Raw genomic sequence first — 124029 nt, 5'->3', positions numbered from 1 at the left:
AGCTCAGAGGAGGGCGCGGCGCCCCTTGCTCCGCAGGTGGGGGTGGTGGGAGGCAGCGGGGGGGTCCCGAGTGGGCCCGGGGGGCCGGGCAGGGTCAACCTCGTCCCCGTCTCCCCGTCGGGCGGCAGCTTTGGGGGCGGAGGAGCTGCCCCAATGTAGCGCCGGGGAGAGCGGAGCCGAGCTCCGGGCATCCCTCCCCGAGCCCCCTTGCCTCCGCCCGGGCTCGGCCCTCCACTTAGAAGTATTTCCAAATATTTATTCGATTGAATATTTAGCGGGGGGCTAATTGGGCGGTGGGAGGAGGCAAGCTAGTTAGCGAGGAGCTAAAAGGTAGGGCCCTTTGTATAGGTCGCGCTCTTCGCCGCGGCAGGGGCCGGAGCGGGGCCGCAGCGCGGGGATGGGGTGGGAGGGGTGGGCTGGGACCCTCACCCCGGCCCCTATTTGCCCCCCTTTTTCCTCACCCCACCTCCCTCTGCCAGCGCAGGGGCCGAGGAGCGCGGCGGGCAGCCCTGCGCGTGAACAAGGGAGGAGAAATGTAGCTGGATGTGGTTTCAAAGCAGTATATTGTAGCTTACGAACAAGTCAGCAGAAACTTGCGAAGGGACCCCGGACCCGCTCCACATTCACGTTGCCTTTTTTTTTTTTTTTTTTTTTTTTTTTTTCCAGCAACACAGCACTCGGTGACGCGATCATACAATATTTTCAGCCGCCATATGAATGCCCGAGAGGCTGGAATGTGGCAAAAGAAAACATCCACCAACACAACGCAGAGTGGGGTATTTAACACTTCAGAACACAATACCGTCTTATAAGCAAAGTTTAATAAGGGATTGAAACACTTCTTTCTAGGCACATACATGGAAATAAGTGCATCTCGTACACCTCCTCTACACCTGCAAGTTTCTTGGCAATCGGTGGGTTATTATTATTCATAAATATGAAAATTAATTGAAAAATACGTTTCTGACCTACGAAAAAGTTTATCTGTTTTTATCAGTGGGATAACACTGTAATGAATATATTTACATCTCATTGGAAGAAACTGAGACCTCTTTCTCTTCCGATATCCCCATTTGTTTGTGTTTTGTGTGTGATTTGTATATATATATATATATAATTATTATTATTATTATTATTAGTTTTTGCGTGTGCGCGTTTTTTTGCGTGTGCGTGCGTGTGTTCGTGTTCCAGTTGGTTTGCTCTGCCTTTCGGTGCTGCCTCGGCCGGGTCCCCGGCCGGCCACCCCACCAAAAACCTCTCCGGATGCGTCCCCAGCGCCTCCCAGGGCGGGATGTCCCTGTCCCCGGGGGGCTGCCGGAGCCCCCCTGCCCACGGAGGGCGGATGGGGCGAGGGACGAGGCTGTCGCCCATGCGGGAGAGGACGGGAGGGAGCCCCCCCGTGTCCGGTTTCCACCCAGGTTTGAACCCACCCGCGCCCCCCACGCAGCACCTGCGAATCCAGGCCGCCTCTCGGCGCCGAGACGGGCTCTGCTCCCACAGAGCCTCTGCCCGCAATGTTGATTATCCAGCTATAAGTGCCTACTGTATAGAGCTGCTCTCGCCTCGGATCTGCTGCGCCTAGAATATTAAAAACCCCAAGCGGGTTGGATTGAAGGATCTTGTTAATGCAAAAAGAAAAAAAAAAAAAAAAAAAAAAAAAAGAGAGAGAGAGGGGAGAGGGGAGAGGGGAGAGAGGGGAGAGAGAGAGAGAGAGAAGGAGAGGATGGAGGACAGCAAATTAAAAGGAAAGCATTGCCCACGACTCCACAAACTGAAAACCAACCTCATCCGGGTTTGTTTGGAGGGCACGGGAGATGTCTGCGGGGGGGCGGGGGGGGAGGTGGGGGGTGTTATTTTTAAAGATCCGGCTTTATTAATACGTTAAGAAAGAGCTCCCTTGGTAGTATGTGTTCTTACAGCTCCGTCTCAGATCCTATAAAACATTAATGCACTGAAAGCTGTTACAGAGATCTGCACCACCAGCTAGAAGCATTGTGAAGCCTTTACCTTCAAAGGAGCTCCATTACAGAAATGATTGTTAATTTTCAGAAAAAGAAAAAGAAAAAGAAAAAGAAAAAGAAAAAGAAAAAGAAAAAGAAAAAGAAAAAGAAAAAGAAAAAGAAAAAGAAAAAGAAAAAGAAAAAGAAAAAGAAAAAGAAAAAGAAAAAGAAAAAGAAAAAGAAAAAGAAAAAGAAAAAGAAAAAGAAAAAGAAAAAGAAAAAGAAAAAGAAAAAGAAAAAGAAAAAGAAAAAGAAAAAGAAAAAGAAAAAGAAAAAGAAAAAGAAAAAGAAAAAGAAAAAGAAAAAGAAAAAGAAAAAGAAAAAGAAAAAGAAAAAGAAAAAGAAAAAAAGAAAAAGACGAAATGAAGTGGGGCTTTGGGCACAGACCTGGGACCCAGCCTGGCATGGGGTGCTCCCACTCATGTTCCTGTGTGGAGGAGCACACGTGTGACAGGCATGAGCATGGACAGCAGCAGCTCACCACCCAAGGGGCCAAAATCCAGTTGGGTTTTGGTACGACTGGGCTGGGAGCACCCTCAGCACACAGCAACCGGAGAGAAGCAAAAGAGCGAGGGCGATGTTTCAGCCAAGAGCAAGCGCAGCGCACGCACACTGGAGCACACTCATGGGTCTATGAGGCCTTGGGGTAGAACAGAAGAAGAGGAAAAAAAAAAAAAAGAAAGAATAAAAGCAACAGAAAGAGCCAGATAGACACCACCATGCCTGGGGCAGAGGGTAACAGGGGTTATGGCTAGGGTATGCCTGGCCCCGCACACCTCTGCATGGTGTCGGTGGCGTAGGGCGACTTCAATCCATGCCCATGGTTTCTGGAGGGAGGCAGCAAGGTGTGAACTTGGCAGGAACTCCAGCTGGTGGGAGAAGGCCTCCGAGCGTGGGCAGGCCAGCGTGGTACAGGGCGTAGGTAGTGAGCCCACCTTCCTGTCCCAGCATGGGGAGCCCACCTGTGGCACCGCACCAAGGCCCACGGAACCTAGGCCTCGGCAGCACAGCGAAGCCTGTTTGGGGGCATCACGTGGTCTGCACAGCTTGGCTGGCCCCTCACAAGTTTGTGTTTTATTTTATTTTTTTAAAGTTCTCCCTTTTAACACCAGTAAAGGAGTTAAAAAGTCCAGGGAGGTTAAATTTTTTTGTTGTTGTTTTCATTTTTTTTTTTTGGTGAACTGTTGGCATGTTTCAAGCAACAAGACTCATGGGTTGTGGGGTGATAAGTTGATTTTTTTTTTGCTAAATTCTTTTATTTTTGTTTAAATTCTCACTTCAATTTTAATTCTTGAAGAACAGCTTCGACAACATATATCGCACTCATTATAAGAAGCAAAGGGTTATATCAAAAATTATTAGTATAGAATCACAGGAAACCTGGTTTGGAACCAGAAAAAAATACAAAACAGATATAGATACATAGACACAGGACAATTTTTTTCTTTTATAATTATTTGGAAAATGTTATTTTCCCCTAATTCTTGTTTCTTTTGTTTTTCCTTTATGCGCATACGATGTTTTAAGTTTTACAAAAAATGAAAATAAAGACTAATATTTTACAAAATGAATAACAATGCTCATGGTAAGTGTTTGCGCGTGGAATTTTGTTTGTTTGTTTGCTTGTTTGTTTGTTTTTCATTCTACACAAGGTTCAGTTCAGTTTCAACGCATTTTGTTTTGTTTGTTACTGTACAGCATATATCAACAACAGTCCACAATAAATCCTGGAAGATCCAGTATCCCCTTCAGGTTTGATTAATATCCCCTCAATACTCATATTTTTTTTTTGTATTTTTTATTTTTTTTTGCTTTTTTGTCTTTTATTATTATCATCATCTTTTTTTTTTTTTTCCTCCTCTCCAAAAGGAAAAAAAAAATAAAAAAATAAAGAAAAACCGACCAAACCAAAAACCAACCAAAGCACCACAACTTCTACGGACGCCAAGGTCCGTCCTTCTCCCAACCGCGGCCACACCTCTGATCCCACTCGGGCCTTTTCTTTTGTTTTAGTGTCCGCCTCCCGGGGCCCCCCCCCGCACCCCGATTGCCCCTCGGTGCGAGCGCTCCCGCCTCCGCCGCCGCGCAGCGTCTCTGCCGGGGGTGCGGGCCGGGCTCTAGGAGCACTGGATGGACATGTAAGGCCAGTTGAAGCTGCTCCCCGACAGTAGCATATCCCTGATGAGGGTCTCGATGGGGGTTTTACCTACCAAGCGGACGAAGAAGAGCTGCTCGATGACGGAGGAGGAGACGGTGCGCAGCGAGGGCAGCCGCAGCAGCAGCTTGCCGAAGCGGCTGGGCTGGTTGGGGTACTGGCTCCGCACGTACTCCTCCAGCGCGCACTGCGACTTCTCCTGCAGGCTCTCGATGTGCGCCGCATCTGACAGCCCGCAGGCGTCTGCCGGCCGCACCGCGCCCGCGGAAGGGCGGCGGAGGGGGGGGGGGGGGGGAGGAAGGAGAGGAGGAGGAGGAGGAGGAGGAGGTGGAGGAGGAGGAGGAGGGGGAGGAAGGGGGAAGCGGTTAGTGGCGGCGAAGCGGACCGGGAAGCTGCGCGCCGGCGCCCCCCTCCTCCTCCATGGAGAGGGGGGGCACCCCCCAACATACCCCCCCCCCCCCCCAGTTCCCATCCCCCTCCTATAAATAACGCGGATTATCAATAACCTGTCCGCCGGGGGTCGCCCCCCGCTCACCCCCATCCCCCCGGTGCGTATTTCCGCGGGGATGCGCTGACGGCCGTGCCACCCCCCCAAAAGATAATAAAAAAAACCGCCGCGACCTCGCCCCCTCCCCTTCCCATCATCATCATCATCATTCCCCCCCCCTCCCCCTCCCCCCCCCCCCCCCCCCCGTGAGCATCACCGCGCTCCTGGGAACCGGGAGCGGCCGCCGGTAAATAACAGCGGTGAGAAAGGGGGGCTGCCGGGAAAGGAAACGGTAATAATAATAATAAAAATAATAAAAAAATAATAAGGGGAAAGAGAGAGAGAGAAAGAGAGAGAGACAGCGACTGCGGAGCGCGCAGGCACAGAACGAGTTTGCTGACATGGCTGCGCATCGCAGGGAGATTGGGGATGGGGTCTGGGGGGATGCCGGGGGGGGTCCCTGCCTGCCCGCTGCGCACCAGGGCGCGGAGAAGCGGCTCCGCACCGCGTCCCGGCGGCTCTGCGCCCGGCAGCGCCCGCACACAAAAAGCCGGGGCCGGCGGTGTCCAGAACCGCGCCCCGCGCACTGCGCAGGATGCGGCCGGGCGGGGAGGTGCGCGGCCGGGGCCTCCGCGGGTGGGCAGGGAGAGGGGCAGAGGTGCACCATCGGCGTGTTACACGTGCAGCCCTGTGCCCGCACGCGTAGTTGTGCAAGGAATGATGGCTGGGGGTCTTGGGCTGGGAACTGAGGTCAGGGAAGAGTGGCGTGATAACCTCCGTGGCTCAAATATCTACATTGTTCCGCAGATTAATAATAGATATTATTAAAAAAAATTAACAACAACAACAACAACAACACATCAGGATTAGAGGGAGGCAGTCAGCTGGCACTGCGGTTTTACACAGATCGAAGGCAGACTTTGCTAATGTATAGATCCGTATATGGATTAATGCATGCTAATGGCCCCCCAGAAGGACATTATAAAATTGTGAATGTAGAATTATGACCCTGGAAGGACACAACAAATTATTCAAAAAAAAAAAAATCTGTAGCAACTGGATTTTTGAAGTTTATGTCTTCTCATATCAAGAACTGGCTTTACAAAGATTTCTGAACACCTTCATCTACAATACTGTGGCCTCGAGCAAAAATACAAATAAAACAAGCCATAATTCAAGAACTTCTGAAGAGGGGAACCTTTGACCTGAACTGCGGACTTGGCATCCCTCAGATATACAATTATCTGAGCCAGACTGCTCTGCTAATCCATACTGTACCTTTAATGCAATGATATTTTGCAACATCTAAAGCTCCAGGTTGCAACATGTATATATATCAAACGCTCGGGCCTGTTCTTGTTTGCAATATATATCAAAACCACAGGCCTGTTCATATGTTGATTGCCACAAATCACACTCCATATTTACATATATCTTGCTATTTTACATGCATTATCTACCCATTATGCATTAGGATCCTATTCAACTTCCAAACAATGCAATATGAAAGGGTCTTACTGACACCCTAGCAGGGCTTTTTCTTTATGCCCCATATGTCATACCCTTAAGGTCAGTAAAATATTTATCAGATATTTATGGTAAGTGCACCTATACTGCAGGTCACCGGACGCTGTAGATGGGGTAGTTGATGGCTAGAAGGGCAGCAGGCAGGAGAAGGAGAAAAATACGCCTTGGGATTTGCATTATGCCGCCAAGCGCGTATGATTTTTCTCGTGCCGATAATATCTATTGAATTTTAATTATTTTTAATAGTCTGGCATATGTGTCTATTTGGATTTTATTTTATCCTTAAAGGTGGTGGTGGGAAGGCTTAATTCTCCCTCTAGAACAGGATTAAAAATAATAATAATTAAGGGATGCACAGCTCGATTAGATTATTGAGTCCAGAGAAGCGCAATCCATGGAAGAAATAATGCAATACATATTTACCGAAGGTGAATTATTATCCCATCTCAGAAAGTGGGCTAATGTGAAAATTCTGTGTGCCTCACTTTTTCATATGGCAGTGTGTCAATATGGGAAAGCTCTATATTTCTTCCCGCAGTCTATGGAAAAGAAATTATGTAAATAAATAACCATTACTGTTCAGCACACTCCAGCCTTCCTCTTTGTAGTAGTGGGAATGTATTTCATGTTACGCCTTCAGAAGAGTTTAGTGTTCAGAAAATATAGATGTAATCAGCTGGCATCTAACTAGAAATCAAAGTTCTTATTGCGCTGCAAATAGATTTATTGGATTTATGTTATTTAGCTTGGTCCCTTCCTGGAAACGTTTATTTATGACGAGGAAAAGGTAGATGCAGGAATTAATAACTCCAAAGGAAAAAAAAAAAAAGAGAGAGAGAGATAAGAAGAAGAAGGCAGAAAGAGAGAGAGGGAGAGAGAGTCAAGAAAAGGAGCAGGTTTTGGGTCACGACCCAGTCGTTGGATGGTGTCCAGAATTTTACGGATTAAATATACTATCCGGAGCCCAAATGTAAAAACCACAACAGGAGAAACCCATGCCAGCTTTAAATACTAAGTCCTTAGCAAAGGACTTAGGACAATATGCCTAAAAATGTCTTTTCCATCAGTCAAAGTTTGTTTAAAAGTTGGATGACTTTGAGAAAGGCTTCCCATGAATTCCCCTCTGGCTAAGCAATCAAAACAAGTTTAGTGAAAAGTGGAAATGTGCGGATGGGGGTAAGGGGTAGATTACTCCTGACAGCTGTATTTCCATTTTCTGAGATGCCCCATGCGATCCTGCTCCAAAATAATATTATTGTTCCCTTTCTAAACCTCATTCACGCCCCATTCCATTGTTGGAACAGGCTTCCCCCCTCGTAAACATTTAATTATTACATTTGTTTTTAATATATGTAAATGAGGGGCTCATCTAAAGCCTCTAACTGCCTTTCCAGCCAAGGTCGATCATCTGAGGAAGGTAAAGGAAAGGGGTGAGAGGGGGAACAGAAGGAGAGGGGGAGAGAGAAAAATATGAAAATGCCCACTTTCCCCCCCCAAAAAATGTCCTCATTTGGGGCAATCACCTTCCCAGGGCCTTTGGCGGCAGGAAACACCGAGGCACGGGCCAGAGCCTCCCTGATGGGGAATAATTTCTCAAAGTTGGGTCGGGGGTGGGGTGGGGGAAGGGGGGGAACCACAGAAGGGTTCTCTCCAATCGACCCTGCTATTGATGAACACCCTGAAATGAATGGGGATGGAGAGTACGTAAGTCTGCAGGCAGGTTCCAGAGTTAAATCAGCCTGATAAATGCTGCCAGGTCTCTTTGTCACTTTTGAAAAACATGTTTCCATCAGGAAGACTTATTAAGATAAAATGCATTAAAATGTCGAGCTGGCTATTCAGTAAATCTTCCATTTGTTTTAAGATCTGCACTTTATCCTCTGCAAAGAAATATTCCCTCCAACGCCGAGAGACTGCATTTGCACTGGAAGTAAAAGGGGGCAGTCACAGTACATGTGTCCGACCACCCTGCATACAAATTAGATACTCCTGTCTAAATAAATTATCTGATGTTCAAATCGATATTAATACTACATTTGCTACATTACAATATTGTGCAAATTTAGGAGTCATTTTAATACAATGTAAATACTATTTTTCATGCATGAAAGGCAACAAATATTGATGGATTATAAAATGCTTACTGTTAAACAAGGCCTTTGAACGATTTGCCATCTTTGTTCAGGAATGCTTTAAATTTTGCTTCGGCCTAGTTTTAAGTCAGATTTATTGGGAATATTTAGTTATCAGTAAGTGAGAAGACCAGGGTGAAAAAAAAAAAAAAGATAAAAATAATACAACAGGCAGCAAAATGGAAAATAATAATAATAATAAGGCTCGAACCAAACAACAACAAACCGGACAGAAAAGAGACAGAGGAAGGGGAGAGGGGAAAAAAAGAAGGGAAAAAAAACGAAAGAAAAGAAAAACAAACAAGTAGAAAAAGTGGCAATTAGCCCCATCGTGGCGATAATTAGAATAATAATTAAAAAATGACGTTGCGAGGCCTCTTATCTCGCCTCGCTTCCACTGCCTATATTTCCACCGCATCGTTCGTCTTTGATGTTTATAAATTTCTCTCTCGCAGGTTACAATAATAGAAGATGTATGATATTCTTATAGGCTACAACCAGAGCACTTCAAAGGCGATGTTAATGCACTTTCCTGCCGGTTAATTTGAACCATCTATCATCAGAAAAAATTGTTAACACGCACGCACGCACGCTCCCGCCGCCTCCGCTCGGCCCGGTGCACGCCCGCGTGTGTTTGGGACGTTTGGGCTCTGCCGGGGGGTTGCGAGGGGGCGAGGCGGGGTCCCGGGGCCGTGTCCCCGCGCTCCCCGCCGCGACCCCCGCGTGCATCGCCTCCGTCCCGCCGCCCCCCGCCCCAAATCTCGGCGCGCCCCAAACCTCTTGTCCCGGCGCTCACCTGAGGTGAAGAGGACGATGGCTTTGAGGCAGCTGTACTCGGCCGAGTCGACGTGCAGCGCCTTGAGCTTCTCCACCTGCTCCTGGAAGATGCGGATGTGGTCCATGAAGGCGACGACGCGGTCGGCGGACATTGGGGAGGCGTGGAGGCCGGCGGCGGCCAGCAGCGGGGCCACGTGTAGGGGCATGGAGCACTGCGCCGCGTTCAGCACGAAGAGCTCGCTCCAGGTGAGCCGCAGCAGGGCCACCTGGTCTGTGATCTGCAGGTCGGGGAAGAACGGGATGTTGCGGGCCCACTCGACGGCGCTGAAGAGCAGGCGGGCGGCCAGCTCGCAGATGTTCTCGATGCCCATGATGTTGTTGGGCTGCATGCACTGGCTGCCGTAGCGGGAGGTGGGGTAGGGCTCGGCCCGCAGCAGCAGGGAGATGTATCCCGAGAGATAGCAGTGCCCGTTCAGGGGGTCCCCGTTGGTCAGGGCGTACTGGCCGGGGTTGGGCTGGGTGGGCGGCATTCTTCCTCGCTGAACCGCTGACAAAAACAAGGAGAGAAGGAGAGGAAATGTGCATCCAGGAGGCTCGCGGGCATCGCCCCGGCGGCGCTGCCAGACAGCCGGAGACAATGCCGGGCTTCTCCCCCCCGGCACACGCATGGGCACACACAGCCAGAGGCATGCGGAGCCGGGCAGCTGCGGCCGACCTGCATCGCCCCCCAGCCAGGCACGGCACGGCACGGCACGGCCCCGGCCGCGACCCCAGCCCCGGCTCAGGCACCCCCAGCGCAGCAGCGGCAGCCAAGCGCCCCCCGCCCCCCAATACAGACAGGCTTCACGAAAATAAACACAGATTAAAACAGAAAGAAAAGAGAAAAAAAAAAAAAAAGAAGCCAAGGCAAACAAGACAAATCCGCCACCCCCCCATCCCTCCCCAACCCCCACCGCCGCTGTGTCCCCCTCCCCTCTCGCAACAAAAGGCAGCCCCACACGTAAAAATAAAATCAAAGGAATCCTCCGGGTGGTAAGAAAGTGGGGTTAAAAATCACAGCCAGCTGTTAAAAATATAGCCAAGCTCTGTTGCGGATCCCAGCCGATTGCCCTGGTAGCACTGAGATTTACAAGTGAACTGCTGTGTTGCTTTTTTTTTTTTTTTAAATAAAAATCATAAAAATAAACGCGTCCATATTCTTCAAAAATACCATATCGTTACCCTTAAAACTGGAACAGGTCGCAGCCCCCCAGATCCCCACCGCTAACTTTATTACACAGAACAAGCTTTCCATAGAGGACCCCCCCTCCCCCGCCCAGCAAAGTTCTCCCTGCTAAAAGGAAGAGAAAGATTAAATATTATCAAGGGAAGGGGGAAATAAAACAAAAAGGTCCGAACTTACAATAGCCAAACATTCGTGGAAAAAAAAGGGGACGGTGTAATTAATATCTTTGATGCGCTGTTGCCACTGCAAAAGCCTGCAGTCAGCGTTGCACAGTGAATGCACAAGCTTGCAACTGCAAAAACACTGGATTCATTAACCATCTCCACACAGAGCGTAAGCATGCCTCGAGTCCCGAAAGCTGACCAAAGTTTTTTTTTTTTTTTTGTTTTTTTTTTAAGTGTGTGTGTGTTTTACTTCATCAGTGCCAGCGTTTTCTGCCGCATGCCATGTAAACAAAGGTAACTTAAGGAGAAGATACGGCTACTCAGGCTTATTTCTGCTCACACTCACACACACGCTCACGCTCACACGAGCACGCACACGCTCACACACACACACACGGGCTCGCACGCAGATAATTCATCTTTCTGGCATGGCACATTTCGCCAACTTTCTCTTTTATTCCCATTTAGCAGAGCCATGTCCGTTCCCCACCGAGCCCTGCAAGTCTCCCGGGCCGGACCTTTCTGCTCCTGCCCTCCAGCCCACCTCTGCCTCTTGGATCTGCTTTTAAACTTGGCAGTTATTTATCAGTTAACTGCGAACACAAATCTATGCGTTTTTTCACCCCCTTCTTCCATTTTTTTTTTTTCCCTCTCCCAGACGCCTACCAACAGCCCCTGAAGCTACCAATGAAGTCGTCATATTTGCGAGCTCTTTCATATCTGGAGCACCTTCGTTCCTTTTCTCGTGGCATACAAAATAACAATTTCAAAACCAATTAAGGCAGTAGTAATCCCCAGTCCACAAAACCGACTTGTTTCGCTGGTGTGACTCTCAGGCATCTTTAACGATAGTCACAGGGTAAACTTTCACTGTAAACCGAGAAGCACATTTCGAGGATAAAGAAGGGCAGGAAATCTTCCTACACGAGGAACGAGCCTAAAAGCGAGGAAAACCACAGCAACTCATGGAAGGGAGAGGGGGGGAAACAAACAAACAAACAAATAAATAAAAGAGCACTTGGAAATGGTGAGGAGCCCACTGCCAGATGCAGGCTAGGAATTCTGCTAAAATGAGAAGGATCGGTAAATAGGTTATAAATCGCAATTTGTATGCAGGCTTTAAGGAGAGGGTGGAGTTTGACGAAGAAATAAAATGAGCAGCGTGCTAAAAAAATGACAGAAGTACGGAAACCCGGTTCACTCACAAACTTTCCTTTGAACGCATGGAGTGAAAACAAGGCCAGATCTCGCACAGAACCACCGGGAAGCGCAGGGAAGCGGAGATACAGTAGCACATTTCCCCCTCCTCGTCCCCCCACCCGCCCCCTTTTACTCTTTTCTTTCCTACTTACACGTCTTTCATCTTTCTTTCAGGAAAAAAAAAAAAAAGAGAGCCTGGGAATGGATCTACCGAGAAGTGTTGTGGGTTTAAAAAGAAATGATGGGGCGGGAGGTGGGGGGGAAAGGAAGCTGAATGGAAGCACATCTTGTACAGAGAGAGAGATGTATCTCCCCCCACCCCCCGGTCTCATGCCAACAATAGACAAAACCACATCCACACACACGCACGCAGACACGCGGAGAGGCAGACACGCGCGCGGAGACAGCGGCTAAACGATAAATATTTAGCGAGCGATCATAATAATAAATTCTCGGCACAATGAGCGGGGAAGGGAAGAGCGTGGCGGTGCCGGGGAAGGGGGTGGGGAAGAGCAGGAGGAGGGCAGGAGGCACAAACCAAAAAGCAAAAGAAAACACCACCATCCACCATCCACAATAACAACAAAACCTGGTGCAAAGCTGCCAGATGGAGTGCAGGCAGAGGGAGAGATTGACATGTGCATGTAAATATAGAGAGACCTAGATCGCCACGGAGAGCTGCAAATATATCCGTACACACACACAGACACACTCTGAGCGCGTGTGTATGCACGTCTCTGTGTGCACGCGTGTGCGCGGATGGGTGCGCACGCCACACGCTCACTCACACTCGCACACACTCGCACGACAGCCACGGGGGGAGAGGGAGCGGTAGTATAGTAGGGAAGAAATATTCACCTTCCCGCCTCATGCCCACTTTGAGGCACTTCTTGAGGCGGCAGTACTGGCACTGGTTGCGGTGGTGCTGGTCGATGGGACAGTTCCTGTTGGCACGGCATGTGTAAGTTAAGTTCCTGCGGACGCTCCTCTTGAAGAAACTTTTGCAGCCCTCGCAGGTGAACTGGCCGTAGTGCTTGCCGCTGGACTTGTCCCCGCACACCACGCACTCGATGTGCTGCTGGCTCTGCCCCGAGCCCTGCTGGCCCGGGCCCTTGTCCCCGGCCGTGCCCGGCGTGGAGGGGGGGTCCCGGCTGGCTGGGGGTCTGCGGGGTGTGCGGGGCGGCCGAGCCCCCTTGCTGCTGGGGGGGCTGCTCCCGAGCCGGCTGCGCTGCGGGGTTGGGGCCGCTCGGGGTGCCCCCGGCCACGTCTTCCTGCGGATCTCGCCAGCTGCTAACTACCATTGCCATATCTCGGGCCCAAAAAAGTGCTGGGGAGCGGCGCGGCTCGCTGCGGGCTGCCGGGGAGAGAGGCGGGGGGCGGGGGGGGGGCGGGCGGCCGGGGGCCGGGGGCGAGCGGGGAGCGAGGGGACCGTGCCTGCCGCCTGCCTCCGCCTCGGCTGCCGCTGCCCTGCTGCCGCCGCCGCTGCTGCCGCCGGCTGGAGCCGCTCCTGCCGTTTTCTTTATTTTATTTATTTTCCGCCGCCAGACCCCCTCCTCTCGCTCCTCGAGCCCTCGCTAATTTTTTTTTTTTTTTTTTAAGGAAAAAGAAAAAGGGAGGGGGAGGGGGGCGTCGGAGGATTTTTTTTCCTCTCTCCCTCTTTTCTCTTTTTCCCCCTCCTCTCCTTTTTTTTTTTTTTTTTTTTTTTTACTGTGCTGCCCCCCCCCCTCTCAAAATGCCCCCGTCTCTCTGCTTCCCCCTCTCTCTCTCCCTCGCCTCTTCTCCTCTCCCTCCCCCCCCCCCCCCCCCCTCCGCCACTTCAAGTTGCAAAATCAGAAACGGCAAACAAGGCTGTCGGGAGAGGCATTCAGGAGAGTAACACGCCGGACACGCACACGCAGGCAGACACGCGCGCACACGCCCGGCACACGGCTCCCCACTCGCGCACACGCACACACGCACGGGCACAGGCACACGCGGTCCGGGGCGCTACGAGCGCGGAGGATGTGCAGGCATAGAGGAAGCCGGAGCGCCGCCGAGGAGGAGGAGGAGGAGGAGGTGGAGGAGGAGGAGGAGGAGAGAGGAGGAGGAGGAGGAGGAGGAGGAGGATGAGGAGGAGGAGGAGGAGGAGGAGGAGGAGGAGGAGGAGGAGGAGGAGGAGGAGAAGGAAGAGGAGGAGGTCGCCGCTCGCCGCTCGCCGCCGCCGGGGCCCGCGGAGGCTGCTCCCACCGCCGCTGCCGCTGCCGGTGCGGGCTCTCGGGGCGCCGCCGGGCTGGGGAGGAGGGAGGTTGAAGCGGAGGAAGGATCCGGCCTCCGGCGATCAGGGCATGGAGGTGTCCGGGGGCCAGGTCCAGGGCAGGGCGCCGTCAGCCATTCAGGGCGGCGGAGCCGGGGAGCGCGGCGGAGGCGGGCGGGGAGCTGAGGCAGTTTGATCCCGTGTCGGCGGCGGAGGAGGAGGAGGTGGAGGTTGCCGGTCGCTGCTCTTTCTCTCGAGCTCGCTCTCTCTCGCTTTCTGTGTCTCTGGAGCTCGCTTGCTTCTTCTTCTTTTAAAAAAAAAATACAAAAAAAAAAAAAAAATCGGATGTGACTAAATTCGCAGAGGAGACGAATTCACGGCGAAGTGTAAAAATAGAGAATGGGAATAATAATGACACACGCAAGAAAAAGAGAGATCCAAAGTAGGTCGAATAAATAAATCCTCTTCTTTTCCTCTTTCTTGCCCCTTCCTTCTTCTTCTTCTTCTCCTGTGAGAACACACGATGCTGGTTGCAGGGAAGGAAAAAAAAAAAAAAAAAAAAGATCGTGGAAATCGCCCCCCAAAAATGTTCTTTTTTTTTTTGTTTGTTTGTTTGTTTGCCTAAAAAAAGTATTTCGGGTAAAAACTCATCAGCCAGAAGCAGAGCCCTCCCCCAAAATAAAAAAAAAATAGGCAAGAACGGTCAAAATAATAACGGTATTAAGATGTGAACGCGTTCTCTCTCTGTCTCTCCGAGCTTCCCCCCCCCCCCCGTCTCTCTCTCTCTGCTTTTTCCCCTTTTTTCTTTCTTTCCGATTTTTTTTTTTTTTTAGTTTCACCTCTCTCTTCTTCTCTTCTCCTGCAGGAATGAAGCGAAAGACACAAGGAGGAAGGGTGGAAAAAAGAAGAAAAGGAAGGAGAAGAGGGAGATGAAGGGGAAAAAAAAAAAAAAACAACTAATAGAATATGCAAGAAAGGGGGAGAGAGAGAGAGAGAGAGAGGGGGGAGAGGGAGAGAGAGAGGGAGCGAGCGAGAGAGAGAGAGAGAGAGAGAGACCCAAAAAATGAATGCGTTTAAACGGGAAGCCTAGCAGAGCAATGTTTCCGAAAGAGGGATCTGCGCGAATGTCTGTATATAGTGAACTTTGACACTACTATTGAAACTGACACGTTTCTATGGAGATCGCTGCCTTATATGGAGCTCATGTCAAGGAGCCAAGAGAAGGGCTGCTGGCAACTGATAATCAAAGGCGACTGACTGGTCAGAGCCCTGAATTGGGGGGGAGAGAAAATGGGAGGCTAAGGTTAGCCAAGCCTCCTTCACTCTATTGGTTACCCCCCCGGTCTTTTTTTTTTTTTTTTTTTTTTTTTTTTAATTCTCTGCTACCTACTGACTGGGATGGGGAAGGGAGGGGAGGAGAGAGGGGGGGAGTGAGGGAGGGAGAAGGAGGGAGGGAGGGAGGGAGGGAGGGAGAGAGAGAGAGGGGATTCTTCTGACAAGCACAATTTACATTGAGATCGCCCTGCGCTGCTATTTACTTTGAGACCTGATTAGTATGGGTCGTCTACGGTCTCCCTCTCCCCACGGTCTCCCTCTCCCTCTCTCTCTCTCATACACACACCCCAGCACACACATCAAAAGAAGAGGATGCATTGCGATAGGCGGAAAGGGGAATTAAAAGGGAACGATTTGGGCACCCCGTGAAAAGTTTTTTTTTTTTTCCTTTTTTTTTTTTTTCTCCACGTTTTAAAATGGGATTTCAGTATCTGTTTCCAATTGAAAAAAAAAAAAAAAAAGCCATACGAGGGATTTTGATGATGGAAAGGAAAGCACGCCTTGTGCAAGAAGCAGTGCATGTACCCGCGTGTGTACACTTGCACACGCACGTTCACGCACTTATTTACATCTGTGCACGCTCCGACCCCACTTCGGGCTATTTTCGCGGCCGGCCCTTCCCGCCCAGCCCCTACCGCGCTCCCCTCCTTTTTTTGGGGGGGGGGGTGGGGGGGTGGGGATCGGGGTGCTAAATCTGTGCCCCTCTCTCCTCGCGCCGTTTTTCGGGGGGGTGGGGGGCGGCAGGGGTGATGCGGGGGAGGGAAGCTGCCCGCCCCCCCCCCCCATGCACCCACCCTCCCCACTGTCCCGCCGCCCCCCCCTGCACCCCCCGCTCCCCAAGTAACTTCTGTCCGTGCCGCCCGCGCGGAGCAAACCTCGGTGCCGGCGCCCGCGGCGCTGCGCGGCTGGGCGCGGAGGGGCCGGCGCTGTTTGGCGGAGGCTGGGGGGGGTGGGGGCTCGGAGGAGGGCGGTGGGAATATAGGGGAGGGGGATACGGGGCGGGGGGGGGGATTCTGGGGGCGGCCGCGCTCCGCGCCCCCGCAGCGCCCGGCGCGGCTTGGCTCGGCTCGGCCCGGCCCGGCCCGGCCCCGGCGGCGGCGGCGGCGCGGAGCAAGAATCGCTGGCGCCGGCTGCCATCTAGCGGACAGGAGACCACCGGGGGCCCGCCGGGCACAGCCCCCGCCCCGCTCCGAGCCCCCCGCTCCCCGCCGGGTCCCCCCGACCTTCCCTCGGGAGGGTTGTGCGACCCCCATCTCTGCCCCCCGCTTCCCGCCGCCCCGCTCCCCTCGCTTTCTTCTCCTTGTTTTTTTTTTTTTTTTTCATAAATTGGGGAGATAATAGGGAAAATAATAATACATATTTTTTAAATATATAGCGGCTGCGCCGAGGAGAGGGAGAAACCCCTTCTTTCTCAGCGTTCACCTCCACGAGGCTCCTTCCTCGCAAGCCTTCCTTCCCCGAAACCTCCCCCTACTGCGAGAGGTCTGAAATTCGCTCTGGGTCGAAAGACTGTGTCTGACAAAGAAGAAACAAAGTGTAAAAAAAAAAAAAAAAAAAAAAAAAAAAAGGAAAAAGAGAGAAAGAAAAGGCTACCCTCCTCTTAGCTCCCATAAAAGTTTACAATCAGATTGTAAGCCCAGGGAAAAGCCTACAGGGGGAAGAGGGATGAAATATATGACAGAACTTTTATTGCTACTATTATTATTATTATTATTATTATTTTGATGTTGCTTTCATTAAAAAAATAATTAAAAAAACACATACACTCAACTTTGATGTATCGTGATCACTTTTTTTTTTTTTTTTTTCCCCCTGTCAGCTCTGAAATCCGAGGCTGGGAGCCGGCTGGAGAGGACAGTCCTTCATCATTTCTGAGATCAGAATAAACGCTTGATTTTGTCCCGAAATAATGAAGAGATTTTCAATGAGTCCCTTGGCCAAGCCGTCTCTATTGTATATTGCATTGATAAAAAGGATGTTATTGACTATGCAACAGTAGGCTCCTTTCCTCTCTCTCCCTCTTTCTAAATAAACTCTCGGTCCTGTCTCTTGGTCATTGAAAAGGTGAAACGAATAAGATTAAATCAGACAAAAAAAGCAAGCTCGGTATGTATATCATCCAGATTTTACTCCCCAGACTGTGAAGAGACAGGGAGTAAAAGAGGCAGAGCAAGGCACGGAGAGAGAGGGAGAGAGAGAGAGAGAGACAGAGACACAGACACAGACACAGGCAGAGGGAGAAAGCCTGAGCGGAGCTGGACGGACCCCGCCGCCGGAGCCCGGCTCCTCCCGCACCGCCGGCCACGCTCCCGGCCCGGCCACCCCAGGCAAGTCTCGCTTCTCCTCCTCGGGCTTTCGGGGGGTGGCGGGGGCGCAGCGCCTGGCGGGGACACCCGGCCTCCGCCCCGGGACGCCCCCGGCCCGGCCTCAGCCCCGCGTCCCACTCCGGGGGCGCCCACACCGCTGCTTTGACCATGAGCCCAGACCTCCACCCCCCCCCCCCAAACGCCCGACCCCCCCCGTGTGTGGGTATTTGCACACACACCCCCCGGCCCCTCTGACGCGTGTGTTTCTCCGGGCGGCCCCACGCGGGTAGCGGGGGCACGGGCGGCGGGCGGGCGGCCACCCCTCGCAGCCCCCGAGCACAAGTTGCGAGCATCCCAGCGCGCTCTCTTTTTCACCTGCTCTGTTTGTTATGCGATCACCTAATGAAAAGATCGATGGCAGCCTGTTTATCTGCGTGATAGTGTCAACAGATTAAAGGGGCAGCAATCAGATGTCTCCTAGACGAGACGAGCAGGAGCGGGCGGGGAGGGACAGCTCAAACCCACCCGAGTCGCGCTGCTGCGGGAAGGGGGAGCGCGGCGGGGAGGTGAGGGATCCCCTCGCCTCGCCGCGGACCGTTCGCTGCCTTGCCCAGGGAAAAGGCGACTGCAGCATCGCACCAGCCAGCCGGTGCTGGGAGGGCCGGGGTTCGTGGGGGTCGTGGGGAGAAGTCCCCCCAGCGGCGTCCCGTCCCCCTGCCCACGGCAGTGTCCCGGGTGCGAGCGAAGCGCAGCCGGCGGGAGGCATCTCCTCTCCTCTCCTCTCCTCTCCTCTCCTCTCCTCTCCTCTCCTCTCCTCTCCTCTCCTCTCCTCTCCTCTCCTCTCCTCTCCTCTCCTCTCCTCTCCTCTCCTCTCCTCTCCTCTCCTCTCCTCTCCTCTCCTCTCCTCTCCTCTCCTCTCCTCTCCTCTCCTCTCCTCTCCTCTCCTCTCCTCTCCTCTCCTCTCCTCTCCTCTCCTCTCCTCTCCTCTCCTCTCCTCCTCCTCTCCTCTCCTCTCCTCTCCTCTCCTCTCCTCTCCTCTCCTCTCTCTCTCTCCTCTCCTCTCCTCTCCTCTCCTCTCCTCTCCTCTCCTCTCCTCTCCTCTCCTCTCCTCTCCTCTCCTCTCCTCTCCTCTCCTCTCCTCTCCTCTTCCTCTCCTCTCCTCTCCTCTCCTCTCCTCTCCTCTCCTCTCCTCTCCTTCCTCTCCTCTCCTCTCCCCGGCGAATTGCAGGGGCGCGCAGAAACGGCCAGAGCTTGCGTGTAATTGGAAAATGAGCTGTGATCGCTCTCTAACCTCAGCGGGTCCGGGATGGGCAGAGGAGAGCGCGCCGAGCATCTCTGAGGAGCTCAGCCCTCATTTCCCCTCCGTCGCCCCACACTCCGCTTTCTTCAGGCTGGGGGATCTGAGCTTTGAGAGGACTTAGGATTCGATGTGTGTATTTATTCTTGTCTTTCTTTTTTTCCCCTTTCCTTTCCTTTCTGTGTCTCTCTCTTTCCCCCTGGTGTAACCCAACCCGTGGCCGCGCCAGCCCCTCTCTCTCGTCCCCTCGTCCCCTGCGGGAAGGAAAAGTTCATTCTGGAGACGAGCGGTGACAACTTCTAAGCGCTATTTCTGGCGGGGGGGGCAGGCGTGGGGGGCGTAATGTGAAAGCCAGCTGCAGGTAGGGCTGTTCTCTGAGCGGCACGGCAGAGCGCGGGGGGCGAGCGGGGAGCTGAGATTTGCTCCCCGGCTTTTCCAAAAAACCAAATGTTAAACGCCGGCCTCACCTGCCGAGCCCTGCGAGCAGTGTATAAAAAAATGTATAAAAACACCCGCACACACACCACACACGCGGACTCACATGTATGTGCATGCATATGTGCATATGCAGGGAGCGGAGGAGATGGGGGACAATAAATATATAGGCTGCTGTCACAGGACCCGGCGAGCGGCTCTGACGTGTAAAAATTTCCCTCTCTGTCTCCCCAACTTTCAGCATTTTCACGTCCCCTGCTCCGCCAGGGGACAGGGTGGGATGTGACAGGGACAAGAGAGGCGCTGGGGGCTCCTCTCTCCCCGCTCCCGGCCGGGCCGCGGCCACCGTGGGAAGAGACGGAGCCCCCCAAACTGGGACGGGGACCCTGACACGGCTCGGCATGGCTCGGCACAGCTCGGCTGCCCCCGCAGCATCCTCGGCCAGGCCTCGCGAGCCAGCGTTGCCCAAGCCAGGCCTCATCTCCCATCACCAGCGCTGGGGTCTTCCTTCCCAGGCCTTTCTCTTCTTTCCCTTATTTTTTGCTTTAAATTTTAATATTTCCCCCCTTTTCCCATTCCGTCTCCCATTCCCTGGCCAGCCCTGAAGGACAACCAAGTAGTCTGGCTCGTGCAGCAGAGGATGCACGTACCGGAGGTGTTGTTTCACAGGGGGAGAAGCAATCGCTCCCCGATTTGGGAAGGGGTCTCCACCGGGGGCTGTATCTCCCGTCCGTGTGTCTGTCCGTGTGTCTGTGCGTGAACCCCCTGGGGGGACCAGGGCTGGCCCCTCCCGGGGCTTAGGGCTGCTTTCTGGGGCACCTGTCCTCAGCCCCCCGCCCTCCATCTCCTCGTCCCCCTCCCCCGAGGGCTGCCGGGGGGCTTTGTGTGGCCGGACCCCCCGGCCTGCCGCTGGGTGGGCACCCCCCGGGGGGCACCCCCCGCTCCCCTGCAGGTGTCCCTGCTGCCACTGCTGCAGCCCTCCGGGGCCATTCCCGCAGCCTGTCGCCGGACCCATGCCTCGCCCAAGGGGGGATCTCCTCCTTATCCTGCCCCCCCCCAGCTCTGCCCCACGCCCGCAACCCCCTCCCCAGCCACCCCCCCGCGCTGCGTCCTGCCTCGCCTATTAATTTTCTATTAAATCACTCGTGGGAGTGGGCTCCCCATGCCACCTCCGGCGCGACCTTCCCGTGGACGAGGGTCCCGGGGGCGTCACGGAAGGTGGTGGCGGTGCTGGGGGGCTCTGCCCCGCTGCCCCGGGCCCTCCGCGGGTGCGCAACCCCGCGCCGCCCCCCCGCCCCCCGCCGCCGCCTCCCCGCCTGCTCTCCCGTGAATTATTTTAGGCTGGATTGGCAAAATGCGGCGTGACAGCGGACCCCCCCGCCCGCCACCCCCTCGGGAAGGCAATCTGCCGTCCCCGCAGCCTCCCCGGCAGCGGGGCCGCGCCGAGCCGGGGTTTGTCATTTGTTAGCGCTCAGAAGTACCGGGCTGCGGTGCCAACCCGAAAGCAGGGCGCTGAATCACAACTTTGCGCTCGCCATCCATTCAAACAGAAAAGCCTGAGCATCGGAAAGTGTGCCTTTTCCCTTTTCTTTTTCTTTCATTTTCTTTTTTTTTTTTTTTCCCTTTCTCTTTTTCCTAAAGAAAGGAAAAAAAAAAAAAAAAGATATGTGTTCCTGGAAGTAAAAAAAGACGTTTGCATGGGAAGCGGAGAGAAAGCACCCAAACCGAAGGCCACTTGTCTGACAGCATAAAGGAGCATGGCAATTCCCAAGCAGACTCCAGGAAAAGAAATTGATGACCTCTTGATGCAAATCAAACCTTCCTATATGAGGCAAATCTGGGAATCATTTTCAACACACTGGTGAATCCAGGACCAAATATTTACTTTCGGCACAAATAAAGCTGCGGTGATCTAAGCGCTGAAGCCAAAAGAAACAGAAGTGTACAAAAGCCATTAACGCGAGGCTTTGCATTGAAACACGCCTGACCGTGTCTTAAATCCTCGACTTCTGTTAGGGATGAATTTGGTGTTATTTATTATTCTGAATTGGGCTAGGGCTTTTGAGGAAGAGCTGACGTTTGGAAACGAGTTTGAAAGTTGTTAGATTGTCCTGACAATGCAATCGGCTGCACTATATAATCATTTCCTTAATAGTTACCTGTCAGACATCCCGTTTCTTTTACTGCAGGGATTAGTCCATCAAAAGTAGATCCGAGCTGGACTTTCCGCAGACCAAAGACCGGCTCGAGCACGTCTAAGCATTTACTGTCACTTTCTCCCCTGCATCCAAGATAAAATGGTGCAAAAGTGTTTTGCTGGGGAAAATGCGGCGGTGTGGCTGGTAACAGCAGTAAAGATGTAATCATATTTACCTCATCAGAAGTTGATCTAAGTAATAAACCTTAGCATTTTCACTTAAACTGACAGGAGGGAGATATGTTTATTACAGCGCATTCCGTCTGCGTGGGGAGGACGAGAATGCGCTTTAGATAAAGTTTAGGCTAAACAGAATGAACACAACAAATCGCTCCAGCCCAACACAAAAGCTATAAATGACTGCTATGTATTTTACCATCCGCAGGCTTTTTTTATTCACACGTTTCTAGGGGTGAAGCCCGGGCATATCCAACGGCGTCGTTAATAAGGTATACAAAATTGCCTGATCCTACCAAACGGGGCTAGAGTTATATGTTTTATTGTTAACCCCTTGCACTGAATCTTCTGAAGCTGAAAGGGAAAAGGAAAGGGCTTTTGTCCGAGTTGATCCTTGGCTATTCTGGGGCTCAGGTTGGTGTGAAAGGGACGAGGAGGTCACTTGAAATCTCCTTTTATCTACTCCTATTTTCTCTCTGGATCAGCAACTTTGAATAGACACCATCTAATCGCTCGTAATGGAAAAAAGTGAAAAAAAAAAAAAAAAAAGAGAGAGAAAGGTGTGTGTGTGTGTGTGTGTGTGTGTGTGGTGGTGGGGGAAAGCCCTGAGAGCAACGAAAACGCTCTTGCCCCGGGGCCGCCCGGCTGGCGGTGCGGCCCCCTGCGCACCCGCGGAGCCTCGCCCAGCCCGCAGCCGCGCTCCCCACGGGGCAGGTCCCCCTGCCCGGCCCGGGGGGGTCCGTGCCGCTGCCCCCCGACCCCCAGCCGGGAACGGAGCTGCCCGCAGGGCCGCTGCTCCCCGCTGGCCCGCGTAGCCTCCCGGCTTTGGCTTTCGCCCAGCCAGGGCCGTCGGAAGAGCGTGTCTTAGGCGTTTTCTGGGGGATGGAGAGGGGGTGCGTGGGGGGTGGTCGTGGTCCCGGCCGCGCAGGGAGCTGCAGCCCCGGAGCGGGGCAATTAACACGGGCGTGCTGATTGCCCGAAGCCGGCGGTGCGCGGGAGGTGCCCACGGCTTTCTGTCGCAGGCAGCGGTCACCGTGCCGAGGCGGGCTGTTGTTTTTTGGGGGGCTTAGGGCGAAGGGAAAATGGTTTTTAAGTAAAAAGGAGAGGCGGGCGAAAGTGGGGGCCGCTAGCAGATAGCAAAAGCTTTGTTCCAGAGGCTCACGCCAGGGCACTATCACTTCCCTCCTAGCCGCTCAGAAATTGGCGTTTCTCTCTGGGTCTGGGATGCTTTGGCTGTAAATTCCTTCAAGTGACTACTTTGTTGCCAGGGCTACAAGTTCCCATCCCAACACACAAATCTTCCCCATTCCAGGACCAGCTCAAGCCCTGGGCAGAAGTCTTGACTTAAGAAACCTACTTCAAACTCTTTGGAGTGCCTCCCCGCTAAATACCTGCTAAAGTCTGCGGTTCAAAGGAAGGGCTAAACAGTCCTGCCCCCGCTTTTCCCCCCATTCTCTCCTGTGATGCGTTTTGCTGGGACTTCTGCTGAATAGGTGGCGAGAAGAAGCCCAGTCCAATAAAGATTAAATTAAGTAGAAGAAATCCAGCCGGTATATATTTTGAAGCTCCGGTGGGGCGTCAAACCGATGTTTAACACATTTTTTCCACTCACTGTGCACAAGTCCTGAGCCAGGACCGACTTTTGATTCCCCCCACACATCTCTTTAAAGTGGGGAGGGGGTCGGGGGGTTTCGGGGGGTGGCGGAAAAGGGCTCCCCCGACCGCAGTCCTCCCGCCGCCCTCCGCTGCCACCGAAAGGGACCGCAGCCCCCGGTGCCACCGGAGGAGAAGGGGGCACCGTGACCGAGAAAAATGCCTTTATTTATTTTTATTTTTATTTTTATTTTTTTTTCTTAATCAAACCTTCTCAGCACGGTGGGCAGACGCTGAGCTCTCCAGCACCGCGGAGGCGGGAGCCTGGCTCTCGAAAAAGCCAGCTCCGCCGCCTGGAAAAGTTCAGCGTGACTTGGTAAACGTTTGTAAATGCAAATAGAAATGAATAAATAAACCTCAAACCAGGTAGTTTGGGTGTAATAGTTTAGCAGGATTAATTGCAGACAATGGAGCTGAAATGACTTTTCCAATTAGCTGCTGGTTGGAGTTTAGTTGGAGGAACTGTCAGCTCCAGCGATGGGTAATTGCTTTATTGCTCACAAAACTATCATCTATTTAGAACATATGTGCTAATTACTGTGGATGGGCGTCGGAAAAGAGACCATAAATCTATTAGCACTTTAAAAAGTCTAGGGTACTTGTGAGCGACCAAACTCCCTTCTTTGGTGCTCTAAGGGCGGGATTCGGTCCCGGACGACGGGCTCTCCAGAAAATAAAAATAAAATAAACAGACAAAGTCATTTGTATGCTAGGGTATATTTGTGCCCTCGGGGGGGGTGGAGGCATGGGGGAGAAGAGTGGTCATCTCTAAGTGAGGAAAGCCTCTTTCTGTAGACCAAACTGGTGCAATAAATCACTGTCATAAAAACGATTTTCCTCTTCAGCCCTGCACTATTTTTTTTTTCAAAAAAGATTAGTTTAGAAATCTTTTAATTGGATTACTGTGGAAAATTAATCTCCTTTAGGCTTGCTAAGTTTGTGTACCAAATATTTGGAATTAATTCAGTGTCACAAAAAGCGTCTGGGATGCCTTTTGTTCGAGGTGGCTAGGAAGAGGGACAGGTAAGGAAGGTGGCATTTCACCGTGCTCTTTCGCGTGCACCCGGAGCTCTCAGTGCTTATTCACTGCTGCCTATGTCGCATTACAGCACATAAAACTGGCATTGTGAGGTGATAAACAGAATTGTTTGCTGGACCGCGCTGCGGATCAGGGCTCCAGCGCGGCGTGCATAGTTTGGCAGGGGTTTGCGCGGGTTGGGGGGGTGGGGTGGGGGGGAGAAAAAAAAGAAAAAGTTTTGCCTGCCCGAGGAGGAGCCCCGCAGGCTCTGAGGAGCCTCCCTGTGCCGAGGTTGTCCCCCGGTGCCCCCGCCTCTGTCCGCCCCCCTGCGCGGGTGAGGATCCGCTCCGCCCGCCTGCGCGCAACTGGGGCCGGCCCCGTCCCCAGCCTTTGTCGGGACGCAGGGGGACCCCTCGGTTTCAGGCTGGGCTTCGCTGCGAGGAGCAGTCCCCCGAGGTGTGGTTAATTGGCGGTGGATAAAGGTGTAATGACTTATCAGGGAGACGGCGGGGAAGCTTAATGTACTGTCTTTCTCCCCCCCCCCCCCCCCCGCGCGCCTTTTATAAGCGGAGACACGCCATCCCTCTGCTAAAAGAGCAATAAAGCCGGGTTCATTTATTTATTTTTACTTGTTTATTTTTCCCCGAAGGAAACGAACCTGCAGCTCGTTCTCGGTGATTTATACGCAGGATGCGTCACCGGCGGCGGGGAGGGCGGCGGGGGCCGGGGGTAGGCGGCGGGGAGCGGCCCCCCCCAGCTGCGGGTGCGGTGGGGAGCGGGGAGCAACCCCCGGGCAGGGCAGGAGACAGGGGCGGCCTGGGCTGCGCAGGTGAGCGGGCAGCACCGGGTGAGCACGACCCGGGCAGCAGGAGGATGAGGAGGATGACGATGGGGAGAGGTTTTGGCCTCTGGAGCTCTGGCCGAGCCCGGCGCAGCTGTTATTTCCCCGCGCCCGTCCTCTGCGGAGCAGCGGGGAAGCGACGGCTTCTCCCCAAAACCCCCGTCCCAGCCGCTCTTCGAGGGGTCCGTCCTCGAGGGGGCTCTAATTAGAGTTTGCCATTTCCGAGTCAGCATTAAATTTTTAATGCCGGCCGATATTGAACTGCGAACTGGCGAGCGGGACCGTGTGCGCTCAATAAAACATGTGGGACGGGTGCATACTTGCACGGCAAAGACACGGAGGAAAAACACCCGGGGATGTGGGCGCACGCTTAGGTGCACGGTGAGCGACTCGCTCTGCACGCCCACGGCGTTTACACGCGTTAACACGAGCGCTCACACGCGGCCGCAGGTGTGCGCACCGGCGTGAGGTCCCTGCCTGGATGCCACGAAACTTCGCCGCTATTTCCAGGCAGAATGTGTGCACACACACGTATATTTATATATATACATATATACATATATACATATATATATACATATATATATATACATATATATATACATATATATACATATATATATATATAATATACATATATGTATCCTGGTTGCACAACCCTGTGGTCTGCAGTGAATTAATTACTGCGGCACTAATCCGGCTGTAAATCAGCTCGGATCCCAGCTCACTTTTTACCTCCCGCTCGCTTTTCTGCCGGCTTTCCCGCCTGCGCTGCGCGCAGGTAAAAGTTTTGCAGCCCCGTGCTGCAGCTAAACAGATTAATACACATTGACAGACTCTTTATCCCTCTTCGCACAATGTTAAATGAATCTCAAAGTCCCTTCGGAGTCAAACCGGGAACTCTCTCTGTCTCCCTGTCTATCTGCGTATGCTTTGGATGTGCCCTGTGGAAATTGTTTACAGTTTGGAAGACTCTAACGTTGATTTTCCAGCTTTGAGCTCCCTCTGGAAGCGGAAAGAGCAATTACTCCACATTACTGTACATATTTTATTGCCGTGATAGATAGCAGGTGTTTCAGCTGCCGCTATTGTCTGCCTCCCTCCCGAAGCCCTCCCGCAGACGGAGCGGAGCAGCTGCACCGGGTCCGGCTGCCCCGAGCCTGCCCCGCAGAGCCGAGCCGAGCCGGGCCGAGTCGGGACAAGCCGTCGGAGCCTCGCTGTCGGGTCAGGGGTCGGCGGGGTGTCCCCCGGAGCATCCTGCCCCGCGGGACCGGAGCATCCCCCGAGCTCCAGCGCGGCCCCGCTGCCGTCGGGGCGAGGTGACCGTCGGAGCTGCAGCCCCCGTCTGACCTCCCCGGGGGGGCCGCTGGCAGCTCGGCACCCCCCAGCCGTGCCCCCATCGCCCCTCGTATGTCCTGGGGGCGTGGGGAGGGCGCTCAGGCAGGGCGGGTGGCCGCGGGCTGGAAGCGGCTGTGAGCAGACGGGCACGGCGCTGTCTGCGCCGTGGAACAGCGTGGGAGCGGGGTCGTGCCACGCAGCCCCCCGCAGCCCGCCGTATGTGCTCCCCCGCAGCCGGCACACGCGGGTTTGTGTGTACACAGCGAGGAGACGCTGCCTCTCGCCCACGCGCGATATAGATAGCTCGGTTGTGGAACCGCATTTTTCCCGGTTTAATTTCGGGAGTGCGGGAACGTCTAACACAGGGGGTAACACACCGAGAGGAGCGGCGGGGGCAAAGGCAAAAAGTGGGTGAGGATAGCTGCTGGGATGTGGGGTGCGAGGCAAAAAGGAGGAGGGGGAAAGACGAAGCAGCTCCCCCCGCCCCCCCCGGCCCAAGGAAACAGCTAGCAACCTCGAGCGGCGTGCGCTTGGCCACAAAGTGCCCGGGATGGTTGCTTTTGATTTAGGGTGTGCGGAGCTCCTTCGGAGAGGAAGGCAGGGGGTTCATCTGCAGCGAGCTGCAAAGGTGCAGGGTGGAGGCTGCGCTATGCCGGAACATCCCCGAATAGCATTAAACTGTGTCATGGATCAGTGTCATGATGACGTATGACACACCACAAGGGATCATTATGAGTGACTGGCATAATAGACATGGATAGTGGACCAAAGTCTCCTTGACAATTCCTCGTCGTATGTCTTGGGGGGATAGTTTTACATTCCTGATCCGTTTATTTGGAGCCAATTCCGGGAGAAAGACAGACGAAGCACACGACCGAATCATTCTAAGTAGGATGAAGACGGGCTTACACGGCACAAAGGATTGCGGGGGAATTCTGAAGAGGTCACCAGTTTAGGTACAAAGCACTTGGCAAAACACCTGCTCCGCCTAATTAAGCAGGACGCCCCTGCCTCCCTATAGCCAGCCCGGGGAAGAGAGGGCTCATCCGCGCCGCACCGAGCGCATCCCCCAGCTCCCCCGCGCGTCCCCGCGGGGCCACTGGGTCCCATGCGCGCCCCCGACGCCCCTTGCTAGGGCAGGGGGCCACGAGTGTGGCCCCGTGTCCCGCTCCCCACGCGTGGGCCCGGGGACGGGCGCGCAGCCCCCGGCTCCGCTCTGCCGCCGGGGGTGAGGGTGGAGGAGGGCAGCGCCGCCGTGCCTTCGGGCGGAGGGGCAGGAGAAGAAGACACGCGTCCGGTGAAGGCACCCAACCCTGCGAGACGCGCACCGGCATCTCCCCTCGCCCCTCATCGCGGGCAGAGAGAACCCGACGCGCTCGGGCTGCGGGTTTCCTTTTTTATGTATATATATATATATAAAAAAAAAATCCCCGGCTCCGGCTGGAAGTTTGGGCTTCTTTTCCCCCTGCATGGTTGTCCCCAGGGCTGTGCCCTCTCCGCAGGTGTCCCGAGCAGGGAAAGTGGGCCCGTGAACACCCCGAAACCCGCCTGGGCGGGCTGGGGCTGCGCCCTGGGAATATCTGCGACCTCCAACAGCATCCAGAGGCGGCATTTATCCCGCCAGCAGATGCATGAAAAGATGCAGCCCCGAGACGAGGAGGAAAACCACCTTTCAACCTGACACCGGAAAAAAACCACCACCCAAACCACCCAAAAAACCCAACCCCGACACCCAAGCTCTGCTGGCCCAGATGTTGGAAGAAGTTCACTAAACGTGTGAGCAGGTAACTCAGGGAACAGCGACATTGTTAACAGAAAACATCTAATTAACAATGACTTCATTTGATTGGGAGGATGAAAAAGCCTTTTTAAATCAATCCAGATTTACTGGCCTAAGCGCAGCCAATTTATGAATATGGAGGCTGTATTGAGTCTGCCTTCTTTCAAGATGTCATCCGAGGGGTAATAGTATAGGTGAAGTCATTTAGTTACACTGTGGAAACTTTTATAGTCCCTTTCTTGGGAATTTAATTCAGTGCTTCTTCATTTTATTAGGAACAGACTGACTCCATCAACGGCGCTCTCCATGTTTAGAGGCATGACTGCTTGAAGCAATTAGGCTCCCCAATTAGCATACTTCTCCTGACCCCAGCAGCACCACCAGGTCTTTACATTATCCATCTCCTCAAAGTAAGGGAGAGCTGGAATAAAAGATGCCTCCCAGGTGTACAGGGTGGTGAAACCAATACGCAAAGCGGGCTACCAAAATTACCCCTTTGCCCTTAAGGGGGCGAGAAAATAAAACCCTCCTAATAGCACCCCGACAGACAGCACCACGGGCTGTCCCCGCCCCAGCCGCCCCCTCTCCCGTCTGTCCGTCTGTCTGTGTCTCCGTCCGTCCGTCCTGGGACTGTTCCTTGCTTTTCTGCGCGGATTTACAGAGCCTTGCGGAACCGCTGGCCGACTCCTGCCCGTGTCGGCCCCCGGCTCTGCGGGGGGCTCCTGGGGGCCACCGAGGCTGCCCTCCGCCGCCGGCACCAGGGGACCTCGCGCAGGGGCGCCCCACACCCCGAGGGAAGGTCAGGTGCCGGCCCCGTTCCTCCGTCCCTTTGGGCACCGGGGGACTTTTAATCTCGCCCCCCTGCCCCGACTCCGGGCTGAAAACGGGGGGTCAGGATCTGACCCCGGCTGCGGGGCCCGATCCTGCGCAGTCCCCGAGGCTCCGAGGAACCTCCCCCTTCCCGGCCCCAAGAGCCGGTGTCAGCCACCTGCCCATCGCGGGCAAAAGGGCTCCTTTTATTTTTTCTTCCTTTTCTTTCCCCCGTTTTTTCCCCAGTCCTACTGAAAACCCACGGAGGGGACCCGGGGAGCCAGTGCATGGCAGATAGAGCCATCCGCCCAGAGCTTCACAGCACTATGGAAGAAAAACCTCTGTAAAACGAAATAGGCAATCAACTGAAATCTATCCTCTTTAAATAAACTGATTCCTTAGTATTTTCCCAGTGTTGCTGTAAGTTGTTGTCTGTGATGTCCCCCAGGGCTCTTTCCTCTGCTCTCTGATTTGGTGTATAAAAGCAGCTCTGAATGATGGATTACTGTGTCATTGCAGCCTGCGAAGGATTAATTTGTTTCATTGATTTCTCTTTAGGCAGATTGCCAGAATTCTCTGCTTCCCACCTTTCCCCGGGACTTCCAGCAGTAATAGACAGTAATAGCCTAAGACAAATCAGCCCATTCTTGTAAAAATAGAAACACAAAATCCTGAAGTCCCAGGAAAGCCATAAAGAAGTTTTTTTTTTTTTTTTTTTTTCCTTTCTCCTTGTTGTGCTGTAAAATCACCGATTCTGAAGCCGAGTCCACCTTCCCTCGTTCTCCCTTTCCCCCTTTTATAAAAGGGGTTGCGGGGTCCTTCGGAGGGGGCTGCTAGCTCCAACAGCGATTTCCACAGGCGGCTGCATGCGAACGACGGGCATTTGACAGTCGCGGCGAGACGTTTTGTTCGTGCCCAGCAGCAGGGGTGGAAGTCGCAGAAGGACGGAGAAAAGTTCACAGTCCATTTCTTTCTCAAAATCCCGGGGCCGCCTATTGCCGGCCAGTCGGGGAGGGACCGAGGTTTGTGCCATGTCCCGGAGCCCCCCCGTCTGGTGCGAGTTTTGGGGGCCGGGCTCTCCCCAATTCCTCTGCGTCCCATCCAGTCGGGAATTCAGGCCTCGGCACATCGGGGGGCAGCAGCCGGCTCCTTTCCCCCACAGACTGCGGAGAGGCCGGGGGTGGGGGGTGGGGGGGTGGGGCGGCCAGGGAAGCACAGGGCACCGCGCCCCTTACCCTTTTTCTGCCCCGCCTCGCCCTGCGCGGACACGGGTCAGCTGTGCTGATCCATTGGCTTGCCCCACGCCGCGCTAAAATTGCATTGATTTAGGCTTCCCACGTTAAACTTTGGAGGTAATTAGTCCCGTGGTGAAAAGCAGTGTTGTCATGTGCTGATGTCCTTCCAGAAATTTGGAAGTTACAGCCCTTTATGTATATATATATATATATATATATTTTTTTTTTTCTGCTCTCCAGGAGGATGTTAGCCTGCTACTTCCTATTTTAATTTACTGTAATTTCGGGTTGAATCCAAATACCCGTGCTTGGGTCACAGCATGATTTCCTTGATGTAGTGCCAGAAAATACCCCTCGCCCTGCCTGAGGAATATTCTTGTATTTACTCGCATGAGGTCCCTCTGCGGTGTGCAAAGTCTAACTTTTCCTTTCTCCACCTAGTGCAGTTTTGGAAGGAATTATAATGGGAGTCATAAAGTCATAAAGAGAGTTGTGGGTGCGTTTCTGGAAATCCCTAGAAATCACTACATTGTGTGGGGAAATGATGTGGTGTGGGTTAGCCTGCAGTAAGACCGGAGGGAGAGCTGGTGTCCTGGGGAATGCTGAGAGCTTCCCTCCAGAGGTGCCTCTGGAATAACAGGGTCCCCCTGCTCCGCCACAGCACAGTCTGGCTCTGCCTGGCATCCCGGATCCTGATGGTGTATCACTGTCAGGCCACCTAGAAAGGAAATGCACAAATGCAGCAGTACATGTTTTTCCTGCTCTGATAGCCAAGCCCCAGGGAGGTTTGGCTCTGAACACAGGGCTCGTCTTGCTTGGGAGCAAATGCCCTCGCCCCCTCCGCCCCTTCCAATCCTCTCCAAGCTTAGGCAAAGGGAATCCTTCTGCACCTTTGCTAGGCACCAAGGAAAGTTTTGCTCTTGGCAAAAAATGGTAACAATATTCTTGGCTTGGAAAGCCTCAGTTAAGAGCAGAGACAGATGTCCACCCCCTTCCCTCCCGTTTGCAATAAAACAGGCAGAATCCATCACAGACCAAACTTGAAAAGCTTAAGTGAAGCTCACATCCTTTCATCCCTGCAGGACTGGAGAGAAACAGAGTCTGTTAGATTAGCAAACATTAACCTCTCGCATAGTTCTGGATGTAGGATTAATGTCTACTGAAGGGACAGCTGTATGACCCTCACACATACACTAACTATACATTAGGGCTGTCACTCTATCGATCAGGAGAAGTTTGTGTGAAGAAGTGCTCCCCACCAGGGAGCAAAACAGACTGGAGCTGGAAAAAGCCATTTGTGCTCTGCTAAGGTGCACTTCTAAAAACTCGGTTCCCATTTATGGAGCCCGAGGTGCAGATGAGCCGAAAGCTGCGTGATTCACCCCAAGGTCCTGCCGGATGTGGACCACACACAACCACCAGCTGCAACCCTGGGATCAGCTCATCTCTGGGCAAAGCACAGACCCATGCCATGCTGGGTTTGAGACTGCCCATGTGAGGTTTTGGCCCCGGCAGGGTTCTCACCGGTGGTACAACAGCAGCGTATCCGTTCCCACTTAGGTCACTGTTGTGGTTTAACCCGGCCGGCAGCTAAACACCACACAGCCGTTCGCCCACCCTCCCCCCTCCCTCTCTGGGATGGGGGAGAGAAAAGGGAAAGTGAAGCCTGTGAGTTGAGATAAAGACAGTTTATTAAGACAGGATAATAATAATAATAATAATAATAATAATAATAATAATAATAACAGTACTACTACTACTAATGTGTACGAAACAAGTGATGCACAATGCAATTGCTCACCACCTGCTGACTGATGTCCAGCCTATCCCTGAGCAGCCCCCCCCCCCCACCCCCCCCCCAGGTAGCCACTCCTATATAGTGTTTAGCATGCCATCAGATGGTATGGAATACCCCTTTGGCCAGTTTGGGTCAGCTGTCCTGGGTCTGTCCCCTCCCAGCTCCTGCTGCACCCCCAGCCTGCTCGCTGGCAGGACAGAGCGAGAAGCTGAAAAGTCCCTGGCTTAGTGTAAGCACTGCTCTGCAACAATTAAAACATCAGTATGTTATCAGCGCTCTTCTCATCCTAATCCAAAATATAGCACCCTACCAGCTACTAGGAGGAAAATTAACTCTATCCTAACTGAAACCAGGACAGTCACTTGGAAGAGACTTGTCTCCAGCATTTTCCATCCTTACCCTCTTATCCACGAGAAAGAAGAAATGTGGGTGAATAGTATGTTTTCCAAGCCCTCTTCCCAATAAAAAAGGAAAATTTTATGCTGTGAAAACACAGGTTGATTGTTTCCTAGGGCTCGCTGGACTAGGTGCAAACACGGGGCTTGACTCTGGTCACACCCTGTTTTCGTGTTAGTCCAACTGCTCTCATAGCACAGGAATTCCACAGATGTACCAGGGAGTTCAATGCCTTTCTGAAAAGAGACTTATTTAAGTTACATAAATGAAAATAAATGCTTATTGCTGAAACTTGTTTATTAAATGTTAATGGGTTCTTGGAGTTAGATCTGCACAAATATTTGGATGTCAAACATCGAGCCTCCCAGCCCCTGATGCTAGGGGAAATGACTGTGCTGTGGGCTCCCAAGCACCCCGTAGGAAGAAAAGAGAGAGGTACGCTACCAAAAATATTAAACTTTGGTTAATTATCCCTCTGGGCTTCATCTGGAGCTGGAGAGAAAGGTCCTTTGGGCAAGGTTTTGGGTGTCTAGGGGGCTTGGTGTGGCTGCAGTAAGTTACATACTCAGGCTGAAGCTGTGTAGGCTGGACCCAGACACAAATCACTCTGAGAGCATGAGAAAACATACGTGCTTACCTGATTTGAGCTTGGGCAAAGAGGGAGAGGGCAATGTGGAGCCCAATCCCTCCAGGCAGAGAGAGCAGCTGGACCACAGCTTGCAATGTCCAAACCTACTGCCCATTAAATGGCAGAAAACCAGCTCCTGCTGGGTAATTGCAAGGGCAGGCATGTGGTGGTATCCCAAATCCATGAGTCCAGGTCCAGACAACTGGACCAGGGTAAGCTGGAAAGCTCAGCAGCTGAGCTGAACCTGGCCATGACCTGTGCACCCACCGCAGGGCAGGAGGGGTTTGTGGTCCTGCGTGAATGAAGGCTGCCTGGTGTGGAGGTGTCTGGAGATATCTGACCCAGAAACTCATACTGGAGCTGTCTGGTGCTAGAGATCCACTGCCCAACATGGGAAGGTGATGCACCAGGAGCAGTGACATCTGTCGTGGTGCAGAGCGAGAGACATCATAGTGGGAACCCATCAAACTGTGAACTGGTCGGGAATTATCCACCAGAACAGTTTCCAAAGAAAATGCCAATTTGGCAGGAGGATGTTTCAGAGGAATATATAAATTTCATCAGCTCTTTAAACAGGGAAACATCAAAATGCTGTGTTACAGCACTCCTGAAATATTTTCCATCACTTCAAGTTCACATTAATAACAGAAGCAAGACACAGGGAAAAGAAGCTGTTTTATATCCCAGTCTTCCAGTCAGGTTAAAACAACAGATTTTGGCTGCATTTATTAGTCCTTCCTGACACATTGCGAGAATCTTGGGCTTTGCTCTGAGCTGCTGCAGTGCTGAGACCCTGGTATTGTGCAAGATGCAAATATTGGCTGTGGCCGGCCCAAATCTACAGGTATGGGGAAAAATAAACCCAGGGGGAAAAGAAACAAATTCGTCCTCTCTGATGGGCACAGTGGGGAGTCACGCCTTGCTAAGCCCGGATCCGTCTCCTTATATACTTTGTATAAGACAATTACTAGGCGCTGGGCCCAACTTCTGGATAGTATTAAGGAGAGGATCCTGACTGAAAAGGTAAACATTCAGTCAGACCTCTGACACAGTTTATTTTTGGTATATTCAAGAGCAGGGAGTAGCTTTTTTTCATTTCCGAGGGCTATGTGTTTACTGCTGTACATGTGGGCAGGCAGGGAGCGGCCGGGTACATGCCAGTGGCAGAGACCTCAGCTCCCAAGGTCCGAGATCCTTAGGGGAGCCTCAGCCCCATTGCTGTTGGCTCACCTCTGAGAAACTAAGTTCAAATGGCCATATGAAGAGTTGGAAAAAAAATAAAAAATTGGTTTGTTGTGGCGCAGAGACAGCCCCCAAAACCGGGCATGGTTACTTCCCCAGAAACGTGTTCTCCCAGCAATGAATTTGATATTTTAATCAAAGCAGACAAAGATAAGCAGCAGCTGGTATGCTGTGGGTGTCTCGAAAGTCTACTGAGGTTTAATTACAACTTTCCAAGGAATTTATTTGTTTTTAATTCACCTAGAAATTCGAGGTTGCTTAATGTATGAAATGGCATTCAAGAGGTTAATGCTTACAGACTCCTCGGCAGTATTTAGAAAGGAAGTATGGTCTCTTGCCCACCCATTAACCTCTGCTATTATGGGGCTTTTATACCAGCAGCAGTAAAATTCATCTCCCTGTTGTATGTGTTCTTATACTGAAGATCAAAGTCCTGTAGTTTGCAAAAACATGGAAAGTATAGCATAATTAAATTTATTTGTTTAGTTAGAACTCAGTGTTTAATGAATAACAAATTTCTCCTTGTCCACAAAGGGCATGAATGAAACCACCAAATGAATTAGCAGGGATTTCTTGTTTTTCTAGGTTGTACAGCCATCACTGTATTGATACTTCATTTTTCCTGAGTGAGTAAAAAATTAAAAGTACATGGCTTACTCTGCAAGTGCCTCATTACTATGATCACAGGCAATGCATTAAAAATGGTGGGATCCAACATAACTCCAGTGCTTTACATAGTTATTAAAATTAGCTGCACCAGCCATTTCTTTCAGTTTGCACTGTGCTAAACCTCCTTAAAGAACTGTGTCTCTGTCTCTAAGCAGCTTTTCAGAATACCAGGAAGACTGTCTCTAGTAAACCATGTATGAGTTTTGCTGGAGAGTGTGGCTGTGGGAGGGAGGTACAGAAGTCTCATCCTAAAATCTGCTGATTTTTAACGTGACAGCCACAAGATTTCTGCACGAGCTGGAGACTGGAAAATGGCCCCTGCTGGATATCCTTTCCCACAGAGCTCAACATGAACTTTGTTGACAGATGCCTATGGTGCCCCTTCAGCTAGACATTGACAGTGGCTTTAGTTGGAGAAAGTTCTGGACATAAATGCAGTAAATACTGCATAATTGACTAAAGCTACATTTTGACCTTGTGCATTTTATTTTTTGTGCATTCCATGCCCACTTTTGAATTGACAGTAGCAGGGATAATAATATTAAAAATTAACTATGATACTTCTCAATCAAAACCAACTGTTTTGTCTTTTGAGTATTTTTTTTTTCTGGTGATGGTGGATTTTCCCTAGCATTTGAATAGTAAAGTCAAAAGTATTTCAATATTTTATTACACTTTTCATCATTTACTTCATCCTAGTTAACACAGATAAAATTATCTCATCACTTTTTTCATTTCGGTTTTCAAATTTCCTTTCTCATTCACCGACACAATGGCACCCTGTCTGGGCCAGGAATATTTCCATAGATTTAAGTTCGGAATGCTGTGTTTTCACTGGCAATAAAAAGATGTTGCAGGACGTGAGCTTTGCAACTGGTTACGCTTCAATTGTAGTTTACATTTGACTTGATATTGTCCCTTTGAAATAACAACAGCTTTAGAGAAGGTGTAAAATGCAAGCAGTGATCCCTTGCGATCATTATGAAATAGCAGGAGGATGCCTGTAACAGTAGGAGCAGTGTCCTGGCTATGTTCCAGTTTGGCTAACTACATCCTGTTTTTCTAATTTCGGGTTTATTTGGGAGCCTGATCCGAAGCCTCCCAAAATAGCTGTTTTCCCATTGTCACATTCTAGTCCCAGACTGGTTGTACTCCACTATGAGGTGAAACTGTGTGGAGAAATGAATTAAAAAATGTTGCTTTAAATGGGAAAGTCTGGACCTCACATGTGGATTGCAGATAGAGGGCCAGCAAAATGCTTAAAATCCTGTCTAAAATATCAACAATGCTCTTGTAGAAATATATTCTAAAATTAGTTCTATTGCTTGACACCTGTATCTTCCCTATCGTACATACTACCCCATACCACGTAAAAGAAAATTAAAACAGCATAAATGTAAATGAAAACAAGAGGCAAAAATCTGCTAATTGACCTACTCTGTAGATAGGGGAAAATGTTGAGAATAAAATCACAACACTGATTCATTTGTCAGGATGTCGAAAGCATAGGATACTATAAGGTAACAATAGGTGCTATAGTGAAAAATGAGTTAAAATTTGAATGAGAAACCATATATGAGAGAAATATGCAAGCAAGGGAATTTCTGTTTAGTGCTAGCTGTGTGGTTTAAAAATTTTGTTTTGCAGCAAAATTCTGAAAAAAGAAACTTAATATTAAAAAAAATCTGCACTTTTGCATGTAATTAGCACATATTAAGCTGCAACTTCTGCACAATTTCAGATTTTAGAGTCGTTTTTTCTCATTTCCAGCTCTGTCTAGAGCTATCTACCCATTTGTACTAGATTACTGGTAAAAATACAGAGTTGGAGGTCACGTCTTAATAGATAATCATATATTGTAAGATGCTTCTCAGCTGAAGAAAAAGGGTAAAGCAGTTGCTCTTTAGCAGATGCCAAGCTATATGAATTATGTCATTTCCATAGTTATAAAACAACTCGAGAAAATGTACTGTAACAATAAAATATATGCTCAGATTGATTACTCCAAAAATCCTTTCAAGGGGAAAAACAGGGGTGGTGGTGGTGGGCTGTGGAGTTAAGGACCCTTTCTATCCAAGCTTCACATCCTAAAAGACTTAGCTTCTGTGGAGAAAAGTCTGACAGTCATTTGTTACATGCAGTGGTCACTCCGTTTGTGTATTCATTATGTGCATTAAACAGTCAAATATATTTCTTCCAGTAAATATGAATAGTTTAATTTGTTCTGCCGAAAGAGAGACAACTATCAGAAATAGCAATAAAAGTCACATAATGAAATAAGAATACTAGAAAATCCGAGGATTTTATTACGGTCCATTATTCATTCAATTCCTGGCAGCCTTTATGATTACAAATCACTTGATTGACTAACTAGACATTCTCAAAGTGAATTATGAATCAGGTTCATTTTTCCTGGTTGAGAGTTGGTACATGTTGTAACTCTTCCACTTTGTGATATATCAAGTTCTTGTAACAGTAATAAGAGATATAATCAACTCTTTATTTCAGGACAAATAAATTGCCTTTTCAAAAATGAAATGTGGTTGCTAACATTTTAACAATGTGCAATGTAATTCCTTCCTGCTATTCTCAGAGTGCAATCTGCTGTGATGACATAGCTTTGGAGTGTTTGACTTTGCTGAAATTATTGTAAGGGTCTCACACCCTCAGTCAGTGCGTGTTGACCTCAGCGAAAATTCGGTGCTGCCACTAAGGGCAGCAAGTGGTCCTTGTCCTGGTGGACAACGAGCCTCAGACACATACACAGTGGACTACAATTTGCTCTTTTGTGACTGGCTCTGATCTGGGCTTGGGAATGTGGACAAGTTTTAAAGCTGTTTAAGTTTACTTTGAAAAAAGTAAAATGAATCTCTTCTAAAGTGTGCTTGACCCTCAAGTCCTTTTGCAGAAAAACTCCCTCAGGCTTTTGTGGAAATTATGCAAGTGGAATGATTGGCAGGCTGGGGTGGGAGTTATTTGTAGAACAAATGCACAATCAGATCTCAAATCCCTCTAGAATAGGTTTAGCGCGAGGAGCATTTCACCTTTGAATGGCTACAGGGAAACAAAATAAAAAAACAGAATAAAAATAAAAGAAGACCAGATCAAGGCTGCTTGAAATCTGTGTGAGTGTCCAAGCTGAAAACCACTACAGAAAGCCTTTACGCCTCGCATCTGCGCGTCAGATGTAGCCACAACTGCTGGCTTGGCATTCCTGAGCATGGCGGCTTGGCGCTCTTGTCCCGGTTAGCCAAGAAAATGAGGAGAAATGGCTGGGGGATGCAAGATGCAGGACGGGGGGAAGGAAGGGTGCATAACATCCCCTGGTACCCATGCTGGAGCAGTGCATCTGGGTCCTGTGCAAAAACCTCCACGCCATTCCCAGTTTTGCAGAGAGGAGAGCGTTTTTCTTCTGGTTAGGGAGACAACCCCAGCGTTTGGGTCCTTGTTTTGGCTCTGGTGAAGAGACAGGCTGATACTCAGCGGGCCCGCGGTATTTATAGAGCAATTTCAAAGACTTTAATCCCCTCCCCTTCCCCTCACAAGCACAAAAGCATGTTTCTAAAGCAGGATCTTGTGGGAGAAAAAAAGTATTACCATATTATTTTTCAGAAGACCTTAATGTGGTCATTCATTTTAGAAACAATGGGTAAAGACGTCAGATTTATTCCTTATTCATCTTTCTATCTCAGTTCTAATCTTCTAATAGCCTTAATTAAATGCTGAGTAGTTTAGAATATTATTAAATAGCTTTCATAGGATTTTTTTTATTATTATTTCTGATTACATCATGAGTGCAGATTATTGAATATTCCATTCATTTTAAAATTATGATTAGAGGATAATCCCAAAAAAGATGTTTGTAACAAATTTAACTAAGCTGTATTAATTGAGTTAGGGGATAAGAAATGAGATTTAAAGGGTGAGCAAGGGGTAAAATCAAAGCCAGCGTAATTTTAAAATCAAGTGGATTAAGAGGTTGGTTGGAACAGAAGAGGTGGCAGGTCAAAAACTGAACTAATGGTTCAAATAGAATATTCACTTACTCTTGTGCCATCTGCCTGTCTTTCATGGAAATCATGTGCAATGGCACCCTGAGTAGTATGGTTAAACATGAAAGGAGAGAAGTGCTTGTTATGGGTCAACAGGCTGCACACTGCTCATCATCAGGGGAAGGTGTGCAGCACGAAGGGACATGGAAAAGCCTGCTCAAGTGTTAATCCCCACGACAGTATTTTGTCTCTTGATGAATCTCCAGCATGCCTGTGTTCTGCAGCTTGACACTTTTTTCCAAAATGATGAGTTGAGCAGTACTGACACCAAAGGTTTTGATGCATTTGGGTCAGGAAGTTGAGTATGGGGCCTTCCAGTCTTCATTCCCATGCCCCTACATTTGTTTGAAATTCACTAGTTGTATCACAGCATGATTTTTGCTAGGTTATTTCTCCTATTGTTATGAAATGCTTGTTGGGGATTGATTCATTGTAGGTTTTCTGCTGGCCACTCTCTTGGTGGCCATCCTCTTTCTCCTCACCACACAGAGGGCTTTACATGAGGTGTTCTACCTTCCCACCTCTTGCAACAGAGACACAGCTCAAAGATACTTGGAAGAGCCAGGGAAGATATTTTTACTTGTGTTCCTTAAACTCTGCATGAGTAACTGGAGACATTCACATATTGGAGGAATTTCTGTAGTCATTGGTAATTATGGAAATCACAGCACCCTTTACAGCTCTCCCATGGGGACATGAGAGCAAACCTGTGCCTGTAAATCTGAGACTGAGGAGAGGGCAGACATGAAAGCGAGTGAAATACAAAGTACAGAGTTATCAGGAAAGGCTGAATGAGGCTGGGTACCCTTTTTTAAAAGATGGACAAAGACAGCTTAACCCACAGCAATACTGTCAGAGACATTACCACATGTGTATCACTTGCACATGAGTTCCCTACAGTTACACAAGCGTCATTTAACAATTAAAGCAGTCTACATGACAACCTTAGAAAAAGCAGAATGAATCAGCCCACGAACCATTGATACAGGGTGGATGGTACACATTTCCTCTTCCTTGGGAACATTTACTGGTTTCACAAGTTTTGTACTGATTCAGGGTACAAAGAGGGATCTATGACATCCAAATTGAGGAGGTTGAGGAGAGGTCGGATGGGAGAAAGCAGCTCTTAAACCCTGGAGAGGAAAACATAAAATGATTTTAGCCAAGAAGAATAAAATACTGTGATGAGTGATGGAAGCATTAGTTTGTAGGCTCAGTTATGTAGGCTGAGATTTAATCTGTTTAGATCTTTTTCTTCCAATCTCAACAGCTTTAATTATTTTTACAAAGAAAAAAAATCAATACATCCTTACACACTATTAATAAAAAAATCAAATATCATTGATATTTGAAAACAGAACTCACAAAGAACATATTGCATTCACACCAACTACATACCAAGCAGAATGTTAATAACATTAACCTTTACTCTATCAGATATTTTCAAGAAATACCACTATATTTTTTGCAACGGCTCATATCTGTCATTTAACTGACATGTGATCTTTGCTAAGTTTGCCAAATCACTGAGGCCTGAATACCATTCAGCAATGTTAATTTTGTTTTCCTATTCCAGCCTTTACACAATTATTCTCATGGCAATCATTCTAGCCTTGAGTATAAATAATACTTCAAGTGGTTTGTTGATATCCAGAAAATGATGTGTATCTACATTAAGAGATTCTGGAATCTAATGGGAGAACCATGCATATTATTAAGCTGAAATGCCTATTTCTTTCCTCCCAGATGGGAAGTAGTACAGGGTAGTGCCATGGCATATGCATTAATTTTATTCCTTCCGCAAATTTTAGCACATATTATTTTTGCAGTTTCTGAGTCTTTGCCTCCTACCAAATATCCAGGAGATTTAAATAGGATTTTGCTGCAGAAAAGATCTCAATCTTAACTCTGAGGACCCTGGATAATTCTCAGGTGAGCGGAGGAAGCAGTTCTGCTCTGGAGAAGAACAGGGAAAGAAATGGGACTTTGGTAGGAGGAATCCTTGAGGATTAACAAACTCAAAAAGAGAGACAGACAGTAATTTTCCTGGCTCCCATATTTCAGTCCTATAGATTGGGTACGCTTGTTCTGAAGGCCCTAGTAATAAATAAAGAGTACATTTAAGATGAAGGAGGATAACAACCAAATTGTAACATGAAACGTAAATCCACAAATATGTCCATCAGTATTGTTACTCCATTAATACACACAAACACTCTTCTATTTTAAAATCAGTCTCTAACATATTTCATACTAAGCCTGTGGATTTCTTGCACATTATCTTCCACAATTTTTATTTCACATTACATGCTTTTCCATTTTTTTCCCCAGTCCAGCTGGACTTTTTACTTCCTCAGGACCTGAGAACAGGGAAGGAGTACACTGCATTACATGCTGAATGTTTACGTGGGAGTGAGCTGTGTGGGAGCACTTCCTCCAGCACTTTATAGACACTCAAAAGGCCAAGTTTAAAATCAGGATTGTTGATGTTTACAGATGTGCAAGCATCGTAGGGCCTCAGCTGGAAAGGCCAATGGTCCAAGGAGACAACAAGGCAGTACAAAATGAGGCTTGAGTTTACTTGATACCTTTTTTTTCTCTCTCTTTTTTTTTTTTTTTCCTTTTTCCTGTTTTTCTTACTCAGTTCTGTAACTTGGACCTCATAACCTATGAGCATTTTTAAGTTACACACATCTGCTTGTGTCTGTGGCTCTGAAAACCTGAGTCTAGAGCAGGTATTGACCTTCAGCTGTGGAAATCAGCAGCTGTGTTCCCTCTCCCTCTCTGTAGGCTTTCTCGACGGAGAAACATTTCTGTCCCCAGAACACACAAGGGTGTGCTGGTGTATGGGCACACACTGCGTGGCTTGGGCAGCATGTTCCTCAGCCAGACCGGCTCCAGCTACATAATGTTTTCTAAAAGCAGAGATCTGATGGCCAAAACAGAGCAGTGCATACTCAGCTGCAAATCTACATATAAATTGGTCTGTTCAGTATCTGTCCAATATGTCTTGGTTTTAATTCATCCCTCCTACAGTTAATAAATACCTCTGGGTCCTCTCTCTGCCCTGTAAGTAACTAGGAGCCTATGGCCAAAACACCCTTAACACAGACATCTCAAATACACCTACCTCAGGTAGGTGCTATCACTAAATGGGATGAAGCCAGCCTTTATTCTAGCAGTCTTTTTTTCTCTCTCTTTTTTTTTTTTTCTCCCCATCAGCATAGATCCAATTTTTGTCAAGATGACTTCTGTTGTGTCTGAGTTCTTCTTTGTGCTCTTCCTAGCATTTGAGGCAGTGCTGCACTGCAGCATCACACCCCTCTCTGGAATGTTATTCCCTCAAGACTCCCATGGCACAGAGAGATGGGTAATGTTTTCTGAGCTTCTTCCACTATTACCACATTTTCTGTAGAGGATCAAAATGGATTATTTTCATCTTGACATGCAAATGCCTAGGCTGTGCCCTTGGCTGAGATCTCAGCATTGACTACAGAAGTAAAAGATATAGGGGACGTAGCTTTTTAATATCACATATGGAAGTGGCAGTCTTATTTCTTACGGAAAAGAAAAAAAAAAGAAAAAGGAAAGGAAAGGAAAGGAAAGGAAAGGAAAGGAAAGGAAAGGAAAGGAAAGGAAAGGAAAGGAAAGGAAAGGAAAGGAAAGGAAAGGAAAGGAAAGGAAAGGAAAGGAAAGGAAAGGAAAGGAAAGGAAAGGAAAGGAAAGGAAAGGAAAGGAAAGGAAAGGAAAGGAAAGGAAAGGAAAGGAAAGGAAAGGAAAGGAAAGGAAAGGAAAGGAAAGGAAAGGAAAGGAAAGGAAAGGAAAGGAAAGGAAAGGAAAGGAAAGGAAAGGAAAGGAAAGGAAAGGAAAGGAAAGAGAAAGCAACCATAGTCCATTGTGCCTTATAAAAAGAAATCTAATAAAAATATTTCCTCATGCACATACTGAATACTGTATTCGCGTGCAGTCGTCGGTCTGCACAAAGCCAGATGAACATTATGTGCAACTCAGGATCCTACTGTTGTACCCTGATCTGCCCAGTTGCTGTGCCAAAGTATTGATGGGAAGAAAAGACACACATGAATAATTTTACCAAGTAAGATTACAAGCCCGAATATGAATGTTTACTAAGCAATCGTATTAGATCAGAAGTAGGGTTTCTAACCCTCATTGTGAAATGCTCATAAAGCTATAAAGGTCAAATTCTTCACCAATTTTCAATCCACACAACAGCAGTCAAGTAAATGAAATAACACAGAAATAATCGGTGCAGGATACAACCTGCAGAATACGTTGATATGCAGTAAAAGCCATTGTGCGGTTTCATGTTAACATGAAAGAAATGATATATGACAACAAGAGCACCAGCACTGACTCACTGTTTCTAATTATTATTATTATTATTATTATTATTATTATTATTATTATTATTATTTATTTATTTTCTGAAACAACAACAGTGACAAAACAACATCAAGCAATTGCCTCCTGGCTAGCGTTCTCGGCAAACCCTCATGACTATTGACTCAAACGAGCAGCCCAGCAAGTAAGTTGTTAGCTTAAATGAAAATTATAGCAGAGACAAAAATGCCAGCCTGGGAACTGAACTAATAAGGGAAAGAATGTGCACGCAGCTGCTGGCGCAGTTTTAAACCTCAGGAAGAATAAAGGAAAGCGCAGCTACTGAAATTAACCCGCCAGGTTGACGAAGAAGCCCCGGCTCCATCAGGACACTGGCTGTGGGCTGGGGCAGGGGGCTGGGGGTTGGGGCAAGCCGGGGATCCCGTGGAGAGGACACGGTGCCCACCCACGGGGCTTGGAGGGGCTGGAGGGGAGAGGTGATAAGGCTCACTGGGCTTGCTCCATGCAGCCCCTGGCCGCCGCTCAGGCTGAGGTCTTGGACGCGGTCCGCTGGCGGGCCTCCTGCCAGGGGATTTGTTGCCGTGAGAGCTTGGCTTAGGCAGGGCTTTATTGCAAAAACTGTCTCGATTCTTCTTCTGTCTTATTAAAATCTATCCCACCCTTCCCTGCCACCCCAGGAGGAGGAATATTCTGTATATATCTGGGCGAAACACACAAACGAATTCATTTCCCACGGATAATATATTCAGGGTGATTTGCTTTTCAGAGTCGGGAGCTCAAAATGATGAATTTATTACGCAAAGTAATAATTGCAAATTATATTGGCAAACTCCATTCCAGAAAAAAAATGAGGGGGGGGGGGGTGGGTATTAATATAACTAAAAGGATTAAAAAATACTGGCTGTTAACTTGGGGCTACTGCAGATATTTTAGGAGGTTATATATCTCTGTTCCACCTAAACCACCAGAGGCAGTAGCTTTCATTTTAAAGGTCTAGTGAGATACTGTAATTAATGGACCCACCTAACAGCGTATGTCGCACTTGTATTGAGTGGTAGGACATGATGTATATAATGAAAGAAAGTGAAAGAAATGCTTAGCATCATAAAAATTAGCATCTCTTTTTAGTTCATTTTTTAGTGCAAAGGAATGAAATACATCAGAGTCAAAGCACAAAAGCAATGGACTCCAGTTTTTGGGTCGGCTCAGCCTGTGCCTTCAGCAGGGTAACTGTGTGGTGTATGTTGATTTTCCAGATCCTTCTGGTATCCTAAAGGCTGCAATTACACTCCCTTGGAGCTAAGTGGTGCTTCCTAAGGGCTGGAGCCGTGGGTGAACCCAAGGGCAGGGGGTTCTTCCACCTTGTAACTGCCCGCAGGCTCCCTCACCAATTTGGTCCTTTGTGGTCAGCAGCAGAAAGGGTCCCTAGCAGTTGTCAGGGTTGATGTCTCTGACATAACACTTGTCAGCCACATGGGATTTGTTCTGCTGGATTTGGACATTATGTTGGGATTCTCAAAGGATTAATTTGCAGTCATGGTCTTCTTCATGAAAAGTACAGCTCTCTGCTGCTATAGAATCATTTTCATCTCTGGCACACATGTCCCATTAAGAAGTACTCTGCGGTTAATTATATTTTCTGGGATAGTTGAGATTTGTGGGTAATTACGAGAAAAATAAAGATAATGTGCTTGTAAACCTTGCAAGTAATAGTTGCAGTATTAATGCTGTAATTCATGGGCATTGCACCATTGGAAAGTGATGGAGCTTGTTAAATTAAAATGTTAGTGATGTTTTTAACATACTTTCATGAAAGCATGATGATCTGAGTGCAAAGTGGGATTCAGGTGTTCCACAAGTTGCTGTTCTGGCTCTGGCACACTTCTGGCTGTGCACTTGAGACAGTCCTCAGATGAGGGTGATAGCTATTTAGCATTTGCAAGGGACTTTGAAGACATGGGAGCTGTGGGAGTTTATACACCATGGCAAACTGAGAACAAACTGTCTAACACTTATTTCCTCACATCTTTTCTTCTATCTTGTCTTACCAACAGTCATTGCTATGAAAGGAGTGTTCCACCTTGTGGAAAAGGAGTCACTGGAGGAAAAGAGGGGCAGTGGAGATGTTTAATGTGTAAACACTGAGCTTATGATCAACAGTGTCTTCACTGAACAATAAACTTGTGTTTGGCTTTTCAAGCAGAGCAAGAGACCATTCGGTTCACAGATTATTACACGGACCCTAAGACCAGCATGCCTTAGGACTGACCAAGAGGAGCAGTCTGCAGCCTCCAGCCTTGCCCACCTCACCCAGCCTGCAGTATCCATAGCAAGAGCAAAGGTAAACCTATTCCTTGAACGTCACAACACATTTCCTCCAGACAGTAGTTAGACTGTACTTCGGTCCTGGTCCTGCCAGCCAGGTGAGGATACAGACCTTCCCACTACTGTGATTTGCATCGATTACAATTAAACTCATAAATGAAACTGGAAAAGAGAATGGGAACTCAGCAAAACAAAACAAAACAGTCATCCAAATTAACTTAGTGCGTGTAGGGTTATGCTTGTCAGGGAGACGATTTGTAAAAAAACTTTGTTTCATGAGAAACGCTGGTTGATAGCCATCACCAGAAAAACTTTACCATGCTGATTGTGGTGGTGTTTTGATATCCTATGAAAGCTTCCTGCTGCTCCACTGTATGTTTTTAGCAAAATTGCTATCATGGCCGATGACATAAGGAGCAGGGAATGAGGTAATAGGACCTGTATTAGTGAGAAGCCATAACTCTAACAAAACATATGCCTTAATGTTTAGCATCACAAATAGTTATAGCTGAAGTCTACATAAGGGCAACAAATATGTCTTATTTCCTGCTAAGGTGCAACATGGTAAGGCAAAGATAACTGCAGTGGCTCCAGTGCAAGCAGAAAATGCTCAGATTAAAAGCCACGCTGGTGGCACCCAAATTGCGTTAAGATAATAATATAAAAGCAGAAAGTCAGCTCTGCATTTCCTTGTTAGGGGCCAAAATCTGATTTGGAGGCTTTGACTGTCTCGACTGCCTAAGAACCTGCAGAGTCATCTAAGCGGGATTTTACCTGATTTCATCCTTTTAAATGTTTGGCAGCCTAGACTGCCTCTACTGCCAGCAAGGAGAGAGAGGAACGTCCAGGAGTTGGTTCAGCCCCTAGGATGCTAATGTCTGAAGACACCAAGGAGCTGTCTCCAAGGCTGGCCCTCAGTGTGCAATCCCAAAGGAATTGGGATTGAAGGAGCAGCCTGTGCTCCCTACCTGGCACCTCCAGCTGGGTTTAGAGCACCATGCAGAGGCACCCACTCACTTGGCAGCCCTGCAGTCTTACATGTGTAGGTTTTATACCCCTTTCTCTTTGTTTCCCAAGGAACTTAGAAGGGATCACTGTTTTCTGTTAAAATACTTCTGGAAGAGGAAGTGGACAGTGGTTGTGCCCGCCACCTCCTCGCAGTGCAATAGCCATATTATCAGCACAGTCAGACAGCCAAAGGGACACATGGGTCCCTTTTCCCCTTCTGCCTCGGGGAATGCAAGCCCACGTTTCCCACTCTGTGGCGAAATAACTGTGGTCAAGAAGAGAATTGAGGATTTGCGGGGCCAGTGACTAGAGATGAAAGGAAGTATGGCTCCAGGGCTCTGGGCATCCTCTTGGCTTTACTCTCTGCTCCCAGAATTGTTTCTGTCTTTTATTTAAAGACTCTTTCATGTGAGCATGGAGTGGGGAGGCACAGTAGGGCAGGTCCATCACCTTCTGATAACCTGAAGTCTCAAATCAACTCTCTACCTCGACTTTGCCTCGCAAAAAGGTAGGAAATGCACACATTTTCGTGTGAATGAAAAGTGAAGAGATTAGGACTGTGCAATTGACAGAGATGTGTGAGAAGGGATATAGTATCATTGTTCGAGATAATAAATCATACCAAGAAGGTAAAACAGGTTCTTCTGTTTATCCACTCAAGAACACAAAGTTTAGTGAAGCAGAATGGAAAAAAATCTAATAAAAGTAGGCATTTTCTTTTCTTACTTTTTTTTTTTTTTTTAAACAAAAGCAGTAATTAACCTGGTGAACTCATTGCTATTAGGTATAACTTAGGCCAAGAGATTAGTAGGATTCAAAGGGGATTAGACATCTATATGCACAATGAAAATACCCATAAGCTACAGTGATCTCAAATTCTTTTATAACATAGCTTGCCTCTTAATACCAAGTAAATCCCGTGTACCAACTTCTGTCTAGTCAAGGATCTTGTGGATAACCTCTCTTCATCCAGGAACTTTACACATGATCCCTACAGCCAACACTCACCTGCCTCCAAAAACAACAACTTGACAGCTAAAATATAGTACACACTTCTATAATGCTGCTCTTACATGGAAGCAGCCTATATTACTTACAGAGAACAGTGAACTTACAAACTTATATGATACTCATGTACGTTTAAAACTGATGTTCTTACCCTGTGAGTGAAATTCAGCCTTGGTAAACAAAGGGAGGGAGAAGCCCAATGGAACCATTTCAATAGCAGGCAACCCACAACAGTGAGGGTCTGATTTCCAGCTTTCAGTGTAGTCTTTCTTGGAAGAAGAACAAGCTCACAGGAATGGTCTGTATAAAGCAGTTCTGTTCCAATAATGCAATGAAAGAAACATGTACCAAATTCTCCACGTGTGCGTTTCATGCAGACTGAGGTTAAACTGCTCTTTTTCCACCCAGTGTAGTACAGTGCAAGATGGTGCTTGAAAAATCAGGAAGTACTTCTGAAAATTAGGGCTGTTGTCATCTACAGGGTCCTTCTTCTTCCATTTTCCACACTCAGTTAGTAAGAAATAAATAAGATGGCCATATCTTAAAATAACTGCCAAGGTTTTATAACTGGTTTTAGTTTGTAGAAGGGCATAAAAGTTAAAGAAAGACTAACTCTTAGATTATGTAAAGACAATAGTTATTTACTGCTTGTGGTAGATTCTACATTGCCGAATGTAGAATCAGAATTGCATTTGAATTTACAATTTTTTTTTTTTTTTTTGTGCGGGTCCCCTGAGCAGTGAGCCATCTATCCCTTCCAATTCAGTCAGGGTGAGAAGAACACCTAGTTTCCAGGGTTGTGCTGAACAAGTTGTTTTAATACTGTGAAAGCCTAGAAAGTCTCACCTTGCTGCCAGAGCCACTGTCTCATATCCTCAAATTCAGAGAAATCATCTCTTGACCTGCATGAACACCAAGATGAGTTTAGCATCAACTGGGTGCCTGAGTGTCCTTTGGCCCTCAGGTATTGCCAAAGCTTTTGCAGTCAAGAGATGTTCAATATCTCAAGTGGTGGGGATTAGAGAAAATATTTCTTAGTTAAAGCTCTTTCTACCAATTCAAATTTACCAGCTAAATTTAGTCGTGAGTGATATTTAATAATTCCAGAGTCACTTTGCTCTTGGTTTACAATTTGTCAGCATTACTTTATTGCTCTTTGCAAAAGTAACAAAAGGTGTTGTAATGGGGATTCATTTGGGCAAATTAAACCTGCAGTGGGATTTCAAATGCAGGCATTTGTCCTCTGGGATTAGACATCAGCAGCCTGTAGAATTATTTCTGACATTTCATCCATCATACACTCAGAATAACTAAACAAACCAGTGTTGTTCTCTCCCTGTTCAAGGAACAACATTCACAGAGCCTTCCCACGGAAATATCCCAACCTATTAGTGTCAGGAAACTGTGCTTGGAAAGTTAAGAGAAAAAAGAAAAATCTTCCACAAGCGAAAGGCAAAGATGTTTTCGTACGTCAATAACATGCTCTGGGAGGTCTTCTCATAAATAGTTATTTGGCTGGTGTAAAGCAGAACAGCAAAACCAGTACAGGAATATTGATTTTGTTCAGTTCAGAAATCTGCACCATAGGAGTGGCTAGCTCTACAAATTTGTGAGTCAGTACTTACTCTCCTGAAAGTTAACTGCCAAACTGGTGTTAGATGAAATGGAAGGAGGACTGGGTCTTCTAACACTGTTTCTTTTCCTCTTTTTTTTTAATTCTTATTTTTTGTTGGCAGAAGTAAATTCTAAAGCATGCAGTGTTTTCAAGATAGTCTCTTGCACCCTGCATTTTCCAACCTTTTCATGAAATGCTGAACATATACTTTAGTGACCAAAGTGTTTTTTTTTCAACCAGCTAATTCCTGGATAAATATGATCAAACTAGATCGGCTCTCATATTTAAATACCATAGCATCCATGAACAAAAACTCCAGACTAGCTTATTATTAGAGGATAATGTCTTTTTAATCTGTATTAAAAAACAAAGTTATCTAATAGACCTCAAATTGGTTTCCCATTCTGCAGAGACCTCCAAGGATATATTGCAATTACAGGATTGGTTCCCCTCCCCCCTTTAATAACCAATATAATGTGCTTTGAAGTAATGTGCTCTCACACTGAAACCTACAGTCAAACACCTAAACTAACAGAAAAGGTAAAAACACCACAAGGGAGAGTTTAGAAACGGAAGTGCATAATCAGATAAACGAGAAGAAAGTTTTGAAAAGGATTGCAGAGGAGTAACAGGAGATATTGCCGGTGTGTTTCTTACTTCGTTGTTGTTTTCCTTCAGTAAAAGTTCTATCAGCTGGGGAGAGTTGTTCACTTCTTTGAAGCTGGCTCTTGTTTCTCTGAAATCAGATTCCCTATTCCCAGGGCTCCACTCTGCGATGCCAGCACAAACATACATCAGCAGCTGCACAGCACTTTAAAGAGCGAGCAAGAAGCTATCAAGCAATTACTTATTCCATTTTAGATCTACGTCCATTATTTTCACGGAGCAAGTTTGAAGTTGGGGGAATACAAATCTGAGAAACCAAATAAACATTTTGCAAGTCTGAGCAACTTACCTAAGAAGCAAAACTCACCTACATTTAATTAAAGAGACGAGACCCACAGATGGAAAGAATAATCCCTCACTAATGAATAAAGCCATAAGGAGTACGTAGGTCTTCATTCTGATTAAAGTAGTAAGTTTTGGCATGCTGAGAGAGCATTACCCTTACTTTTGCAGCCTGGTTAAGGGCAGGTGCAATTCTAGCTCTTTCTGCACTTGGACAGCGCTGCATGTGGGCTGGTTTCATCTACAGCACAGTCCCTAAAAAGTGAGTAGATCTGTGCTGTGGATGAGTTTGTCTTGTAGAATTAGGTGAATGAAGAAACTAAACTTGAAATTCTTGAGTTACTTCCAAAATTAACATTTATTTATTTATTTATTTTAGTGAGGCTAGATTTATGTAGATTTCTAGTGTGTGTGTGTGAAATTCAAGATATTGTAGACAGAGATTGACTTTTCATATAAACAAGCATGCATTTGTCCTGTGGCCTGAAGTGCATGATGAATAAAACCATTAACAAGCTTCTCATAAAATAAGCAACAGCAGAACCATGACCTGCCTTTGCTTAAGAGGAGTCTATGTGAGCGGGGCTTGTTAATAGTGCAGATGATATCCCTCACTTGAAACCAACAAAGTCAAACTCCATCTCAACAAAAAAACAGCAAAATATCAAACAATCCCACTCAAACTTAAGAGAAGAAATGGACTTTCTCATTTGCTTTCAGATCATCTATTGACTGGCATGACATTTACTAATTTTGTTGAAGGAAGTACTATAATGAACAATCTGAGGGAAAAGTTTTTTAAAAAAATATGGATTTTAGGTCAGAACATACAAATTTTAGGTACAACCTTTTACACTTCACAGTTGTCTAAATCTTTATCTACCCGAAACACGTGCTTCCCTGCATTTTCCTAAGGAAGAAAAAAAAATCTTTTTTTTTTTTTTCCTTTTGCTTGAAAGAAGTGAGGGAGATTTTATTGTATGTACAGTTAGATATGCCCAGCTGCAGTGGATGTAGGACTTGTGTATTTTGACAGAACAGCATTGTAACACTCATACGCTTCCTGCAGGTTGTCCCCTGAAGCAAAGCTGTGGGACTGCAGAGAAAGGACATTTTCCCCCTGTTTTCACCCAAAAACAGTGACCTGTCTGCTTTAAGTCCTGCATCCAGGTGGACAGCAGGGATGAATCTCCCTTCTTATATCCCAGTGACATGAGAAATTTACAAACTTTTCAGTTAATTTATAACCTGTCTGTTCATCTACCCTTCTTTATTAATCTATGTGTAAGCGCATGCAACTGATTAAATGTGTCCAGTACCGGAATTTCATGAAGTTACGCTGCAGACAGCAGATCCTTATCCACCAAAGTGATTTGGTAATTCTGCTGTGGGAGCAAGAGATGTGAGCAGGTTTGGGAGCATCCCTAGTAGCCAAACTTGCAGTGACTTCTCTGGTTACTTTTCCACCCTTGTCCCAGAAATGTTTGTTTCTCTTTGAACATTTCTTTATGAGAGGGAACAGAAAAGGAGAGGGCAAGATGGTTTGGGAATACAACCAGATTTTTGCATAATCTGGTCATTCACCCAAGACATCAGAGGATCACTGTTAATCCCTGAATCAGTTATAAACCAACATCAGCATGGGAGGCAGAGGTGTGCATTTTTGGAGACGTGGAGTTGGATGTTGGCTTCAGGGAGATGTGTACAGATCTGAGTTCCAGCAGAGCAGAGACAAGCATCAACTCAGGGCTGAGGATTTCCCCATACACTGAAAAATTACTTTATATATTTTTACCCACCCCGACTTTTTCAAAAAATCTGGCTTTACTTCTAAAATATTTGCAAGTAAAGAAAGATATTGTGGAGGGCTTCCATCACTATTTTGTAGCAGATAGGTTTTTTTTTTTTTAATGAAAGAAGTATTTTTTTTTCTATCCAGAAAGAATGAAATTATTTTTTCAGCCTTGAGGCTGGGAGTGGAAAATATAGTTTACCTGTGGCCCCTATGTAGTGGCAGGATCTCTACCTATCTAATCTATCTATCTATCTAATCTATCTATTTATTTTTTGCAAACAAACATGGATGGTTTAGGATAAATAGCTCTCAAACAACAGATTGGATGAAACTGGTTCATGTTTCCAAAGAACTCCCAAGCAAATCAAGAGGATAAAACAACTCTCCCATAATGTTCAAATAATTAGGATGTGAACCTATATGCCAGACTTAATCTCTTTCTCTTGCACAAGAGTGGAAACCCAAAGAGGACCTGTGCTCCATGATGACCCTCGCTCCCTCTACCTCTTCAAGAAGCAAAACACAGAGCAGAAGTTCCATTATCCTTTGACTTGTCTTCCCCAAATTGCTTTCTAATTGTAAGCACTCTACACCTGAAATCTTTGAAAAAAATTAGTAATTAAAAATGTCACTGGGAAAAGGCACCTACAATATATTGTTATAGTCTTGCCCAGCAGAAAAAACTCTTTCAGAGAGGAACTGTTTGAGTAGCTAACATGAAATCAAGATACCTTCTCTACTATACTACACTTTGTTTCTGGCGTTTTATATCCAGGGAGGTAAATAAATACTTCTGTTTGAGAGGAACTAAGTTTTAGACAGTAAGAGGTGGATGAGTTGGGTCCCACGCATTTTTTTTTTGCAGCTAGATATTTCTAAAAGTAGTATAAAAACAAATTCCCTGTTAACTAAAGGTAAGTTTTCTAACATTTTATGGTAGTACCCATGGATCTCCCAAAAGATGTGAAGAAGTTTCAAAAGGTTGTAATATCATTTCATGTATTGAGAGTAGCTGAAAGAGACAGCAAAAAGGCCCTAGGCTGCAGAAAACAGCTTGATTCAGTATTCCTGAAAATCCTTAGAAATTCTGCCAAAGGGCTGGGCCAGGTGTACTAAGAATGCTGGATTAGGCTAAGGAGAGGCACTGGACTTGCTGAGGTGCTATCTAGCTTCTTTTAGGTTCCTGCCTTGTAGTCAAAGGTTAATAGATGTTTGTAAGTGATGGTCAGGCTGTGTTGTGCTGTAGGCACATGGCATGTGTTCTGGGGAGAAAGCCTGACTATATGCACATCTACACATTATGCTTATGCAGCACAAATGGGTCAAAGATGGCAAATTGAGGCAAAATTCTGGTCCCATTGATGCCAAATGCAAACTTTGTTTTGACAAAGTGGGAGATGCTTTCCAAGTAAAATTTGCAAATTTCTTCATTTGGATATGAAGTTCTTTGTCTCAGATGGCAAAGGTCACATATGCCTCAAATCAATACGTCCACAAAAAGCATATAAAGAGGTAAGTGCTCAACCATTATTGCTAAAGTTGTGGTTTCCTTATAAGAAAGGTTAGCCCTGACTGGAAAGTCTATTGCGTGATGGGATCACAAAGGCTAATCAATCACTCCAGCAGCCAGCACCATATAGGGAATTTGGAGTAAAATGCTCATCTCTGACCTGCACTGTGGATCACCCGGTGTTCTGCAGTCACTCTACATACAGCATCTGTTGACATCAACAGGGCTGACAGAAAAGTATGTGTCAAGGTGACCTTAACTTCTGCTTTGATTAAATGAGTTTATAATTTGTCACTTTGGGGTGGGGTGGGGTGGCGAAGCAAATATATCATTAACCTCTTTTGAAAGAACTGTACCTCAATCAAGTACAGTTATTTTTCTAGATTAAACCATCATGACTTCTTCCTGTACCAACAAATATTATCTTAGCTCAAATCTGGTATCCATAAAAAGATGTTTAATATATTGACCTGAAATAAATTATGTCAGGGCTTGTTTGTGTGGTGCATTCTAGAAAGGGCTATGTGTCCTCCATTGGAATTACTTGCAAGCAAAGGCCATACCTTTGCAAAAGACTGAGTTCCTAAGGACCATGTCTTTGTAAGATGGGATTTACTGTAAATTACCACTACTAATCACTGAATATTTAGGAGGAGTCCTGAGCAATTCACAAATATTCATTTTTTTTAAAAAAAAATTACCTTTAAAAAAAAAAAAAGAAAAAGATAACAGCAAATTTTTAAGATTTATAACCTTAAGCTATGCGAAGTGTCAAAATAGATTTAAATGCATGCTAAGAACTAAGTGATCTTTCTTTATTCTTATCTGGGCATCATTTTGCTCAATCAGAACTTTAACATTCCTTTCTTATCCTGGGTGTAAGACCACGCTGTTCACACTGGTTTCCAAGTATGACAGATTCCAGCCCAATCTGAAACTGCAGTGACTGTTCATTTCCCACTGGTGATCACCCCCTCATCTTATGTTTTGTACAGAGAAGCATCAGAAGACTCTCCATAATAACAATGTACACTTTACATGCAGCCATAATCTAGCAATGAAGCTAAAACATTGTGGTCTGCTTCCTTACTTTGCCATTTTGTTTGGTGTGAATCTTAAAAATGAACTGGAGATCAGTATTATTTCTTGAGCTTGTTTTCTTTTTCTCCTTTATTTATTTTTTATTACATTATCCTTCTTTCCAAGATAATTTGTGTGGATCATCCTGTGAAAATTTGCAGGTACACATAACAATAAAAAAGGTCATTTCTAGTCAAAACATTTGCAAAAAAAAAAGAAAATTTTGTTCTTCAAAAACCCTGCATATTTTCTTCGTCATGTATAATTCGGATTGTACTAATGCAATTACTTGTGCATGTACTTTGTATATAGGCTCTCAGGACATTTTCATTTATTTTTTTTTCTGACTATATCTCTGCTGTACACCTCTGTCTGCTGCTTTTTCACTATTTTTTAAGAGATTTTGGCTCTAGCCCTCATTGCAATGCATGAGGTTAATTAAAATCTGCAGATGTTTTCCATTGACTATGTAGAATGGGATTTATGTTTCATCAATGAAAGTACACTGGCTCTTGTTTGATTATGGGCATGTATGATTCACATACACAGGCAGCAAAAGGATCTTTTCTCAGGAAACAAGCACAAAACATGCAGATGTACAAGCGCGTGCTCTCTACATCAGCGAGAAAGACGACTTCAACACAGGGGCGATCCCAGATCTTGTAGCTGTGACTTGCACGACGCAAGCACAGATAAGGAGGAAGCTATAATATAAACAAAGAGAAAAAGCTCGGTTTTCACTCCAGTTTAATTTGCTAGAGCACAATCCCTTGACCACATGCTGAAAGCTGGGGTGCTTTCTCCCCAGCCCTCACAGCGGCAGCTGCCTGAGGAGCGCACACCTGATGTGGGGCCCCTGACAATGATGCTTTTGTGGGTCCGTGGTGACAGATGGGCAGGGAGGGCTGGACTCCCACACACCCACCCTGCGTCCCATGCTATGCCACATGTGCCTCTCTGCAGGTCCCAAAGCATCTCTTGTCCACGTACCCTCGTGTTGCTTCGCATTACTGAGCTCAGACTCTTGGATTCGATGCTTCACCATCATCCCAGAAAACTGCAATTGTCACGTTCACAGAAAGAAAAAAATACAAAAAGCAAAAACAGGAAAAAAAATGAAATGAATTTAAAAAACCCTGTTAATTTTTGATAAATATCAAAATTGTCCTCTTGTGTTCTGAAAACTGGTGTAAAAAGTCTCAGCTAGAAAGTTACTTCCCAGTAAGTTATTCTCAGTAATTTCGGCCTGCTGGTTGCATGCATACACATATAGATATCTCAGATCTGTCTTTATATACATTTTCTCCTCATGAAAAACATTCCTACTGCTTAACAGGCATGTGGGATCCAGCATAAATTATGCTGATTCTATATGATTCAAACTATAAAATATAAAATTACATTGCATTTTCAATAAGCATATACACAAACCATGAAGAACGTGAAAGATCAGACTGGAAATTCCTCCTTCTCATATGTGAATATGTGGATATTTTTTCATCCAACAGCCCCATTGATTTAACTTGGGCAGAATAAGAGGTCTTGCACAAGACAATTTTCTGGTCTTGCATTAAGACCAGTGCAGGACTCCAGCCTTGCAGCCTGACCTGTGCACAGGCAGATGCACAATTAACTGATGTTAGCGGGCTGCTTTTTTGGCACTGGAGCACGTTTCCTGGATCAAGCCCATAATGGTTAAGTCAGCTACCCAAACAAGAACATGACGAAGATCCTCAGCAACTTTTAATCTGATATCTCTGAGTTTATATTAACTTTAAGTTTCATAGATGTGTGGTAAATCTCCCCAAGTAAAGTATTATATTCTAACAGTATTCCCATGACATGAAGAAGACAAATGAGTTTCATACAAAGCTTAGAGTACCAGCAGTTTTTAGTAAACCTGAGGTGGACCACATTAGCAGAATGCCAATAGTTTTCGAAAAGTCAGTCCTTTCAGGACACCCATCCATCCCTTCGAGTTCTTGTATGTTTGTTTTATTTTCTCTTTGCTGACCTACACTGAAGTTTCCTAAATTTGCTTCTGCATGTATTTTCATCTAAATTGTGATTTAGATGGTTGTTTTCAGAAATAATGCGCTTCCATGAATACTATTTAGTTCACACAAAGACAGATGTGACCTCAAAGAACATCTACACTTCGGTGCAGAGCTAAGATTTCTAGCTTCAGATACCAGGATTCGGAAATACTGCTACTTGGAGGCTGGATCTGATTGCTCTTGTATTGCACAAGGATCTGTTCTCACAGCAGGGTATGCGCTGAACCAACACCCTTTGAAGTCCGTGGAAAGTCTCCCACAGACTTCCAAAGCAGAATGAGATCTGTCTGAAATATACAGCCTGTATTTTTCTTCTGAGACACCAGAACCAGCCGCTATAGCGGGTATCGGACGAGTGGAAGGTAAATTAGCCACCCAAAATGCCTAACAGACCCTTTCAGGTGCAATTTCTTTGGCAGTGAAACAAAGGTACCTATGCATTTCAGAGAGCTGTATAGTGCCAGTCTGTTTTCACTGCTATCCATTTCAATATTACTTGTGATCTGAACTACTACTACTCTTTACAGAGTGCTTTTCATACACATTTCATACACTTTTTCACTCACTAGACTGTGCCTGGCACATTCACTGATCTCTGCAGCACTTCAGCATGCTCTCTTTGTATAGATATATCAGAGATTCTCACTCCTTTATGTATGACGTGCAGGCAGATGGACAGACCAACATGACAAGTGTTGTTTCAAGCAGGACTCCCACGTTGGTATGGTGGCCGCCATGGCGTTACACATGGAAAGACCGGGGCTTGACATGAGTAAGTGTATCCTGTCGTATTGTTCATGAGATGATTTTCAATAATGTTATCTGACAATTAGTTTCTAGAGCATGAGTAATGGCACAAATTTTCCCTGTGTGTAAAAAAAAAAAAAAAAAGGTGGAGGAGGTAGAAGAAAAACTTGGGTCTTCAGTCTCTTGGCTCATAAAGTAGTGCTGATGTGCTACCTGTCTAGGACTAGCTGTTCGGGTCAGAGCAGGACTGCCTGATCCTGAAACAAATCCACTGAGAACTGAGTGCCTCTCCTTGGCTCAAGGAAAGTCACTATTCTGCCCACAGAGGCCCAAAGGTTGAATAATCACTATTTCAAGTAGCATGAATCCAATTCAATGCCTAAATTTTCAGATTTTTGGATACCTATCAGGAGCTGCAGAATGTTTTGAAGGGCATCACAGTGGGATTTCTTCCTGCTGGATTTACAAGGAACTCCTCTGATCCTTCAAGTGATAAAAAGTGTGCAAGGATAATTGATACAGTTACGGGACTCCTTACCCGTTCACCACTTCTGCCCATTTTCCTTTCAACAAAAGTGCTACCCATGCGTGTGTTCAGAAGTCTTCCCTGGCTGTGCACGTAAAGCGATCTGAATACAGCTGTCAAAAATTTGGATTATGACAGAATCCAAATCAGATTTCTGTGTTGTAGTAAAAGGAAAGTTTCTTGGAAGCTTGTTCCAAGCCATATTCCAGTGATCTACAGCTAGTTGTTTTGGATTAAAGTTTTGTTATGGTTAAAAAAAGAAAATCTTTCTAGTTAAGCTTCTTGTGTTCACTTAACAAGGACACCTTTGGACAAAGGTGAAGACCACAAAGTATAGCTCTAAATTTTAAAATCTGAATGTAAAGGTCAGAAAAATCTGAATACTTAAAAGTAGGAGGTTAAAACAGAAATTGTTTTACCATTGTAGCCATGTTTACTCTCTGTACCAATCTACTTATCTATATGTAATACGGAAAGGCAGACGCATTATTGATTTTAAGTCCTTTTCCCTGGCAATGAAAGGTATGACTTTAATGAAATAATTATTTGCATGATGATATTAAAAATAATGTCAGCTAAAATAATGCCACTGAGTACAAAAGTATGTGCAGAACAAATAGGGGGTCAAGATCAGGAACACTTAAATGTGAATATTCAATTAACAATAATAGAAAAGATGTAGGGCATGGTATGTAAATGAAAGCTGCCTGGGGCCAAATGTTCTCAATAGAGAAGCCAACAAGATATTAAAAACACCCCACATGACTTTGTTTTTCAGCTCATGAACAAATACAGGTTGAAAATATGTTTATCTGTTCTAACAGCAAAAACAAACACATTCCATAATGTATGTATTAAGAGGATGTATAACTAACACAGCGTTCATGGCTAGGAAAATGTGACTACGTACAGTAAGTGCTGTTCGAAGGGAGAGGGAAGAAGGGAGAGTGGACAGATGGACAGATACTTGAGGAAAAGACTTGCTAACCAGAGGATTTTACATGGACCACAGCATCCCGTGTCCCACATGCTGATTTCTTGAGCAGACACGTTGCCAAGATAAATTTTTTCTTGGACTCTAGAATTTATATGATGTGCTTGGCTTGCATTGGGAACACAGCAGTTTCTTCCCTACACAAACAGCTCTATCTAGCTAGGCTGGATATAAACAGAAAGACTGCTTCACTAATTATTTATACAAAGACAAAGATAGCTGCGTTCTTGAAGGTTCATAGGAACAGGATAGGAAAAGGATTCCTTTTTTTCTTTTTTTCTTGGGTCTTATTGTGTTTTTGACTTACAGGGCTGTGAGACTCTCTGAAAAGCATCTAGACCTTCATCCACAGGAAGGTAATTTACAAGTTTACTACTATGGTTCATGCAGTGATGTGTACATATTTTCTCTTGAGAGTATTGATACTGATTATTTTGTAGCAAGGTATTCACATAAAGCAGGATCCTTATGTGGATGAATTTTTCTTCTTACCTGACCCCCTGGCTTTTAAGACTAGTTGTGTGAGTGAGGAGTGCTCCCAAGCTACCAGGACTATCTTCACTTTAAATATTTACACTATGAGAAGAATATTCCTACATATCCTGGAAATGTACTGAGATCACATGCTCCAGCAAACATGGTTTTCTTGAAATTAATATGACTACTTTTATGAGTCAAGTGAAATTCATTCATAAGTGTTTTCAGAATCAAGGCAACTGTTTTATTAATTATGCCCCATTCTCTTACCACCTTTCTTTGTACTTTCGTTCCAAGGATTTGAAATACTGAAACAGGCTTAGAAAGGGGAGTAGGAGGAAAATAGTTTTCTGAATGTTTCACATACCATTATCCTCATCCTCTCACTTGTGCATAAGGTACAGCTGAAACATGGCAAGCTCTTAGCAGATTACAGGAAAGCAACAGTGAAAGGAGAGAAGAGAAGACAGAATAATGCAGTCAGTGGAAAAATAATCTGCATTTTGGACAGGCGGAATACTGGTGAACTGCAGTCACCTCAGTCCTTAAACTGAACCTTGCAAGTAGTCTTACTCTATTTTGAGCATGTCTTAAGGGACTGCGGGTTTGGGCCTCAGTTTAGGCTCCAGGATTAGCATTCCTCTTGTGCAAAGAACCATGGAATTTTAATGAATACAAGTAGTCAGAATTTCTGCAGTCTCCCAGAGATTTGTTTATTTACTGATTTAGAGACATGTTTAACATCTTACTTCAGTGGTGCATCTGTACCAGCACCATACTGAGGCAATGGTTAAAAATCCGATGTTGAGAAAAGAGTGGCATCTGTGAGTCATATATGCTCCTAGATGCATACATAAATGCTCTTTGAAAATACTGTCCCTGGCATAGATTATGATATATTGAAAGACTACAGCAGACACAAAGATATGGCACCATGGAGTTCAGTCCATCTTCTTTTGGGAAATTTTTGCATTTAAAATAAAAATTATATTTAAGGTAAAATTTGAGTCTGTGCTGTAAATGTATTTTTTTTTTTTAATTATCAATTACATATTTTTTTTTTTTTTTTTAGGACAAGGATATTTTTAGGAACTGATTATCTTAACACCTGGTTTCATGAAATAAGGAGATCATATTGAAGTGATGTATCATGCTCTATCATTACCCTATGTCCTCAAAAGGAGATGGGTATTTAACTTCACCTGGTAGAAGCTAGCAGCCATTTCCCAGGTCTGTATCTCAGCTGTTGCTTTTCTTCAGGTTCTCTGAATTCTTTTCCCCTGCCCTGAAGATCCTCCTTTGGAATCACAGGGACCCATTGCACAACAAGCCAGGGGAGCTGGCCAAGGAATTTTCTGAAGTCCTTTAATTTGTGACATGACAATAGGCCAAAAAGCTTCAACCCGCCTGTAAATCAAGATGCTTGGACGAAGCATCTTGCTGGGCCCAATACTTTGTGCCGATGGTCTGCATGGTATTGAGAGAGCTGACCAAGCACAATGTTTTTAGCTTTAGGATGGGCCATTTTAAACTGAATCAAAAATGCTTTGGGACAAGGTTTTAAACCTTTCATTGACATTTGCTTTTGCAAAACAAAAGTGACTGCCTATGTGAAATCCAGCCATACAGTCCTGAAAATCTGGCTGAATTTCTTCTGTAAGCAGAGCCAGACAATAATATTTAACATGGTCATTTTATTCCAATAGTATGAAATGTTTTGAATATTAGTTGCTTCTTAAAATGAATATAAATTTCAGCAAATAGAAGGAAAGCCCACAACCTCAAACAAAAATTAAAAAATAACATATTACCCAACTTTCAAATTCTGCCAGAGTATTTTATATGGTTTCTGAAACTAAGCCACACTATCAGCTTGTTCAGTTTTTTGCACTACCAAAATATATTCTCTGTTACTTAATTTGCTTCCTAATGTCACAGGTAAATGACTATTACTGAATTTTCATCTTAAAAAATATACATCCTTTTCTATGATTTAAAAGAAAAAAAATGATGGTTTTAGGCCCCTGGAGGCAAACGTAACTTTGGTCAAATCTGGTTACATAGTATATTATCTATGACAAATTCAGCAGGCTCAACATTGGTAGCTGAAGCAGTGTTCCATTACAAAATTTATAATAAAATTGAAATTGTGTTCTTAACAGCCTATATGAGGGTTTTTTAAAGCAGCTAATTACCTCTTAAGTCAATTACTCCACTTGTTCCCCCAGTGACTCTACTCTCCCCAAAATGTATTGATTGAGTTTTTCATTATTTCCGAAATAAGAAAATAAAATCTATGAAAAATCAATAGCAAAGTCCACATGAACAGATGTTAATTTTCTGCATAGTTCCCTACATGTTCAAGATAGGGAGTTTATCAGCATGGGGCATGATATTTTTCATGGATCTTTTTTAGTTAGTAAAGTCAGTAGCAGTAAAGCCATGAAATTGGTAGCAAAAAGTCAACTGCACATTTGAATACTTAATTTTGTGGCTATAAACAGCCACGTCACATTTCCAGCAATAACAATGGGATGGTTTTCAGCACTGCTCTACCAAGCAGGCATGTTTTCTATTTTCTGCTTGTATATACAATTAAAAGCATTCCCACCAGAGAACTCTGCCCTGCATTCACTTTGGAAACAGAGCATGGGGAGAGATGGCTTTCTAAAGTCAAAACCCTGCCTTTCCTTGGGCCACATCATGAAAGAACAGATCAGCAGTACATTCACTTCTACATCTTCTATCGAAAGTTTGAATTCACTGACTAATTGTCAATAGCTGTCATGGTATACAATTCATAAGGACATCTCCATTCAACAGAAAAGTATTTTTTCTTCTGTGTGGAAAGGTGGATTTACCTTTTATCAGACAAGAGATGAGGAATTGAGCGCATTAGGTACAGGCAGGTTATTGTCTTGCTCTAGGGTATATCCACTACCGCTTGCATTCTTGTTGAGTAATAATGAGATACCATAACCAAACAGTAGAAGATGCATGTCAGATGGTTCTCCAATAACATTAGAAAAAAAGCAGCTGATGTATGGGATATTGAAGGCAGATTAAGTTGTTAATGTATATTAGTATATTCTTAATTTCCTTTTAATTGAAAAAGACATATTGACTTTAATTAGAACCATTTCACAGGAACTGTCAATTAGCACATGTCAAACTAGTTAATTCAGAACAGAATTCTTTTAATTAGGGTCTGCTTTCCTTTAACTGTGGGGCCAATGAAATCAGCCTTTTCTTATCAAGATTTTAAATGTCTCTAAGATATACAATACAAATGTAGTCTCTTATCTATTATTAGAAACCCATATGGATAACATTAAAATGATGATGCTGGCATTGTTCATGCAGCACAAATCAGAGTTTCCTTTATGACTGTTTGAAAAAAAAAAAAAGATGGCTTTGAAGAAAGACTATTTTAAATACACAGATTTATCCTACTTTAAAGAGACTACAAAATTTATGACATGCATGTTCACATTTAAAGTATTATTTAATACGTCTGCTCAAATAAATGGGCCTATTCAAACGTTTTGTGTGTTCTATCAGCCAAAGACACATAAAACATTTTCAAAGCATGCAGTAATGTTCTTCCCTTAAATGAACTGTAATCAAAAGGGGAAAACAGACTCAATGGTTTTTTTTTGGGATGATATAAAACCAGCATTGTTAACTTCCATTGCATCTGAATTTAACACTGATTGCTAATCCAGTGGCTGCGAACACTAGTGAACTAGTGTCATCCCAGTTACCAAACAGCTTATAATCCTGGTCTTGACTTTCACACACATTTTGTGAATATCCCTGAGTTTGCTGATGAATCTCAATTCATGGCTGACATACGTGCACAAAACCCTTCTCTGTGGTTTCTGGGAAGTGCCAAGTGTGACACCTGTAGCACTGGTAAAGTTCCTTCAGGAATAAGAACAGCTGGGGAAAATATAACCAAAATATAAAGGGAATGATATCAAAACCTAGACTTAGTTTTATCATACGGGGTTTAGCCACTGTTTTACTGACCTATATCAACAGAGGATTACAGAGATTAGTGAAAAGAATACTTAATAACTGAACTGTGGATTCCAAAGAGGATTATCCGGTAAGATATTTTATGTATCCTGATGCTTTGTTGAACATATTAGGGACCTGATTATGGGCCTGAGTAACTCAAAACAATAAAAGAAGCATCATTTCCCAAAATGCATCACAACTGGGATGCATTAACATTTAAAGTGTCCTAGAATTATACTTAATCTAGGATCCTAACCACAACATATTTATTTTTTTCCCCAGGGCAGCTCTTTGGTATGTGGTTGTCAGTACAGTTGTAAGATTGCCATGTGCTAGAATGTGTGTTAAGCTTTCCACAAACCCATGAAAAGTAGGTAAACTTTAGCTTGATGAATAGCTGAACTGAGAATAATCGTGTCCTGGGAGTTCTTCAGATCAAGCAAGAGGCTCTGTAGATATGTCACTTTGCTGCCTACCATCCAAGGTACGAAGCGTACCTTGAGTATAAACTAACAGCTGTAGTGCTACTTTTAAATGTGATTGTAAATAGGTAATATAAACCCCTCATATTTATTCATTAGTCCTATTGTGGCCCATATTAAATCTCTGCTTATCAGTTTAAATACTTACCATAATTTAGAGTTCTTTAAGCAGATCTAAGTCACTTTGGCACTGAATTGCATAATCCGACTTCTTTTATAACACAGCTGAAACAATGCTTTGGATTTTGATCATATTGCTCAACCGGCAATGTATTGTTTGTTTCAAAATGACAATTAGCAATAACCCTTCTTTTAACATCATCCCAAATGTTGGCTGTGCATAGGAAGTATGGGTACATTCACCACATGGGTTAGACAACATGAGGTGACTGCCTTTATGCACATATTTTATACATTATGCTGAAATGCTTTTAACTATGGGAAATTCTGTTACGTTACAGGGAATGTTTTAGTCCTTGCAGTATCCCAGTCAGGTGGATAATAGTTTATCTAGTCTATATCTTAGAGCTGGGACAACTGAGGAAGAGCTATATGGAAGAACTCTAGACCCAAACCCATTCTGTTGGTAGTGGCATTGAACGCAGAAGCTCCCAAATCCCTGGAGCTGTACTGCAAGGCATATTTTTCCTAATTAATACTAAGGCTATTCACTGCATGGCAGCAGCAGTAATATTTACGTGCTTATGGATCTCATGATTAAGTAGCAAGCTTTGACTTCAATTAAACCTGATGCAACAAGTCATTACAGAACTTCAAAGCACTTGAACAGCATCAAGACCTTAACAATTATCTGTACGACATCTTGCAGCCTCTGTTGGCTCCTTAATCTTCTGCAGCAGGCCCAACTTCTGTGTCAACTTTGGTCTATGAGAAGTTGAACCTTAACACAGGTTATTTAAAAAAAATATATGAAAATGCTGCAGTTTACAATGGATTTCATCCAGTCTGACATTCCTTTTGGGATAAGTACTTCATAAAAATTGCCCGTGTGATTCATGTACTGTTCATGTATTGTTCATGAATCAAACCAAGAGCCATTTAAAAATGGCTAGCATTAGGGAAATGTAATAGCTTTTTAACAGATTATTTAAATGTCTGTAGCTCTGATTTCCAGCCATTTTATCCAAACAGCTACAGCAGAACTATCCCTGAAAAGGGAGTAACTTTCTGATTAAGCTCTTTTGTTGTTGGATTTAAGAAATATTTTAGAAGAGAGAATTTCTCAATTATGCATTCATCCTTCAGAGCCTGGGCACGGAGGGCGCAGCAATTTGATCAAACCCAGCTGAAAGCACTAATGGATTGGAGAATTCATTCTGTTTTCACAATCACAGCTCAGAAAGAGCTGGGAGCCGAGCAATCTCTTCTGCAGGACGACTGGTGTGCAAGACATATCGTCGGTAGTTTCTGGTCCCGGTGGCTCGGCGTGCCTGATACTTGGGTACCGTGATGCACCAGGGCATACATGGTGCACCCCTGAGGCTGAATTACGGTCCAAGCTATCCCCCTGTTTTCTGTTTTGCGGGTTTTATGTGTCCCAACGTAATTGAAAACAGCAGATAGGCTCATCCGTTCACACATTGGTGGCCCCTTGACCTGCCTCTGCCAGCAGCAGAGCCTGCGGTCCCTCGCCTGTTGAGCAGAGGCCAGCCTCAGACCGGGTGCCTTGCACTACCACAGCCTCAGCTGCTCCTCTATTAAACAATTCTCTCAGCGTAACTAAAACATTTGGGTTGTTAGCATGCATAATAAGTTATATTTAAGAAGGTTTCAAACCAGCACATTGTATTTTGCGGCAAAGTCATAAAAATATGCTAACGTGATAACATCTAATGAGGGAAATGTTGCATGCAGATGTCTGTTTGCCTATTATCCTGTAAAATGACTGTATATTTTTATTTATATGAATAACATTAGACACAAACATGTTACCAAAAAAGCATTCATTTAGGAAACATATAAACACAGTATGAGTCTAATATAAGAAACTGTTTTAAAACACATTTTTTAGTGTTTATAAAATGAAGAGAAATTAAAAAAAAATTGTTCCAAAGTACATTTTTTTTTCTCCCTCATGATGAGAAAGAAATATAGGTTCTCAGCTGGCATATTATTTCTGATGTGGAAGTAAAGTGAAATTTGTGCCTCGCGTCATATATCCTTTACATGATGCAAAGGAATATAATTTTATTTTTGTTTTATATGAAGGCTCTGTCTGGGCACATTGGCCACCAATTTCATTTTTATTGCGGTGCATGGATAGCAAAGTCACATATCCTTACGTTAATGCAAAGGGCATGGGAAAGGAAAGGGAAAGTATAATTTTTGTTGTTGCTGTTGTCATTTGAAATTTCCATAGTGTCTGTGCACATTGGGTACCATTTCATTTTTATTGCACTGCACTGATAGCAATGTCACATATCATTAAGTTAACACCAAGTCAGAAAAAAAAGAAAAACAGATATATTTTTTTTTCCTGCTATTACCATTGTTTGAAATTTTTTGTACCGAGCGAATATAATTTCTGTGGGGTGGTGGAAGAGTCTAATATACACTGTAAAAAAAGGCATATACATTTATATTTTTGTATTGCTCCATGTGAGGGTGAATAGAAAATGCAATACTACTGACATTTCTTATTGGTGGGATGAAGGTTTGCTCAATGTCTAGAAGTGGCTAATATAGAAACAGGCATCTTTCAGGAGAACTGGAATAACCCCACAGTCTAATTTCCCAAAATTGGTGTATTTTACTGAAGAGCTTACCTCATATATCCTAAAATAACCCCCATGTCCACCTCACTGTCTTTTAACCCCTGTGCAGAGACCGTGACCCTCACTTTGGGATGGGGAGGGTTAACCTGTAGATGTGATGGATCCACTCCTCATTGCTGACATGTGTAAATAATGGCCATCAGGATGGACACAGTGCTTATCTAAATGGGGAGCACCAGGCAGCTGTGTGGCTGCTCTGTTTTACGTGGCAGGTCATTGTACAGGTCAGCACTAATAGCAGGCAGGATTACTGCCCTTGGGCTCCTCTGGGAAATTTGTGCCTCAGTATGGTGAATCTACTGCCAACAGTTGTCTCAGTTTTGGAGGGCAACAGAGGCCAACTTGTTTTGTTTTATTTAGTCTATTATTAACCATTCCCATATCATGCCCAACACTGTTTCTTTATCCTTGACCTTTGGAGCAACTCTGTTGTAGTACTGTAATTCAATGTCCATTTTTAAGCATCCACTCTTGGAAAGACAGATACGGGGCTGCCAAAAGAAGATGGCAAGAAGGACCAGTATGGTCTGCGGTTGTGATAGGCCTACTAGTTTCAGGTGGACACCATGAGTTGCAGCTGGGACTCTCCTCTCCTGGCAGAATACTGGAAGCAACCTTCTGTGATTCACACTTGAATTAATGGCTCAAGATGAGGAGGCTGCTCCTAAGGGGCACCTCACACCCTGTGCTCACACCTCTTATGGTGTTTCCACCTGGTGCTCATGGTTGAGATTGCTCCATGGAGGACTGTCTCAGTCAGCTTATTCAGCATTTGTAACATTCTGTTCTGTTGTGGGATGTTTTAAAGGTAAACCCCACTGGGATATGTGGTTTGGACCCCACAAGACCAGACATAAAGCTGTGGCAATACCAAGCTTGTCTGTGGGCCTTTGGAGACCCTGTTACTTGGGGCGGATTATAACAGCTTCCAGGCTGTTGAGCTCTTGACAAGGAGCAGGACAAGGAAGGACCTAGTCTGGGATCTGTGGTTGGTGTGAACAAGCTGAATCTGGAAGGACAAAAGAACCTCGGCCAACTTGTTTAATGAGAGCTGTATGGCACTAAACAACCACAGATGTATGTAATAGATTTTGCTTTGTCACAATAGGCTCCATCCCAATAAGCCACCTGAACACACAAATATGTGACAGCTAGTATGGTTTGCATTTTTAATGCATTTCCTTGCGTGAGGCTTGGAAAACCTCCTCTTCACCCATTGCCACAGGCTACTTCTGTGTGACAGCAGCAGCACTCCATCTTCAAAAGATCACGTATCATGAAAGAGAAAACCATAAAAGAAAGACTGGCCAGAGGAATCCCGTGAGTCCACCTATTCTCACTGAGTATGAGCTATCAGCACCTGTACTGGTGTTGCTGTTCCCTGGACGGTGTCCACCAAACAAACACTCTTCTGCAGCTAAGGCAGAGTGAGTATGGGTTGCTTGCTCTGGAAATGTTGGGCACAACTTACAGTGGTGCTGGTGTCCTTTTCCTCCTCTACCTCGAGCAAGACAGAACAAGTGTGAAATATTTTGGAGCAGGTGTTAGAGAAAGCAGGAAAACGCAGCAGTTTTGGAAGAAGTTCTGGAATGGGAATACGCTGCTGAGCTCTCCATCTGGAGAGGAAACCCAGAACCACCCTTTCCTTGCAGGAAGAACAGGAGAGTGTATGTTTAGGGGTTTGTAGAAGACAAATTATAGCTTGTTTCTAAATGTCTCCATATGTTTTTATTCATGTTGTATACTTTCCTCTTGGCTGTACTGGAGCTCTTTTGTTTCATACTGGCATGTCACAGAACATTTGAAGTTATAAAAGACTTGCGTATCTCAGGGCTCTGTAAACAAGACATGATATTTTTTCCCCCTCCCTGGATTTTTATCAAGCTCATTGGAACTAATTCCCTATTGCTCCACAACTTTATAGTCACATATATTAATGATGAGTGGGTGCAATATGCTGGCCATATCTACGTGACATGCCTTTCAGTGACTGAAATTGAGTTCTGGGGTCACACGAGAAATTTGTGTCCAAATCTTACATCTGAAGTATGTGTTGTACCTGTCTAGACAACAGGTGATATTCCAGTTTTTAATAAGCCCCTTTTCTATCTCCACAGAAAATGTTGACAAGCTTTTCTGATAGTACTTTAAAATTAGGAGATGTCATACACAGATGTACACACATATACAAGTATATATGTGATTTCCTACTTTTTTTAGTCATAGTGATTACGTGTGTGTATATATATATATGATCTCTTCTACTTGTATACATATATATGAGATATTTTAAAATGAAAAAAACTTTTAGGAAAAAGGTTAGTCTACAGTACTGTTGCGGAACATGAGCATAATTTTTGTGGAAACTATGCTGCTCAAGAGCTGTGCCCTTCACTGCCTGTACCGGCAGGGGGGAGGGGAGGCAGGGAAAGTCCAGTGACAGCAGCTGGATGCTCTGGCCGTGCCAGGACTGCTTCCACATCAGATACCAAGAGAGAACAGTTTGCAAACAGTTTAGCTGCTTGTCCAGAAGAAATGGCAACACACCATTTCTCAGTGGCGGCGATAGGCTTGCTTTGGCTGGACATGAGTCCTGGTGGTTTCTGACGGCCACGGGACACCACGCTGAGCACAAGGGCTCGGATCTTGAGGACCAGCCAACGCTCGCCCAGGGACAGAGCTCAAACATCAGTTTCATATTTGGAAGATCCAAGAGACATCTGGGTGGGGCCGCAGGCGGTTTGGGGTTTGGGAGCAGGATAAACTGTCCATGTTGACATAGCTATTACTCATTATAACCATGTTGACATAGAAATTACCAAAGTTCGGCTTTGGTAATTCCAAACCCGCTTTGCAGTGGCTGTGTAATGGGAGGAACAATAGGCAACTGGCCTCATATACAATGCATTTTAATCCAATTTTTTATACGGTTTGATTTCTAAATGATCTCTCATCTGCCTATTCCCTGCATTTTTGTGACAGTCACTACAAACGTTGGCATGCTACTGACTTGGAATGGAAAATATTAGTGGGAAAAATGGTTTTTCTCAATATGTTGAATACACTGCCAAAATCTCTTTGCAATCCACCTGCAGTCTGAAAATTTATTTGTCAAAGTAACCAAAGTTGAAACATGGTATGATCTTTACATACTGCTTGTATGCCAAACAAACAAAACTATCCAAGAATACCTTTTTTTTTTTTTTAAATTCAAACTCACATCAGTGATATAAATTACTAATGACATTTTGTAATAAAATTCCCTGGTGTTAACCTCTGGGATAACTGAAACGCATAGTGATAGACAGTGGTCATCAAATAAATTTAGAGCTTCTATTACAAAACTTATCCTTGGGGCCTTCTGATGAGGAATTTTTTTGACCTGCTACCAACCCACATCTCTCATCTTTGAGACTCTTTGGTGGAAGATCTCTGCTCTTGTGCACATTTTGAATAATAATTTATTGCATGAACTTCAGGGCAAAAAAATTCCCACTTCTCCTGATTTGATCACTTATGGATCTGCTAGGTGACATACAGACAGCCTGGACAACCTTTGCAAAATAATAAAAAAAAAAAATAAAAAAATAAAAAAAAAAAAGAAAGAAAAAGGAAGCTGACTTATTGTAGCCAAGTTTTTGTTCAATTTTTTACAGTTAGGACACATTGGGCACTGATAGCTTATAAATATTAACATGCTATGGTAAAGTTAATTTAGGATGAAGCACTGTGCTTGATAGTAACTGGTCTGATTGTGGCACCAGGAAACGACATCATTTTGCTGGGTGCTATATTTGCCACAGCCAAATCTCTATTCTCTTCTTACTCAGACAAAACTACATTGAACAGGAATTTTCCCACGTGTAGTGAGTTAGTTTTTCCCCTTGTAGTGAGTTAGTTTTTCCCCTTGATGAACTCATGCTCTAATTAGAAGAGATGTCCTTATATTTTTTCAGCAAATTAAGTTTATTAATATCAGTCTGATAATCCTTATTGTCAAGTTACACTTAATACTTATGATGAGATTAAACCATTAAAATATCTGTAGTTCAAGAAAGTATCTCCAAACCTCAGTCAGAAGAGAACAGTTTAAAGCAAACATTCAGATTAATTGATGATGGGATCATTTAATGCCTAACTGCAAATAAGAAACCTAAGACAAAATCTATTAACATTAGACTGAATCTTGAGGTCATCACCTACCCTTTGCAATCACGGTCCTGAATGTTTATACATATATGTACCAACTAAAAATGAATTAATAACTTCAAGATTTAATCTGATATTATTTATTTTTTTTTTCTGGTTGTTTACTGTGTCTGAACAGCTTATGTAAATACTCTAAGCAGTTGCATAATCTGTAATTGCTTGCAACAGATGAGGTAGCAGGCTAGTTAAAAGCACGTGTCTTGATTATAAAATAAAAAGAATCACTATAACATTGCTTCACTTAAATGTTTTTTGGAAGAATAAGTGTTATAAAATATAATTAAAGAGCCTGAATTTTTAAAGACTAATGTAAAAATATTGTTAAAATCCTAATTATACACTAATTAACAAGTGATTCCAAAATAGATCATACTCCTCTATACTTTAATACATTCAATAAACAAAATTTGCAGTAACAAACCAAGAGGCTGCTAGTGTGTCCTACAGAAGACTTACTGATATTTAGTGAAAAAATACTCAGAAAACATTATTATATTTCTTCACAAGCAACTTTTAAAGTGAAAATTGTATTAGCACAGTTGACCTGTCACGAAGGGTAGTAGAATATAATTTGATGCAAACACAAAGTTTCTGGAATGGGCCAGAAAAATGAGCAGAAAAGGCTTTGTCTGTATCTTGGTAAAGATTATCTTTCCAGACATCTAGTACAACATGTACAATTATGGGTTACATTCATATTTGCTTTCACTGATGGATATCAAAGATATTAAAATGGTGTTTGATAGTCCGCTGATGGGTTTGTTATTTTTCTGGCATAGTGAATGAGTGGAAAGAAAATCATTTGGGAAAAAAATAATTACTTCTCTTCCCTAGATTGATGATTATACTCACCATAGGACCTGATGTCACACTGTGCTGCCAGGTGACTGCGTATCACCCAACAACCCTTCTGCCTGGACCGTGGGTGCACCCCAGGGACTAGCCCTGGGGCAGGAAAATGCTGGGTGAACCAAATTCTTCTCCATCCCTCTAAAAACGTGGTTGTCAGACCACAGGTGTCAGGACACGGTATGCAGTCATGGAGAACTTACAGCAGCAGCAGAGGATAACAAAAAACTTGCAGGTTTCCAGGTGATTTTTTCCTGTATCTTACCACTTATGGGATACACTGAGGGACTGCCCGTCCTTCCCTCTCTGGATAGAAGGGAAATTAATTCCTCCTGTGTAGGAAAAGCCCCACCATTTTCTTCTCACTTTCAGACACCAGACAGAGTCATTCCCCACTTCACAATACGCTGTGCTACACAGAGCAAAACACAATCTCTCTGTAACCCTTTCCCTGTGGGGCTTTCTCACCCTTGCTGATTGTTTTCCATGCAGTTGTGGTGCTATTTGTGGTCTTCAAGTGAAAGCTACTTCCCCTTAATAACACATTTTCCTAGTCTGCTTTCGTGCCAGATGACCTTGTTTAGCTTACAGGGCCACGGGAAGGAGCTTAAAAGCCATCGTTTTTGGTGAGCACTGAATGGACTAAGACCTGCCTGCACTTTTTTTTTTTTTTTTTTTTAGAAACACTTGAGAAACAACTACTGCCACAATCACAAGGGAATAGTGATCTCTCTCCATAAATTGAATTCGTCTATAACCTTTTGGCACAGACCATAAATAACCTTTATATATTTCACGCACACACAAGGACACACACAGAACACTACATGGATAATGTATATAAATATTTACAAAAACACAAGCTAACTGTAAAATGCCATACAAACTATCCATTTATTAGCAAATGGTTAACTGCCTGTGCCAATCAATACCTGGGCTGTATGCCTGCCTGCTCTGCTTGCTATGCCACGGTACTGGCGGCAGGTACAAAACCATAGCAAAGAAAATAATCCATGGGCAGTAGGGTTGTTTCTGCAGAGGTCAAAACAGAGATGAGGGAAAGGAGAGGCTGCATTCTGGCTCCTGAAAGGCTTGTATGATTTCTGCTCTGCAGTCTGGAAAGGAAAAGAATAAAGGAAAAAAAATAAAAGTAACCATTTTTAATTCTGAAAATTACACTCTGTAATATTATTTAACTTTTCATTTGTACACACAGCTAGCATGATAATAATATAAATAAATGAATAAATAAATAAAAGCTAGAATTCCAAAGTGCAAAAAAAAAAAAAATGGCAAAAAATCCATAGTACTAAACCAGAAAATGTTTACAGAGGGAAGAATTATTCTTACCTCAGCTTTATACCTAAAAAAGAGTTATTGCGTAGGAACCAGCTAGGCTTTCTAACTTTTTTCAAGTTCACGTTTGTGTTTTAAAACTACAAAAATATATCCTGTCTGATGAATTAGAACCTTTGTTTTAAATAAATATTTATCTTAAAAATTATTATTCATCATAAAAAATATGACGACTTTTGGGGTAGAAAATAATTGATGGTACTATACGTGAGAAAGTACTATATGTAGGAAAGTATTGAAATTTATTACGTATTTCAACATTGACACAACTGATTGCAGAAAATTCAGGATAAAAAGGATTCAATTCGCAACATATGTCATTTTGATTTTTGTTCAAAAAAAAAGTAATTAAATTTGTACTTTCCAAGTCTAATGATGATGATTTACATTTTTCAAACAAACAAACAAACAAAAAGAACTGTTAAGGAGAGGAATCAGAGACCTATTCCAGCGGGTTGAAATGTCCATTTTTTAATTTTTATGTTTTTTGACAATTTGGTTGAACGTTCAGCTTCAGCTAAGAGAATCTGACAGTCTGTCCTACTAGCATGGGATAATGCAGGGCCAGACAATGCCTGGCTGGAGCATAGTCAAACAAGAAACCCTTGGAGGCCACAGAAGCTCTTTGCCTCTTGCACATCTTTGGTTTAGGTGACTGGGATCGCAGACCTGGAAGCTGCAGGAGCAAAATGGGCAGGGAGCAGACAGACTCCACATTTTCAGACACTAGGTAAGAAAACCTGATAAAAGGATGCTGCAAACTATGCCTTGACTGCAGCGCTTGGGGAAACCAACATGCCTCTGCTCTCAGAGCTGTGTGCTTATTCTTACCAACACAGACAGCGTACAGCTAGAATACATTGCCTCTGACAAATAATAACAAGCTGCTGTTTAACGATTATATATTCAGAAATGTGCTGTATAAGTTGTAGCTCCTCACAAATATATCCTCCTAAAAGGATGACCAAAACCAAGTATAACCTCCTAAAAGGATGCCCAAGCTTCCCCGTGGTGCAGAGGCTGCAGCAGGTTTGGGGGGCCGCTGGGTGATGGAAACCCCAGGAGAGACCTGATCTGCACATCAAGTCATGGCGCACTCTGGACCACTGAGCCTGAGAAGGAAAGCTCTTTAGGACTATTAATCAAAATGTGGTTTGGTTTAATGGTAGCATTTTGCTAATGCCTATTTAATTGAGAGGTATGCTATTTGGTGGTGATTAACCCTTTCACAGCACCAAGTAGTTCACATTATGTCATGACAAGTAAAGAAAATGAGGACAGCACAGGGTATTCCTTGCCTAAATAATAAAATACAGAGTATACAGGAATAAATAGTAAAATAGGAAATAAATCTGCAATCACTTGAATACGCTTGAAGCTATTACATGGCTTTACAACAAGTTTAACTGTGATTACTTGCTTGGGTCCACCTTTCCTGTAAACTTTTTGTTTTTAAACCAAATGAGGGACATTCATGCGGGCTAAACTGGTTGTAACTCCTATGCCTTCATGTTTCCCCTGAAGCAGTTGGAAACAATCCTGCTTCAGATTTATTTATTTTAATTTCAGTTTAGGAAAGTATAAAGTTAAGGAGGGACCTCAAGAACTCAAAGAAACTTTGGAGTTGAAACTCTGCCAGGTAACATAAATAGATTAGAGCATACACTCTGACAGGCCGAAAGCAGCTAGGAATGAAAGATCAAAGAAGCCATGAGAAACAAAAATAGCCAGAGATCTCCAAAACAGATATCATATTATTAAATTAATTACAAGCACAAGAGGTACATGTGTAGACATTAACATGTGCTAAAGAGAGGGGAGAGCCAAGTCGGAAACTGAACTTCTATGTTCCTTCATTTCTTTTTTTCTCCACTTCATTAATACCAGTGTTCAAGGAAGCCTCTTTTTTACCATGCATTTCACTGGGATTTCATCTAGTTAATAGGGGTTCCACAAATTAATCTGGGATGCTGCAGCATAATTCAGCAGATTATGATTTGAAATAAAATTTCAAGATATTACCCTCTATTTTTCATTACATCATCTCATTTGATGGTCTTAAATTGGTAGTCATTAAAGATTCAAAATTAACAGCTGTTACCACAGCACAGTGTTTGAAATTCTGAGACAAATTTCTCTGATAAGATAGACACATCAGAAAAAAATATTTTAATGACAAACCCAGTGATTTTCCCTATGATTACTGTTTAAAGCCCTCAAATGTTTAGATTTTTATCACATCTCCTTATGGTCAACACTTACCAAGACTCAGAATTTAACCTTTTTCTAGTGAATCAGCTCCCTCAGTATTTTAATGAATTTTTGTTTTTAAATTGGATTCCAAGGTCAATTTTCACAGGAAACAAAAATATGGTCTTAACAGACCGATGTATGGCATAAAAACAATGGAGGAATTTGAGGGATTCAGTTAGAACAAATTACCAGGACAAAATATCTCCCTCTAAAATTCTGAAGCTAGAAATTTATTAAGTGCAGTATGTACAGATGGGCATACACATTGTCTTTTAAAGATAGTAACAATAATAACAATATACAGCATCCCCCTGCTAAATCACCCTTCTTATTGTTGAAAGGCATTTATACAGTTAACTTCAGGGTTTTGGGGTTTCTTTTGAAAAAAGGTGTGAAATTCCAGGTTCATTTTAATGCTGAGAAAGCTGATCAGTTCTTCTAAAGATAGTCAGAACTTGGCGGACAACAACCTGGAAGGACCAAACCAGCAGCTTCTGCAAACGGGAGCTGAATTAATGCATAAGAGGTGAAGGTGAGCCAGGAACAAAAGAGCTCTGGACTTTCAGAAATCTCGTGATAAGGACAATTCAAGGAGACCGTGTTAGGAAATAAATTTTTGTATAGAAAGGAATTCTTACTGTGGATTAAAGTTTTATTCTTTGTAGTGCATCGATCCAGTCCCCCCAGTAGGAAGGGCAATCGAAATTGTATGAGGTTAGGATGGATAACCATCTCCACTGTGTTCCTCTAGACATGCCCATACAGCTGACTGGGAAGGAGAAGGTAAGTGCTAGCCATTGGCAATGAATTGTTTCAACAGGCTGTGGAATCAGTTTGGCCTGTGGAAGGCTGCTGGGGGAGCCGAGATGGCTGCTGAGCTCTGACCATCACCATCAGCTCCACGTGCAGCCCCACACCAAGCAAGTAATGTCTGACTGCCCATGCCCAAGCCAGGGCTCTCTGCTCCTGCATTTGAGCTCAGCTTTCCTGGTTTGTCCCATGGGAGCAGACCCCTGAGACCACGAAGGTGTTAATAGTGCCAGTGGAGACCCGTGCAAGATCTGCTTGCGAAGAGCAGCTAAGGTAGCCTTTGTTTAGGGAATCTCATATTTAAAAGGATAGCAATAGCTGAACTCAACCAGCAATTAAATAACATTTTTTTTGGTGCTCAAAGCCTATAAATAACACAGGCATTTGCATCATACTGCTATATTAACACATCCTGTTGTGTGTAAGAGAACACCCAGGTTCACTCACATCACTTTGGGAAAAACATAGGTCTTAGCTAGCGTGCCAGATTGCAAACCAGATGGTCCTTGGTCTGAGGCTAGCTGACATCAACGGGAAAACTACCTTTCACCTTGGATCCATACAAAGTCTGCAAAAGAAAGGGCTGTTTGTGTGGAGGTAGGCAAAAAAAACAATGGGCACCTCCTCTCCTGCATGTGGACCCACAGACAAAAAAGAGAAGGGTACACGGCTAGACAGAAATAGAGATTAATTCCCCTATCTGGCTTGAAATAAAACTATGGAATGCACCATCACTCTGTCAAATATTTTGAATGGATTTTTTAAAAGGATTGGATTAGTTCTTTGTTATTATTCACTGCTGCTACTTTCACATAAACAGATAAATATGTGACTATTTAAGCAGAATGCTCTTTTCCAGCTTCAAAATTATACAACTGAGAGCAAAGTGTGGCTGTCTAAAAGTAATCAAACCCAATAGTTCATGCTGTATGGTAACCTTTGTGCCTGAAGAGGTCAGGAAGGAAATATTTTCCCACACTAATAGGTAAGCTCAGTTTCATTTTTCAGCATCTGACATGTTCTTGAAGTACTTGCCTGTTACCACTGGAGACACAACATGCCACTGCCTAGTTCTCTGTGGCAGATGTTTTACTAGCCCAGTTAGGAGAAACGTTTAACACTGAAGAGAAGAGGGAACAGTCCCCTTTGCTTCTTAAGGTATGGCTTCATCATCTCTCCCTGTTCTTCCAGCTTTTGGCCCACTTACACTTTCAGTCATTCAAGTGTAATTTTTAAGGCATCCCATAATTTCTCATTCCTGGGGTTTACTTATAAAAACCCAAACAAACACAGAAGTGAGGCATGGCATCAGGTAGCTGGCTCTCCCATGTGCGTAGATACAAAACTCCATGAGTACATCTCTGCTTAATGAGAAAGCACAGGTGTTCTGACAAGTAAGAACAACAAATAATAATAATAAAAAAGCTGCTATCCTGTCAAATATGGTGTGTGTATCAAGGATCTGGAATACAAAGCAGACTTAACAGCAATCACGTTTTGAGTAGAATTCACTTGAATGTAACACCTTCTTCCTCTAAGGTTTTGAATGTAGTATCTTAAAGAAGATCACACAAATTACTCATTCCGGGAACAAAGGCTCTTTTTTGAAAGCTGTCAGCTTGCTGACAGTTATGATGAGCATTTACTTCAGGCTTGTAAAACATATTAATCAAACTTGTTCCTATAGCTTCAGTCCAAGGAAGGTTACTGTTTCTTTTAGAGAAATGTTTTACATAAGCGAAGAGCTCTGAATATATATACACCTTGAATGCAAACCACTGTCTATGCCATTCATTTATTCATAATGAATAAATACTAGTCTACACCAGGCTTAAGGAGGATTGAAGCAGTATACGGAAATCTGTTTATTACAAGACTATTTGCCAAAGACCTATGCACCATTCATTGAACCCTGAAAAACATTTGAAAATATGGGTTGCATTTGCAAATTTCAATGTATGACATGGAGAGCTGGCAAGATGCCTGGTTTCTACTTAAAGGATTGTCATTCTGGGAAAAATAAATTTCTCTAACTAGACAAAAGTCAATGTTTTCATGTTTTACTGCAATCAAACTGATATGGCTGACAATTTAATGTCTCAACACTTAAAATATCTGTGGATAATCAGTTACCTCAATCAATCATAACTACAAGATTTCTCTATTTTCAAAGCTTGTATACATATGACTGAGATATTTAACAGTTTAGAGAAACATCCCTGTCCTTAATCCTTCATGATTTCTCTTGAGCCATGCAGTTTTTTGTTTTTTTTTTCAAAAGCAAGATTTTATAATTGCTGGAAAAAAAAAATCCAACCCTGCACTGTAATCAGATTTTGAAACCTTTGTGTTAATGTCCTGTTTTATTTAATTTTATGTATATTTTATAGTCTGCTTGCCTGTCAGAAAGATGTGGAAATGTGCTGGCATTCCAGCTGAAGACATCATTATGAGTGAGAAAATGCTCAAGGCTTTTTCAAAGTGGGTGCTGAAACATACGTTTCTCTTCTTTGACTCCAGGGGATGCTAACAGCTGCCCCAGCAGACAGGTATCGCAAGGTCAAAGGCTAGCAGAGCCGTGCGCCTTCAGGATTTGACTGCCAGGAAAATAGATAGGTAGTTTCTCAAAACTAATAATAAAAATAGCAACAATGATGAGAAGAAGAAGGAACTGACAACAAAAATGAAAAGAAACCTGCAAGAAGTGAATTCTGGGTAGCACAACACTTGGCAGAGCTGATTTTAATATCTGACAGGTTGAGTTCACTAATCTTTGCTATTCATATTGACGTGAAACTTCATACAGTTTTAGAGATTTGTATCTATTAAGACATGCAGCACTGTTCCTACAACACGGGAACAAGTTTGCTAGCGCCTACTGTTCTTCTTCTTCCCTGATAAAAATTGATATGAACTGTTTTAAACGCCTAGCAGATAATTACTCTGAACACTCAATAAAGAAAGCTATGTCTTCAGAACCTCCTTTATCTTTAAAAAATAATAAAAAGCCAAGCCCCAAACCCACCGACAAGACAAAACAACATTCTTCTCTCCATCTTCCCCCTCTCTTTTGTTTCTTTGATTACTTGTAGCCTTGTAATCAAACTAAGCTTAGTTCCAGGACCCTTGGGGCAGTATCTCTTAGTTCCCTGTCAGGCTGCGTTGCAAAACAATCAATCTTGCTCCGGTGCTCACTTGGCGGAAGTGCCACGACACCAGGAGCACGACGCTCTGCTCGCGCTGTGAAGCTCCGATGACAAAAGTTTTTATCAGAAGCTGACTGTATTTAGGGTTATGAATATGCAATGACTCTCATTAGTATTGAAGCACAGGAGCACGGGCTGACATCCCCCGCCACTTTTAGCTGCTGCAGAGTCGTCTAATGAATTGTCTTGCTCTTTCACTCGCGCAGGCTCTGCTGTTATGGCTCCCCATTCCAAGGGGAGTTGCCCAGTTTGAGAATACTATTGACTGCAGAAATTGCCAGGAACTGCTCTTGATTTTGTTAAACGGTGTTGAGACAGTGTTTAAATTGTCAAAACAGAAAACCGTTAAACTCTACACGAGGCAAAGTCACCGTGAGTGAGAGGACCTGTGCACCAGGCGCAGCTGTGCACACGTGTGGTGTGGATCTTGCACACGGTTTTGTGGTCATACCTGTGCAAACAAACACACCCGTGTTCCGGCAGAAGGTCTCGGGAACCTGGCTTCACATTGATTTATCTGTTGTTCTTCCAGCTAGAATAAGTGGGGATAAGGGGGCATTCTCCAAATGAACAGGACTCCAATACATTGCTATTTGATCAACCCTTTAATACTCTTTCTTTCTCCTCTGGGACCCTGTCAAACATTTTTCAGCTCACACATCTGCAATCTTTATGAATAAGGTACTGATAAGAATGTTTCCAACAAATGATTAAGATATCTGGCTTGGTTTGTAGTATTTGAGGAGATGTGCATGCTTTCAGAAACAAGTGGAAAGAACCCTTTTTTCCCAATTGGTTAAATTAAGATTTTTTTTTCCTTTTTTTTTTTTTTTTTTTACTATTCATCTGAAATTTTTTTCTGGCACAAAAGAAGCTTTTGTGGCTCTCTGCAGATTGTGAGGGATGGAGCGAATTGAAACAGATAATATATTCCAAGAAGTGTAAGTAGCATTCTGAAAGGTGTGCACATACTGCAAATAATAAGGAATATGAGGTTCTCCCAAGAAGATGTCAGTCCTGTACAGCTCTTTATCCATTTAATCAGTAATGGAAATGGTCCCAGTGCAAGGAGGAGGATCTGTTTAATTTTTACTGTGATTTTTGGCACTGCTGCTCTAAGGCGAGCTTGGGTTACCTCTTGACCCAACCCCAGGAGTGCCTGTTCTCATCAGCTGGAGAAAAAATAAACATAAAGAACATCTACATGTTGGGAGTATCAAATACAAAAGCAGTTTAAAATAAATGCAGTTCTGACAAAAGTGGCTCAAGTATCATACATCAAACACTTGTTACCTCTCTTGGCCTTAGTGATTGCACGTGACTAAGAAAGAGTGAGTGATAAAATCTGAAGAAAGATGAAACCAATCTGGGCCTTTTTAAAGATCATCAATCATTCTGCGCAGCCATGATATTATTAGTTCCAGTAAGCCTTGTTCTCCCATTTTATGGACATCATAAACCCCCCACCCCTCGACCAACACTACCATGGGAAATCATTTTTATGGGCAGCATCTTAGCGTGGGCCAATCAGATCTAATCACATAACAAGCTACTGAATTATTCAACGTTCTTCCTAATTCTGAATTCTTCCTGCACTTTGCTGTCACTGCAGGGTTTTAAAAGTATGTGTTTTTACAATATTTATTAAGAAGATAACCATACACTGGAATTTTGCTTTCTCTGTGTCTTTCAGTAATTGTTTGTTCCCTTAGATTGTTATGCTATATGCACTACTATATAGAGAATATATATATATATATTTTTCTTTCTCTGAAAAGAATAGCAATTCATGATGTGGCAATCGGCTCTAAACTCTTCGGCTTTTAAAATACTGAGTGTAGGGACAACAATAGTGAAACAATTGTGTTCAAACATAAAATATTCAGATTTACTGAGCAAACTGTAACCAGCATGTCTCTTAGCTGTTGCTATGAATACAGGGCTCACATTGTATATGAAAATATTTCAGTTTTAATTGCAAATCTGTGCAGAGATGATTTGGGGTTTGTAATTAGCACATAAATTCCAGACTTTGTGACTGCTGTGAAAACACACATTATTTATGGAACGATTATCTAAATATAATTCAGTGTTTTTTGCTTTCAACAACTACTGTAAAAGTCTGATTTAATAAAATGTGAAAAATTTCCCATCTCTTACACTTCTGTTTACATTATGAAGCATTCATGCCTCTGCACTGCCATTTCCCACTCCACCTGCAGTGGTCTCTGCTTTCAGTGGCTCCATACTTCACTCACACCTCGGGGAGGTTTCTTCACAACCATAAAGTGCCAGGCACTTAATTTGTTTAAAATGAAAGCTTGGATTATGCAAATCGGTCTGAACTGCATGAACAGAGTGAGTTTATGTGACCTCCATCCCCATGCTTTTCATCCAGGCTAGAAGGGGGAGTAGATAGGAGCCCTGTCTGAGCTGGTTTTAAGCTACCGTATGCAGATTTGCGCTTATCCGGACAGGGTTACTGGAAGGACAAAGTTGTCTCTTGTTCCCACCCAGTTATTGTAAACTGCAGGCTCAGCCACTTCTCGCTCCCATCACTGTAGGTGGCAGCCGGCACAAAGCACCTCGCCTTTTCCACGGAAATTCTTCCTTACCAGCAGCCCCGTGTATTTGCAAAATTGGTTGCTCCCACAACCCCTTTCACAGCAATACTTTTGGGACTGTCTTCCATTCTAGGGTTCAAAATCACATTTCTGTGTTACGTGGAAGTGAGAATTTCCCTTTCCAGTCTTGCCTTGCCTGCAGGCTGCTGGTGGGGCCCTGGGCACTGGTTGTACTACAGCACACACAGGTGCTCACACCCCACATAACAGGTCAAATAAAACACAGCTTGCAGTAACAACACCAGCAAAAATCCTTCATAGGGACTTATTTTACACCAGAAGGAGACACACCCAAAACCTTCCCACCTTGTGGTGGCTCTGCATTTAGTTATGCTGTCTTTGAGGTAAAATCCTTCCCCATACCACCTTGAATCCCAGCCACTAGATGCCTTGCTCTCCCAGCAGCAACCTCAGCAGCCATCGCAGCAGTGACAGCAACAGGACTATGGAGATCACCTCCCCTCTGCCACGGCTGCCTCTGGACCAGCTGTCTTACCACTGTAGCACAAGCCTTGCCTACAGGAGCCATTCCCAGCAGATGCTGTGGGAAGGGAGTGAGTGGGATGGAGGCCACCCAAGTGCCAGACACACTGCATTTTTGCTCGGTGTGTCCAGGATGTGTTCAGACCCAGCAGCGGAGCCTTACCTCAGGTTCCTCTGGTTTCACAGTGAGGCAGGACCTCACAGCCTGGCTGCGGGGCTTGAGTTTCGATTTGCACGGCTGTGTCAATGTCACAGCACACGTGCTCCGTGAATGGACTTGCGAAGAGTAATTGAGAGATGCAGCGTGAAGCCACTGAAAGCTGTAATTTGAAGTTCCAGTGCTACTATTACCATTAAAGTTTAAAGTGACAGAGGCCCAATTATGACTGGTTATTTTCTTAAATAATATTGCATTTATATCCCCTGTGAAGCACTCATCTCTGCCTTCCCATGGCTGTCACCAGAACCTATCTTTGCAGCTTCTAGTGTCAGAGCTGCTGAGCCTCACGCTGCTGACATGGTACGAACCAGCTGGGAAGCATGGCTGGGAGCCCTGCTGGGAGCAGCAGAGCAGCAGTCGGCCCAGCCCTTCTGCCTGGCACAACCTGGCACAGCCCCAGCACCTGAAGGGATCCCGGCCCTGCACAGGGAAACAGAATGGCTTCCAGGGACAGTGTGAAAATGGTGCATTTTCAGTAAGAAAAAGAAGGATGGGTGAGACTGGAGATCTTTTCTGGCAGATAAGTTGTCTCAGAAATTATTAGAATAGAATAGGTCTGCTGGAAAGGACCTTCAAAGATCATCCAGTCCAACTGTCTGACCACTTCTGGACTAACTGAGTCATTAGGGACTAACTAAGCCCATTACTGAGGGCATTGTCCAAATGTCGCTTGAACACTGACAGGCACAGGCACCCACCCCCACCTTAGGAAGTGTGTTCTGGTGTTTGACCACCCTCATGATACAGAAATTTTTTTAATGTCCAGCTGGCATGGCTTTGTGCTGTTCCTGTGCACCTTTTCATCAAGTACCAGGAAGAAGAGACTGCCACCTCCCTCTCCATTTCCCTTCCTCAGGAATTTGTATGGAGTAAAGAGGTCACCTCTTGTCCTCCTTTTCTCCAAGACAGACAATGCAGGTGAGGCGTTGAGCCTGCTGCCACTAGCACCCCCAAGTCCCCTCCTGCTGAGCTGTCCCCCAATCTGTGCCCATGCCCGGTACTGCTCTGTCAGCACCTGGTATTTCCCTTTGCTGAACTTCATGCCAGTGCTGATTGCCCAGTGTTCCCATCTGGCCTGATCCCTCTGCCAGGTCTCTCCTCCCTCCAGGGAGTTAGCAGCATTTCCCAGTTGAGTATTGTCAGCAGACTTGTGGAGGATGTGGAGGATTAATTCCACACCTGTGTGCAGATAATGGATAGAAATGTTGAGCAGGACCAGCCCTAGGATGGAGCACTGGGGAATGCCAGTGACTGTCCACCAGCCAGATGTAGGGCTGTTCACAGATGTAGGCCCTCTGAGCTCTTCCATCAAGCCTGCTCACCACCCAGTGTATTATGGACCTGTTCATCGTGCAGTTGGGCAATTGGTCCAGAAGGATGCTGTGAGGAACAGGATCAAAGGTCTTGCTGAAACACAGAAAGACTACGTCCACCACCTTCCACCAGCAGGGTGACCTTTTCATAGGAGATTACATTAGTCCTAAGGCAGGACTTTCCTTTGATGAACCCATGTTGACTATTCCTGAAAACAGCTTTGTTCTTTAACTGTCTTTCAGTATCCCCCAGAGCAATCTTTTCCATAACTTTTCCAGAGACTAAGGTTAATCTAATGTTATATTTGTTGTAATTGTTCCCTACATATTTTGCTTTAAGGTAAAAAATCGCTGATTATTAACATGAGAAACCTTAACAAGCAGTACAGCTTCTTAGACTGTCTACTCAAGTAATAATAATAATAAAAAATTCTTCTAGACATTTATTTGGCTTGTGCTATACCTAGGGAACTTCAGATGAGTAGGTTTTGCTGTTTTTAAACATCAGTGGGACAGGTGGCAGGACTCAAATGCTTGATGTGGAGATCTCACAATATTGGTATTCTTTTCTGAATGCATGGCATGATAAGACGCCTGAAGGTCCTGAACTTTCATATGAAGAAAGAAGCTTTCACAGAACACAAAGTTTTAATACAGAGTCTCTTTAAAAAGTGGCATAGTTCTGCTTCCTTTCACACAGGTGAAAAAAGTGAAAGCTGCGTTTGGCTAGTAGAAAGTTAGTCTAGGAATTTATAGAAGTAGAGCTGTCCTAGATATATCAGCCAGGCCATCTGATGTACATAGTATAAACAATTCAGATCAATCAGATTGATTTTGTTCATGTTATTATCAATAAAAACATATTTTAATTCCACACACAGAACAATGAATCCATTGTTTTCAGGTGAGATCTGTGACACAAATAACCTGGGACCGTCACTAATAAATATCCAGGTAGAAAGGAAAGCAGACCAATTCTTGAAAATCTGGCAGATTCAATTATTTCTCCTTACAAGTGATATCAACATATCAGGTTATTTTCCTAGCCACCTGTCAAGCAGCAGTCCAAAAGACCATGATATACTGTTTTCAGGTTCAGTGGTGCTGCTAGACAGAAGAATATGAGATGTTTTCCAGACTTTGTTCATCATCAGTCCGAACAGTTTTCATTTCACCCCCCTACACTTAACAGGAAAGTAAGTGATCAGGAGAAAATATATGAAAAATCTCTCAGACTACACTAGAGAGAATGGACTTGGTGAAGTGTAATGTAGAAGTAGAAGGACTTTCTCTTTGAAGGCACCTCTGGGCAGGCAGAAAAGTATTGCAGGAGCAGAAGATAGAGTGTTTTATTTGGTGGCCTCTATTCCTATTTTATAGTCAGGAGTATCTAAATGGCAAAACAAAGCTACAGACCACAAGGTGGAAATCATATCTGGTAGTGCCATGGACATTTTCCCTAGCTACTCCCCTGAGCAGAAACAGACAGCATCAGTGTAACAGATCTTTAATTATGGATTGTATACTATTATCCCTGGTAGCTTTCTGAAATACTCTCAAACTCAGTAAGGGTTCATCTGCTACTTTAGATATTTGAAAAAGGAAATTATGCAGTAACGAGAGGTGAGTATTCCTCTGTGCTAGATGCTGTACAAACAAAGGATCAAAAAATCTGTCCATATCCAAGAACCTACTGTACAGGTAGGTAACTGGAGAAACATTATGGTGCTGTTAAGGCCATATTGGCCATGATGTAGAATGAAAAATTCAGCCTTGTGTCCCTCCAGTGGCATCTGTGTGCTCACATCAAGCACGTACACGGTCCTGTGTTTGACCTGGCAGGGGCTGGCCCAGAGCTGCCCTACACCCCAAGCACCCAGCATGACCAGAGCAGCTCCTCTAGGCGCCTTCCTCGCAGCTGGATGAAAACCAGGGCCAAGTGACCTCCACAATTCAGCCAGAGCTTTCCTGCAAAGACTAGTAAAGACTGGTCCCAGAGAAGGCTAATTAGTGTTGGAATGTTAGTGAACTACTGAATGTTAGTGAAATCATTCAAGCCAGGACACATGCTCTGTGCAGATGGACAAAGCTGTGATCTGCTGCCAGACTAAAAAAAAAAAATCACAGAATTTTATGTTATGCACTGTAGACACTCCTCACCTGTTTTAATTTTTAATAGAAATGTTCCTTTTTAAGTACCAGGAGCAATATGAGTATAATATGAGCTCAGAGGACAATGCAAAACAAGCATAATTGACTCACTGACATCACTTGCTAGATATTTTTTTCCTTTTCGTTTCCCAAGTCTTAATGTTTCTTATGTTCTTAATGGAAACAGAACATGCTAGAGAGCTTGCATTTGACACAGAGCGTACAACCTTGTAGTCAATATTGAAATTGGATTTGAATTACTGTGTAAGTAACTGCCGATAAGAAAAGTGGAGTAAAAGAGCCATGGAAAGACATAAAGCACCTGCAGGTCATAGGCAAAGGAAACCAGAAATAAAAATGTTTACAGAGGTCAAAGGTTTAAATTTTTAATTGTTGTTCTATCAGAGAACCGAGGCCACTTTTTATGTGTGTGGCTTTCCTCTGTAGAATCAGAGTTTGTCTTATATGGAAGTTTGGTATATTTCCACTAACCGGTGTCACAACTGAAAAGCCAAACAAATGAACAATATTTACAGTGAACCTTTGAACTGTTGGCCTGATACTATCACTCTTTTTAATCACAGAGTAGTTCAGTGTTTAACTAACCTTACTTTCATCTTCTCTGTCCCAGCTTGTGCTACATTACCACATCTGCAATAAACAATGAAGAAAGCTGTAATATCCTGAGTAGTGACTATAACCTGTCCTCCCCTTAATGACAGGTTTATGCACTTCATCAAAACCCATCATCTGAACAGATAAGATTGAATTCAGTGACTGGTGAATTGCACATGCTGAAATAAAAGCGGTGAGGTGTCTGTGCTTATTAGGGACTTCCTAATAGGAGATAGCCCTGGTGACTTACTGAAAGACAGCCTTGCTGTCACCTAGGGTGTTTTCTGGAAGTCAAAGCAGTAAAAACAAATGAGAAGCAGTATTTGCTGTGTTCACTTTCCAAATCTTATAATATTACTTTGACTGAGAAAAGAATGTCACCACTTAAGAAATTTGAAGCCATTCCCAACTTTAGGGGACAGAATTGGGAAAGGCAGAATCATCACATTCCGATCCAGGATTCTATATATTGCATGCACAAAGCTCCTGACCAGACCAACATTTCTGATAAAAAGTTCAGTAGTGATCATGTCAGTTGGGATGTAGCCTGAAGTTCCCAGGTAGGTTTCAGAGTAAACATCAAGTAGGGCAGAACCAGAGCTCATCTGTTCTCTAAAAGCCTTTTCTTTCTCTCCTTATGAAAGTTCTTAGTGAAAAACAAACCTGTACAAAATTGATAATTTCTGTAAGTTCTTGCAGAGAAGGATGGATTCACAACTGTTTCTTGATCCAGTCACATTCTATCCAAGTGCATGTGAGTAAGAAATCTCAGTGTCTTTTGAGTACTGCTCCTTATTCATGACAGTATGAAACAGAGGAGGAAGAGATCTATTTATTTGTGGACTTGACCTGTGGTGCTATTTCCAGCTTCAGCAAATTTTTTTATTGTATTCTTGATAAAAAAGTTTGCCTTTTTTTTTTTTTTTCTGCATTTCAGTGTATTCACCTAAAAACAAGTACATTAAGAGTCTTCCAACATGTACTGAAGCCAGGGGTCTTGGTTTATGTAACCAAAATATTTTAAGGTCCTCATAGGAAAGGAAGTATACAAAAGTAAAGCTGTAAATGGAAGCTAGAAGGCAAGAAACATTGTCATCATCTTACAGCATCCTTTTTGCTTCTTTTCCATTAACATTCCTTATCTCAAATATTATAAAGATAGTTTTTGCACAGGAGCAGAGGTGAACAAGGCCTTCGGAACCGTCACTCAGACAAAGGAAAATGCTTTCTTGCTGAGGAAGCTCATTAACAATCTAAGCAGTGATGGAAACTGCACTTGGGGTAACTCCAAAACCACCTACACACCCTGGCTAGGAGGATAGCTACAGACAGATCCTGGTGGCAGGATTAATATTTCCCCTGGCTTGGCTCTTGTGATTTATGTTCACAGCTATTAAAAGGAAAAGAAAGAAAGGTTTCAAAGATGTGTTTGCATTCCCCAGAAGAGCTGTTTGTGTCTTCTGTTTTGTAGGAGATCTTTCTTTTATACATTAATAAGCAGACAGAAAAACCCCAAAGACTTCTACTAATTCTTATTCCCCTCCATTGACATCACTACCAGATATAAATTTGAGAAAGCTACCTGCAGTATTAGGTTCAGTTAATAAGCTGGTATTATCCCCAGCCTGGAGAAAGCATGTAACTACATGTGTTTGCTGTTCACCCTTCCTTCAGCAGAGGAACTGGAGAGGAGATGGGAAAGGAAGGAAAATTTTAACTCATTCATCTGCATCCCTCTTTCTGCGCAGTGTCTTTTCTGCCAGATAAATAGAAAACTTGGATATGTGTCACTGCCAGCTGAAACCTTCATGTACAATAACATGCCTATACACATGAGGTAAGTCAGTGGATGCTGCTCTGAAGTTCACAGTTTAAGCTTTCCTTATGCTCCCTTCTGGTCCTTCTCCTCCTTCAGTTCTTTAATTCTTGTAAGCACGCAACTTGCTCAGGAATGATGTTCATGCAGGAGAGGGAACCAGCTAGCCTTCATATGCATATGATGTGGAAGGGAATCAAGGAGTCATCACTAAAATACCTTTCACTTAAACACTTTTAAGTACACTGATGACAACATCCTCAGGAAGAAAAGGCACTCACAAGTGTGTGAGTTGGCCCTAATTCCTGAGAATTAAGCATATGTTTAAGAATGTCTTTGCTCAGAAAAGTCCTCATTAAAATCCATTTGAGAAAGGATTCAAGACAGCCTTTTAAATATAAGCAAGTGTAGTTCCTGATGAGCAGACTTTACATTTTGTACCTTTAATGTGCTTCAACAGTGAAAAAGAAGTGCACATTGCCATGTGACTTTCATTTGAGTCCCAAATGTCACACCCCCACACTCCCAGGCATAAAAGGCAGTTTGCACCATTTTCTAGATGGGTGGCTAGACCCTGTCTGTGCTGATATTTATGAGGTTGCTCTAACAAGCCTGCATGACACGAGCTGCAGCCACCAGGATTGCAGAGGCACTGGTGCCCATGCCAAGCTTGTCCATATGTGGCTCTCACTGGAGGCAGCAGGAATCATCTGAGGAGAGGACCGGGAACAGGACCACCCTCAGACACTGAAGTGTGGGGCAGCCAGACCTGAACTCTCAGCATATGGCCATGACTTGGCCATCATGCTCTGCAGGATGAGGCCCTTTGGTTTAAAGCATCAGTAGAAATCTTGGGGTAGGTTGCCGTGTCTGATACAGCGAAATGATGATGGTCTGTCCGTGCTGAAGGTATAGGTGTTCCTCAGCAATACTGAAGGCTGCAGCCATACACAGCAAGACTAGCACACAGAGAACTGAAAAATTCCCCTTCATCCCCCACTCCCTCAGCCCACCACCCTACATAACCTTGTGTAGCTTGAAGCAAGACAATCAAGTCAACATCTCACACCATCCAACAGCTTTGACATGACAGGTATGGTATTTTCTTACCCACAGAATTGCCAAGGAAATCCGCCCTAGCAAAAGTGCAAAAGTTTTCAGTATAAGGAGGTGGGGTGGCAAAAACTGGCTTGTAGGCAAAGGTTGAAATGACTCAATCTGAAACAAAATGTAAAGCAATTACTGCTAGAAAAAAAGATCATGCTGACATTTAAAGACTGCAGTGATAGTATCTGTCCCTTCCCAGGCTGACATAAGCAGCCTTGATTTGATCCCTGAATGTTTTTGTATTTTATTTTTTTTTTTTTGATATTTAGGATATCCTTTATTTGGAGGTAGGGGGCAGCAGGATGGGTTGCCTTAACTTCAGTTGTTGATGCAGAGAAATAATTGCCACCCCGGAAAGGTAATTACATATGCCATTGTTTATACACATAATAGGCCTGGAAAAGCATGTTCTGCAGATAGGAAAAAAGAAAATCCTACTTTCACATCAGGGTGGAACACGATGTAAAGTGACAGATTGCCACAAATAGCGTTCAAACCCTTGCACATTAGTGGTTGATTTTTCTTCTGGGGAAGAGAGTGGGGAAGGGATGATGGCTATGGAATAGGGTGGAGGAGGAAAGGAGACAGTTTTGCTCAACAGCCACAGTAACATATCCAGCATTTTCTGCTCTCCTGATTGCTGCTAAACGAACCTCATCTTTAAGAAGTTGTTTTTAATAGTCACTGCCTCAAAGGGACATATTCTGTTGCTGCCATCTTGTGCAAATACCACTTCTTCTAAAGTGGCCTTAATCTGAATTGCTTTGAAAGCAAACCAAATAATCTGGTAGAATATGGTACGGCATGATACATCATTCCTTCTTTGTGCCTTTAGTGCCACATAGAAAGTGGATTTAGGTCACAGAAGAACCAGCTAAAGTCTCTTTTTTTCCCCTCCCACCGTAATTTATCTAACAACAAAAGAATAAAACAAACATGTCTTCTCATTTCTCTCTCCTTTTTTATTCTTCCTTTTTTTCTTTCCTTCCTATTTATCTATCCTTTGTTCTTTCTTTCCTTTTTTCCTTTCTTTTTCTTTTCTTTTTTCCTTTTTCTTTTCCTTTTCTTCCTTCTTTCTTTTCCTTCTTTCTTTTTCTTTTTCTTTTTTTCTTTTTCTTTTTTCTTTTTTCTTTTCTTTTTCTTTTTCTTTTCTTTTTCTTTTTCTTTTTCTTTTTCTTTTTCTTTTTCTTTTTCTTTTTCTTTTTCTTTTCTTTTCTTTTTCTTTTTCTTTTTTTTCTTTTTCTTTTTCTTTTTCTTTTTCCTTTTCTTTTTCCTTTCTTTTCTTTTTTCTTTTTCTTTTTCTTTTTCTTTTTCTTTTTCTTTTTTCTTTTTCTTTTTCTTTTTTCTTTTTCTTTTCTTTTTCTTTTCTTTTCTTTTTTCTTTTCCTTTTTCCTTTTCCTTTTCCTTTTCCTTTTCCTTTTCCTTTTCCTTTTCCTTTTCCTTTTTCTTTTCTTTTTTTCTTTTCTTTTTTCTTTTTCTTTTTCTTTTTCTTTTTCTTTTTCTTTTCTTTTTCTTTTTCTTTTTCTTTTTCTTTTTCTTTTTTCTTTTCTTTTTTTTTCTTTTTCTTTTTCTTTTTCTTTTTTTTCTTTTTCTTTTTCTTTTTCTTTTTCTTTTTTTCTTTTTCTTTCTTTTTTCTTTTTCTTTTTCTTTTTCTTTTTCTTTTTTTCTTTTCTTTTCTTTTTCTTTCTTTTTTCTTTTTTTCTTTTCCTTTTCCTTTTTTTTTCCTAAAAGTGCAAAATATGTATTTCTTCAAAATACTGAAAGTATCAGGCTGAACAAAGGAAAAAAATACATATGTATTTTGATATTGAACTGAGCATTATTAGATGCTGAAGCAATTCATAGCAGGGCTATTCTCTGCTGCAGTGTCCAGCAAATTGCATGACCTGCTTGTTAGCTTGACAACACTGTTTTACCTAACAAAGGCCTCAACAGCTCAGAGCAGCAGAGGAATGTCAAAATGAGCACATTTCACACACAGATGTGTGACCATAATAGTCTATAAGAAGATGCATGGGGTGGAGGGAAGGGGCTGGGGGCTGGGAAGGCTAACAGTTAGCAGTGGGGACATGGCCCTGCTGACCACATTTAATCAACCCTTCTGTAAACAATTCAACATTTTCATTGTTTCTCTAAAAACTAATAAGAGAAACAAGCACTTTTCATTCATCTTGAAGTAATTTTCTGTCAGGTTTGAGCCCCTTGTGGCCTACAGCTTGTGCATTGCTAGCTGTGTGATACAACAACTATTTCAATTTATTTTACAAACTCTGGCCATTCACATGTCAGTTAGTGTTCACCAAGCCGGCATCTGAAATTATGCAGTTAACGAGTTTTACAACATTTCTATCGAGAGAAACTGTTTAGCATAACTGACTCTTAAGGAGTTATTATACCTCTAAAAATCCATTTTAAGGGGGCATTATTTAAATAAAATAGAAAAAACGGTTCACTGCCTTTTAAAGGGGCTACAAAAAAAGTCCATCAGATCCAGTGCAGTAATCCTCAGCTTAAAGCACTCTTGAGAGCACTTCTGGGAATTATCAGCATAATGAAATGTTTTGTGAAATGTCCAGATAGATTCCTCTACTCAACAATTTTACTGCACCATATTTATTTTCCTCCTAGTTTTTAAAGAAGTGAATACTTTTTTTGTGGAGATGACTCTACATTGTGCAGATTAACTGAACACATTATTACCAAGGCTGTAGAATAAGTGAGGGATTCAGTCTGTGTGCAGTGTATATACATATACAAGGAAAAAAGAAGTCAAGCCCTTTATACTATACGCAGCTCTAAAAGGGTTAAATCACAATGAGGCTTATGCAGATTTGCATTTCTCTTGTACTACATTTTTCCCATACTCTATAACAACTTTTTCATACAATGGCACCTGTAAACCACATTATTGAAAACAATTCTTAAGTTAATTAAACAAACAAAAAAGCTTATAAAAGTGAAATTTGGTTTAAAATGCTTTGAAAAGGAATGGCATCTGAATTTTAACTTAAAGAGTAGGTGTCTATTAACTGCAGTGGCCAATGATCCAAAGCTGCTAATGCCAAAAGATGTAGAAATGGTAGAAAAACTTCAGCATATGAGTGAATTCATCTCAGCATATTAAATCACCTAATAGAGTAAAAACCATACCTGCCATTTAAATTAATGAGTGTTTCTACCTGAAGTGAGCAGTGGTGAAGGAAAAATAGTGCTACAGTACAATAACAATAGGTATGATATCCAGATGCATATATACAATGTGCACAGATGCACCACCCGATACATATGCAATGACATTATCTGCCATTATTAGTTCAACATCATTACTATATAGCTCAACTAAAAGCCTCAGAATGAAATGACAGCAAAAATATCTTGTCCCAGGTTTTGAGATTTTTTTGCTCCAATTCTAAGATGGAGCACCTAATGTTGCCAGTACTGGAGATCGGTGGATAGAAGTTCACTTACTGGTCCATAAGGTGCACAGATGATAATTTGTGGTCTTGGCACCTTCTCAGGGAGAAAGGTACAACAGTAGGTTGTACAATTGCAGTAGGTAGTGCTACAGCAACTATTCTAAAGAAGCTGTCTCCTAGGGTTTATAAACAGAGAAATACGTGCACGGTACCTGATAGACTGGCAAATCTATGAAGAGTCAGCATTGAGTGGGACAGAAGACACTTTCTTGGCCACTGGGCCACAACTCAGTTTTACAGTATGCTAAGCGTTTTGGCCCTGAGTCTCTACAAATTAAGTTTACATCTACAGTCACTGGCAAAGTTGATTAAAGGAATGGAGTTGTGTGGTTAAAGCAGTGGGGTTATTTACAACTGAAAGATTTTCTGGAGTGGTGTCATGCTCCTTACCACTCTGCTTCAAGCCTTAGCATAGCAAAACACATAAAATATGAGAAAAAATCGTTTATTATTATTATTATTTGCATATGCATATATGTTGCTCAGATTTATGTCAGAATCAGTGGAAAACTTAGCTACACAAATAAGGCATAGGTGGCTGGGGTGCTGAAAGGTAAAGAAGGATGAAGTCTATCAGATTTCTAGAATAATGACACTACAGATATTGGAAGTTGAAATTTAACAGCACCAACCAACCACAGAGAAAAACTTTGTCAGTTCCAGAGAACAAATGAAGGAGGGACAAGACCAGGATGTGAAAGTTCATTTTGTGTGAGGCTGAGCCAGACAAAATCACTGAAGCAAGAAGATTGAGCCAAAGTTAATCCTAATGATAATTTCCAAACTTACACATTAAGGCTTAGTGTTCTGGGTTTACTTCATGGTCAACTAGTAGCTGCTATTGCAGGTCTGCTGGACTAAGGTAGAAATTAAGACCTCCTGTATGGTCCCCCCAAGTTTACAGCATACATCTCCTCCTCCTGTCAAACCCCACTTCTTTCTGCTTGTTGACATGACAAAAGTTTTAATGGAGAAATGGGAGCTGTACCTACAACCAGTGGAAGTGGTGGAGCTCCAAGCCAAAAAAGAATGGATAATCATGAATCTGAAGACCACAGAGTGACCTTCTTTGCTGTGTGCTGGGGGAGATGTGAGAGATGCAAATACCTACGACGAAAGCAAAGATAAGAACCAGCTTAACTGTAGTCATGTATTTCAGCACAGCTAATTATAATAATGTATTTTCCATGATTTAAATGTTATGGCAGCAGGAATTCTTTGTTCCCTCATTATTTATGGTATGCTTATTTGGCCAAAATAGAGGTAAATATTTTTTCAAGCATGCATGAAGTGTCACTGATTGTCTGTTCTGTAGTGGAAGGTCTTTTCCTTTTGGGAAAACTACGCAAAACAGAAAGAGAAAAAAGCGAGTGGGTTTAAGGTGTGACAGGTTTATTTATGACACACGAAAACTTAATAATTGATTTTTTCATGTAAGCAAAACCTTGATGCTTTGTTCCATTGCTTTTTTTACTCATTCACATGGATTCACCTTTTTGTGCAGCTGTTATTTAATTTCATTTCTTTTTTTTCTTTCTTTCTTTCTTTCTTTCTTTCTTCTTTCTTCTTTCTTTCTTTCTTTCTTTCTTTCTTTCTTTCTTTCTTTTTCTTTCTTTCTTTCTTTCTTTCTTTCTTTCTTTCTTTCTTTCTTTCTTTCTTTCTTTCTTTCTTTCTTTCTTTCTTTCTTCTTTTCTTTCTTTCTTTCTTTCTTTCTTTCTTTCTTTCTTTCTTTCTTTCTTTCTTTCTTTCTTTCTTTCTTTCTTTCTTTCTTTCTTTCTTTCTTTCTTTCTTTCTTTCTTTCTTTCTTTCTTTCTTTCTTTCTTTCTTTCTTTCTTCTCTTTCTTTTTTTCTAAAAAGACTGCTTTCCCCCTGCAAGTAACATGCACACATAATTAACAGGAGAGTGCAGTAAGGTTTAGAGGTACCCAAGCTTGAAAGGTCCTAGCTAGTATATAGAACATATTTTATAACGTCCTTCTTCAACCCGGCACAGGGCAAGCTCCCTGCCAGCAGGCCATGGGTTGGAAGCACCATGGCTGGGTAAATGTGTTTGTCCTTAGCTCTGTGTTGCTGGCAATAGGATATTATTGGTTCATTAATTATTTCACTTAAAGCCAGTTCAGGTGGCCTTCATAGGCGAAAGTCTACAGGCTGGATATCTCAAATCACTAAGATGTAAGAGAATGTTATTATTTGAACCCTGTGCCTCTCTGTCTTTTGGTTCATATTCCTCTATACTGCTAAGCTAGCTATTTTCCATCTTTACTCCCTGAAAAACACTTCCCTTATAAGTAGGCAGGGAGCATGGTCAATGGAAAGCTGTGTAAGTGTAGTCTACCTCTCTGGGGGATTTTGTCTTCCTTGTTAACCTTTTTTGCCCTAAAGAAGTCTTGCAGAACCAAGAATGAACAAAATGAGTAACATTAATAACATTTCAAACAATTGAAACACCACAACTTAGGTTGGGCAGACAAATCTGAACTCAAATTCTCATTTCTAAACATTCAAAATCATATAGAAATAAAATAAAAATGAAAAGCAGAGCTGTCATAGCCTCAAAGATGACACTGGATGGTGAAGGAGGCACTCCTACTCATACTATCTCTGCTTAGGTTGGTGCCAATCCAAATGCTGCATACCCTTCCCATTCTGCAGAATAATGAGATGCAATCCTATATCAATTTGGTACTGTTAGTAATAGTATCAAACAGCTTTGCTCTGAGACATTGTGACCTTTGATATTCAGGAAGAAGCAAAACACGAGGAAAAAAAAGGAAAAAAATTCAAACTTTTCTTTTATCTCATCTTTTATGTATCATTAGGTGACTGTTAGCCTGACTTTTGGCCTTTCTGGGTGTGATGACAAAGCTATTTGCAACCAGTACAAAACTCAATGGGCATAACTTTAAAACTGAGCTTCTTTTGCCTGTAAAGTGGAGGACAGCTGATACAACTAGCTCTGTGAGTATTGCTATCTGCTGTGAAAGCTAGGGAAGCAGCCTACCTCTATCACTGCCACACTTGTTTATAAAAATGAAAGTGTAAAAATGATAATATCCTTATTTATTTATTTTTTGCTTTTTCTACCCTGACTTCCTATATATATATATATATATATATTTTTTTTTGTCGTGGAAAGGTTGTGTACATGTCCTTATCAGTTTTGAACTCGCTAGCTAATCACAGCTGAATTGCTAAGGGCATGGAAGAGAAGGTGAATATAGAGGCAAAGAGAGAAACTGTTTTCACTTGTACCTCACCAAAGAAAGGTACATCCAAAGTACTATTTTTGACAGGGTCTTAGCATGCAGCAGCTTTTTCCTCATCCCATAGTATGCTCATTGATTAATTAAGATCCCATTCAGCACCCAGATATTTTACCATTTATTTCTGGATATCTTCAGTCATGATATTACTCATAGTCACCTCACCTTCTGTTCCTCTTTCAGTCAAGTCAACCACCATTCACAAGTGAATTAATTTCAGCCTCACACTACCAATTGCCCTCAAAATATAAGATAAGGCATGAATTCCCTCAAAACCACATCACTTGCTGCTCCATAGGCCGGAGGTCTAATTATTCTTAAAGGATGATATAGTAGAATATGTAAAAAAACATACTTCTGTAATCAATTGCACCAATCACAGACACTAGAAATTTATGAATGATTATTATTAATTAAAAAGAAGTCTATGAACAGAACCTACTGCAACAGGCTGTAGAAACCTATAAGAGTAGCTATACTCCTGGCACATCTTATAGGAGGTGTGTGAGGAGAAGAAAGAAGAGGTAACATGGACATCTACATAGTGAAATTTGGAACTTGACTGAATGTACTGAACTCTGGAAAAAGAGCAACACGTCACTTGACACAAAATATACAAATATACCCACCCCAAGAAATGCCAGGAAAATATTATTAAGAGGCAATGATGCCCAGGGTGGTGGGTGTCAGCTGCTTGTCAGCATTTCTACTGTGGGTGGGATGTCCAAGGGGCAGCCCCAGACTGGGGCTAGACCCACAACTTCTGCCAGAAACCGAGTTGGGCTGAGGAGCAAAACTGAGACATACAACTCATGATTTAATAGATTTCTGTCATCAGAGTGGTTGAGGACCTGTTCTGGTGTATGATAAGCTTTTGACAATCACCTGACAAAGAGACTGAGCCATGCATCTCTGGCGTAGACTGAAAACTTGTCCTTCCTTTGTCATCTTGGCTGGCATCAGGAGTGCAGAGATACGTTTCTTCAGGGAAGGGAACACCCTGTTTGTTTGGGCACTGCCATTTTCTTCAACTAAACCACAATTTTTGCTTTCATTGAGTACAGAATTCACATGCTTTCATCTATCTGTGGGGAATTTTCTTCATATGAATAACAATGGCATCTCTGATATGGTGATTTTCTTGGGAAGGTCTCGCTATAAGGTTGCTAGTCAGAAAGAAACTAGCTAGCAATCACTTGAGCAACAAACAGTATCTCCAATGTCCTGGAAAGCCACAGCTTAATGTTTCAGGAGTAGCTTTTATTCATCGTCCTGCATGTCAACTACCTATCTCTGATGATAGTGTTAGCTGTTCTTTCTGGAAGAATGGCAGAAATAAAAGTTCTGTTGTATTTTAGAGGCTTTTCAAACAGGTATTTTTGCATTGTGAAATCTGCACCACATTTACAGTTAAGACGTTCTGAAACAGAAGAGTGAGTGGACACTTAATTAACATTTGGCAACATCTTGTAGTCAGTTATAGCCTATAATCACAGTCATACTGTGCTTTGACTTTTGTGACAAGGTCCATTTTGTGGGGCTTAAAGTCTGCAAGGGCTGCTGACCCTGTGGTCATGCAGGCAATATAATAAGAAGTGGTGAATGGGAAAACTGCAAGGGGATATACCACTCACTGCATACTCACAGTACTCAGTTCATACTATAAAAATGGGATAAACTGAGTCAGATATGTTGAATGGCCTGATCATATTTAGGCCAGAAGAAATCTTTTCACAGGCTTTAGTGGATTTAGACCAGATTCCTTGTTTTCTGTCATTGGAAACATGGCACTGGATAATTTGCTAAGTCCCTAACAATCTAGGATCTTTAGTGTGAAGAGACTTTAGAGAAAGGGAGAATGGAAATATTCTCTCTATATAAATATAAACTATTTAAGATTCTTTGAAGAATATTTTCTTCAGTCTAATGAGATCTTGCAGTATTTCATGTGTTTTGCACTAGTTTGTCTCAGGATGAAACCTGTACTTGCAAGATTGACCCAACACTTGTAGCCTACAAACGCGGGAACTGTGTCTATATGTTAGAGGCTGATCAACAGGTCAAAATTAAGTTTCAGAATTTCATAGAAGTGAGCTAACTACAGCACAAAGAAACCAGAAAAATCCTAATATACAGGAGAAATGAAATAGTGATTTGTTTTGTCAAAATATGTATGAGAAAAACACAAACTGTAGTATTTTTTTCTGTGTAATTGTATTTGAAAGACCATAGAAAAAATTGCCCATTCAAATATTAGTATGTAGATCATTGACACAGGGCTCTCTAAAGTGATTTGCCCAATTCCCTTGAGTGTATTTTCCAACCGTACGTCAAACAAATTTATCATGTTGCATTTGTAATACTGTAAGTAAAATACTTGGTAATGTGAGTTGCTCTAAACTAACTCTCAAAGAGATAGGAAAGAGCAATCTTCTTACACATTGTATTGGACATGCTTTTGTCCAATATTAAGGTTCATTTCTATGTGTAAAATGTGCATCCATTTGTTTAGATTACGTTATATTTATACATTAAAGTTATGCAAATATTTAATGAGGACTTTAAATTTTTTATTTATTTAATTATGTTGGTGAATTACTAATTTTGCTAGATTTTTGTCTAAATAGATGTATTATTAAAAGGCTGATTAAACTGATGAAGTCTTCTAAAATAGTGGTCAGACCAGTGCAAATTTAACTAACAAAAGACAAGGTCTAATTTAGGATAAATCTAAAAAGTCAAGTGGTAGCAACCAAATCAATTACAAAACAATGCCTTTTTTTTTTTTTTTTTAATATATTTTTATATTGTTTACCACAGAAGAGCTCCTTTCAGGGTGTAAAAGGTGGATGTGCAGCTTTCTCAAACTCCTGTGCAATAATTCCTGGGTAAACTCTGAAAATGTAACTGATAATATGTCAATGATTACTATACAAAGAGGTTAAATATTACAGCTAATTTCCTCACTGAAATCCAATCCAGGGATTAGCAACAATGGGGAATCTGTTTTATTTGCATTTAATTTGTACCTTCACACTATTATCTCCCATGTTTTAGTTTCAGGAAATGTGGTCTCAGGCTATTATAACCACATTTCATGCTGCAGTTGCACCGTTATTTGAGCCGTAGGGTTGGAAACGACTTATCAAAAAAATAAAGCCAGCATACTTTATTTTAATTATACTAGAGCTGTGTCTAAATAAAAAAAAAAAACTACAGTATATATTTAATATGGAGCACAGATTAACAGTTTTATGAGACATAAAATCTATCTATATCATTTTCTATTTACAAATCAGTTATATATCTTTCAACAAAACAAATGCCTATAGTGTAAAAATGAATAAGGAGACTGTCAAACTAGCAATCATGTAAGCAGTAAATAACATCTTAATTGGCCTGGAATGCCGGAATTTGATTTTTTGGGGACTAGCTTTTATTTATTGATCTATATAGCATATTTATCTTTTCAGTGATTTGTACAAGTCTATTCCCTTTCCTCAATATCGGATCCATGTATGGTTTTATATTGTAAATCCCATCTGGGGAAATAGCCAAGTAAGAGAAGCCCTGTTGCTTCTGGAAAAGCCATCCATTTAAAAGCTTTCACTGACGCAAGGGTAACTGCAGTTTTTATGTTTTGTCTTCTGATGAAAAAGAAGGGGAAAGAGAAAGAGGAAGAGAACAGAAATGCTCCTAGCATGAGGTTGCCACACAATGCATGCTCCAACAGCTTTTTATTCTTCACTGGCTTGGTAGCAGAGAGAAAACAAGAAAGGGTCCCACGTACACTGGGAAATGTCTGTTACATGTTCCTGCCCAAGGTACATTCACCAACGAGGCTTGAGGGCAGTGTTGGGTAAGGCAGGTTCTGTGCATCACGAGCCAGCTCCAGGTTCAGATCTCAGCAGCATTTGCACGGATTTGTTCTTAGCGCTCCTGTGGTACCTCCAGACAAACATCACTGCACCCTGCGCTGCTGAGACCCGTCAAACTCAGCTGTCCTCTGCCCTGCTGGCTGGCTGGGGATGAGCCTCTTTTCTGAAACACAGGTGTCCGCTGCTGCAGTCAGCGCTGGGGGCGAGAAGACATCCATCAGTGCTGCTCTTCTTCCTCATGGAAATGCTGCTGGAAATGTCACCCTGCAGACATCGCTTAGCTGTTTTGCTTAGGACTGCTAACGATCGGCCCTTAAAAGTATTTCTGCTGTTGATGGTAGAGAAAAAATTTTGCAAATAGCAATGTTGCACTTGCTCGACTTCTGGTTTTGTGAAAGTGGTTTGATAAACACTGAAAAGATAATGCTCTGATAGTTGCTGTTACTCTGGTATAACCTTAACTGTCTGGAAACGAGCTAATGAAATATTTTGGTGTGTCTTTTAGAGAATACATTTGCATTTGACATAATTAGTGGTAGGCAGATACAGCTCCATCCAGGGGGAATCTCAAGACAACTGCTTTGCCAACTATTAGTGCCTAATTTCTGAATGTCAAACCCTGCACATCTTAATTTCTAGAGAATAAGCTCAATTGAACTTGCTCCCCAGTTATGCAAAACTGCTCAGATAAAACCAAGTGGACACCAATGTAATGAATGTGGTTATTAAATTGTTTCAATTGAAAGAACCCTATTCTTACACCATCATAATAGGAACAATTTATCCCCACTGATCAGCCTGTCTCTTTTTTCTGAGCTCTCTTTGATCTTGAAGCATATTGCAGTGGTGTGTCCTATTGAAAAGCAAAACTGGGGCAATTTTAATGCTTTTGTACCTTACCAGTGCTCTATTTTTTCGCTGTTTAAAAATAGCTGTTAATTATAAGTGCAGTTTAAATGTCTCAAGTGACCCAGAAATGCAGGTTGGAATGAGACAGATTGTGTGTCTCATATAAAACAGATGTACTTTCACAGAGCAGTCTGAATTCAGCCCTCAATATGTATCTTTCTCTAAGGTTATTTCAGTCAGGTATTGAGCTTGTCTAGCACTAAGCTATAAAATCCCACACATTTTGAACAATGAAGAGAAAACTGGATCTATATTTACCTCAAGAATAAAAAGCCTCTCTTTCTGTGGGGGTGTATTTTGCTGGTAGTGGTTGATGGGATGAGGGCATTTCCCTTCTACTTCAGAGACCCAGGAGACCAGATGCCTCATTTAATCTCCACCTCTTCTGCCTCTTGACGTAATAAGCCTATGCTTTTAAAGAACATTTAGTGGTAATAAACTTTCAGGAGCTCCTCTTATTTCGACTGGATTAAGCACTGCACAAGTGCCAGCTTTGCCTTGCAGATATGAAATTTCAGACTTTTCCTGCATTTTGAGTGGCTTGAATTTTTTTTTTTTTTCCCTCTGTTCTGCAACTGATCTCTTTTAATTCCTGTCGGTGATGAGGTTCATCAAGAGAAGTCTGACAAGTAGCATGCAAATTAAATTAAGACATGTTAGTGATTTACTGGAGGGCCTGAACAAATCAGTTATTTATATGTCTATTTATTTGTATGTTGTTAGACAGCAATTTACAGACATTTCAATTCAGCAGCAAGACTCTGTTTCAACTTTCAGATTAGAATGGGCTGTCGAGTGCAATGAGTTTGATGAGCTCTCCCCTGTCCCTGAAGATCAGAGGTACACATTTCAAAGCCACCACCACTTTGTGAGACTGAATGGTTTAATGGTGATGGAAGGCAAGGGTCAACTGAGCCTGGACTGTACATTCAGATCTCACTCATTAAGAGAGACTGACACCTAGTTAAGGGATGGACACTGCAGGGCCAGTCTGCAGTTGCAGAAGAACCTACCTGCTCTGCAGCTGAGCAGGAAGCTTGGGCCAAAAGAGCATTGGGAACTTTTTCCCCTTTGCTTGGTTATTACACATCATACACCTTTCCCTCATTATTTCACCTAAGAATAAAACAAACAAACAAAAAAAAACCACACAGATTTGCAGAATGAATGGAGATTCATTCTCAGATACCTACACATTCACATAGTCAGATATCCATGAGATAAATAAATAGAGAAATATGCTTAGTGGCAGTAAGTGCAAGGGGTGAATTACTTTGTTTTCCACACTCCTGGAGATCATTTTCAATGACAAAAATTTGGGGAGTGAAGTTCTAATTTCTTAGTGTTTTCAGTGCTTACAAAACTTCTCCTGAATCTCAGAGGATGTTAAAAGAATAAATTGGCTATGATATATTACAATGCTCTGAGTCCAACTTCAAGAGAAGCCACAGATCTTAGTTTCGAACATCAGTCCCCAGAAGAACACAGTGATTATATCTGCCTTTGGGAACTTTCTAATTCTGGAAACAAAAGCGCTTCCTTTTAGTATTCCCACATTAACACTTAATGTTAGCATGATGGAAAATGTAAATTTGAGAGTAAATGAAACAATAGCATATCTATATTTGAAACGAGAAAACTAGTATTTCTGAAAAAATGTTCATCAACTGTAACTATCTTTTCACCTCTTTAGGAATATATTTTGGTGCATAAACAATTTCTCAAGGTTCAGATGTCAAGAGAAAAATTTCTACTAAAACTCCGTGGGCTATGTTTTATCCTGTAAATTTTCCCATTGGTATTCCGTCAAGCACTAGGACTGAACATCAGCTTAAACAAGTGTATGAATTAATTATTTGACAAAACAGTATGAACTCAAAATTAAACATATACTTAGAACTGAGTGCTATGTTGATCTGGGATGGACACACACTTAAATGTTCTACAGCACTGAGCCCCTTAATTTGAATATAGGTGTTGTGTATTTTAACTACATTCAAAACAATCCATTCTAATCCAGTTTAAGTGGGGACAACTATATAGCCAGAGGAATTCTGTGGAGTGCAAGAAAACTTCATCACAATGGTTGTTTGAACCTATGTTAGCTTTGGTGGTTTAATTTTAAATTTCCCGTCTCTACTGGATGACTTTGTGTTGCTAAATTAAAACCACAGCTTTTGGTTTGGTTGCAAAACCAAACCATTGCATACAGGAAGCAATGTGAGACCATATTATAAAATTTTTTTTCTTTCCTCACAAAGAAAAGGTGATCAACTTAGAAAAAGCATTCATGTTTTGCCTTTAATGGAAACAGGCAAAAATCTATCTCTAAAAAAGATAGAAAGAATAACCTTATGAAAGCAGAGTGGATCACAGTAAGTGAGAAGAAATGGTGAAACAAATTTATAAAGAGATAGTAGTCACAAAGAATCTTCTGAAATCTTCAGTGAAGACTCTACAGATTATGTAATTTATAAACAGGTAACAAAAAGCACAGACTGCAGTGTGAGCAGGCAGTAATGGCAGAGGACTCTGTTCACAGTATCAGAATCATTAAGGCTGGAAAAAATCTCCAAGGTCATCTGGTCCAACCATTCCCCTACCACCAAATTCACCCACTAAACCATGTCCCTAAGCACCATGTCCAAACTTTCCTTGAACACCCGCAGGGATGGTGACTCCACCACCTCCCTGGGCAACTTGTTTCAACATCTGACTACTATTTCTGAGAAGAAATGTCTTCTAATTTCCAACCTGAACCTTCCCTGCTGCAACTCGAGGCCATTCCCTCTCATTTCATAACAAATCTTCCCCGTGTAAAGTCCTAACTGTCCACTGTTGAACAGCTAAACTGGTTTTATAGACCAATAGTTCTATTCAAGCCTGGCAAAGTTAATATAAGCATGCTGAATTTTTGTGTTGGTAACATTAATTAGACTCTTATTTTTTTCTTTTTAAACTGATAAACAATCTTTTAGTAAATTCCTTTTTGTCAGGAAAAAAAACAACAACACACACAAAAAAAAAAATCAACAACAACAGAAAAACAACTCAGTGTGTCAGGGAATTCATTATGTTTGTTGTGAGTAGTTCCGTTACAATTTCTCCCCTTATTTCAGACATAAAACAGAACAGCTGTATGTTGCATATCAGACAGAACATACACATGAACATACACATGCATATAAATGCTTTCTATTTTAAGCCTTTGAATTTGCTGTCACGAATGGTAATGAGCGAACCTCAAATATTTTCAGGCACAATTTAGAGAGGGACACAATGATTGAAATATCTAGGATCCCTTCCATGAAGCAATCTTTCCATTCAGCATTAATGAATCTGCTGCTGTAGTCCTTTATCTTCTTTCAGATGCCACATGATGGAGGGACTGTGGAGCAAGTCCAGAGGAGAGGATCAAAAAGAAGCAGAGGTCAAAGAAATATGATCTAGGAAGAAGCCCTTAACAGGGGGTGTTCAGCCCTCAGAAATGAAGACTGCCAGGGACGTGGTCACAGTCCTTCCATTCTGAAAAACCTAGTGCAAAAAAACAAACAAAAAAACCACCCCGAAACCAAAGAGATTTGTCTTTCCTGAATATAGGGTGTATGCTGGGAAAAGCTTTGTGGTGGAAAGGTGAGCAGTAGGCCAGATTTCTGGGGGGGATTCTAGGAGGATACCATAACCATAACACAGTCAGGGGCAGGTTAGAAAAAAGATCTGTCAGCAATGGAGTAGTCATAGTTTGTCCTACTTTGGAGGTGCACTTGAAGTGCTTACAAACCTTTTGACCCTGTCTCCTCTTTCCACTTCTCTTTCCACTTCCCTCCCCAGTAATCTGTAGCCTGTTGTATTGCTTCCTACTGTAAGGCTTCTAAACAAATGTTTCTTGTCTTCCATAAAAAACACATTTATCAGCATGCTGCTCTTTCCCACTCCTTCCCCTTCTATTTTGCAGTTTTTGCCTGTCCCTTATGGCTATCCATGATGATCTAATTGACAAACCAAAATAAACTGAAAAGGTACTGTGTGAGGAGCCAAATCATTTTTTGGTGGTCCACCTGTGCCTATTTGCCATTGCAATACTTGAATAAGAAGCAAACTTACAATTTACTTTTTTGTGCTTAAATCCAAAATGGTGATTCAAAATTGATGTCAATGTCTCATCTGCAGCTGGATGCACCTGAGTTTTTTAACAGCTTGATGTTACATTTTCCTAATGAGACTAATATTTTGCTTTCATTTTTTTCCCCCATTTCCTCAGCTTTTTTAGTTATGGGGAAGTTGGAGCCAATTTCATGCTTATGTTATGGTAATCCCCAAACTGTTTCATGTAATCTAAATAAGCTGTCCTTAAAGGAGGGACAGAACTAGGTTCTTTTCCAGACATTGTCCTAATGGTCGAGCTTCTTTCAGCTATCTCCAGTTCCTCCTCTTTGCTTCCTTTGTTGCTCTTTGACTCTTACTTACTCTCTGGTTTGACAAATTTTATTCAGGGTGACAGCACTGCTAAAACATGGTAGATAAGTAGAGAGTGGTGGCTTTGAATATGAGAGGCAGAAGACAGATTTCAGGTGGGGTGAACTCTCTCACTGCTGAGTTAGTGCAGAGACAGAAGGGAAAAAAACTGCTCCTTTGGCCGTCGTTTGAAGGGAAGGAATGAACACACATTATACTTTTGGTTTCTTGGTTTAGTCACAAGTCTGAGACAGTGGTGACAGTAATTTACATTCATAGAAATTTTAGGAACCGTAGCTGGAGGAAGCCTCTTTTGGGAGGAGCAGTTCCACTACACCATATCCATTATTACTGTACCAGTGCTCAGTCATCACTGTCTCAAGCACTGGATGGAGGCCAACTCAATGATTCTGTAGCATGCTATAATCCTGGACCATATTGAATAACATCTGGGGTTTGATTAAAAGTATATTCAGTTACTTGCATACTTTCAAATACTTCTATACAGTGGATTTCTTGTAAACAGCTTAGTCCCACTTCCCAGGGCCTGTGCTTTGAGCTCCCACTGCATCCCATTTCCACTGCCAGTGCCACTACACAAGGATTCTGCAATTGGCCACACATTTACCAGGTGTTGTTTGCCAAGGTAGGTAAAACTACAAGGCAGATGCTGCTTATACCTTTTTTGCTCTATCTGCTCTAATTGTGAGGAAAACTAAAGAAAAAATCTTCAATATGCTGCACAATGCTTCTATAAATTATATTCCATTTGAAACAGCCAAGCAATTTTTACTGCCCATGTTTTATGTCACGCAGCCCTTTGAGACAAACTGGTGTGAGCTAAGACTGTTTTCGCAGGTGCTAAATCTGTGCTAATCACTGAGGGAGTAAGAAAGAAGAAATCTAAATTTTTGTGATTCTTGTGATTAATACACATGGATTTAGCATGATTGGACCTGCTGGCAGCCAACTAATGGACTGACTCTGTAGTTGCTGATAAGGAAACTGATTCCACTACAATCCAAGTACTTCATTACCTCCTGTTCCGAGCACACAGTATACATATTTTCTTAATTTTAAGGTTTAAAAAGTGTATGTTGTCTAAAGACAACGACATTATGTACAGCTATGTGTTCAGGAAATCCTAATGTGTTCCTTGGTTTTTCAAAGTACACTGAGATTATAGGACAGTTTTATTCTATCACAATTCCTTGCTGCCACACTGTCAAAAGGGAAAACTCACTGTATATTTGGTGGGAGGGAAAGAAGTCCATCCTCATTCTTCTCAATTAGCATATCATCGTCAATAACATTAGCTGGTTTAGTTAAATGCATGATTTGTGACTTTTATCTATCAACTGAAAAACAAAACAAAACAAAACAAAAAACAAACCCAAAAAGAGCCAAGAAAATGTAGTCCTGTTTCTAAGCAGGTAGAGAAGATGTGAGCCTGAGTGCAGTGGATTTGTTTTCTGTTTGATTTACTGACTTGCACAGAAACTTTGAATCAACCACATAACTCTTCTGTACCTGAGTTTCTCTTCTCTAGAATTATGAGAATAAAACTGTGGAATATCTTGGAAAGAGTTTCATACAGATAACAAAATAAAATAAAAGCAAAGTGATACCATTTCAATGGAAAGAGCTGGGGTTGGTTTACTGAACTCCCACAAGATATAGAGAGGGATCCTTTTTTTACAAATCACTTAGGTGATTTGTAATTCACTAATTGCAACAAAGCTGAGGTGAAAATTATGAGAAGTTTGTGAAGATCTAGTGTGACAGTGTGAAGAGAGACTGAGAAGATCAATTAGATTAGAGAGAAAATGAATTAAAACTTGATCTTGTTCTCCCTGTAGTTAACGGCAAAACTCTCACTGACTTTATGGAGCATAAAGATCCAGATGTGGAGGCTGACTGGAAAGAACAAATGTAAGTGTACAAATAAATGGTGTGGAGTAAGTAAATCACATTTTCTTGTTCATTCTCACTTATGTTAAAGAAGTGGTCAATCAGTTAAACCACAATGCAAAAGCTTAAAGCAAACAGAGAAAATCCTGCCCTTATATAAAACCTTTTACAGTTCACTGCTACATAGAGATCAATGGGACAAAAAGGGAGGAGATCTTCCATGGGTAAGAATATCCAAAATAACATTAACTAAAAATGACTAAAAACTGAGAAAATCAACATGTTACAGGATATGATGTAAATACAAACAGTAAATATAAAAAGGGGTGTGTAGAAACTTCCCTCAAAGTAAATTGCTTATTCAGCAACTTCGTTTGTCTTGCCATTCTAAAGGTCAAAGCAGACACTTTCATTCCTCTCCTTTTCTCAAGCAACCTTGGAGAGCAATGGAGAGCAATGTTATTATTTTCTGCCTTTTTCAGGTAGTTTATGCATATTGGATTTATTTTTCCTTTATTGAGAGTTGGATGCATGGCACATATATATTAGAAATGTAATGATGGGAATTACTTACTATTTTTTTGTATTCCAATTGTCACTGTTTGACTTCTACACAAACCTTTAATTCTTACACTAACTCTTCAAAGCTGCTGATTCATGTTTGTATCAACTGAACTTACATCTTACAAGAGGAGCTTCTTGAAGTTTGTGGGACTTCCACAGAACCAGGTATTTCCATATAACAACTGCTACAAGTTCTTTCTGTATGGGGATAATAACATCTGAATCAGACACTTGAAATAAAGAACAGGAAAACTGATGTGTCCATCAAAATATTTTTATTGTATTTGGATTTTTCCCTCTTTTAATTGTTCAATAATTTTTAAAAATATTTTCCCCTACAACATTTAACACAAAGAAATAGTTTTTCATGTGTAATTTGTACATTGAAGAGGATCAAACAAGATTTCTTTGGATGACATAAAAGGATAGCGATAATGTTTTGGAATTATATTTGTTAAAGCCTTATTGTGAAAGTTTTTGAATTATTTGTGTGGGAGGAGAAAGGAAGAGTAGTTAAACTATTAGTTAAAGTTAAACTGCTCAAGCATCTGTATTACACATTATTTATGTGTTTGACAAAATTGTGGAACTCTTTGCCACATCATCCGGTGAAGTCTATAAATATAACAAAAACCAGAGAGAAATATACTAAATTTGCTGGGGATAAATCAGACATTGGTTACAAAAGGCTGAAATCTACAAGTCTCATTCACCCAAGTAATCCTGGAAGCTGGATCAGTGCACAAGATCAAGGATGGATATACCTACCATGTTGGACTCTTTCTGTAGGAGTCTGGCTGCTCTTGTTAGAGGAACTGCACACTGCTAGAGACAGTATGGTCTGTCTTAACTTCTTATGCTGTGCAATTTGCAAGTCAGTTCAGAGCTGCATTTGCACAGGGATGTATACACAATTTATTTATTTATCTATCTATTTATTTATTTTTCGGGGTGGGGTGGGGTGGGGTGGGGGGTGTGTGGGGGAGTTGTGTAAGTGGCAGCAAATAATATCATAGTGGGTAATTTGGGTAAGGTAGGAAACAATAGTAGACTTGAAGAGAAGGTGACAACTCATATGAAGGTCTGAAATGATAGAGGGATCTTTAAAAAACGTGTTCACAGGTTTTGGACAAGGTCTCTCCTTCCCTCTTTCTTGTCCTCATCAACAGGTTGGAGAGTTGGGCAGTCTTTAAAGGAGAGAGGATCAAATGCACAGGGGAAAAGAGACAAAACAACACAGAGAAAGCATGCTGTGCAGAATTTCACACATGAAATACGTGCTGAAACATTGGATGTGGCAGAAACACCTTTTTCTTTAGCTGGAGATAATGGCTGGTATTAAAGTGAATGCATCCAGTCCTAGAAAGTGTAAAACAAAACTCAGGACAATGATTTTCAGCGAGCACTGAAATAGAACTCTAGCAGACAGAACACTAAAAAACTAAAGTTTAATCAGAAAGTAGATGTGGAAGAGAACTTCACATAAGTTGCTCCATTGTAACTGGTCCTATGGAAAATCATGCTGGTAGTCAGGGTTTTTTGACAACTATAGACAAAACACTGCCTCTCTGTCTGTAATTTAGATTGACTGTTACTTTAGATCCCGCTAAAAATGTGGAGATTACCAACTGAGCATCCAAAAAACTATGTTTTGAAAGTGAAGGCACTGCTTAAAAGTGATTCTAGTACCTGCAATTTGTTTTCACATAACTCCGTTTATGAACAAAAAGAGAGAAGAAAACACTTCTTTGGGTTAGAAATAACAGGACACAGTACACACCAGGAGACTGATTTTGCAATCCTTGTGAAAGCAAATTCTTCACTAAAGCTATGTGAGTATGTTGAAGATTCCAAGTCTATATCTTCAGGAAGAATTAGAAAAGCAATGGATGATCCAAATATAAACGTTCCTCAGTGGAATTCTCAAGACAGAAATAAGACAGCCAAAATGTTCATAATTTTTTACAAATGGTCCCAGAGGTAGTTCCTAGTTTAAGATTTAAATCCAAGCCAGCATGAATATGTGAGCTGGCCTGTACAAACCTGCTGAAATTCCACTTAGTCCAAATGTTAACCACTACACCTGGCCAAGTGTAGGATGCTTCATTCAGGAAAAAATAGATAGGCCTAATTCAGACCTACTTCTAGAACGAGTTTATTGATTGTCATTGTTTCTAGGGGTTATATATGGGAAGGGTAATATAAAAACTGTGGGGAGAAAAATAACATATACAAGATAGTCTGTATTATTTGTGAGGAAAACAGGTAGTGAAACATGAGCTCATCACTTCTTATACTTACAGTAGTGCACTTGTGATGTGCTGCTTCTCTTTTTTTAACAGTAGTAACAAAAAGTTAAACTGAAATACATATTCTGACTCTGGTACATCTTGGTGGTGTACTAGTTTCACAGTGGCACAACTTGTATGAGTCATCTGGGATCAAAGCTCGCCTCCTGACCAATTCCGTCTTCTCATCTCCATTATCTACTAAAACGAGCTGCTTGCAACTCAGACTTAAGCACTGTAAAATTTGATAAATGAGCTTTAACCTCAGGTCTCTTGCTAATTAGGATATCTGAAACTTGTTTCAGTTAACACAGTCATCTTCTGAAGGTATTTGGGGACTATGTTTCATTCCAGGAAATATTAATTCAATGCCTAACTACTTGGAGGGTAGGGCCCACTGGCCATATTATGGAAGTACAACAACTTTTCTTATAATAAAGCTGTCCTTTAGCATTAGTAGAACCAAGCTCAGATTCCTAATGAAAAATAATGGTGCTATTGTTCAGAAGCATTTAATTTTAAGAGGTATTATACTCCATTATGACAAAATCAGTTTTCCACTAGTTAAAACCAAAAAGTCCCACCAGAGCCCTTGCACTGATACAGGCAGTGCTAGTGTAATGCATGCGTTAAAGAGTGAGGCTCGGAATATAGGTCCATCATTAAGACCGCACAAGGTAAATTCATGTGAATTCACAGTACACAATTCACTGCCCATGTGAGAAATTCCAACTTGACCTGCAACACTACAGAAGCCCTGGGAATGGGAGTGGGACTTATGATCATGTTTAACTCAATATGCCATTCTTTGCCCTGAGGAGATATTTGTGTGTGAACTCAGATTTTCCCAGCCTGGCCATGATTTACAGGTTTCTCAAAGGGAACATTGGCTCTAGAAAGAGGAATAATTTTGGTATCCATTTGCTATAGGACAGAACTACAGACCAGTAAGCCTCACCTCTGTGTCTGGCAAGATTGTGGAACAGATCCTCCTGGAAGCAATGTCAAGGCACATGCAAGACAAGGAGGCAATCCAAGGCAGCCAGCATGGCTTCACCAACGGCAAATCATATGCCTGACCAATCTGGTGGCCTTCTGTGATGGAGTGACTGCATCAGCTGACAAGGGAAGACCAAATGATGTAATCTACCTGGACTTCTGCAAGGCCTTTGATACTGTTCAGCATCACATCCTGATCTCCAAATTGGAGAGAAATGTATTTGAAGGATGGACTGTTCAGTGGATGTGGATAAGGAATCAGCTTGAAGGCTGAACAGGGAGAGTGGTGGTCAATGGCTCCATGTCCAGGTGTAGGCTGGTGACAAGTGGAGTCCCTCAGGGGTCTGTCCTGGGACCAGTGCTGTTTAATATCCTAACCAATGACATAGACTGTGGGAGAGAGTGCACCCTCAGCAAGTTTGCAGATGACACCAAGCTGAGCGGTGCAGTTGGTACAATAGAAGGAAGGGATGCCATCCAAAAGGACCTGGACAAGCCTGGCAAGTGAACCTAATGAAGTTCAAGAAGTTTAATTGCAGGGTGCTGCACCTGTGCTGGGGCAATCCAAGAGACGAGGACAGTCTAGGAGAAGAACTCATTGAGAGCAGCCCTGCAGAGAAGGACTTGGGGGTTCTGGTGGATGAAAAGCTCAACATGAGCCAGCAGTGTGTGCTTGCAGTCCAGAAGGCCAACTGCATCCCGGCCTGCACCAACAGAGGGGTGGGCAGCAGGTGGAGGGAAGTGATTGTGCCCTTCTGCTCTGCCTTTGTGAGGCCCCACTTAGAGTGCTGTGTCCAGGTCTGGGGCACTCAGCACAAGAAGGAAGTGGGTCTTTTAGAGTGGGTCCAAAGAAGGCCACAAAGGTGACCAAGGGCTGGAGCACGTCTGCTATAGAGACAGGTTGAGAGAGCAGGGTCTGTTCAGCCAGGAGAAGGCTCCATGGTGACCTCATTGCAGCTTTTCAATACTTAAAGTGAGCTTATAGAAAAGATGGACAGTACCTTTTACATGGGCAGATATTGGTAATACAAGTGGGAATGGTTTTAAACTAACAGAGGGGAGATTTAGATTAGGTGTTAGGAGGAAATTCTTCACTCAGAGGGTGGTGAGGCACTGGAATAGGTTGCTCAGAGAAGCTGTGGATGCCCCATCCCTGCAGGTGTTCAAGACCAGGATGGACGAGGCCCTGGGCAACCTGATGTTGTGGGTGGCATCCCTGACAATGGAAGTGGGGTTGGAGGTAGATGATCTTTGAAGTCCCTTTCAACCTAAGCCTTTCTATGATTCTATATTTCTATAAAGGGGAAGAGTTCAGATGATATTCTACATATGGAGGATTTATAATTTAATACCAAATTTAACTATCTGAAGATATTTGATGTTATGGAGAATTTTGATTTAGAAGAATGATCCAGGAATGCACTGAAATAACAAGAGCGTAATATAGTTATTGCAATATAGAGTGGGGTCACAAAAAAAAATGTGATTCCCATCAGGAGTGTCCATATTCTCACCATGCTGATGCTAGGCATCCCCAGTCACTGGAAAGGAATACACAGGTTGAAGGCAGCTCAAACTCATTGCTTTTTTCAAAGTTTATTGTGCTGGTTGTTCCTTTTTAAACTCTGTGTTGGGCTGAGCCATGTATACCTCATGCTTGTCTGGCTCCCCCGGGAAGACATTCACACTTGATTAACTTGGAGAAGACCATTTACATTACCAATTGACCTAGTCACCTGTTGTAATATATCGAGAAAAAAAAGTCTAGCTTTGGTCTGAGATCAGTTCAGCTTTCTTTGCAACAGCTGTGGTCACTCCTTACATGTTCCCTCAACCCCTTGAGAACATTGCCAGTGCCCCTCTCCTTAGAGACCTCTTCCACTGAAGGGTTTGTTCATTGTTCACATGCCCAAGAGCTGCTGAACGTATCTGAGGAGGGAGAGCCTTGAGTGAGCTGTGGCAAACTTCTCAGGGGACATCTGGGGCAGTGGACAACATGCAGTGGTGTTGGCAGGGAGCTGGCTATGGGGCGTGGCCTAAAGGTTTAGGCAAAAGAAGACAACTTGCTGCCCTTGATGCTAAGCTTTACCACCATGTCTCCAATTTTACCCAGCAGCAAATGGGAGGGTAAAAGATTCCCTTTTTCAGCCAGGGAAGAACCAGCTTAAATCACCTCATTTTATTCCAAACATGTACAGCCGTGGTTGCGATAGAGCAGCTGCTGCACTGGAAGTTCACAGGAAAGTCTACCTGGTGATAATTTATTCATACGCTCAGGTCTTCAGTTGTCAGCGTCCTGAAGTTGAAGATCAAAACTGCTTAATGTTGTAAGTGTAACATTTCCGTCAAGTTAAAAGTGCATGTTGAGCTGTATAAGATTCTTGCTTTATTTGCTTACTTGCCTGCTACTGTTAATTAGCATTATTAAGTAAATGGTCACATTTAAATCAGCAGAGAAATAAGTTAAATGCTTTCTCTGAGATGGCCATTTAAACAAAAATTCAAACTAGAAATTAGAAAAGGAGTTATTTCTTTAATCCTTTTTATGAAATTTTAATTCCTTTCAGCCACTTAGATGGAAGCCAAATTGTAAGTGCTTAAAATAATACAAAGCAGATTAAACACAATTTCTCTCAAATCTATATACTTTAAAGAAAAATCTCTTTTAACTCTATCTATCTATGAGGAATCCTCTGCATCAGACATCTTTCTTGTTTTTGTGAAGAATTGGTGAGCTTATTTTCAAGTGACCCTTAACTTTGTTAAAGATATGAAGGTAATTGGATAATACACTTACCATTCAGTAAATTGAGAAATGCATTTTAGCTGTGTAAATATGGCTGACTCAGCGCTTGCCTCCCCAGTTTAATAGCCTTTTCACTTGCAATAAAAAAAGGGAAGCCCTGTTTTCGTATTATACCATAACGGACCTCTTGCAGTTGATTTGAAAACATGAATCGGAGAGCTTGTTGCCAGGGGGAACCTCCACCACCAGCCCTGTCACCACTGTCCGGGGATGCCAGGAATGCCAGACGAGCCACGAACATGATTTACTAAGCCAGACCTGCCCCTGTGTTGCACACCAGATGAAACACGTCTGGAAGTCTGCCCACTGGAAAGACAGGAATGGGCATAATTTAATGCCAGAGATTTTTTTGGGAACAGGCCCAAAAACATCTTCTGTGGGAGGAAATGAGAGAGGAAATGGCTTGTTATTCAGAAGAGAGAGAGAAAGAGAGAGAGAAGTGAGCTGTGAAGGTGAGGATGTGGCTGGCAAGGAGGAGAAGGTTCATGCACAATATGTGGGGAGGAAAAGAGCTGTTGGAATAGGAAATATCAATAAGCCAGCAAAGATAAGGAGGAAGCAAGGCCTGCTTGGATGGTAAACAGTTCACCATGGAAAAGTTCAGCCTAGCCAAGAAAAATAATTTACAGATAATTAAAGGAAAGGACTAGCACAAATATGAGAAAAACTACAAAACCTTAAAGCAGACCTAAAAATTGCATTAACCTTACGATTCAGCATATTACAAATGACAGCAAACAGGAAAAGGAAAGGCAGACATTCATTCCCAGACAACCTATCTTTTAATAAGTGTTTTCAGACATTTTTTTCTGTGTTGGTTTAAGCAATAGAAGTTACTTTCAGCCCAGAATTGTGTCTCAAATCATTTGGTGCTGGAAAGTACCACTTACCAGGAAAAGCTGTCAAATACAACTGGTTTCAGGGACCCACATTCAGGGAAGCAGCAAAGTACCTTAAAACCCTCACATTTTTATGTAGAGGCTCAGAAAGAGACAAAGTCATTTAGGTATTAAGGAGAGAAAAATCTTGCCCAGAAATAGATGTTCCAAGTTAACATTAAAATATTGTGAGGAAGCTTGAGGTATTGTACCTGATTTGGAAATGAAACTGTGCTAGGATTTGATTCTCTGGTGTCCCTTCTCAAGTACTGAAAATTGCAAAAATTGCAGGCAGAAAAAAATAGGGTTTCATTAAATCAATTTGAAAAAGGCTGAAATGGAAGGAAGGAGTTTCAGGAAGTAAGCTAGTGAGCTTTGTACATCTCTACACTTGCTATATTGTGTAATGACTAGTTTATAGGAAAAAAATGCTTTTACTGTAGCAAGTGGCATGAAACACGGTGGTTGGACACAGTGCTGCTGCTCTGCCACTGCCCAGTGGGCAAGTCCAATCTTTTTGCATCTAGAAAGTCTCCCGGAAGAAATAAATATTTTCATGCAGGACTCCCTTAGGACACTATGAGAGTTAAGCAGAATCGTTTTCCTTTCCAGGAGGAGGATCTCCTGTTGTTCAATAAAACACCAGGAGAATAAGCATTCTTACAGCATTTTAACAGGAAATAACTACAGAGGCAATTTCTGTTAATATTTCAACATACTGCAGGGTAACGAAGATCTGCAAAGGTTTGTGGGGCTGGATATATATATACATACATTTTTTAACACAACTTTTGACATGGAAAAATATACTATTAGCAAATGGATCTCTCTTCCTACACTTTCAGATTCCATTGGTGCTTAAAGGAAGGTTTAATTCTTTTATCTCTGGGGGATGAGGATAAAACCATTTTCTGACACACACATCATTTTTTCTGACATGTTAAAAAATGTATGGAAGAAAATGTGAGTGTGGGTAAGTCAGTATCTTACCTAGCATGCCCCAAAAGCAAATGTAATTGATAATTTCCTGCTAAAATAACAGGATACAGTGGCTTATTTTTTGCATGTTGCAGAGGGAAGTCTTGGTTTCATTAATACTCATTTACTACTGGTCTATACATGCTTGAGTTGCTTCAAAACCCTCTTTCCTGTTCCCTAGGATGATAGCTAGAGGCAATCAAACAGGGGCCTGTAGTACAATGCCCCTTTGAACAATGTTCCACAGAGAAGACATCTGTTGTGCATACAATCCGTCTTTCAAGAACTAAAAGAGGTGTTACCAACATTTCACTTCCTCACAGAAGTCTCTAGGTTCCTAAATTCCACATACATGCCATCATAAATAGTATAGTTTTCTTTGTGAAGACACACAGCTTGATTTGGGTATTAAAAGCATCTTGAAATTCATACATCCGGATTGGATAAGACATTTCTTCATCTGTAGGGCCTATATAAATATTGTTGTAGGGGAGATTCAGCTGAACCAGCAACTGGGAAAACTGAGTCCACTGAAGGCACATGTATTTCTTGTTTCTTGGCTATAATATTAATAAGTGAGGTGTGAAATTCCCCTTTCATGACATGGTATTTGCAAGTAACTCAAAGCAAAATATTTGTGCTACATTCTGTTCACCTTACTCACTCCATTAGTCCTACCACCTTCAGCGAGGCTATTGCTGTGCATAAAACAAGCTGGATTTGGCTCCTGATTCTGCTTCAGGCAGTTTGGTTTACACAGTGATGGACTGGGAAGATAGATGCTTATGATAACTTTAAATTGGGTCTAATTTCTCCTGGCTTAACTTCTGCTAACTTTCAGGTTTGGGTTTCATGGTGCTGTAATTTTGAACAAGCGACAGCTATTGCTGCACAGCAGCCTTCTCCAGAAATGGATTCACCAGGAAGAGCACAAAATGGTGAGGAACACCAGTCACTGCACCCAGGGCTCTGCTGCAGGGCTGCAGAGCTGTGCTTGGTCCCTGCTGATCACTGCCTTCTCCCTCCTAACACCCTGGCCCACACCTGGTCCTTTCTGCTCTTCTCTGCAGACCTTCTCCATTTCTGCAAAGGAAGAGAAGCCATGCAAAAACTGGCAAGTCTCCCAGTTCTCAAACTCTTATGTCAGATCTGGATGCAGCTCAAGTGGAGGGGATGGGCGATTCAGGAAGGGATGGAGGTTCACAGGGGGTCTGTATCTGCTGGCATGTTTTTGTCTCTGGAGCTGTGACTGACTCCCTCATCTCTGAGAGGCATCGGAGGAGTGCCACTTTTCAACTGTCCTCAGGTTTACATCCTTACCTACCTGAAGACAAATGAAACACTGCTTGACAACTTAATTTCTGCAGGTCCAGTGGTTAAAGGATGTTGTGGCAATATTTAGGGGACTGCAAGCCAAGAGAAATTGGAGAAGCACAGAGATTTAAACGAGCAAGAGGGAAAATAACATTTTATGAAGCCTGACACTGGCAGAGAGCCATGCATTTGCAGATGAAGTAGAGTGCAGTGGCCACTCGGTGAGTCCTGCACCCAACATTGACCACTGCCAGCACAGCTGCGTGCAGAGAGGCTAGTGAAGACTGAAGGCATTAAGCTATGTGTCTCGTGAGGAGGGAGCATTTGCTTCAGAAAGGGTGCAGCCTTCTTGTTATATAATGACTTTAAAAAGTTTTTAACCCCTGTGGGTTTCTGCAGCATCTCAACGTAAGTTGCCAAAGATTTCTTTCATTAAGGCGCTTTCCAATACTAATCTACTTAGTCAATATCTCACAGTTCTGCATATGTATGTGGGGTTTGTAATTTTAAGTATGTACAGAATTTATTCTGGCTTTGCTGTCGCCGTGCTCCTCTCTCCATTTCTCAGCGGAGTGGCTCAGGCGGGTGCCTGCCGCTGGGGCAGGCCGCGATAAGTACAGTGCTGCTGAGCCTCTAAGCCGGTGCTGCACAGAGCAGCTGCTCGGGTAGGCCATGGCCGCCGCGCAGCCAGAGGCATCATTATCATAGTGAATACGTGCAGATCTTGAGCAGGCTGACAGCACTGGGTTTACCAACCCGAGCTAAAACACGCCGGGTGGATGCTGCGCTGGACTTCTGAAATGGAGGTGCCACAGCATGCGCCTACTTTGGCTGGGTCAGCAGCACTTTCACAGAGCCACGTCCCAGCCCAGTCAAGCTCCTCCGGGCCTCTGGGCTGGCGGCTTGTCAAGCCCGCAGCGTTTGGTGGTGGCTGCTGGTAATGTTTTTGTTTGTTTTATGAAGAGTTTCACTCGGATGCTTTGAGGAACCTTGGTGGCACTTAAGTGAGCGCAGCTCAGGGTGGGAAATGAAAGTTAGAGCGGCAAATGGCCAGGGTGTGCCAGCAGCCCGCAGGTTCAGAGGGTTCAGAATGCCAAGGCGACACTTTAGCTCGTTCACTGCAATAAGAAATAACTTGCAGATCTAATCTGAATGCAGCGTGCTGAAATGCTAATGTGCCTTCGGGTCTGAAGAATTCACAAAAGAGTGCTCCCGGCATTGTGTCGGCAGTGACATTACCTACATTATGATTTTCACAAACACATCCAGGGGAAAAAAAAAAAAAAAACACAACACAGATGAACTGATTTTTCCTTTTAAACAGGAACAGGCTGTACTTACTTATTACAAGTCTATAGGCATATGAATAATCTTCCTCCTCTGATTCCATATGCACTTTAGTAATCCCCATCTCCTCTGCTCTTTGAGCTGGCTGAGTGTGTGCACTGTGAGCAGAACACGTACCCTCCCTACCACCTGTGTTTCTCCAATTTGCATGTCGAAACTAGCCATCTAAATCATATTTAGACAGCCACTTTCCAAAGCCTTAGAGCCTCTGAAAAATAATTCTGCAAGTTTGACACTACATTTGTATGTGTTCCTCAGAATAATAATCAAAAATGCACCATATTTGAGGTAAAAATATGAACTTGCCTGGCATTACTTGTCACTGCTGGCTTCTCTATGGACCATCTCATGGTGAAGACAAAAAATGAAACAAATAAAACAGAAATAAGTATCTATGATATGGGTATTAATTAACAACCCTCCCTGAATGTTGCCTGTCTGCTTGTGACCACATCCCACTATAACCATTCATGGGAACAGGTGCAGTTTTGGGGCACAAAAGGGGAGATGGTTCTGGAAATCCAGACATCCTACGTGACCCTTGTATGAAAGGGAGACAACCAGACTCAGAAGTCAGAGCCTACGGTGGCCACATGCTGGGGTGACCCCTTAAAAGCTCCAGGAGGACCAGTAACAAGTGGGGTCTTTATGCGAGCAAGCTGCCCTCGTTCTTAATGTACACACACAGAGCCCTGGGCAGGGGGATCTTCTCCCCTCCAAAGGACTTTCCGTTGCATAAGCTCTTTTAGCAGTTTTTAAACAGGGAGGGAAATATAGTCTGCTTGTCAAACACCAACTGGACATACATAAAATGCACTCAGAAGTCTTTAAAGATTCACTGTATTTTATAAAGGATTTAGTTTCACACTCTCTGCAAGGTCAAAAAGCAACATCAAAAGAGAAAGCTTCTTCTGGGATCATGTCTTCTGCATTGAGCATTACCACACGCAGGCATATAGTGGGTGACTCATACCTGCTGTTTATTGACACTAGGTTAAACTTCGAACATAAATTACGTCAATCTGCTCATGTAAATTTTCCACAAATCATGGCTGGGTTGAGTTATATGGCACACTTTATTTTCCCCAACTGCAGGTATATTTGAATTCAAGTAGGCTGTCAAGTAAATATTTAAAGGTGAAGCATATAAATGAAGACAAAGAACAGCAACTAAATGGTGATGTTATGGTCTTTTTTCATGGCTTAAGAGCTGCAGGATTATCATGCAAATATGAAAGGACATCTTGATTAGAAATAATGCATGCCACCATACAGTATCATGAGCAGTAAATAAAGATATACCATTTAAAGAAATTATAGTTTTAAAATTTGAGGTCAAACACTTTTTAATTAGATATTGTTTTCTTTTCTTCCAGACCATGATTATATAATTATTATTCCAGGATATTATGAGTGCCAGAAGATGCAAAAGAATTAAGAATCAATTAATTATTAATACATTGTAATAATTGTGCAAGATTGTGGAATACTGAATGTAAAGAATAAGAATTGGCAAGGAATAATGATGGAGAAGAAATTGTTAAAAAATAAAGCGTTTTTTTTTGTTGTTGTTGGAGACTGATTCTTTTTTCCTTTTTGATCATAGGCTAAGTTACAACCATCTGTCTGTTTCTGCATCTATCTAAATATGTGCCTGAATATATTTTGGGGGGTTATGTCTAATTTGCCAGGCCAGCAGAAAGCCACATCCACTCAAGATGCATTCACTTTTTAAAGCTTCAGATAAAGGGGTCAAGGTCATAGCTCAGCCAGCTTGTAGAATACGAATTGAATCACAGTAACTTTCCCAAGTTGAGAAATGTAGGCAGGAGTTTTGCTCTGTGATTCATTTCTTTTTAAGTGCATTCAGTTCTATCTCAGGCTTGAGAATATTTTTAAGCTTTCCCTTTGTTTTAGAAACTTCCTGAGCACAACTTTGTGTTACCACTTAGAAAACAGGAATATGTTGTGTTTAAAAGTGCTACTTTAGGTTTTGAGTCCCTGGGTCTGTATTTCAGGTGATCCAGGGAAAAATGCTCTCACAGAATTTGGAGAAAGGACAATCAGTCAAATTACATATAAAACTCTTCTATTTCCAAAGGAGAAAGGAAGTGTGTCTCTTAATAAGTATTGTTGAGAAGTCTAGCATAAACAAGGACTTTGGAAAACTCAAGTGCAGAAGTAAATTCTTACCTGGTAGCCAAAAGGTTTTCTTTGCATACTGTATGGTAGAAGATAAGAATCAATTCTCAGCTCAGAAAAAAACATTTCTTAATATTAAAAGCTATCATTACCAAAGATGAAGTACTTCAGTATTTATATAAAAGTTGTAAGCCTTGTCTGTAACTTAGTCAAATATATCACCTTTAGTTAGAAAAATAATTACAGAGATTAAAATTTCATCTTTTTTGAAGTGCATCGGTTGGAGGTCATTCCAGGTGCGTGGCTGAGGTATCTAAACCTGCTTTCTTTGAAAAAAATCCTAGCACCAGCAAACAGGAAATGCAATAGACAAGAAGTCCTGAGATTTTAGTGACAGAGAAACTGCACAAGGTGCAACACAATTTCCAAGGCATTCTATCCCTAAAGTTCCAGGCAGACCACAGGGAATAAGTAAAGTTGGTTTTGGCCTCATGAAGGGATAGTATAAAGGACTGGGAAAATTTCCTGTTCACCAGAGGCCCACGGGACACAGAAGTACAACATGGAATTAGGCAAATTTAAAGGGCATGTACTATGCATTGTGCTATGCTATGGGAAACTCAAGAAACAGTGTGCATTACTGCTGCCTATGCTCAGCGTCGATGGCATTTTGGCTCATGAGCATGTCTGCGTGCCACACCGTGGTACTAGGCTGACACATCTCTGAAGCAGTACTTGTGTTACCGTACCTTGTCACAAGTGGCTTGGATATCTCTGCCTAACACAGAGCTGTTTTATTGGCATCGTCTGAAAAATACTGTAATTGTTTGTCAATAAAAACAGGTCGCTACAATTATTTGCAGAATCCACAGCTTAGCGACAGCCAATACCCCAGAATATGTCGTATCCGACTGCAGCAAATTTGTCAGGAAAGGAGCATTTCAGTGCTAAACCCCATGAAACACAAGAAGCTCCAAGAATAAGCCTTCTACTGTGTGTGTAATTATTTTGGTGTACAATTTCAGGTGATTTGCCAGTGAAATTTTGGCACCAAAAAGACCAGTGGTTTTTAAAACTCTAGAGCAGGGCTGGTAGAAGTATGTCTTAAAAAAGAAGTAAGAATGTAATTAGCTCAGCTGCAAAGCTCTTTGTTCACCGACTACTACATAACAGTTTCTTCTAAGAAATCATAGCAACTGAATGCAAGATGCTATTTTTATTTTTCCAAATGAAGCATAATTATTTAGAACATTTTCTAAAAGAGCACTTTGTAACGTAAGAAAAATGTAATGCAGTAACAGCATAATATCTTAAGATATTCTTTCATTCTGAGTAGTACTGCCTTTGTGTATATTCAGAATAACATTAAGCAGAAATATAAACAACTCACAATTGTGTTTCTGGGAGGTAAAAAGACTCAGGGACCTATGAAAGACCAGAAAGTACTCCAAGATCATCCTGTAACTCCTGCGAGGCTTTTGGGTATGGGATATTAGCCTGAGACTTCATTACCTTGCTTTATAACTCTGTTATAGCCCACATGCCAAACAGCACTAGTTTAGTTTCGATATACACATTCACGTACTTCTTTGGAAATTGTTACTTCTTTTATTTGCCAAATTGGGGAGAATTCCAAATTATGTGGCATTTCTTTCATATGTTCAACCTCTGTCTACATTTGCTGCTTATATTTACAGTCTGTTTCACAGTGTATGCTGTTGCTTCAACATTTTATTTAGCAAAATAGAAATAGAGGAACAAATAAAGGCACCAAATGTGAAGTATAGCCAGAAGGCTTTGACAGAAGTAACAGCAGGGCTACTTCATCTTTACAGCATTTGATTTGGTGACATTGCAACTGACAAGGTTTCTGCTTTGAGCATTTAATTCTGCAATTTAAAGTACAATTCAATACAACATAAAAAGGAGGAATGTCCAATTCAGTCACACACACAAATCCAAAAGTTTAAAGTGATGTAAACACTAGTGTACTTGATTGTGTTTTTAATTTTAGTATTTTATATGCAAAGCTGTTACCTCTACTTAAAAAATAGTGATAGTCAGGTACTAATATATATTGCAGATGTCTAAAACTTAAGTAATAATTCATAATACAATTTTTTATTGACAGATCATGGTAACTAGGATTTTAAATTCTTGGTAACTTCATAAATTATACTGAATTTCAGAAACAGATCAAAGCATAAAATTCCTAAGTCATTCAGAAATAATAGAAAAATCTATTTTGTCAAGGAATCTTTGTCCAGCGTATTATGATATTAAGGTTCATATGCAAGATTATAACCTACACATTAGAAAAGGAAATATTAAATTAAATAAAGCCAACTAATATGAATGTTACAGGTCACAATCTCTTAGCAACTCTTTGAATAAAGGGGAGAACTATGACCTCCTCATTGTTATCTGTGTTTCTCTTCAGGGATACAAAATTTTGTCACATTAGCTTCCGATTAGTTACACATATGGTGAAAAATTATTATTCTCACATACCATATTTCCCACCTCCTTTTAGAAGCCATTATTATTATTATTATTATTATTACATGTGGTTTTACTTACTGACTCTGATAATGTAGAACCTGATGCTATAAAAACAAAATGCGTGGACAACATTAAAAAGTTTGCCTGCAGCATATTATGAATAGAGAGACAGGGATGATTGACTGGAAACAACAAGGCAATGACCTAACTCCTCTGTAGGAGCTATGTCGGTCATGAAGGAAGAGAGCAGGGCAATACTTCTAACCTGTTATACCCCATGGTGTCTCCACTGAGATCTAATGGCCTGGTCTTACCAGGTCTATTGTAATACCATTTAAAAAAATCAGACTAATTAGAGTTACTCGTAGTTGAAGTTGGTACAGGATAAAATTAAAATCCAGACTACAGAAGGGCTGCTAGAGTAAAACCCAGATTACATATCAGA

At 43.0% G+C, this 124029-nt stretch overlaps 2 protein-coding genes and 1 long non-coding RNA gene across 3 annotated transcripts; 2 read left to right on the top strand and 1 right to left on the bottom strand.

The window, feature by feature from the left end:
* Positions 1-3218: 3218 nt before the first annotated feature.
* Positions 3219-13378, bottom strand: NR2F1 (nuclear receptor subfamily 2 group F member 1). The gene is given in 4 exon segments (XM_080574367.1): positions 3219-4398; positions 9098-9625; positions 12526-12811; positions 12813-13378. Coding segments are annotated over 4 exon segments (1257 nt in total). The 5' UTR covers positions 12975-13378; the 3' UTR covers positions 3219-4117.
* Positions 13379-17338: 3960 nt separating this feature from the next.
* Positions 17339-121134, top strand: LOC308185805 (uncharacterized protein). The gene is made up of 3 exons (XM_080574368.1): positions 17339-17562; positions 107715-107787; positions 111549-121134. Exons 2-3 carry the CDS (start codon positions 107741-107743, stop codon positions 111889-111891), a joined length of 390 nt encoding a protein of 129 aa, XP_080430494.1. The 5' UTR covers positions 17339-17562; positions 107715-107740; the 3' UTR covers positions 111892-121134.
* Positions 57596-81689, top strand: LOC308185806. Its single transcript, XR_013943762.1, has 2 exons — positions 57596-59438; positions 60632-81689. It is a non-coding gene; the product is annotated as an uncharacterized lncRNA (long non-coding RNA).
* Positions 121135-124029: the final 2895 nt, after the last annotated feature.

This window comes from Anser brachyrhynchus (assembly GCF_964034855.1).
Source record: "Anser brachyrhynchus genome assembly, chromosome: Z".
Taxonomy (NCBI): Eukaryota; Metazoa; Chordata; class Aves; order Anseriformes; family Anatidae; genus Anser; species Anser brachyrhynchus.
The sequence above is the reverse complement of the archived record's forward strand: the minus strand, read 5'-3'. Positions and strand labels throughout refer to the sequence as shown.

What these genes read in the sequence shown, in the direction of transcription:
- LOC308185805 (XM_080574368.1), top strand. Translation starts at nt 107,741, where the DNA reads ATGGAGCATAAAGATCCAGATGTGGAGGCTGACTGGAAAGAACAAAT. An exon ending in GCTGACTGGAAAGAACAAAT is followed by an intron (nt 107,788 to 111,548) that starts GTAAGTGTACAA and finishes CATTTGCTATAG; the next exon opens with GACAGAACTACAGACCAGTA.